The following is a 122,210-nucleotide window of genomic DNA, read 5'->3' as shown; positions in this document are numbered from 1 at the left end:
TGAGCATTCCCCTCATAGGCTTCTCCCTTCTCACAGAACTACAAGTTCTAAGTTTGGAGTGCTGTACACACAGCAGGGGTTCTCAAACTTTTTAGCACCTGGACCCACTTTTTGGAATGACAGTGTGTCAGGACCCACAGGAAGTGATGTCATTAACCCGAAAGTGATGTCATTGCTGGAAGTGACATCATCAAGCAGGAAAATTTTTAGCACCCCCCCATACCACAAAATTAAGTAGATTAAAAGTTTACAATAGGGAAATTTTTAACAACCCCATACAACAACATCAAATTAAGTAAATTAGTTTGCAAAATTAAGTATATTAAAAGTTTACAATACATGTAAGTTTAACCCTCCCAAGCAGGGGCTCATCCCAAACATCTCAAAGGCTGCAGTCCTACTCACACTTACCCAGGAGTAAGTCCTATTGACTATCCTTGTTGAAAATATATACACAGTAGCCTGTTAAAAGTACAGATCTGTGACATTTCCCCAAATGCAGTCACATACCATGGGAATATCAAGTCTGATATATTAAAAATAATATACACATTGAAATGGATGGGGACCCACCTGAAATTGGCTCTCAAACCACTTAGGGGGTCCCAACCCACAGTTTGAGAAACACTGAATAGAGAATTGCTGCTCTAAGGATGTGTGCATTGTGTCTATGGAGGCCTGGAGCCTTGTGGCAACAGTGCAATGTCTTTACCTCAAGAACTACCATATGTACTGTAGTACAGTACTTTTTTTCCAAATGAATGAATGAATGAGGGCCCAATCCTATCTAATTTTCCGGTGCTGGTACAGTTGTGCCAGTGGGGTGTGCGCTGCATCCTATGGTGGAGGGGCAGTCACTGGGGCCTTCTCAAGGTATGGGAACATGTGTTCCCTTACCATCGGCTTGCATTGTGCCTACACCAGAGCCGGAAAGTTGGATAGGATTGGGCTCTGAATCATTTATGAATATGCAAGAAAATAAAAGGGTAAGCTTGCTGACACCATCAAGATGGGGAACATAAGAACAGCCATGCTGGATCAGGCCATAGGCCCATCTAGTCCAGCTTCCTGTATCTCACAGCGGCCCACCAAATGCCCCTGGGAGCACACCAGATAACAGGAGACCTGCATCCTGGTGCCCTCCTTTGCATCTGACATAGATAAGAATGTCTATGTGAGGGAGTGAGGAGTGAGGAGACTGGGAGTGAGGACCCAATCCTATACAGTTTTCCAGTGCGGGTGCAACTGTACCAATGGGGCATGCACTGCATCCTGTTGGGGGGGGTGCAGTTAGAGGCATCCTTAAGGTATGGGAACATTTGTACCCTTACCTTGGGGCTGCATTGCAGCTACACCAGTGCTTGAAAATTGGATAGGATTGGACCCTCAATTTGCCTTGTTGTGGCCCTAGTTTTATGCAGTGAACAAATCTAGCTTTTCTTCAGTACACTTGCTGGTTTCAGGTTCTGTCCCCTGTGGTATATTCAGAGTCACTGTAAGGCAAGGCCAAAGGGAAAAGCCAAACTTATGCTTAACAGGCCAGAAGGAAATACAGTAAAATGTCATGATGTTTTGTTCAAATGTATGTATGAACCAAATGTTATGTTATGTTATGTTATGTTAGAGGGGAAATATGTATGTTAGCATGTTCACAAGCACAGTTGCCAAGAAGAGTTTGAATCCATTTTACCCAGAAGCCTTAGGGGGAAATGCAAAGGGTAAATAAGTTTGGAAATCCGGTTCGGGACTCCTCATCCCTATGGGATGAGGATGGGGAGGTTAGAGAACAACAAGACAAAGGCAGAGTAGGAGAAGAAATTGGGAAAGGTAGCGTGATGGGATGTGATAGACGGTTTGGCACAATGAGAGGATGCGGGGACAAAGGAGCGAATAAGCAGCGCATCCTGGGGCATTCCGTGTACAAATGCTTTTATGCGAATGCCCGAAGTCTACGAGCAAAGGTGGGAGAACTGGAATGTCTGGTGACAAGGGAAAATATTGACATAGTGGGCATAACGGAAACCTGGTGGAATGCAGAGAATCAGTGGGATACCGCAATCCCGGGCTATAAACTCTACAGGAGGGACAGGCAGGGGCGTGTTGGAGGTGGGGTGGCCGTTTATGTTAAGGAAGGGATAGAATCCAGCAAAGCAGAGATTGAATGTGGGTCCGACTCCACCGTAGAATCTCTGTGGGTTAAATTACCAGGCTTGTGCAGCGATGTAATACTGGGGGTATGCTATCGTCCTCCAGACCAGAAATCGGATGGGGACCTTGAAATGAGGAAACAGATCAGGGAGGTGACAAGGAGGGACAGGGTTGTAATCATGGGGGACTTCAATTATCCTCATATTGACTGGGTCAATTTGTGTTCTGGTCACAATAAGGAAACCGGATTTCTTGACGTGCTAAATGACTGTGGCTTAGATCAGCTAGTCACGGAGCCCACCAGAGGACAGGTGACTCTGGATTTAATATTGTGCGGTACGCAGGACCTGGTTAGAGATGTAAACGTTACTGAGCCATTGGGGAACAGTGATCATGCTGCGATCCGTTTTGACGTGCACGTTGGGGGAAGAATACCAGGCAAATCTCTAACAAAAACCCTTGACTTCCGACGGGCGGACTTCCCTCAAATGAGGAGGCTGGTTAGAAGGAGGTTGAAAGGGAGGGTAAAAAGAGTCCAATCTCTCCAGAGTGCATGGAGGCTGCTTAAAACAACAGTAATAGAGGCCCAGCAGAGGTGTATACCGCAAAGAAAGAAGGATTCCACTAAATCCAGGAGGGTGCCCGCATGGCTAACCAGCCAAGTTAGAGAGGCTGTGAAGGGCAAGGAAGCTTCCTTCCGTAAATGGAAGTCTTGCCCTAATAAAAAGGAACATAAACTGTGGCAAAAGAAATGTAAGAAGGTGATACTGGAGGTCAAGCGAGACTATGAGGAATGCATGGCCAGCAACATTAAGGGGAATAATAAAAGCTTCTTCAAATATGTTAGAAGCAGGAAACCCGCCAGAGAAGCGGTTGGCCCTCTGGATGGTGAGAGAGGGAAAGGGGAGATAAAAGGAGACTTCGAGATGGCAGAGAAATTAAATGAGTTCTTTGCATCTGTCTTCACGGCAGAAAACCTCGGGCAGATACCGCTGCCCGAACGGCCCCTCCTGACCGAGGAGTTAAGTCAGATAGAGGTTAAAAGAGAAGATGTTTCAGACCTCATTGATAAATTAAAGATCAATAAGTCACCGGGCCCTGATGGCATCCACCCAAGAGTTATTAAGGAATTGAAGAATGAAGTTGCAGACCTCTTGACTAAGGTATGCAACTTGTCCCTCAAAACGGCCATGGTGCCAGAAGATTGGAGGATAGCAAATGTCACGCCTATTTTTAAAAAGGGAAAGAGGCGGGACCCGGGAAACTATAGGCCGGTCAGCCTAACATCCATACCGGGTAAGATGGTGGAATGCCTCATCAAAGATAGGATCTCAAAACACATAGACGAACAGGCCTTGCTGAGGGAGAGTCAGCATGGCTTCTGTAAGGGTAAGTCTTGCCTCATGAACCTTATAGAATTCTTTGAAAAGGTCAACAGGCATGTGGATGCGGGAGAACCCGTGTACATTATATATCTGGACTTTCAGAAGGCGTTTGACACGGTCCCTCACCAAAGGCTACTGAAAAAACTCCACAGTCAGGGAATTAGAGGACAGGTCCTCTCCTGGATTGAGAACTGGTTGGAGGCCAGGAAGCAGAGAGTGGGTGTCAATGGGCAATTTTCAGAATGGAGAGAGGTGAAAAGCGGTGTGCCCCAAGGATCTGTCTTGGGACCGGTGCTTTTCAACCTCTTCATAAATGACCTGGAGACAGGGTTGAGCAGTGAAGTGGCTAAGTTTGCAGACAACACCAAACTTTTCCGAGTGGTGAAGACCAGAAGTGATTGTGAGGAGCTCCAGAAGGATCTCTCTAGACTGGCAGAATGGGCAGCAAAATGGCAGATGCGCTTCAATGTCAGTAAGTGTAAAGTCATGCACATTGGGGCAAAAAATCAAAACTTTAGATATAGGCTGATGGGTTCTGAGCTGCCTGTGACAGATCAGGAGAGAGATCTTGGGGTGGTGGTGGACAGGTCGATGAAAGTGTCGACTCAATGTGCGGCGGCAGTGAAGAAGGCCAATTCTATGCTTGGGATCATTAGGAAGGGTATTGAGAACAAAACGGCTAGTATTATAATGCCGTTGTACAAATCGATGGTAAGGCCACACCTGGAGTATTGTGTCCAGTTCTGGTCGCCACATCTCAAAAAAGACATAGTGGAAATGGAAAAGGTGCAAAAGAGAGCGACTAAGATGATTACTGGGCTGGGGCACCTTCCTTATGAGGAAAGGCTACAGCGTTTGGGCCTCTTCAGCCTAGAAAAGAGACGCCTGAGGAGGGACATGATTGAGACATACAAAATTATGCAGGGGATGGACAGAGTGGATAGGGAGATGCTCTTTACACTCTCACATAATACCAGAACTAGGGGACATCCACTAAAATTGAGTGTTGGGCGGGTTAGGACAGACAAAAGAAAATATTTCTTTACTCAGCGTGTGTTTGGTCTGTGGAACTCCTTGCCACAGGATGTGGTGATGGCGTCTAGCCTGGACGCCTTTAAAAGGGGATTGGACAAGTTTCTGGAGGAAAAATCCATTATGGGGTACAAGCCATGATGTGTATGCGCAACCTCCTGTTTTTAGAAATGGGTTATGTCAGAATGCCAGATGCAAGGGAGGGCACCAGGATGAGGTCTCTTGTTATCTGGTGTGCTCCCTGGGGCATTTGGTGGGCCGCTGTGAGATACAGGAAGCTGGACTAGATGGGCCTATGGCCTGATCCAGTGGGGCTGTTCTTATGTTCTTATGTTCTTATGAAATAGAGAATACAGGAAAATCAGAATGAACTGTAATTGAACTTTCTAAAAGTACAAGGAATAGAGAAAAAACCTTCCTAATTAAGAGAATCGTAAAATTCAGTGCCTAAGCTGTTATCAGACAAACTATTATGATGATATTCTAAGCAAGGGACTCTGCAATTAGCAGGCTAACTGTCAAATTGAAGATATATAGGGCTCTGCCTGACTTCAAAGAGTGGAATGTAAAACACCCCCCCCCCCAAACCTATGGGCTGCCTTTAAAAAGAGGAAAAGCAGTTTCAAAGCTGCTTTCAGAACAAAGGGGAAAATAAGATTTTAGAAGAATTTTAAGGGAAGTTTAATGTGAGAATTAGATATTAATGAGAGATTAACAAATATGTGGATTTAAAGAGAGGCTTAGCAGTGCTTAAACAGGCTATAGACTCTGAGGCAAGTAGCAAAAGTAGCTAGACCGTCAATTACAGATTCTGCTACTGAACCAATAAAACTTAATGCCTCAGGTCATAAAGTCATTATCTGGGAGCTGACAGCCCTCACAGGCAAGAGAGAAGCAATTTGGATTTCCAAATTGTATTCATTCAGGGCTTCTTTACTAAGAATAAAATAAAGTTTCTTTTAACCAAACAACACAGAAGCTGCACAGCTTCAGGAATTGAAGAGCAAAACTTCTAAACCATAGGAATGCCCATGTTCCCTAATGTCTTAGTTTAACAAAAGCCAGCAGCTCTGTAACTTCATTTAACAGATCTAGATATTTCAATTAGAACTTCTAATTGAGAAATAAGAATAGCACCAAAAGCACAATGCAATATGTTTGCATGCATTCTTAATCAATAATAAGAAAAGACTTGGGTCTGCCTTAAAGTGAAGCTTGAAAAATAAAGGCAACACAGCTAATTTGGAATATAGAAAGCAGACACAAGCTTGCTCCCTGCCAGCTTGAAAACTTGTCAAAATTTATTGCATCTCACAGATAAGAATTAAAAGTCAGCATGTATGATAGAATTCTTCACTGCCTAATAATTAAAGAATACTAGTAACAAATATAAAGGTATTTAGAATTGATTTTATTTTAGCTTTTAGAATTGTTAAAATTAAAACATAGAATGAGCTAGAAAGCTAAATGAGAAAATAGCTAAAATTCAGATATGCTTTAAATCACAAGCCAGCCTGGAGTTAATTAAGAGTTTGACAGGAGACTCCAGAAAAGTTAATAAGTTTACAGATAAGACACAAGACAGATAGAAAGCTAAGGAGGAGACCAGACAGAGAATAACTTTCCTAGGCGCCAGAATAGATAGTGAAGTTAAGAATAATAAGAACAGTTAATCTTAGTAAGACACAGACTCATTAGCAGAAAGCCTGTCCAATATCAAAGTTGGCAGAATCCGATAAGGAAGATGCCTCAGGAATGTGGGAGAGAGGCCTCCAGCTAGAGATTTCTCTTGAAAATGCAGCTTATATCAGAGCAGAACTGAGATTTTATAGAAATCAGAAATCACTTTATAACTTTTTGTAGAAAATAGATACAAAATATTTGAAATTAGATTGGAAACGAGGCTAAAATATGCAATAAAATGAGTATAAACACTGATTAAATAAACGCATAATTACAAGATTAGTGTAATTAGGAAAATTAGGATAGAGGCACACTGCCCCCTGGTGAGTCCTGTGAACAGTGCATTCTGGAAATATGATAGCACTAGGAGGGAGGAGTTCTCTAGATATGGCATGCTCCATATATGGCAATAGCCAATGAAAAATCCCCATTTCTGACATCATAGGCTCTAACGAATAGGATTGGGATTTTCTCAAGACAAAGGACTCTAAAGGTATATAAGGTAACACCCAGCAGGAAAAGATGCTTTTTTCTCTGGAACACTGAGAGACCACAGCTCTCTGTGTTTCCCATTTTGAACCACTGAGAGAAGCCCATTGCTGGCAATGAATAAATGCTTGGAAATCACCACAACTTCAGTCTGCTGAGTTTGTTCTTGAACTCTGAAGACACCGTGCAACAACTGAGCATCTGAGCCTACTCCTAAAACTGCATGGCGTGTCCTGAATTTTGTTTTTCGGTCATGCTGGCTTGTGTCAAAGAGATAGAACCTAAAAATGGCCTTTCTATGAATGGTAATAGCCCTGTGCAGATGTTCCAGAGTGGGGGGAATGTTCCACCCCAGCCACACATAATTCTATCCACACAACTGCAGTGTGCCTACACATGTGTGTGTTAAGTGTTCTCAGTGTGAAAAAGCATACACATGTAGTGCACTACAGATATGCAGATGGATGTTTATGCTTTTTCACACTGAGCTCTCATACACAGCTGATGTGTTGCCCCACTCAACACATGCATGTTCATTAAATGTCTGAAATCCCCCACACACACACGCACCTGAAAGGGGTAATGATAGTTGTGCCTTATTCATTATCTTCCACACAGTCAGGAGGGTTATTTTCCCCATGTTGCTTATTTTTAATTTGGCATTTTGTTTCAATATACTTTTTTGGGAGGGGGGAAGGGAGAAAAGTCAGGACCACCTCATCTGCTTCCATTTTAAATTACTGAGGGCCCAACCGTATCCAATTTTCCAGTGCTGGTGCAGTTGTGCCAGTGGGATGGGTGCTACATTCTGTGGTGGTCAATCACTGGGGCCTTCACAAGGTATGGGAACATGTGTTCCCTTACCATGGGGCTGCATTGTGGCTATGCTGGAGCTGGAAAGTTGAATAGGATTGGGCTGTGAGTCTGCAATCCTATCCACACATACCTGGGAGTAAGTCCCACTGACTATGATGGGACTCACTTCTGAGTAGATATGCATAGAATTGGGCTCTGAAAAGATGTATGCTGTTGTATTTAGGGGCATGACTGGTTCTGATATAGTCTTTCAGTGTAAAATCAGAAGTGGGAGATGTACTGAGAGAGAGAGAGAGAGAGAGAGAGAGAGAGAGAGAGAGCGCCATGCTAACCTACCTAGTCTGCTTTAGAGCATCCCATGAGCTAATTGTTGACTGTACCAAGGTGCCATTGTCTTCAGTTCCCCAAAAATTGTATGGACATGTCTTTACATTTCTCACACTTTTGTCTCATATTCTTAGAGGCTTAAATTCATTTGTTTAATAACAGTCAAGGTTGTCATGCGTAAGATCTACCAGCTTGAGGCCCAATCCTAGTCAACTTTCCAGCACTGATGCAGACACAGTGCAGCCCTGGGTTAAGGGAACATTTGTGGAAAGGGAACATTTGTGGAAAGAACAGTGCTGGAAAGTAACATTTGTTCCCTTACCTTGAGAAGGCCTCTGTGACTATCCTCTCACTGCAGGATACAGCACGTGACACGTTGGTATGGCTACATCAGCACTGAAAAGTTGGATAGGATTGGGCCCTTAGTATATAAAGTGTCTCAGAGAAAATTCTCACAGCTCAAGTTTCAGAGGACTATATGGGCTCATATTAGTCTCTTCATATCCAGGCCCTTCCAGATGGAGAAGAATAAAAACACAGCAATGTCTAAAAACTACTAAGGCAGTACTAGCAAGGCATTCCATGCCAAACCAACAAATAAAAGGTTGCATCATAGGAATGGATTTTGCTGACAGTTGCCATGTCTTTCAATATGTTGAAATGTTTCTTTTAATCTGTCACTGAGGGAAGTGCTACACAGTGACATTTCACATAAAATGTCTGCTCATTCTTGTTGCCAAAGAAGATGTTCTCTACTTACAGTAGTAATTAAGGATTGCAATTCTGTGCAACCTGTCCTGGAAGTAAATTCCATTAAACATAGGACTGAGGCTCAATCCTAACTCCTTATGTCAGTGCTTTCCAGCAGTGACATAAGGGCAATGCAGCTCTGAGGTAAGGGGACAAACATTCCCTTACTTTGAGGAGGCCTCAGTGAGTGACACCCAACTGCAGGATGCAGCACATGTCCCATTGGCACTGCTATGCCAGTGCTGGAAAGCACTGACATAAGGGGTTAGGATTGTGCCCTAATTTCTGAGTAATCATGTAGAGCAGAGGTAGGGCAAACATTTTGTCAGGATGGCCACATCATCTATCTGACACTGTGTCGGGGACTGGGAAAAAAATAATTTACATTTCAATTTTGAATACATTTACATGCATTTACATAAATGAATATATTAGATAGGGAACTTATATGAATGAATTTTACTGAACTTATTTATAATATACATGAGAACTATAATACAGGCTTTTAGAACCACATGAGAACTATGAACTGTTCGCCACACACCTCTTGCACAGTGAAAACATACAGACCAAGCCAGAAACACATGGAGCAATAAGTTGTTCAGAGGAAATGGGAGAGGAGGGTTAAAATAATGCTCAGGGAAAAGCAGAAAACACACGGAGACTATAAAAGGCCTTGCTCTAACTCAGCCCACAGCTTGCGTCTGGCGGTTGTGGCCAGAAGCTCACTAGAGACTGGAAGCTCCCTGCAGGCCAGATTGGGGGACCCAAAGGGCTGCAAATGCCCCCCCAGGCCAGGGTTTACCCACCCCTGATGTAAAGGATTGGGCTGTAAGGTTCCTTTTAGGATATCATTCAAACATATAGAGTGTGCCAAAATTAGCAGAAATATACCACATGATTAATTGAAATTTAACTATGAATTTTTGAAATATTCAGGAATTTCCACACTTGTTATCTTTCCCATAGAAAGCAAATAATGGCCTTATTTGATTCACCTACTAGCTATCAGTTTGGTCAGCACATTTCATTACAATATTCTCATGCATATGTAATGTTTAGTGCAGCTGAATTTCAGAAAAATGCCAAAAAAAAAAAAATCCCCTCCTTGGTACTGTAATGTTCACAATGCAGTTGTTTGCTATTTCAGGATGACTTTAGCAACTCCCAAAAAACACAATTGTTGGTGATGTAATGTCAGGTCAACAGGGGAGGATAGCCCTTGCTTTCCCAATAGCAGAGTGGCACGGGAGCATAGGGAGATAGCAAAAGAAGCAGGCAATCCCAAACAGAGCCAAAGAAGCAGACACAGGCTTGTTTGTTGCAGAAGCATGTATTGGTAAAAGGAGCATGCAGTAGTCAGTCATATGGTCCAGAAGTCAGGGATACAGCAAGTCATAGTCAAGAGAAGGCAGTCCAAATCAGTACACAAACCAACAGCACACAGAAATTCCACCACAACAACCCACACCTAGAATCTGTGCTTGCTCCCATATATACCGGGGCCAGCCAATCAGAGTAGGGTGAACTCATAGTCACAAGACAGTCTTGTGACCCACTCTGATTGGCTCTCCAGTGGTGCATTGCACCACTCCACCATAGCCTACGTGACTCTGCACACATCTCCCCAGGTCACGTGACTCCCATCTGTAACAGGTGCAGCTGTTTTCATCAGCAGTGCTGCTTTGCTGATTGCTTCACACCAGGCCCAGATATCAGGGCCTCCTGCTACATCCTGGCTAATAACAATCTCTAGCCTGGGACACCAAAACCGGACATGTAATTTACCTAACACAGGCTTTATTATACAGTATTTGGTGGCTCTGTTCAAAAATAGTGACACTGAAAAAGAGTTTATATTGCTCAGAGCTGATTTTAGATTATGAAGTTTTTATGACCCCCCCCCCCCCAATTTTTCTAATGAATTGTTTAGATAGATATGTAAAATCTATGCACCATAGAGCTGGTGTAGCATATGGATGACCAGCACAAAGCCTATCCATGTCTATTCAGAAGTAAGTCCCAAAATGGCAACTGCTGCATTCTGTGGTGAAAGCGGGCAGTTGTGGACATCTCCTCTGGATAAAGGAACTATCATTGCCATACCAGGGGGTAAGCCTCCATAGCACCAGGAAGGGGTCTTCTTGGACCTGAACTAGCTAAATAGCTGGCTCAGGTCTGTGTGGACCTGCACTGCAGGATTGGGACAAGGAAGGGGCACACCCCTCCCATCACCCTCCTTAGGCCAGATCCACATCTCCTTGCTCCTCTCATTTTGCACAGAGGGTCAGAGCCAGTGCCAGCAGTCCCGCACATATTGTGCTAGCACAGCCAGCTCATGAGCCAGTGCAAACATACCTTATAGCACATTTGCAACACTCCTGGGCAGGCGCGGGGCCCTGTGCCAGCACAGCATGCCCTTTGGATTGGGCTTTTAACTACAGTTAACATTCATATCATACAAAAGTGGTGTTTGGTTGAACAATCTGCTTTAAAATACTGGCTTGCTAAATCTTGGAAAGTTGTAGGCATGGAAAAATTAACTGATATATTGGTTTGAAGCAGAGAAAACAAAACAATTGCTTTTCATTTGGAATGGGGTCCTTTTATCATCTTTATTGATACAATTTGGAGTTTGGTTTGTATGTGTTGCAAACTTAGGGGGTTTGGGGTGCTCCAAGTTCTTGGTAATTGAACCCAAAAGCCCTCAAGGCCCCTCTGCTCAGTAGTACTGCCACCACCCTGTATGTGCCAGTGCCTCAGTCCAGGGACACTGAGATCCTCTAGGCCAGGGGTGCTCACACTTTTTTTGGCTCGAGAGCTACTTTGAAACCCAGCAAGGCCTGGAGATCTACCAGAGTTTTTTTACAATGTTCGCACCATCATAACATATAACATTTATGTGTACAATGTATGTTGGTGAACCTTGCATAACCGCATGAGCCAATATTGCACAACACAACATAATTAACTATAAACATTTTTTGTAATTACTTGAGTTTACTTTGATGACTTGCACTGAAGTGAATCAGCCAAGGATGCATAGCCCGGACAGTAGCTGCTGACAGCCAGCTTCAAGCACACTTCCAAATGTTCATCAGTCATGGTGGAACAGTACTTGGACTTAATGATCTTCATGTAGGAAAAGGCTGACTCACATAAATAAGTGGAGCCCTTCCTGCCTCAGGTGCTCTTATATCCCTGAGGGCCCTATTGCCTTCAAGTGGCTGCAGCTGTGCAGCACACTCTGCTGGATGCCCAGGCCTTACCCTTAAAGGGGCCACTGCTGACACCACATCTGCCTCCTCACCAGATCTTCCTCGATTCCAATACAAGTGGGGGGGGGGGAGCAGATCTCTATACAGACCAGTGCAAAAACAAGGGAAAGGTGTGGGGGAGGGAATATCTCTAAATAGACATCACAGCAAGACCAGTGCAAAACCCCTTGCACACAGAACCAACAGATGGAAGTTGGGGGGGGGGGCAGATCTCCATACATACCAGTGCAAAAGCAGGGGAAAGGTGTGGGGAGGGAAGATCTCTGTATAGACATCACAGCAAGACCAGTGCAAAACCCCTTGCACACATAACCAACAGATGGAAGTGGGGGGGGGGGCAGATCTCCATACATACCAGTGCAAAAGCAGGGGAAAGGTGTGGGGGAGGGAAGATCTCTGTATAGACATCACAGCAAGACCAGTGCAAAACCCCTTGCACACAGAACCAACAGATGGAAGTTGGGGGGGGCAGATCTCCATACATACCAGTGCAAAAACAGGGGAAAGGTAAGTCATCCCCAGGAGAGTCAACGGGGCTCACTCCCAGGGATGCGTGGACAGAAGAGAAGCTTACCAGCAGCTCCTCTCCAGGTCTACTCACAAGTCACCCCAGTAGAGTCAACGGGGCTCACTCCCAGGGATGCGTGGACAGGAGCTCACTCCCAGGGATGCTTCACTCCCAGGGCGGGGCTCACTCCCAGGAATGCGTGGACAGGAGAGAAGCCTGGAGATCGACTCATTTTGCCTGGAGATCGACTGGTAGCTCGCGATTGACTTATTGAGCACCCCTGCTCAATTTCTTCAATTAAAGCTTCAGTTCTCAGGTTACTAGACCTCAATGAGTACTTGGTAGCTTGCTGAACGGCTAGGCAGGATTCTGAACCTTTGTCCCCAACAGACAATGAAACAACTTAGTAAAAGATATTTTAGTTTATTAAGTACATAAGGTTACACACTCTACAATAAGGCAGCAAATGCTAGAGGCGTAAACATCTAGAAAACATCTCAGCAATAAAATAAGAAAGCTAGCTGGCTATCTCTATTAATACCTATCTCTCACCTGGGTCAGTTACCCTTGTAGATCTTTTAGCTCCAGGGCTACCTATGAGGCAAGGTGCCCATGGTGGACAATGGAGCTCACACGCGCGCAGGATGTTGCATCCAAAAATCTCTGTCCAAGAAGGAACCTACCCACATCGCCCTGGGCACTCATTATTATACTTCTTATGCTAATAGTACTGGGGTGACTTCATACTATTTAGACTGTCCAATCAGAACCTTTAAAGAACAGAACCTTCTCGAAGTTGGCCTGGTTGCTAACCCCTCCTAGTTCTTACCCCTCCCAACTGGAGATCCATAGCTGCACTCCATCATGCTTGATCAGGCGCCTCTCTGTCTTCTAAGGTGCTAAACATTCCAACGGGTTATAATTCTTGTTATCTGTCCTTTCTGGTTAGCAAAGGAGAGACAACAATCCTTTTGTTTATTTACTCACATTCTTGTAGCTAGGAACTGCTAGCAACTTCTCAGTTACACTGTCTTAGTGTGGTTCAGGCTTCTACTTCCAACCTAGGCCTAACATGTACATATTCATGACAGTATGGTATCTTGATTTATTAAGATTAATTTTGGTGCAATATTTATAGTTGAATGACTTGTTGATTCTATTATTGGTCTGTCTCTTAAGAGTTATTTGTATGAGATTTTTTGTAACATTTTAAACATAAGAACAGCCCCACTGGATCAGGCCATAGGGCCATCTAGTCCAGCTTCCTATATCACACAGCAACCCACCAAATGCCCCAGGGAGCACACCAGATAACAAGAGACCTCATCCTGGTGCCCTCCCTTGCCTCTGGCATTCTGACATAGCCCATTTCTAAAGTCAGGAGGTTGCACATACACATCATGGCTTGTAACCCGTAATGGATTTTTCCTTCAGAAACTTGTCCAATCCCCTTTTAAAGGCATCCAGGCCAGATGCCATCACCACATCCTGTGGCAAGGAGTTCCACAGACCGACCACACGCTGAGTAAAGAAATATTTTCTTTTGTCTGTCCTAACCCTCCCAACACTCAATGTTAGTGGATGTCCCCTGGTTCTGGTGTTATGTGAGATTGTAAAGAGCATCTCTCTATCCACTTTAACCTTCCCATGCATAATATTTATGTCTCAATCAATGTCCCCACTCAGGCGTCTCTTTTCTAGGCTGAAGAGGCCCAAACGCCGTAGCCTTTCCTCATAAGGAAGGTGCCCCATCCCAGTAATCATCTTAGTTGCTCTCTTTTGCACCTTTTCCATTTCCACTATGTCCTTTTTGAGATTGTTTGTATTTGAATTGTTATAGTCTGTGTGTGTGTGGGGGGGGGGGGCTAAAAAAAGCTACATAGTTTTTGTTCTGGCAAGTGCTTAACCTGCATACAGGCTTATTCCTGTTGTTTTAAGGGTGTTTTCATAGACTGTTAATTTCTTTTTTCTTGATGTTATGGTTTCAGATATTTTGTTAGCCATCTTGGGCATTATAGGGGAATGGCGGTATATACATTGTAACCTTTATCATCATAAGCACTATGGTATCAGTAACCCTTTCTATGCACTAAGACTGGGTTACAAATGCTGTATATTAAACATTTGGAAGAATGCATTGGTTTCAAATGAAGAGATTGCATTATTCCACTAGATGGCATCTACTGCCTTCATCTTGGTTGCTACAAAGTAGTACTGTACTGAGAAACTATCCTATTATACAAAAGAAGTGCAATGTGACTTCAAGATGTAAATAATCCCAGTTCAGGGCCCTCTTAGCTACTTTGATCACATCATGTAGGGTGGAGAAAGCAAGTTTTTCCCAGCATCATCTTTCAGGCAGCACTTCTAGTGGTTACAGCATGGAGCAACATAGCAGCATAGAGCTGAGTCAGAAAGATCCAACCAGTTTTCAGCAAATTTATTGCAATTTTTATTGTTGTTCTGATGCTCGTCTGAGAAAGAAAGTCAGAGCACGCACTGAAATAAAGTCTCATTCTTTATGATTAGAAACAGAAAGTCATTTTTCTGACCACACACCAAGTCAAAAGACATCCAGTTCAAAATATTAACCTCTTTGGTAAAGCATCTCCTATCCTTCCATTAACCACTGAAATAATTATTGACATAGTTCTACGCTTTACAAACAAATGAGAATTCTATTTCTAGAATAATAAAATTTCAGTTGCTCAAATTAACTTTTTCGGAGGGACACAAAGAGATACAAAATTGATGTTTTTTCATTTATTTCACTACATGACACATTTGTTGCTTTCGAAATAGAGTATGAGCCTGTTCATTGTTATAAGACAAATGAGGCAAAGCATTTGTAGAGTCAGTTAGTGAAACGGAAATTGGTGAAACATGACAATGCAGTCGGTCACCAAGGTGAGGAGTTTGGGAATCCCAGTACTAGATGATTCCATTGTCAGACTCTCCTATGATTAAGAAAGAAGTTTCTGTTCCTGTAATGTAAATCCATTAGATCAAGTCCAGTCCGTTGGAATACCAGAAAAGCCTTTGGCCTGTATGACAGTCCTTCAGGTGTTTTGATGACCTCTCTCCCCCCCCCCCCACTTATAGTTCTCTGTTCTCCTGGTCAAACACAGCCAATTCTGCTACTCTCACATCACAGGACTTGTTTTCCAGACCACGGACCACTTTTGTTATCCTCTAAACCAGTTCCAAGTTGTCTACATTCTTCTTAAACTGCAGCACCAAGAACACCAGATACAACACCAGATCACAGCCCATCTTAGAACTGGGGGGTTTATTATTTGTTTGTATCATAGTACAAGGTCACATGCTTCCTGGGAACTTTTACATGCTGTGGAGAGTGGCAGTAAAGGATTCTTGTATTCTTATGCAGAGAATCATGTTCCCTGTAGAACCCCGAGAAACTCCAATTTGAGCAAAATCATGCACACTCATAATTTTTCCTGTTACATATATCTGGAGTGTTCTGTATTGATTAATGTCAATTTTTAATAACATAATTTTACATTGCCTGTGGCTAGAATACAGATCTAGATTTTATTATTATTAATAATAAAATCTAGATCTGTATTCCAGTCACGTTTATTACCTCACTATCCTTGATTCCTAAACCTAACTAAAACGTAATAATCTAGAGAGGTTAAGTCACTTTGGGTGCAATCCTAACCCCTTATGTCAGTGCAAAGAAGAGGCAATCTATCTCCAATAGCCTCTGCAGCAGACTAGTGCCTGGCAGGGAGTGTTTGTTTACACAACAAAGGCACATTGATTGGGCTGAATGTTCACTTAACAACCTAATTACATAACAGAGATGGGAGAATGTATCCCCATTAAGTGGTGCACACCTGTACTAGCTATATTTCAATTAGTGGTGTTTTTTTTAAATTGGGAAATACAAGCTGTCTTAAACGTCTTACACAAAACCAAAATCTTTATTAGTGCTAAATTTTTATTATATTATACAATCTTACTGTTGCGCAAAGGATATGCATATAAATGAACTGAATTTTTGGTAAAAAAAATGTTAACCTCAGACATTGTATTTCAGCATTTCAATAATTCTGGTATGGAACACAGCAAATATCTGTCTGTTTTTGCACTTCATTACTTCTGTTCAAAATTTTGCATGTATTCAGATATTAAGGGGAATAAAATACAGCTATATAATATATAAGTCCATTTATTATGAAATTATCCTGTAGAACAAAACTGGGATGCCCCTTTTTCAAAGTTCTACATGCCGAGTTCCAAATCTTCCAACTCCTTTAGAAGGGCAGCCTCTTTCTGAATCTTCTCCAGCTGGAACAGACACACATACACAAGGAACCATCAGTTTTTTCAGGAAGTATATAATGAAGAATCAAAGGAGTACATAGTGCAGTATACGTACTCCTCCTGTGAGGAAAAGGAGAACCAGCAAGCGAACCATAACCACAGCTGTTGCATCTTTTAAAAAGCTCACACTGTGCCCCTACCCCCCATAGTGGCCATGGGACAGCAACCGCCTATAAGGAGGAAAAGGAGGAAAAAACAGTTTATGATTTTTTCCCCTGTCCCCCACCACGGAACACCTCCCCACCACCACCAAAAGCCTGCACTGCCCCCCCCAGAACTCTTACCTTCCTCTGGGCATTGTCTTTCTAATGCTGAGCCCAGCGCCAGCTGGTGCTGGCCTGGCACTGCTATTCCTTCCTCCAAGAGTGCCATAAACATGCTTTACAGCACATTTACAACACCCAGCACTGGAGCTCAGCACCAGGGCTCAGATACAATAGGATTGGACCCTTAGTTTTCAGAACAAATTAGATGCACACTGAATTACAATTTCTATTACATAAATGAAAGATAAATCATGACTAATAATGAATGCTCAGCATACCTGGTTTTTCTCTAGCTGTTTGCCTGTAGCTGCCTGATCTTTCAGCTGTTCAATTGCTTTTAATTTCTGTAGCAAAAAACAAGCCAACATATTTAACACAAAGAAGGAACAACTGATTTTAAAAACCTTCCCTTAAAAAAAAATAGAACAAATGTAGTTTTCTGAGTCTCTCAAGGCTAGTGATGCTTCCACAATTGCACTATCCTTCATTAGATCAGGGTAATGGCCCCTTTAGTGCCCCAGTATCAAAAGGAAAGTAGCAAAAATGGCATTTTCCTTGCACAAGTGGCAGCAGCAATACATAAAGTACCTTTGGCCTACAAACCTAGAAGCAAACTGAGAATGGGAAGAAGGTATGGAGGAAAGAGGCAGAGCTGAATACTTTTTTGGAAGGCTTTCAGAATATTGCATAATTCCCCAAGAAAACCGGAAGCAGCTTTACCACGGAGATAAGGGCTTTGTAAACAAGCTGTGGAGATCAGAGGGTGCTGCGAGCCTCCAGGACCTTGCAGGAGACCAGCATTGCCCACCCCCCCGTAAGTAAAGAAGCTCCTTGGTGGCGGCAGCACTGCGATCTCTGCAGCACTGTCGCTGCCACTGGAGTAGGGCCACCCTCCTTAAGGGGGAATGCCCCAATTCCAGTTCCTCTGGTGGGTCATGAGCCATCAGTTTGGGAACCACTGAGATAGAGGCATTTCAGTTGTTATTTAAATCATGCGATCATTCCTATATCTTGTCTAGTTTGGTTTTCTGGCTTAACCTCACGAGGCCTGCAGTCGTAGCAAACACACACACACAAACAAACCTTTTGTAGGTCTTCTCTTCTCCTAGTCCATTTTGCCAGTACTACTCTATTGAATTGTGGGGAGGAACAGCTAGGAAGCTGTCAAAACCTTTTGGAGCAATACTGACCAGTATACTGATCTAGTGGTTTTTAACACTATAAGGGAAGAAGCTGGAGAACCTTAACAGACATGGGAAATACTGGATCCAGACCCTTGCAGAGAATAGATACTAGTCTATGAAAAAACACTTCCTTATCACGCCCTGTGCTATTATAGTTGTAATAGAACATTTAAAAATCAGTGATGAAACATTATATGGCTAGTCAACAAAATGACAGAAGGGAGCAAATTATGTAGTGGAAACAGAACCTTCTTCTAGAATATGCAAGTTTCTTCATTAGAGAAACTCCCCACCTTTTTTAGATTCTTTATCTTCTTGTCTACTTCAGGATCTCCCGACGTGACCAAGGGTACTGCATTGTGCAAAACGTTTTGTTCTTGTAGGGTAGGAGCAGTTTCCTGACTCCCTTCAGCTCTGGCTTCCTTTATATTAAAAAAAAAAGTCATAAATGGTGGTTTTGGGTACAACCATCCTGAGGCACATTTTTGTTAGTGACCCAGACATTTAAAGCACTTCAGAACCTTTAATTCAGCACAAGTGGATACTTTCAGCTCAGAATAAGGGTAAATAAAGTTTACAAAGTACAACATTATCCCCAAGAGGATTAAACACTAGCTGTACCTGTTTAGCAACTTTCTTGGCTTCGTGCTTCCTTTGATTTTTTAGTGCCGTCTTAGATGCAGGCTTATTGCTATTTTTTGACTGTGGTCTCATGTTCTGTGGTGGCTCGTCCTCATGCTAAGAAGCAACAAAATTGGAGGAGGGGGGAGAAAAGCAAAGAGAGAGAAAAGCATTACTGTACTGAAAAATACAATTACATATTTTGAGATTGAACATCTGGGGAGGAAGAAAGCAGCCCAGAACATTTTACTAGTGTTGCTTGCCGACACCAGATAAGAGAAGCCTGTGCCATTTTTCTTTTTTCTACTTAGGCCCATGGCACACATCACACAATTTCTACAAAGCAGAAGACCCATCTTCACACTAAGAAATGGTGCAAAACCTATGCAGATTATCCCCCAAGTCAACATACAAGCATGTACATTCATCACATATGATGATCTAGGCCAGCATGGTCCCACAAAGCCCTTTTTGTCAGCCCCTGAAAGCCCCGCCAGAGTCCCTGCCACCTCCTCCTCCCACTTCAGCAGCTTTTCTGTCTCCATGTCTCCCTTTGGAGAAGGAAAAGCCAGAACAGCATGACTTGGAGATAGAAAAGCCCCACTGCATCTACCGCCACCTCTGCCTCCTCCTGATTGAGCTTGCTGAGTGACTTCAATGGCTCAGAAACAGGACGTAATTGGCACCGACATCATAAAGTCAGTGCCAATTACTTCCATGCCTGTGCAGTCAGGGGAGGGGGTCACACTACGGTTGTGTGGTTCCCCCGGCTGCCAGAAGTTGTATCGCCCTGATCCAGGTCAAGGGTAGCCAACATTTGTATTTCTGACGACAACTCTGTTCTACAGTGGTCCAATGTAGTGGTCCAGTGGCAGTGTGCTTTGCTCCACAAAAGAATTCCAGGTAGAAGGCTTATAATGAAATCAGCGCTACCTAGGGCTTCACACTTGGACTCAGGTATACTTGGGGCATCACATTTGAAACCTACATTAGACACACCACTTCTGAAAACAATGGCTTATTCTTACATGGGAAACTTTTTTACCAACGTTTGATTACAATGTGGTTGTTGTCAGGGAGGTAGATGAAATTGCTTTGGAAGCCAGATCCAGCTTACGTGATGTGTGATCTGCATCATAAGAAAAACCCTGTTGGATCTAGCCCACCATCTTGTTTCCAGAGTGATCAGTAAGATGCACCTGGGAGCCCAGCAGCAGGAAATGGCAACAGTCCTCTCCTGCTGTTGTTTTTCAGTAACTGGTATACAGAAGCATGTTGCCTCTGAATCTGGAGATGGTGTTTAGCCATCATATGAATAATAATAATAATAATAATAACTTTATTTTTACCCCGCCTTTCTCTCCGAAGGGACTCAAGGCGGCTTACAACATATTAAAAACATAATTTAAAAACAAATAAAAACATATTAACACATCATAAAAAACAGCAGTCAGAGTAAAAAATAGGTAAAAAGAGCATAGAGCAGCAGCAAGTCATAAAAGAATCAGGCCTGTAAAAAATATTAAAAGATGTTAAAAAGATCTTAAAAGGCCAAGAACTCAGAATGCTTGTTTAAACAGAAGGGTCTTCAGGCCTCGCCGAAAGGTCTCAAGAGAGGGAGCCATTCTTAAGTCAAGGGGAAGGGAGTTCCATAGCATTGGTGCCACTACTGAGAAGGCCCTATTTCTTGCAGCCGCCCCACGTACCTCCCTAGGCGGCGGCACTTGTAAAAAGGCCTTCTCTGATGACCTAAGAGGACGAGCCGGATTGTACGGGAGTAGGCGATCTCTAAGATACCCTGGTCCAGAGCAGTATAGGGCTTTAAAGGTCAATACCAGCACCTTGAATTGGGCCCGGAAACGAATGGGCAGCCAATGCAGCCGCTGGAGAAGTGGACTGACAGAGTCAAACTGCCTACCTCCAGTAACCACACGGGCCGCCGCATTCTGCACTAGTTGCAGTTTCCGAACCTTCTTCAAGGGCAGCCCTACATAGAGCGCGTTACAGTAATCTAATCTCGATGTCACCGAAGCATGGATCACCGTGGCCAGGTCAGCACGATCCAAGTACGGCCGCAGCTGGCACACCAGCCAAAGCTGAGCGAAGGCCCCCCTAGCCACAGCCGCCACCTGGGAATCCAGGAGCAGCTGCGAGTCCAGATGGACCCCCAAGCTGCGGACCTGCTCCTTCAGAGGGAGTGCAACCCCATTCAGCGCAAGCCGATAGTCCAGCACCTGCATTGAGGATTTCCGAACCAGGAGAGCCTCTGTCTTATCCGGATTTAATTTCAGCTTGTTAGCCCCCATCCAGATCCTCACTGCCTCCAGACAGCGCTCCAGGCCCTCAACCGCCACCCTGGAGTCTGGAAGAAAGGAGAGATAGAGCTGGGTGTCATCAGCATATTGATGGCACCCCACTCCAAAGCCCCAGATGACCTCTCCCAGCGGTTTCATGTAGATGTTAAATAGCATGGGGGACAGAATTGAGCCCTGTGGCACCCCGCATCTCAAGGGCCAGGGTGTCAAACAGGCATCCCCCATCACCACCATCTGGGACCGACCCTCCAAGTAGGAGCGGAACCACCACAAAACAGTGCCTCCAGCTCCCAACTCGGCCAATCGGCCCAGAAGGATACCATGGTTGATGGTATCGAAAGCCGCTGAGAGGTCCAGCAGGACCAACAGGGACGCACTCCCCCTGTCCAGTCCCCGGCGTAGGTCATCCACCAAGGCGACCAAGGCAGTTTCTGTCCCAAAGCCCGGCCTGAAGCCAGATTGAAAAGGATCCAGATAATCCGCTTCATCCAAGACCCTCTGGAGTTGGGACACCACCACTCGCTCAATTACCTTGCCCAGAAACGGGATGTTGGAGACTGGCCGGTAGTTATCCAACACAGTGGAATCCAGGGAGGGTTTCTTCAGGAGGGGGTGAACCACTGCCCGTTTCAAAGCGAGTGGTAACGTCCCCTCCATCAAGGAAGAGTTGACCACCCTCCCTGTCCACTCAGCCAGCCCACCCCGGGCAGCTCTTATCAACCAAGCTGGGCAAGGGTCGAGCAGGCAGGCAGATGGCCTCACACTCCAAAGGAGTCTGTCCACATCCTCAGGCTGTACAAGCTGAAAAGAATCCCACAACACAGGACAAGCAGTTGCCAAGGGGACATCGTCAGACACTGTCAATGTGGCAGTGCAGGCAATATGCAGGCTTCCTAGTACAATTAAGAATGTACAAGTCATTCTGAGTAAGAAATACAGAAATATTAGGTAAAGGGGCGGGGTGGGCGGCCATCTGCCCAACCTCTCCATTAGTGATGGATGGTGGGGACAATCTTTGGCAGTGGCACCAGCTACTTTCCCTCCCACCTTTCGAGAGGAGAAACATAAAGAGCTGCTGCAGCAGCCCACCTCCATTTACCAATGGAAACAGAGGTCAGAAAAAAAGAGAAGCTGCTACCACTGCTATCTCTCACAAGCAGCAGCTCCTCCTTTTTCCACACTGGCTTGTAGGCTTTCTCCCCTCAGCTCCAGCCAAGAGAATCACGCAGAAGCTTTTCTTTCTTTTGCTCTCCCCACTGGCCAATGAAAACATTCTGCACAGGCCCTGCAGTCAACACATGCCACTGGGCGGCCTCTTAAATGTCACAGCATCAGGAAGCAGGATCACACTATATATTACAATACAAAGCTGAATGCATCGTAATGTTCAGCTGATTATTTCTTTGTATCAAAAATAAAAGGGAGGAAAAAAAATTTCTAGTGCACAGTCTGCAAAAGTCAGTCAATATAAAAATATTTACTTGAAAATATTGAAGATGATGTGAGATTCATTGGTTTATGACTTCATTCACTCCTCCTTTCTAGGCTTATTTACACCTACATGCTGATCTAACATGTGCAAACTGCTAATGTGCATGCATTTCTCAAGACTGGAAAAGCCCAAACCAGGAGCTGGTGGCGATCCTGCAAAGTCCCAAACAAACTGTCTTCCAATAGGTGGAGGGAAAAGATCCTAACTCAGAGGCACAGCACATGCTTTCATTTGGAAGGTCCCAGATTCAGTCTTTGGCATCACCAGGTAGGGTTGGGAGAGACTCCTGCCTGAAACCCTGGGGAGCTACTGCCAGTCAGGGTAGACAGTGCTGGGAAAAAAAAAATGGACCAAGGATTGGACTCAGTAAAAGGCAGTCTTGCTTGCATGCAACCTCTTGTGTAGATATACAAGAGGAAATGGGGGGCCTAGATTTAGTGCCCCCCCCCCACACACACACAAAAGAGAAATTTTGCAACAAGATATTATACAACAGAGATGTCTGTTACTTACAAGCTTCAAACTAGTTGCAGGTTTGTTTCTCAGAGCTGGGGGTCTATATGCTTGAGCAGTCTTTGGCTCATCATTGGGTACTTTGCTCGGAACAGCACTGTACCGTACGGTCTTGGCTGGAAATACACCTTCCAAAAAAGGTTGCCAGGCAACTTGCCAGAGTTCTGCGTTTTGTGGGACTTCATATTTGTAGAGCACAGAGCCAGTATAGTGCCAGATCTTGTAACCGTTCCCCACTCTCAGCCTTGGAGAACACGTGGCAGTTACAATATGCTCCCCATCAGGGCACCACGCAAAATATGTAGCATCAGAGGCCTGCGGTTTGGAAACGAGTTTGTAGTTTTCAACGTCCCAAACATCTAGTTGTCCACTGAGATTCCCAAACCCAGCCAATACTAAGATGTGTCCCTGAGGGCTGTAAAAGGCAGCATTGTGAGGGCCAGTCCCAAAGTCAAACACAGGATCACACTTGAGATTGAAGATAGTAGCTTTGGCAGGCATAAAACCATAAACAACACAAAACTCTGTGGAATTAGGACTCCATGTTGCATCATAAATAGGACCATTTTTCGCTAAAAGGAAAAAAAAAATCAAGGTTATCAAACCATATCAACATTTGCCTGAGAAAACATAGGTTTTTGCAGAGCAATCACAAGTAAATTATGAATAACAAATGAGGGGAAAGTTTGATGCTTTAAGACTGCAAGAAACTAGACCAGGCCATCACAGTGTGTGACCTTGCAGGCTGAAAGTAGTTCTTTAGCAATGGATGGTCACTCAGCACAGACTGAAAAATTTCCTGCTTTTGCTGCCTTCCTTGGACAGCACACTCCAGTTAGCACTTGTGCAAACTAGATAAGACTGTCAAGCTGCTACAGCAGTGTTCTTCAACCTGTGGGTCATGACCCCAATGGGGTTGTAAAGTCTCATTTGGGAGCTCATGGCAACCTTTCAAAGCCTGTGCAAGAGAGGGCTTGGATCCAATTCAATAAAGGTACTGCTTTATCAAAACTGAGTTCTTGATATAATCCTGCACAGCCTCTTCTCGCTGTCTTGTCCTGCCGCTTCTAAGGCCAACCCTGCTCTGGCTGCTACTTCATAGGGTTGTTGTAAAGACACAAGAAGTAGGAGGAAATGAGGCAGGCAGGGGGTAGGCTGATCAGATCACAGGAGGGGGAGGGATCAGAGGTGAGTCCTCATACTTTATTTGTGGGGTTTGAGGCATCAAAAAGGTTGACTGAGATGGAGGATACAGTATATGGTGGGTGGACTGCATTAAGCTTGGCTGGGCACAAGTTGTGCAGGACCACATTAGACCATTGGTTGGCCACATCTCTCTGGTCTCTGATAAGGAACCACAAAAAGCAATCAGATCAGTCAGTGAGGGGAGCAGCATCAGCTTATTCAGTAGCAGGAACACTGCCTAAGCTGCTTTCAAAACCATCAGTCATGAAAGGTTACTTAACAAGGACTGCCACCTTCAATTAATTGATTCAACGCACAACAATAAAGTGTAATTACAGATTAAAAGGTGCCCCAGCAGGACTGACAACAAGCAAATACTTTGTGGCTCAGGACACTTAAAGGCTTACAATCTGCTCAGACGGAGCTTTTCTTTCCTACAGTGTACCTTTTCCTCATTAAACCAGGTTATATTCAAAATAAGAAGTTCTTTGAAAGTTCTCCATCTCTTCTCTCAATAAGACCCATTTTCACCTTAACTCATACATATTTCACTTCACAGAACAAACTTCAGGCAGCAATGGACATATCTTTAAGTCTCCACAGAAATTTAACTAATAGAAGTTGGTCATTAGAATGAACATAACCGAGAAAAGTTTGTTTTCGTAGAAATCACAAGCATACATTAACATAGAATTTCCAGTTCAAAAAGTCAGTCAGCAGGGAAGTCACTTACGTAGTTGTACAACAGCACTCTCCCCATTTGTTGCCATGTAATGAAGGGTTTGTTCTCCATAATAGGATGCTCCTGTTTTATCAACCTCCGTACTAGCTATTACCAGCACAGCAGTGGCTATTCAGATATAAAATAGAATCAGATTTTTTTTTTAAGTCACCAGTTGCACTCTCTAGTTTACATCTCTGTTAAACAAAACACAACATGTACCTGGACCTCTCTTCTTCCCAGTGAGCAATGTTTGCAACTGTTTTAACTACTGCAACCCAAGTGCTAAAGCAGCATCATTTAGTAAGGCATTTAGACAGAATCAGAGTCTATCTGACCTTCTTTTAAACTGACTCAAGCAATCCTGTGACACCAATTTGCTAGTTCAGAATTGCACCATCAACACAGATTTGTAAACATGCCAAAGCTTAAGAGGCTGTGGACACTGTTTGCTATATGACCTCCTCTACCCCACACGCTTGCTTCATGACATGTATACCAATACCAAACTCAACCTCTGGCAGCCCTAATAGAAGGGTTGGGGCTACTTTGCAGTAGCAAAGTAAGGGAGCAAGAGGCACAGATACTGGGAGCTTAGCACTCTATTTCTATGTTCTGCATCATATTATATGGTATGGTTGGCTAACTAGAAAACACAGCAATCAAGGTGAAGCATCTTGATAAAGAACTTCAGGAATGTTACAGCAATAGTCAAGTTATTACTTCTACAGTTAAAATTTATTTATACAGCATGCTTTGTTGTTATAATTTGGAGTGCAATACAAACCTTCAATACATATAAGAAAGTCAACAACAGAAACCATAATGCTCCAAGAATCTCTCTTGCACAAGCTCCACTATGCACAGAACACTATCCATGCTTCCTCAAAAGCAAGTCAAATTGTGTTCAGTGGGAAATACTTCCAAACCAAACAAATGATTGCAACCTTAATATAAGCAAAGAATGGGATTGCGAGAAGCAGAATGTTAAAGTCATAATATTACTGTACCCTTTAGTAACAAACACACTCAAAATCATGTACTCAGATAACGTAGAGAACCAAAACACTCACACATTGACAGAGAGAAAAAATGTCATGGGTTATACCTTTACTATTCCACAGCAACACCACCTTATCAGCTTTAAAAAAACTCTTGTTGGCCAGTGCGGATTGTGGGCCTCCGAAGTTAGGATACTGATAGAGCCTTACAAAAGATGGAGCACCTTTGCTTCCCGGAACATAGACAGCTACCTGTATCAATAACATTTCATTAATTTGATAACAACAATAACATTTCATTAATTTGATGACAATTCTCAAAAACAGAACAAAGACAGAAACAGATTTCTAAAACTTCCAGCAAATCAAAATTGTAAATAAAAAAATCAAAGGCACCTTGGTAGGCTGATCTCCCGGTGATAACACAAAGTCACTAACTTTCTGCAAATGCAATTTATTTGCAATTGTACCTGCAAAATCATAATCAAAAAGGTTAGAAAGTGTTAACAGCATTGTGCACTGTTAGAGTATGCTGCATATGGGCCAATGGCAGTTTATATATGTTTTTACTTATAACTGGCATTGGCCCATATGCCAGCTAACTTGGCAGAATAAACACTTAGAACAGATTTCCATTAGGATAATGGGCAGGACACAAACAAACAATAAATAACACATTTATAATATTAATTAGATTAATATAGAACACTTTATACAAATCTTAAAGTTTCAGCCAAATCAGCTAAATTTTAGAGAGCATTTTCATAAATTTACATGCACAAAAATTCAGCCATAGTTCATTGCAACTTTCCAGCTTAACCCATTTCTGCTTGACCCACAGATGTACACATTTGGTCCCTGTTGCGTATATGCAATGTTGAGTAGAAATGGCTTAAGCCAAGATCTGTGCTCTATATCTTAGCTATGTTCTTAAGGAAACCAGTGACTTCTTCTCAAATTAGCTTTACTCTCTTCCAGTTCAAGAATACCAGCCTCTGACAATAGCTTATTTTATACATCAGTAGTGTAAGATGATCTTGCTTCTAATAGTCCTTATATTTCTCAAAGTGCAAACAGCTTTCTTCCTTGACTCTCAAACTACACTGTAAACTAGAAGACACACTCTCTCTTTCTGTCATGCAGAACCATGACTTAATCCTAGTTCCACACAATGTTCTCAAGTTGCAGGATCATATATATGAGGGGGAAAAGGTTCCTACTTCCTATTAGGTTTAAAGAAAGCTGGAATTCAATGTGATATCTGGAGCTGATCCCCATTTCATAACCTAGCTTTTTTCTAAGCTATGGTTAGAACAAGCTACGATTTTCCAGATTCATCATGGTGAATCATGACTTGTCCTGAACCATAATTAGACAAATTCCTCTTTTTGTTTGCAATGAGAAAACAGGAGCATGCAAGTCTGAGACTTGGGAACGTCATGCAGAACCAGGATTAAACCATGGTTCTGCATTACTTCTGAACAGAGCTATGGTTTGTTACTGGTTAGATCTTTTGCAACAGCACCAGTAGTCTCAACAGGTGGGTAGGTACACAGTGGCTTGGGTCATTTTGGAACCCTTGGGGTCCAGATTTGGAAGAGTCTTGCAAGGAATCAGCAAACAGAGCAGTTAAAGGAGTGTATATATTTATATATCACATCATTATCCTCCAAATATCCATTCTAATGGTTCGGTCACAAGCAATTCCCCATTTCTAAAAACTTTTCAGAACCATTTCCAATTTAATCTGTGCTTCCAAAGTATGTACTACCTATTGGCCAATGTGAATTTCATATTACTGAAAATACTCCACAATTGATAAATATATTAAGAAATCCTGAACAAATGCTATGATTCCTTAAAACCCTCAAAGCAAAGAAGTGCAAGAAACACTCTGGCACATAAAACACAAGAAATGTTGAAAACAAAAAGACCAAAGGGAATGCTTATCTCAAGAACAAGGAATGGTTGACATACTGAAGTTGTTGTTTTCAAAGAAATGCAGTTCATTGTTAACACTTCTGGCACATATGCTTTCATCATCTGACCAGCAAGGACACCTAATGATTAGAGAGAGGAAAAAACTGACAATGTAAAACCCTGAGAAAAGCAACATTTGCTAGCTAGGCCTTAAGAAAGTTGGCTTTCGTAAGCTTTTAGTTAAGTACATGGCTTGAAAATATTCAAGAATTATTTTTTAAACTATTTTAAAAATCACATATGAACAAATAAAAACCCAGAAATAGTGACTGGTGGTATCATTCATCTATTCTATCCCAAGTACCTTTCATTCTAGTCTAATAACACATTGCCCAACCATGTAAAACAAAAATGAGTGTTGCATGTTACAAACTGTGTATCTAAATCAGAAACGTCAATGCAGTACAAAACATGTTCATTTTAAATAGTATTTTACATATAATAAATTCACTGAAGCTCTCCTTACCAGTTCTGCATCTTTTTCTGGATGAATGACTTTAAACACTTGCCAGTTTTCACATCAAAAACTTGCAGATTGGGTACCCCTGCTGCGCCATCTTTTGCAGCTGCAATAAAAAGACATATACTGCAGTGGAGGCCTCTATAATCGCCTCTAGATTTGCTCCCTACTCTATGCTCTCCTGCCTGTGGACACTGCTGACACATACATACTGCTAAAACACTCAAAGGGGTTAACAAAAAGGAGCCAGAACAGAATAGCTGATACTAGTTCAGGTAACATCAATTTTCTCTTATCTATTACTTAAGTTATGAACATTTTTCTTCTTAAGAAAAACCCCTTAGATATTAAATTCTCAGCCTTCCTCTGTCATTCTTTAGAGATACAATACGTAATTAACTATCAGATAAGTTTGCTTTCCAAGTCACAGCCTATACCCCACGCAGATCACTCCATTGTTTGGCAACTTTGCCTAGGACTATTTGTACTGCAAGTACCAAAAGCGATGCACTTCCTCTCCACTTCTGGTGGTACAAGGAGGGCCAAACTAGACACAAAATGGAAGATCTGTAATTTGATCTCCTACAATCAATTGCTTTTCCTAAACGTAATCAGGATGGACTGGACTGGGGCCATGGAGCAGGAAAAGGCTTTTTAAAACCCTGTTCCTGTGCAATTTGTCCAACCCATACACTGCTACTAGCTGCAGGAAGGGAGAAAAACAGGTATGATAAAAGTTTCTGTCTGCTATTAGTTGTAGGGAAGAAAGGAAACAGATACTTGTACTGTGCCATCCTTTTACCCTTATGTAGCCAACAGCAGCTTCAGGAGAACGCTTTAAGCTGGGGTAAACAATGAGGGAAAGGGTTAACCTATGTCACAGTACCAATCTGAACTGATCCTTCCCCTGAGGTTCTTTTTAGGGGAAGAAAACAAGTCACAGCTAGCTTGGTTCTGAAGGTTCATATTGGTCCAGTTTTATATATGGATGGGCCTGAAGTATGTGGGAATTGGACATTATGGCTTTTTGGTCTTTCCAACTGCATGGTTTTCTGCTCATTCCATTAGTTTCCTTAGGCAGTACTATTAGCACACATAGTACTTCACAAAGTTTATACACACTCTCTCTCTCTCTCTCTCTCTCTCTCTCTCTCCCCATAAATGCCAGGTCCCTGCCTTCAAAAGTTTACAATCTGAATGTTGACATTGAGAGAAACAGCAAGGAGAGAGGAAAGGAGGGAAAAACAAGGGTAATGCACACAGATTACTAGATGCTTCAGAAGGGGGCCCTCAACCTTTTTTCCTCCAAATTCTCAACACATTCATCGAGCATCTGTCTCGATGGGACAGATGCTGCGATCCAGACTTGTGCAAGTAGAACAACATTCATATAAAACCATTAGTTGCTGTTCCACACCCTTCTCCAGTGCAGTCTCCAATGTCTCTCAAAGCTTCACTCATGCTAGGTGCAATTTTTGCTATTTCCTCCTCTCATTACAGCCCACTGTGCCACATCCCACAACATTTTGAAGGGTCCCTCTCCAATCCTCAGAGGTGGTTTGTGGGGGGCAAGGAGGAGTGCAGTGGTGAGGAGGGAGTCATGGGAGCCTTCTCTCATGAGCATTACTCTGCTCATGCAAGTCTGGATGCAAGCCAGAATCTTCATGGGCATTCTATTGCTTAAAAAACAAGTACAGGAATTAACAGTCAGGGGAACTGAAGCAGATGTCTGAAGTACTCACTTGTGTAAGGTTGCCATGTTGCCAGGACATTGTTCTTTGGCGAGAATTCAAGGAAAACTGTCTTTGGCAGATCAAAAGAGCGCACTAAGTCACCGCTGGTGACATTCACAATGTTGACTCTGGAACCAAAAGAGCTCACTTCAACAAAGCTTGATTAGACTTGTTAATTAATAGCCAGTTTCAGTGTTCTAAAGCTGCCATGTTTGTAGCTGTTCAGGTCTAAATTTTCTTAATCTTGAACACTGCAACAGAAAACAAAACTATTTTTTGTTTACTGTATGGCTCAGTATATACCACTAATACAATATCAATACATTAATACAATATTAAATTAATTGCAGTATACCACTGAGCTCTAAGATTTCACACACTTGCGTGTACTCATTTTTACGATCATGTCCTTGAGACACAAAACAAGCAATAGCCACATTTCAACTGACACTATCACAAAATATTCCATTAAGGTCCTATTCATATGCTTCTCTTCATTCCCCCCTTCAAACCTCTGCACATAGTGAAATCAGAAGTTTGTCTCAGGCTCATACAGTATTAGCCCTATATCCTGCATCATAACTGACATTAAAGGAGAAGGATAATGTAACTTCTCAAGATGAAATGACATCGCTGTCAATCTACTCTTATAACTAAGTAATCAAGGAAAAATACACTGTAACTCACTCCTTCAGTCTGAAAAGCTACAATTCAGCATATGCTTAGGTTCCATTTATTTCAATATGACAAAGCCTTACATATGCTGATTTTGTGGCCTAAAAATCTAATAACATTGTCTGGCAAGGAATGTGTATGGTCAGAAACACATAGAAATGACACTGTACTGGTACTAGCTGGTGAAGCAATAATCTTAATTCTGCCTACCTGGAAACAATTTCCACTGGAAAATGACTGAACATACTTAACTGCAGTGCCAGTGAGATGCCTATTTCAGTATGGAATTCTATGTACACCTACAGAAGCAAGTTCATTGATTTCAGCAATGCTTACTTCTGATTAAACATTAACAGGATCAGGTTACATGCAACATAAAGAGAGCCTGCTACTGACCAAAGTAAAATCTGAAGGAATGCAGCAAGTTTAGACCTAAGATTCAGGCAAAATTTGAAAATACAAAAGGTTGTACAGAAATCTTTAAAATATAAATAAATAAAATGTCTTTCTCTGTAATTGATGTTTTCACTATCTTAACTAGCTAAATATGTTTTCAAACATTCCAAGAACTTGATTTATGGACCTTTATATCTATCCTTTTCCTAAAAGTTTAGCAAAAAAAATACAGGTGAGTATTATGCCTTTGCAGGACACAGGATTCGAATGCAAGGCTTAGGCTAAAAATGTAACAAGGACAAACCCACTGCAAATCTAGATAATGTTTTATTACCCTGCATTCAGATTTCACATTAACTGACTTTAGAGAGATGTAGTGTATGATATATTTCTTCCAGCAGCAAATTAACTTCTTTTAAATCTGGAATATTTATTAAAACAAATCCATGGAAAAGCTTTACATGTGATTGAATCTATGCCACAAATATCTTAATAAATGCAAAAAAGAAGAAGAAAGAAGTGACAGTTGTACTGACTGTTCTCCATTGCACCAAGCAAAGAGGGACCCATTTTTGCTGAAAGCAAAAACTTTGCTGCTTTTCCCAGAATCCCTGAGAAGAAGAAAAAACAACAATTACCATTCAAATACTATGTTACCCAAAGTTTAAAAAAAAATGGTTTTTATTTACGCACACTAGAAAATATCTGCGGCGTAATCAAATAAAACTTTTGCTATAACAATGTTAAATGCTGTTTTTAAAAATGTAGTCATAAACACCATGGTTTGCCAAACTAATCAAGAGGCCTTAATCCAGGGGTTCCCAAACAGTGTGTCATGAAGTTCTGCGACGTCTTGAGGCACTCCACAGAGCATTTGGGTCACTGGCCAGCTGGCTACAAAACCACAATATGAGGCTGTAAGAGACTCGGCTCGACTGGCTGAGCTCCTGCACATAGTTTTCACGCACTGGGATAGGCCTTTCTACCCACCTTGAGCTTCTTACCATCGTTTGAAGCCTTGTGTCACAGTCTCCAATCTCAGAAGTAACTGGTGATGACATAATTGCCAGTCACTTCTGGAAGTCGCATGGTGTATTTGCAGCACTGGTAAGAGGTTGGCATAATGGGAAGAGCTGCATAATTCCACCATTTTTATAAATCATTTACCTATATAAGCCACAAGTTTCTACTGCTGGCTGCAAATTTTTAACAGCTCTTCCAGACATTTTTAGTAATTACTATGTCTTGGGTTACTGGTCTACCTAACTTGGACAATCTAGGTCAGAGGTGTCAAATATAAGGCCCATGAGCCATATGCGGTCCACAGAAGCTCTTTATTCAGCCTATGAGATAATTAGGCTCTCCCAGTGCCGCCCGCTTCCACCAAGATGCTAGGAGGAAAGGTGGAAGGAGGTCTAAGAAGGTAAGGAACATTATGGGAGAAGGGACAGATCACGAATGATGAGAGAGGGAGATGCTGCTGAAGTGCTAAGAGAGTGCAATTATCACATGGGCTGAACTTTCAGCACTACCGCTTCTCCCAAGGCAACACTTCGCAAAGCAACTCTCATCCAAAGAGAGTGCTATCACCTTGAAATGCATTTTGAATGGAATACATACTTGACCTTTTCAAGGGGTGTGTGTGTGAGAGAGAGAGAGACGCTTAGGTCTCACTGACTCATTCAATAAAGTTTCAAAATTGTTGGGGTATTTCCCAATGAGTTAGAAATTTAAATTTGGCAGTTATTAAGAAAATAAAATGGATACTTTCCCTTCTAGCAGTAAAAACTTGGGACATCAAATTTATCTCATAACAGAATCCAATTTTCCAGTGCCAAGCAAGTCAAGCTACATGTGGAACAGAACGTATTGCAAAAAGTTTGCACATGAAGAGCGGCAAGTCATGAGCACGATGGGGGAGGGGATTTGAGAACCGTTCTATTTAGTACTGTACAGGCGTCCTCCCATGTCCATGGGGGATACGTTCCCCACACCCCCAGTGGATAAAGAAACTGTGGATAAAAGGCAACCTATTAAAAAGCAGTTCAAAAATTCTCCATCAACCAAATGACTTTTCTGCTTTTGATTCCAGCATTCTTGCTGTTCTTCCTGAGCTTGCTGGCTCTTTGCTGACTCCAAAATGGAAGCAGAAAGCACTTAGCATTCACAGGAAGCAAAGCAGAGGGCTGAAAAGAATGCAACACTTATTATAGAGTTCAAAGAGCTTAGCATCATGATCTTTTCAGACCTCTTCCTCAATTTCTGTGAGTGTTTTCTGCTTTTGGAGTTAGTAAAGAGCCACTGAGCCCAGGAACAGTGACAGGAAAGCTGGAATCAAAAACAGGTAAGTCATTTGCGCAATGGGAGAGGATTTCGGAACAGTGGATAACAGAAATTGTGGATGCTGCATCTGCAGATATGAGGCCCAGTACAAATAAATGTGCTACATTTTTGTTGTTATCCTTCGAGTTTAAGTTATATTTGTATAAACTGTAAAGTTTTAACATTTAAATGAAGTTGAAAAGTGAAATACCTTTGAAATGCTGTGTTCTCAGTGAAATGAGGAGGCCCATTCACCATATATAGTCCTTCAGATCCTCGAACTAGCAAAACAAAGGACAAAAACAAGAACACAAACCGTTTATTCTTTTCAGCTTGGATGGAATTAATTTCTCTTTCCATGTCATTGATAAACTTTGAGACTTGTATAACTTTGGAAAGGAATGGCCATGCTTACAGTGGAAGTTCTATCATTCCAACTTTTACATTGCCTCTGCTGTTCTAATACAATACAATACACACACAATATAAACTTGCGACAATCAAATAATAAAATATCACAGAACAACTGGAAACTGAACACAGAATAAAAGCAAAGACAAAAGCAGCAAAGAATAAAGAGGCATAGTAGCAGGCTGAACTCCCAAAAACCCAATACTAAAGGAAAATCTTAACCTACTTTTGAGTGGATGACAGAGAAGGAGCCACAAAGGCCTTCTGCAGTTCAGAGACTACAACAGAAAACAACTTGTGTATGCTGAAGGGAATCCTGGATTCTACATCAACTAATAATTTCAGCAAGTCTTTATTAGTAGATCTTAGATACTGGGAGGGAGGACTGCATCTGTCGCTGCACTGGAACCCTGTGAGTGGATGGGAAGTAGGACAATGCCTACATGATAACTGAAACCATCTGCAGGGCAAGAGTCAGCACTGGTAGACTTACTTTGCAGAGTAATGTTCCTCCAGGCTCTCATACTGGACTGAGTTGACAGCTGTATGGCCTTAGACTATTCTTATTTATTAAGAAATTTAAAACCTGCCTTTCCCATGCCGAAGCCAATGCCCAAGGTGGCTTACAGCACTTTATAATCAAGTACAAAATATCACAACAAGTAAAAAAAAAAAATCAAATAAGGCATTAAAACACTAATTTTAATATTGTATGGCAAAAAACAATATCAAAACAGAGCAAAAAATAAACTTAAGGGAAAAGAGAAAAGAACACAATGAGCCAATGGGGAGCCAATGAGTGCAGGGAGGCAGTCAAGCCACCAAAGTATATCAGAGACATAGAGGGCAAAAATTAACTCAGCAGCTAAATGCCTGACAAAACAGGAACGTTTTGAGGCTTTGCCAAAAAGTCATGAGAGAGGAAGTTGTTCTCAGTTCCTCTGGGAGGGCATTCCACAGTTGTGGTGCCACCACAGAGAGGGCCTGCCCTTGAGCTGCCACCGCTCTCACTTGGGACAAAGGTGACACTTGCAGGAAAGTCCCTTCAGCTGACCTAAGAGGGCTGGAACGTATGGAAGGAGGCGGTCTTTCAATTAGCCTGGACCAGGTCATGGAGGGCCTTAAAGGTTAGAAATACCACCTTGAATTGGGACTGGAAGAATACGGTCAGCCAGTGTAGCAGTGGTCCAAGTGAGTCAGAACGTCTGGCCCCCACATTCTGTACTAATTGTAGTTTCCAAATTGTTTTAGCAGGTTAGTCTCACATACAGCACACTGCACTAGACCAGCTTGAAATTACTAAAGCAGGGGTCAACACAGCCAGGTCTGAATGGCTCAAGTATGGTTTCAGTTGGATGGGATGGGGAAACATGGTCAAACTGAACAACACAGAATATACTAGCAAGAGACCTGCAAAAAACACAGCAGTGTTTTTTGTCTACTCATCTCCCTTTGCCAAGTCACCAGAGGTAGGAGATAGAATGTTCATAATACAGTATACTGCAGTGTTTCTCAAACTGTGGGTTGGGACCCACTAGGTGGTCGTGAGGCAATTTTAGGTCGGCTCCCAATCATTTCAATATTTTATTTTTATTAGACTTGATGCTACCATGGTATGTGATTGCGTTTGAGGAAATGTTACAGATCTGTACTTTTAACAAGTTACTATGTATATGCTTTTAACAATGATAGTAAATGGGACTTTCTCCTGGGTAAGTGTGGGTAGGATAGCAGCCTAGGATTGTCACAAAATTTCCTGCTCGATGATGTCACTTCCAATCATGACATCACTCCCAGTGGGTCCTGACAGAGTCTCATTCTAAAAAGTGTGTCCCGGTGCTAACAGTTTGAGAACCACTGGAATGACTCATTTCATTTAATAATTGTATCAGAAAGAGCAGTGACATCACCCTGGGAATTTCCTTCCTAGGCAGAACATTTCTGCTAGTTTGGGAACTTTTATTTCTCAACATTTGTCCTCCATTGTACCACTTCACATGGTCCACCTATTCAACCAGAAGAAACTGGTGATGACATCATCACCAGTTACTGCTGGGTTGGGAGGCCAGATGTCACATGACAAACGCCACTAAGAGGCTCAGGGTGGACGGAAGCGCCTTTTTTTAAATGCAGAAAACCATGTTTTGGAGCCTCCTACCGCTTTGTTGTGTCACATTTCTGGTCTCACTGCTGGGGGGCAGGTATCCAGGGGTCTGGTGAGTACCACCAGACACTACTTTGAGTACCCCTGGTGGTACCCATACCACTGGTTGAAAAACACTGTACTAGGACTTTTCTTATATTGTAGTTCTGGTGTTGAACTTAGACCTGGATGATCCAAGTTCAAATCCCCACCCAGCCATGAAGTTTCTTGGGAGACTTTAGGCCAGTCACTGTGTCTCAGGCTGGCCTACCTCACATGGTTGTTGTGAGGACAAAAAGGAGGGGAGGAACCATGGACACTACCCTGAGTGTCTTGGAGGAAGGACGGGGTGTGTGTGTGAGTGAGAAAGATAACCCTGCTCAGCCAGGAAGCTTCCTGAGTAAATTTGGACCAGTTATGTCTCTGAACCTGACCTACCTCACAGGATTGTTGTGAGGACAAAAGGAGGAGAGGAACCACATCACCACCCTGAGTGTCTTGGAGGAAGGACGGTGTGTGTGTGTACTATCCATGCTCAGCCTTGAAGCTTCCTGGGTGCCCCTGGGCCAGTCACTCTTTCAGCCTGGTCTACCACACAGGGTTGTTGTGAGGACAAAAGAAGGGAGAACCATGAACACCACTCTGAATGCCTTGGAGGGAGGGAGTCCCTGCTCAGCCAGGAAGCTCCCTGGGTGCCCTTGGGCCAGTGACTCTCTCTCAGCCTGGCCTAACTCACAGGGCTGCTGTGAAGACAAAAGGAGGGGAGGAACCACGTAGACCACCCTAAGTGTCTTGGAGAAGGACTGTGTGTGTGTGTGGGAGGGAGGGGCCTGTCCCTGCTCAGCCCTGAAGCTGCCTGGGTGACCTTGGGCAGTCTCTGTCAGCCTGGCCCACCTCACAGGGTTGTTGTGAAGACAAGGAGGGGAGTAAGGACGGTGTCTCAGGAGGGTCTTCCTGCCCCCGCCCCCAGGCCAGCGCCCTATCGGGGGGGAACGCCGCGCACTGCCTCGCGCCGGACCCACCTGCCAGGAGAGGCGTGGGAGGCGCCATCTTGCCGCCGAGCCTTCTCCTTCCGGGTCGCGGACAGAACTGTCCACGTCTCCCTCCGCCCGCGGCTCGAGCGGCAGAAGCCTCTTTCCGGGTGACGTGTAGCAACCTGGCGTGAAGGGGGCGGGGCTCCGCGTCACGTGACGCGGCACGCTCGCGTGTGGCGCGTGTCCCGAGCGCCCATTGGTCCGCGGGGAGGGGATCGACGGCCGTTAGTGGAGCGAACCGCGCTTCCGGCCGCGGCCCCGCCCGCGGGTGACGCGCGTCCGGAGGGCGGAGCCTGCCTTGGGGGCAGTTGCTGCTTACGCGGCGCTTGGCCAGAGGGAGCCGCAGAGGCGAGCAGGCGGCGGCGCCCCCCAGCCCGAGGAGAGCCGAGTGGCGGCGGGAGGAGCGACTGACAGCTCGCCAAGATGGTGGCCAAGCAGCGCATCCGGATGGCCAACGAGAAGCACAGCAAGAACATCACGCAGCGCGGGAACGTGGCCAAGACCTCGGTGAGCGTCGCCCCCGGGGCCTCCCCCGGAGCCGGGCCCCCGTGGAGCTCCCCGGCAGGACGGAAGGAGGCCCCAGAGTCCATGGGGCTCCCTCCCAGGAGATCGCTGCCTCCGGCCCCTCCCGGGCCCCCCATGCAGCCCCCTCCCTGGCCAGCCTGCGCAGGGCCGTCTCCTGGCAGCCCAGCCCCAGCTGTGCCTACTCGGAAGTAAGCCCCGTTGCAGTCAGTGGGCTTCCTCCCAGGAAAAGGTGCCTCAGGCTGGGCCCTTCTTGGGTCCCGTCATGGCGCCCCCTCCCCAGCCAGCGTGCACAGGGCACTCTCTGGACTGCCCAGTCCCAGCCCTGCCTACTGGGAAGCGAGTCCCACTACAGCCAGTAGGGCTGCAGGTAGGATGGTAGCCAACAGTTGGAGACTCGGTTGAGCCCTGGGGTGGCGGGTGCAGATTGGGGGTTCGAGGGGGGAGCCCCGCACCAGCCCAAATGCCAGTGTCTGCGGCACCCACTTCTCCTGCAGCTCCCCCTGCTACCTTCTCTTCTCCCCCAATGTTGACAGCAGTTCTCCCCCCCCCCCCACAGAGGAACGCCCCTGAGGAGAAGGCATCGGTGGGGCCCTGGCTGCTGGCGCTGTTCATCTTCGTGGTGTGTGGATCGGGTAAGTGTCGGTAGGCTGTCACTTGGAGCAGCAACCCTGGCGTGGTTTCTGCTGCTGTGGGTGCCGGATGGTGAATCTCTCGCTCTGGAACGTCATTCGGTTACAGGAAGTTCCAGCTTGACAAGTGTGAGTTTTTAGCAGCTGTCCTTTCTTCCGTGTTCTTGTCGTGGGTCTTTATTACCTTTATGAGGTATCTACAATTATTAGAAAACGCAGGATAACTTTGGGGGGGAGTGCAGATTATTCCCCCCTCCACATACACACTGTTGCTAGTTTACACTCTTCTTTGTCAGTGGGTCTTTTATTTTCCCTGAACAATCCTACACCCACACTGCCATTGACACAATTTTGTGGCCGTAAGCGTTTCCATAAAAGAGACTTACTTGTAAGTATGCCTAGAGTTTCAGTTTCTCAGCACTTTCCTGGACTTGTTTACATGGAAGCAGGGCCCACTGGATTGAGTGGGATTTGCTTCTTAAGAAGTGTGTTTTGGGTTTGCAGCCTTTTGTTGTGAGTAGCCAAAATAGAGTAGTTTTTGCTTATGCACCAGATAGCTTAGAATAAAGCCATACAGAAAGGAAGAAAGATTATACCAAGCAAGCTACTTGAATGATGTCATTAAGAGTATCATGTGATAGTTAACCTCTTTTCTAAGCTTATCAGCCTTGACTCTGTATACATCTATGGGAATTAGGCTGACTGTTGAACATATTGGAGGACTGTACTGGCTTCTGAGTTTACTTGTGTTATTTTCTACCTGACAAAACTAGATAAAGAAGGGGTCTGATACTATGGGTTCATAATTGACTTTGACAGGCTTATCACATCTCATTATGGGTAGATTACTGCTTTTAGCTGCATTAGGTAATTAAATGTAATATTGCTCTTTACAGTTTACTGTGGATATTAGAAGAATAATGTATTTATCTTGATAATCTTTTCTTGCTTTTTAAGGCTGAAATCCTATGCACATTTACCAAGGAGTGTGCCTCATTGAACGTAGTGAGACTTACTGCTTAGTAAACAAGTATAGGGTTGACTATACTGTCATGGCTAAAATCCAGACCACTAGTTCAAATGGGTTGTTTATAGACAAAGAACTGGAAGCATTTTTCTGTAATATGATACTGTTTGAAGTGGTATTCATCTTTTCATAAGCAAGATCCACATTTATTCTGCAACCACTGCAACATGGTACCGACTTTTAATTTCCTGGTTTCCCCTCCCTTTCTGTTGCACACATTTTCACTTTTCCTTATCTTAAATTTTTCAAAATCCTCTCCCAGTTGTTGATGTTGTTGCTATTATGACCTTGTTTTGATCAGGGTACATCCAACCAGGTAAAGACCAGTGGCTGAAAGTTGGTTTTCATCTAAGTTTGAGGAGAATGACGCAATCTGGGAGTGTTTGGTGTAGTACCTCAAGCACTTTTCATGCATCAACTTTAAAAGAGTTTGGTTGAAACTCAGAATTGGTAACACTTAACTCCGCCATAAATTAATGTTATGCTGCTTCAGTTATTGAAGTAGCATTCGGAAGGTGAAAATAGGATCACATCTTGTCACTTGTGGGTTGCAAAATAAAAATAATGTAGCCTTCAACAGTGCATCTAATGCTTCATTTCATCTTCATGTTTTTTGTCACTTCCAGGTATGAAACAAAGAATAGTAAAATGTTTGCCTTATGCAGCTGCTTAGAATCAAATTACAGTTGTTTTTGAGTTGTGAAGGGTTTTCTGAAATCTGTTGAATCAGTAATGTCTATGGATAGCTCTCTAGTGGCCTCTGACAGCTTCTAACATGACCTGTTTAGTCAGCAATATCTTAATTTTATTTCCTTTTGCAGCTATCTTCCAGATTATTCAGAGTATCAGGATGGGCATGTGAAAGAGCTGATCTTTAAACAAGATGGTTACATTTCTCCTGTGAACTATGAACTCTCGTTCCTGATGTTTGATAACTTGGAATTTAAATTCGTTGTCTTGCTTCTGAAGAACTTTCCATGTTGACCATATGTCATTCCAGGTTCCTTCACAAGTCATTCCAGGTTTTCTAGTCCATGCCACAGTGCCTTTAAAAAGCACCACATGTATAAAGCAATAAAGAGTTATTGTTAACTTACAATCGTGGACCTACTTATTCTGTGAATCAAACTCATGCTTTATGTTGATATATTAAAGTGTAAGCCATGTAGATACTTAGTGACTGCATCATATGTAAACATTGATCTTTGTTAATCTACTGTATAAATGGAAGTGGTTTTATTTAAAATTGAGGTTAAGCTTATCAAATAGTGATTGTATGACTAGTTGAAAGCACAGTCATGCAACAGTTAAAGGATGCGGACTGTGCATATTGTTTATCTGAAAAGAACATCTTATGTATGTATAGCTTAGTTTTATTGTAGCATGTGGCAATTGAATAACTTTCAAATTATTACTGGTGGAAGACCTTGTCCCATGCTTCTTGGGAGACTGTTGAATAAAACAATTTAGTGTAAAACCAGTGGCTCTTAATTGGCCATAGATTACATTAAAAGACAACCTCTTCAGTTTCAAAATGCATCAGAACTGTCACAAAATGCTTAGCTGTTGTTGTATGTTGTATTGGAATGTCAATGTTTTCTTATGCCATTATTTCTTCATTGGGGTGGTTAATACCCTTGAGAACAACTCAAAGTAAAGATGGGGGTATGAGTGCAAAGTAGCACTGGTGACTTGTGCCATAATTCTAAATTCTTCATTGTAACTCATCTGAAGGACACTAACAAGCATGCAGCCTGAAGACTACTCCAGTTAAAACAAGTTAGCAGGTTAAAAACATGCCGCTGAATCCAAATTTTTATATTGCTGTTGTTGAAGCTTTTTTTTCCTTTAAATTCTACAGCATGTAAACTTAGTAGAAGTCAGCAGAATGATGTAAGAGTGAGTTAATTATCACAGGGTAGTAGACATAAAACTGAATTGTCCTTGCCATTACAAACATCTTGTTGCAGAACATAACAGGAAAAAGACGAAGCTGGATATTCTTTCTTGGAAACTTTTTTTTTTGGAGCAGGTAACTGAACCACAGAGAAATACAATTTAAAGGGCTGTGTGAGTGAAAAGTTAACTAGGCAAATAATCCTGCAGGGTTGTGGTGTTGATAGGCAGGTGATTGGAAGGCTATATTTCTTATCCTTAGTTGTCAGCACGCTCTGTAAATGGAAAACACTTGTTATCCAAGAATTATTTCCAATAAATTACTTTAAAATCTGAAAGTTTTTTCAGAAGTCCTTATTTTGGCTCAAGTCATTCTTCAGGTAAGATTAAAAATTTGGTCATTAACTCCTTTTTATTAGGAGTCTCAGGGTCATCTTGGTTAAAGATTACAATCTTATTTATGCTAATTCAGCAGTCAATTTCAATGAACACAATTGATTAAAGGACAAATCTGTTCTCTGTTAATTTGATTTTACAACTGGGCACCCATCCACTCTTTGATGTGCCAGTAACTCAAAGCAAAGTACTCATATGTCATAAGGTATACAGTGTGGTGGTGTTTTAGGCAAGCTGCTTATGATTTGCTCTTGGCTTGAACACAATTGCTTGACTGATCTATTTTGACTCTGCTAGGTCTGTAAAATTTGTGAAATCTTTTCAGAATAAGTGTCAGTCCTGAACAGACAGATCAGTCACCGTTGTTGCTGTTACGTTGTGCCTTTGGACTGTTTTGCTTGCTTAAGTCACCATTCACTTGTTGATAGATGGCAATAGTGTAACTTCACTGACGTCAAGAGTCCTGAGCTAACAACTTTGGTTTTTTGCCACTTACTATTGAATGACATGGAGCATTTGTCTTGAGGGAATCTACTGGTAGAGAATAGTTGAAACAAATGTAGGAACTGATGCTGAAAATTGCCTAGATGAGAAACTATCTGGACCACCAATTGAAGCTTCTTTTGAGTTCTTTGAAGGATGCAAATGTACTAATTTGTATTGGGGTCTCCCTTCTACAACCGAGGTCCTATATGTTTCCTCAGACTCCATAGTTTGTACTCTGATGAACAGATTCTTCAAGTCAAAGTGTGCACGAGAAAACAAGAGCCCTGCTAGATTAGGCCAAAGGCTCATCTAGTCCAACTTCCTGTATCTCACAGTGGCTCACCAGATGCCTCAGGGAGCACAAGAGACCTGCATCCTGTTGCCACTCCCTTGCACTTGACATTCTGAGGTAGCCTACTTCTAAAACCAGGAGGTTGCACATGCTAATCACGGCTTGTAACTTGTGATAGACTTTTCTTCTATAAATTTGTTCAATCCCTTTTTAAAGGCATCTAGGCCAGGTGCCATTACCACAACCTGTGGCAAGGAGTTGGCACAGATTAATTACATGCTAGGTGAAAAATTATTTTGTTTGCCCTAACTCTCCTGCCACTTAATTTTAGGGGATGTCCCCTGGTTCTGGTGTTGTATGAGAGGGGAAAGAACATCCTTCTATCCTTCCCCTGCATAATTTTGTATGTCTCAATCATGTCCCCCCTCAGGGTGCCTTTTATCTAGACTGAAGAGCCCCAAACACTAGCCTTCCCTTGTAAGGGAGATGCCCCAGCCCTGTAATAATTTTGGTCATTCTCTTCTATACCTTCTCCAGTTCCATTAAATCCTCTTTGCGATGTAGCGGCTAGAACTATAAGCAATACTCCAGGTACAGCATTGATTTGTACAACGGCATTGTACATTGTATAATATTGGCTGTTTTACTCTAGGTTGCTTTTTAATTATCCCATTGGCATCAACACCAGCCAACAGTGCTTACAACCTGATAAGCAAACCAGTTAAGCTAGAATATTTATTTTGCTTGGCTAGTAGTGTTGATGTGTAAAATATCTGCTTTAAAAGTTCAAATGGGGTGAAATGTCTAAACAGGCAACATCTTTTCCTACCAGAGGTGTCATTATGTTCTGGTCAGGGTCAGACCTGCTGTCTGCATCAAACACACAGTAAGAAGGCGATAGGTTTGCTTCCAACAGGGACAACATAAACATGTGCCTTGACTGTGAATAAACCCAAACTACTTGTGCTTTGAGCAAATTAACTAAAAATAGCTGTTAAGTACACTGGCTACAAATATGATTTCACCTACTTTGTTTCTCACAAAGATCTAGATCATTGTTAATAACTATTCTAATTATTGATAATTACAATATACCTTCTCTGTGTTGTCTTTCTAAACGTAGCTGGATGTGCTTAGATAGTTTGATATGATGCAGAAAAATGTACAGTAAAAGACATTGGGTTGCATTCTAAGATTAGTTAACCCATTTTTGCCCAGCCCACAGGTGTACACATTTGGTTCCTGTTTCATATACGCAATGTTGGGCAGAAATGGCTTAATCATGACTACGTTCCATCGAAATCAATGGAACGTAGTCATGACTGACTAATCTTAGGTACAAGCCGCTGAGTCAATATAAACCAAACATACTGAAAAAGCCCTTTTGACTTGTTTGAGGACAAGATGGAACACAATGATTTCTTGAATGTGCCTTCTGGGCTGTTAAGCCTCCTGATAAAACTTGCTGCCTGTTTGTTTATTTAAAGTATTTCTGCCCCTCTCTTCAGCTGACAAGGCTGCATAAAATCAAACAATGGGAAATTGTTACAACAGAGAAAGCAGGGGGAGGGGATAGGCTGACTGCTTCTCATGGTAGGGCAGTTGATGGTTCTTTGGCCTCGTGAAATGCAGATGGGCACAGTCATAACCATTCATGCAGCGGACTATGTTTCAGTCCTGCTGCGAAGCGATGATATCTTTTGGTGCTGGAAAAAGGCATGCATCAGTTGACTAGCATGTCTTCCAAGAAGAGATGGATAGCAACTACAGAGCATGGGTGAGATTACATGAACAGGCTTGACCTTTTCCTTACCAAGAAAATGAAGCAATTCTCTAGTGGTTTTGTTTCAACCACAGGTTTTGCAGTATGGCCTTAACATCTACTTGTTAATCAGTGTGCTGTGCCCACCGAGACAAAAACACAACAATTCTGATCTTCTGTTAGTTTACAGTAGTCTGGTAATATAAAATGTGAGTAATACTAATAGTACTTTGGGCTGCATTTTAAGGTCATCTGTGAGGAGAAAAAATCCTGTTTGCCTGAGTAGGAGGCTTGATTATCTTCCTTTTCTTCTGGCCTTCCCACCCCAAATCTGCTCTTGAGAGTACAGCAAACCTCAAGAACACATTTTCATAGGGCTGCAGATAGAAGAGAAAATAGGCCAAAATTGCCCCTCTCTATACAGTGTATACACCAATGTAACTTCTTCCCATCACATATGATCTTAGTGTTCTATAACGCTTTAAATCAGTGTTCCTCAATCTGTGGGTTGGGACCCACTAGGTGGGTCGTGAGCCAGTTTCAGGTAGGTCCCCATTCATTTCAATGTGTATTTTATTTTAAATGGATTAGACTTGATGCTACTGTGGTGTGACTGCGTTTGGGGAAATGTTACAGATCTGTACTTCTTACAGGTTACTCTGCATGTGCTTTAAACAATGCTAGTCAATGGGGCTTACTTCTGGGTAAGCGTGGATAGGATTGCAGTCTTTGGGGTGTTTGGGGCATTTTTTTTAAAACAGATCAGCAACTGCTTGGGAGGGTTAGAAGGGTTATTCTTTATTTAAAAGTAAAATTTTAATTTACTGTAAATTTTTAATTTACTTAATTGATTTGATTTGGTTGTATGGGAGGGTGTTAAAAATTTTCTTGTTTGATGTCACTTGCAGCCATTAAATCACTTCCAGGTTAATGATATCATAGCCAGTGGGTCCCAACAGATTGTCATTCTAAAATGTGTGTTCTGGTGCTAAAATGTTTTGAGGACCACTACTTTTAAGTATTCTGAGCACTGCATATTACCTTGTAATTCTTCTACCCCGTGGATCAGTGAGTGTTGTTAGCCCATATTACAACTGGGAGAACTGAGGCTGAGAAAGCACAGTACCTTTCCTGAGGCCATCTGTGGAGTTCATAACAGAGGTGAAATTCCTGACTTTTAGCTCACCTTCTTCTATGCTGCTAAAATGTAATTGTTATGTAGTATGGTAATATGTAATTAATAAATAGGAATTTATGAAAAGAAACTCGTACCCAAGACATCAGCTGTTGATGTGTCAAATATTTTTGCTGTTTTATTTATTTATATTTTTACAGTGGTAAGAGATAATTTAATGACTAATGACATATTTTGTTGTCCCCTGTCCCATCTCAAGTTCTTGGCTCCTTCCAAAAAGCCAGGCTGACAGTTTCAGAGTACTTCTCAACCCAGTTCTGTATCTGGATGTCCAGGTGATGACACTATTGAGAGGTGCATTTGCCCAGCTTGGGTTGGTGCACCAACTACACTCATTTCTTGAGGCAGTTGACCATGGTGACATATGTTCTAGTCACTTCAAGATCTGTAGCATGTTTTATGCAGGGCTGCCTCTGAACAGTAATAATAATAATAATAATAATAAATAACCAGAAACTACAGCTAGTGCAGGATGCAGTGTCTCACCTGCTGAGTGGAGCAGGTCTTTTGGACTATGTAATACCAAAAATGCTCCAACAGCACTGGCTACCAATACAACAATTACCTTTAAGGCCCTAAATAATTTGGGCCCAAGGGACAATCTGTCCATTTCTGATGTTGTCAGGAGAGGTCTTTTTATGGGTCCCACTGTCTTTGGCAATGTGGTGAATGTGCACACATGAAAGGGTCTATTTAGTGCCAGCACATATATTATGGGGCTCTCTGTCACTGGAGGTTCACCTAGCTGTGTTGATTTTCAAAGGGGTTATATCTTTTGTTTTCTATATTTGCATTTTTCAGTAGTGTGATCTTATGATTAGTATACCATCTTACCCTTCCTGCCTGTTTCTGCTTATTTCTACATATATTACGACTATTGTGGATTGTTTTTCATATTTTTGTTGTTTAGGTGGGTTTTTAACTGACTTGTGAGCCATCCTGATGAGAAAAAATGGGATAGAAATATTTTAAATTGGCAAATAGTAAACCAAATCTCTCATTTGAAAGATCCTTTTCAAGCTCTCCATTGTTTAGAATTTACCATCTGGAATACTTGGACAACAGCTGCACACTTGTCTTCTGCACTATTCATATTTACCCATGAAATCATTTATGATCTGAACAAAACGCTTCCAGATTAATTTATTATCGTGAATACACTGACTTCAGATAATTCATAATCCCTTGTGAGCCTGAATAGGCAGACTGAAGATCACTAACACTCATTCAAGCTAATTAATCATTCTAAATGCTCTGATGTAGAACAGTATTCAGACTCTGATGCACTAGCCAGAACAGCTCCATGCAAAAGCTTTGCGGTTCACTTGAGTGGACAGATCAATTGTTTGCAAAATGTGGCGTTTTTTCTCCTGATGAAACCAAGACTTATTTTTTTGAAGAGAGTTTCTGAACACAGTGGGTTTCCTCAACCAACAAATATTGAAGGGGGATATTAAGACTGGTTTATTTCAGTGGAGCTGGCTTCTAAGAAGGTGATTAGGGTTGGGATTCGGGTTATTGCCACCTTTACCAACTACTATTTATTTTGTAACAAATAGTTTTTGTAGTTTTGTACAAAACTATTTGTAACTAAACCCCCCCCCCCAAAAAAAAATTGGCTATTGCATTGTAAATAGAAAGTACAGACATACATAAATACTGTTCAAAGTGTCACCATCCTAAACAGCACATATCAGAAAACATTTTGCAGATTTTCCTCTATCAACCATTTTTCCCTTCACTTGTAGCAGATATTTTGCTAGATTGCTATTTTTTCTAAAGTGGTTTTATTTCTGAGCTACTTCAATATTTAGTTTACTTCTTGATAAACAGTAAGTGTGCATTGTATTTACTACTAACACATGAAAGTCACAAGAAGACTTAACTCCAAGTAAGTCAGCGGAGTGAGTGACCACAATGGCCTTGACTCAGTGTAAAGATATTTTTAAAAGAAACAGGTTTTGCTAATTGGATGCAGTAGTCTAGCAACATGTATTGCCATGTGACTTATTGCTTTTTAGTGTGCTTGTGTTACTGAAATTACACTAATCTCTAGAAAGATTGTTTGGAACATGGCTGGAACAACTTTCCCCCTCTCTGTTAGGTAAATCAAGGCACCTTTTTTTTTTTTTTTTTACATAAAACTCCCCTGAACTACCCATTTTAGATGCACCTTCAACTTCTGTTGGTCTTTCTTGGTCTGACTCTGCAGTGTAGATATGGCCAGAGGTTCTGTGTCTAACAGCTGTGTCAAGGAAAGAAATCAATAAGTGCAAGCTTTTCCTGGCACAGGCAATACCCAAGAGGGACAGTGTTCTTTGTTTGTACAGTTGTGTTAAAGGCACAGAGCTTCTGTTTGTAAAAAGGTAGCAACCATCCTACTTCTCTTACCTAAACAGCCCTAATCTGTCCCTGTATTTCTTTAACTCCTCATTCAGACATTAGCTTACTTGTTCCTTTCTTCTCAACCATCCTTGCTGGTTTGCTAGATCAACTGTTGCATTCTCCTCACACCAATCTCCCTTTATGTTGCTGAATGTTGAGATCATTATTATTAACATTATTAACAGTATTTATATACTGCTTTTCAACTAAAAGTTCACAAAGCGGTATACAGAGAAAAATCAAATAACTAATGGCTCTCTGTCCCAAAAGGGCTCACAATCTAAAAATCATTATCATATACGTGGAAATTATGTGAATTTAAATCTACAGTATTTTAATTCATTTTCTAGAACTGTCCAGAACTGTGTCTGAGCAGTAAAGATGCAAAATGTGGTTTGCAAATCATTCTAGCTAGCCTAGCCTTGAAAGAAAACTAGAAAGGCAGAAATTGTGGAGATAATCTTTGTGAAATGGGTTTGCGTGGAAGAGAAGTCACTATATGGTAAGTCATCAAGTTATGTCCTGGTCCCGCTCTAGAGGTTTGTCCAGAATGGACATAAGTCAGAACAGCTTGCTCTTGCCAGCGTAGCGCACCTGGGCAAAATCTCAAGAACAGATGGACTGCCCTCTGCACAAAAGTGCCAACATGGCCATCCATAAGTTGAATCTCCATAAGTTAGACTCAGTGTACACGGTAGTTTTTAATTAGGAATATTGTGCAGTTACAGGGAACCTATCGCTCATATCTAACTTATGGTACTTTGGAGGGTGGCAAAAGTCTTGTTACTGCATTGTCTTGGGCAAGTGTGACCTACAGCCCTGAACATAGAGTGATCTATTTTTTCTTCAAACACACCAACGTACTGGGTCCTAAAATAAGAAAAACTCATTGATAGCACAAACATTACAGCTGAAGTTCTGCTGACACTTTACCTTACTATTCACTGAAACATTTTATTACAGCTGTATGAAACTCCTCAATCATAATCTCAAAACATCCATCATAGGTAGAGGTGGGTGAAAAGAGTGATGGTGAAATAAAAAAGTCTGCAAATAGAACCCATTTTCATTATTTTTTATTTATTACTTCATATATTTTGTTTCCCATAAGACTGAGAATTCCAACTTCCAATGATCACTTTCCTCTAAGGCTCCTATACTTTGACCTTATCAACCAATTTCTCCTTATTGGTTAAGATCAGGTTGAGGATGGCCTCTCCCCTCATTCCTTCCTCCACTTTCTGGAAGATGAAGTTATCCTCCAGGCACAACAGGACTTTATTAGAGCTCCCATCCTTGGCCAAGTTAAGGTGCAATCCTAGCCAGCTTTCCAGCAGCGAGGTAAGAGCAATGCAACTCTGAGGTAAGGGAACAAACATTCCCTTACCTTGAAGAGATCTCTGTGACTGCCACTCAACAGCAGGATGTAGCACATGTCCCATTGGCACAGCTATGTCAGTGCTGGAATGGTTGGCAACCTTCAGTGCTGGAAAGTTGGTTAGGATTTGGGCCTCAGTCCCCCAAATCTCTGTCTGGTTCTGCCAGCTGTTGGTGTCTGCAAGGGGGGGGGGTCTTCAGAAGTGCTAGCATCTGAGAGATACTGGAATAGGCTGTTTAGGTCCAGTGGTTCAGCATGCCTTCTGACTTTCCTTCTCCTGACTGTCACTCACTTCAATGCAGTCTTCCCCTGTGGAGGTCTCATTGTTCATAGCTGTATGTACATAGGTTGTTCATAGGTTGTTGCCTTCAAAGAAGTTCTGTGTGTGTTGTGTCCAGGACCTCTTAACATAAGAAGAGCCCCGCTGTCAAAGACCCATCTAGTCCTGCTTCCTGTATCTCACAGTGGCCCACCAAATGCTTCATGGAGCAACCAAGAGAGCAAGACAACCTGCCTCCTGGTGTCCTCCCCTGTCAGATGCCTTGATTTGGCAAAGGATGGTAGTTCTTCCTCTAGTCCAGGGGTCTCCAAACCCCAGCCCAGGGGCCAGATGCCACCTGCAGCAACTTAAATTTTATATTTATGTTTTTTTCCAGCCCTCAGCACAGTGCTGGATATTTCATGCAGCACTCTTGCCAAAAAGTTTGGGGACCCCTACTCTAGTTCTCTGACCTTTCCTTCCAACAGCGCAACCAGTTTACACTTGCTGGATGCAAACTTCACAGTGTGCAGCATAAAGACCAACACATGTTACACATCACCACTATTATAGTTACGCCTTCTATTTTCCTGGACCTCTTCATCTGAGGAAGAGCTGAAGGCTTGTTTGCTGCTGGGGTCCTTGCAGCTCACAGTGAATGCCTCACTCAGTCATCCCCTTCTGCTGCAAAGTATGCTGGGAGGTCTATGCAGATGAGTCCCTCTGCCGCCAGGTGCTCTGCCCTCATTTAAGGGGGGGGGGTACATTGGTAATGACTGTAGCTGTATCTGCTGACACTATATTGCCTATACCACCAATCTAGTGTACTTTTAAAGTGGTTATAATTTATACTTATGTAAATTTTGAATAAAAACTCACAACACTGCTTTCTGTACTTCTAGCCTTGGAAAACACTGAAATTCATGTAAAATTAAAACCGTTTTCACCCACCTCTAGTCATAGGGTACATGCCAAGGGTCAAACTATGTTGTGCCACCCTAATATTTACGTCTTATTTTATACAATGGCAATTACAGGGTGGAGGGGGGGAATTCAGACTAGGGCCAAACTGGAGTTTTCAGACTAGGATCACAGCATGGGGGACTAGAGGCTTTAACCTTTGCCTTGCCACAGTCCTGATCCGAACCAGGCTCCCTGCAGCTGCTATTTACCCCAAGTGGGAAGTTTACATTGGCACTAATGGGAGCTTACCTCCCAAGTCAAATAGCAATTGGATGGGAAGGGCAATCCGACTGGGATTGTGAGGGTCAGCGGGTTACAGCCCCCCTCCTTCAGTCTCCGTCAGATCCTTAACACTACTAAATAAAAACTAAACCTGTCATGTTATTAACACGATGCGCAGTTTGGTCTTTTCAGTATAGTAACAAGGATAATCATTGCAAGCCAGTCAGAAGGCTTCAGTTCTCGTTGTCAACCAAAAGGGTAAGTTCTAACATATTTTCCTCAAAGCAATAAAGAAATAATAACATACATCTGTTCAAACTCCTATAATCTAGGCTTGCAAGTAGGTACAAGATCTTTCCCAGTGGACCCACACTTGGGTGTCACAGAGCAGCTGGAGTGGGAGTTGAGCTTTGTCAGAATCATTACTTGCTTTTGTTGACTTGAAAACGGTCGGGGGTTGCAGTCTACTATAGCGTCCAACTGCAGAGGAGGGTTCACAAACTACGGTGCGTCTGCTGCAACTTCTTTATGGGCTCACATGGAGCACTTCTCTTATCCTAGCCTGGGTCTAAAGTTTCCTTGACACTCTTATTAGGAGTCATTGCCGTACAGCCTCTGAACAAAATGTACATTGACCAACAGCGCCACCTACTGGTTAGTTCAGTCACAGGCTTCAACATGTTGTGCTTTTGTTTTTATTTATTTTTTCCAATAAGCTGAGCAGGGCAGACTTCATCCAATAGCACTTAATTCCTGTGCTAAGTTTCATTTCACTTCCAGTTGCTTTTTAGACAGCAGCTTTTAGACAGTTGTTTTTTAGACAGTTGCTTTTAGACCTTTTAGACAGTAGGCACTGATTTTACTGCAATGTCCCTATTAGAAATGAGTTGATTAAAGTGCAATCGTAACTGTGCTGTCCACCGGCACTGGCTGCTGTTCACATTCATGCCATAAAGCATATTTGCAACTACTATGGTATTTCTATGTACTAGTGCTATGGTACTATGGCTAGTATTTCTCAAGTTCTGTCCTCTGCTGTACCACTTCACAAGGTCCATCTATTTGAAGTACCACAGGAAGTAACTGACAACATTACTTCTGGATTGGGAGGCCAGATGCAATGCGACCAACGCCACTAAGAGGCTCAGGGTGGACAAGAGAGCTTTTTCAAGCACAGAGAAGCATGCTTTGTAGTTCTGCCCACCGAGCCGAGCCTCCTACAACTGTTTTTGCATCACATTCCAGGTCTCAGTGCTGGCTGGCAGGTGTCGAAGGGTCCTGCAAGTACCATCAGATAACCCCTTACCACTGGTGGTACCTGTACCACTGGTTGAGAAACACTGGTCTAGGCAGCACGGGGGGGGGGGGCCCAGGACTTAAGCTGGCCCTCCAGCATTGAATCCAAGCCCCTGGATGCTGCTAGAGGTAGGTAAAGCTCTCAGTGGTGCAGGGGTAGGGTGATGGGACGATGTCCTGGAGGAGGGGAAGGGGTGTAATGAGGCAGAATGGGGTGGATCAGCCTTACACAGGGCTGCTTGGATTTGAGCCAGCTAAGTAGCCTCATTGGGCAGGCTGAGGCATTACTTGGGGTAAGGGGAAATATATCCCCCTACCCTGTGGAGGCCTCCAGCCTGTTCCTAAGCTGTGTTGGATACAGTGGAGGCTGTGGCTAACTGTGTCGGAGCAGCATAAGTGGATCAGACTTTTGGATCAGCTTAAAAGTGAACTCAATAAAGATGCATATTTTTTTAAGAAATAGAGATTTTCAATGGAAGTGTGTACCCTCCCCACACAAAAGTGTAGGCAGATGCTTAGAAAACGCACTCCAGTTTCTCTCTCCTATACATTGGGAGTGCCTCTTCTACATCCCTACCATGACAAAAGCCTAACCATTGTCTAAGAACAAATAATAGTTTTCTTTGGAAGTATTATTTTAAATCATATGCACTTTTTGCCAACTTAGGGCCCAGTCCTATCCAACTTTTCAGCACCTGTGCAGCTGCAACGCAGCCCTAAGGTAAGGGAACAAATGTTCCTATACCTTCAGGAGGCCTCTGTGACTGCCTCCCCACCACTGGATGCAGTGAACACCCCATTGGCACAGCTGCACTGGCACTGGAAAATTGGATAGGATTGGCCCTTAGTCAGTTATTATTTCTTTAATCAGGTGACAGGTTTCCTTCATTGGGTATCACAGCCCCTTTTATATACTGACCATTGTCATCCCTGTTCATGTTTTCTAATGCTTTTCTTTTTTCACAAATTATTAATCTGATTTTTGCACATGTATATTCATTGATCTTCATAGTACAGATATCCAGGGCCTCTGAGAGGAATTTTATTAGGGAGTACAAAGTTTCTTTTGGGCCCCTTTGCAAAGGAGGGAGTGAAACAGAGCAGGGGAGGGTGGTGATGGGTGAGCAGAATAGGGGCAGGGAGGGGTGAAGAAGGGTGAGGGGAAAGTAGAGACAGCTGGAAAAGCCTTTGGAGCCCAGGTCTACTTACCCATATGGCATCAGTAGTGTCCTCAGCATCCCGTATGGGCAACAAGTCTGAGTAGATAGGAAAATGTCAGATCCCAGGAAATTTCTGGGCTCCCTCCTTGAGCTCCTGGGCCCCCCTTTTTACCCTGGGCCTGGGTACAAATTACCCCCTTTACCCCCCTCTCCTATGCTCTTCGGATATCACTGCATACACAGACAAATTTTGCTTTTCCTTATATGGATATCTTTCGAAGATTGTCTCCCCTGCCTTTTTTTTTTTTAAGGCTTTGTAGAGGTTAGCAAGTTCCGAAAGGAGCAAACATTGGACCAAGCATGGCCCTAAAAACTGCAAGCATGGCCCTAAAAACTGCCCCCAAAATGCACAGTAAGGATAAATAATTAGAAAAAGAGGAAGAGCTGGTGTACTCTCGAGTGTAAAACGAACAGCGATGAGGAAGTCTGCTGCATAGTGACAAGGAAAGAAACAGAAAAAGCATATTAAGCATTCTTACAAAAGTACATTAATGATGGAAATTGGTTGAAAAACTGTATATAAATATTCTTAACAATAAGACATTGACTGTGACTTGCAATGGGAATCTGGAATTTACACTACAAGAAAATCTTCAGACATACACTCAACAGGCATAGCACATGCTGGTATGGGTTGGCGCCACATACACATTTCTCCAAAGGTTCTCTCAGACGCATGGCTCTAACAGGAACTGAAGATCCTGGCAGGTAATACTAAAGAAGAATGAAGGCTGCTTATGCAACAGAGCACGTCCAAGGAACACCAGCATTGCTTTCGCTTGTTGCAGTCTTTCAGCTAAACTTAAACCAGAGTGTGGAGAAGTACAGAGGAAGTGTAAACACCGTTTCTCAGAAAAGAGATGCAAAACCAGAGGAGAGTGAAAGGCTGCATTCGCATTGCCACAGACAAATGACCGCAGCAGAAGTGGTCATTGGAAATGGGGAGACTGCACCTTCTTTCCAGCAATGTCCCTAACTTTTTCCCATTCAGTGAAATCATTTTGCTGAGTTTTCCACTTTTAAAGAGTTCTCTGGATTTTAAAGCCCTCTCTAGGGCAGACAGAGGAATCATGGGAAGGAATGGAACAAGCCTTTCTCAAAACATTCACATCCACACATTAAAATGTTGATATAGTGAGGTACAGGAAAACATTTCGTAGGAGTCAGGTTGAGCAGCTGGCCCCTGGTCACTCAGGCCGCAATCCTATTCACACTTTTCTGAGAGCAAGCCCCTTGGTACACAATGGGACTTACTTCTAAGTAGACATGCACAGGATTGTGCACTCCGTGAGCTTCCTGCCTGTGTGGGGAATTCAGCTCAAGTCTCCTGTGGTCTTAGTCTGACACACTTGCCACAACACCACACTGGCTGTCATGTTTTATCCTCACAACTGCTGAGCGACTGTGAATTTCCCAAGGCTTCCTAGTACCTGTCATAGCCACCTGGGGATGTGAACCTACATCTTCCTGGTCTGGGTCCAACATACTTATTCAGTATACTCTTCCTCCTCACAATAAAAAAAAAATAGTATCAAGAGAAAGGCAGCTAGTGAGAGATGAGAGCTTATGCACTGCAGCAGCTAAGGGATGGGCAGCCCAAAACTGTTCAGTGCTGGTGCAGTGGGATGGGCCCAGTGCTGGGTAGGAGCAGGCCAGAGGTCTCCTTGGGGTAAGGGAACATTTGTTTCCTTAGCCCATGTTGAGCTCCAGCCTGCCCAGTGGGGCTACTTGGATCTGTGCCAGCAAAATATCTAGCACAAGTCCAAATAGCCTTGTGGGGCTTTCAGGCCTAGAATGTGGGTTTAGGATATGGTGGAGAATTAATCCACATTCCCCTCCACCCAAAAAAATTCTCCCTCCTCACCTCCATTCTGCCTTTCCTCCACTCCTGCACTGCACTTACCAGTGGCCGTGGGTTGAGAGTTAGCGCCAGCGGGAGAGTGCAGCCGTCCCGCCAGCACTACTTACTCATAAGTTGTTGTAAACGTTCTTTACAACATGTTTGCGATGGCTAACGGCAGCACAGCAGCTGCTGTGCTGGTGCTAGCAAAGGTAAGGATTGGGCTGTAACAGAAATCATGAAGTTCTTGATTTAACAAACCTACCAGCTGACCTCATTTTCTCTCACCTTCTCCCCCACCTGCAACATGAATCTGGTAAGAACATAAGAACAGCCCCACTGGATCAGGCCATAGGCCCATCTAGTCCAGCTTCCTGTATCTCACAGCAGCCCACCTAATGCCCCAGGGAGACACCAGATAACAAGAGACCTGCATCCTGGTGCCCTCCCTTGCATCTGGCATTCTGACACAGCCCATTTCTAAAATCAGGAGGTTGCACATACACATCATGGCTTGTAACCCATAATGGATTTTTCCTCCAGTAATTGGTCCAATCCCCTTTTAAAGGCATCTGAGCCAGATGCCATCACCACATCCTGTGGCATGGAGTTCCACAGACCAACCACATGCTGAGTAAAGAAATAAAAGTTGAGAACTGCCTTACAGGTAAGGTAAGCACTGCAACAAGGTCATACATGTGAAGCACTTTGAACCCTCAAAAGCACTGTACAAATGCTAAGTACTAAACATGGTAAATCCACCCAGACTTGTAAAGCAACTTTTAAACCTTCCTGCCAGTAGGTGGAGATAAAGTACAAGACAGAATGCCTGGATACCAACTGCTGGGAGCCACAGCACCACATGGTTTTGGCCTTCATGCCTTGCTTGTAGGCTTCCTGGAGCCTTCTTTTGGGTCACTGTGGGAAGCAGAATGCTGGATGCATGAGCCTGTAAGTTGGATCTAGCAGGGCTCTTCTTCTTAGCTTCCTTTTCCAGACCAGTAGATCGAAGATAATCCTAATTACCATTTTAACAGTGTTATTCTGTGATTCATCAGGTCGTGTTGGTGAAATTGTCATTTCCTTGCTGACAATTCCAAACAATGATTCTTATATTAAATAAGTGAACAATTACTGTATTCTGTGTTCATATTTCATTGCTAAAAAGCAACTGAGCTTTCCAGTGATTTGGTGGACTGGACAGCATGGAATAGAGAGGCACAGGAGATGGCTACAAAGACACTCAAGTTCAAATGCTTGATCAGCAGTGAGGGTCACCTAGAAAGTTGCCCCTGGCCTAGCCGCAGAGGGCTACTGCAAGGCTACATCTGCCCTCTGAGTACCTTAACTAAAGAATTGGATATAAAAGTGAAATATGATCCAGGAAATGAAATTAAACTGGTTCTAATTCTAATGTTGAAGGCCCTTTTTAAGGTGGACAGTGGGACCCCCCCTTTATTAGCATTGCTAGGAAGAAGTGTTTATTGGCTCCCCCCACAACTCTCTCTACTCACCTGGCTATATCTGAAGGAGTCGTCATCTTCTCATATTAGCTTCCAAAGACAAAACAGGGGAGCAGGACTGCCTTCTGGCCCAACCTCTAGACACCGAAATGCCCAGTGATTGTGCCCCCCTCCATTGCCAAATGTTTGGCTTTTATGACAAAGGGACCCTGGCTCATTTTCAGCACAATCCTATGCATGCCTCCTCAGAAGTCCCCTTGTGTTCAAGGAAAGTGTGCTTAAGATTGCAGCCTTTGTCATTTCTAAGTCGGGAATCCTGGACATTTAGGGTACACAGCTAAGACCCCTTTCTCACAAAAACTGAATGTAAGAGTATCAAGGATGTGGCCAGGGGGCATTTGATGCTGGGGGTGGGCCAAGAAGCAACAATCCCATTCCCCAAGTCGGGAATTATGTGATAAGAAGCCTAGTGAGGACTCTTCCATTTGGCCCCTCCATTACCAGGAGCCATTCCACCCTGATGCATCAGAGAGATGAGGTTCCTTCCAGTGGCCTGGCTAGGACCAACTGCTAGGACCAACTCCTCCCAAGACTGCTTTATGCAATGACTATGGTATCTGAACGTACTTATTCTCCTCTTTGCATTCTGTTATTTTAAACTCTGAACCACCTCGAACGCATATGGCAAAAAAGCAGCATATGATGTAAATACATATAGTGATGAAATTAAACTGAGACGAGACTTCAGGATTTTCACTTTGTCCTTCATTCATTTCTAGAGTTAGCGCACTGAAGAGAAGTACCTTCACATGTGCAGTTAAGAGATTCTCATTTCTGTTGCAAAGGAGAACCAATTCTTGTTCCCCTTTCAAGGAAGAATTGGGATTTTAAATCAAACAAAAATCCATTTCCAGTTTAAAGAATTGAGAAGGGCACAGAGTCTTCTGAGTGTATTCATGTATTTTCCTGGGACAGAGATTTCAGGCTAATCCTACTGCTCTGCCTTTTGGTTTGTTTTGGTTCTTTTCTTGCATGCCCAGTCACCTATATAATATGGTAGTGGTGAGCTATGCTAAAAAAAGCTTCCAACTGGCAGGCAGACCCTGTAGCAGGGAACAGCTGGCATGATCCATTCATCTCAACTCTCTCCCCCCCACCCCGTGTTTAAAAGGTTTTGTTTTCTTTGTTAGCCGCTATCATGTGATGCAAACACTGACTGCAGCAGTTGATTGACTAAGCTGGTGCTGTCACACAGAAAACAAAGAGGAGGCTTTGGGAGCTGGTTGATATAGTACACGAAGACTAGCAACACCACGTATAAACAAACGACATTCTCCCAAATACCCTTAACCCTACTCGCACTAACAGACACTGAAAAAAGGATTTCTGTGTTGAGATGTCACTTGTAGGCGCTAATTTGGGTTATTTTCCCCTTCCCTCCAGGACCTCTGCGAGGAATTTTATCAGGGGGTACAAAGTTTCTTTTGAGCCCCTTCCCTTCTCCATTGGATCATACTTTTTACGAATCATGATACAGTACATAGAACTATGTAGGCTTACACAAAATGCAGTGGCGGACTTACCCAGCCCCGCACCCAGGGCAAAGGTTCAGGATACCCACCCCCCACAGCACAATAGAGCCCCACGCGACTCCAGAAATGACTGGGGAAGTGTTCTGAGGCTTCCCTGAGGTCATAAACTGTGCTTCTGGAAACCCGGAAATGCAGTTTCCAACTGGGTGGGAAGCCTCAGTGAGGCATTTTGTCCACTGCTGACAAAATGTGCATGCTAGTCTTCACACAATATATGCAAACATTTTCAGAGATCCCAGGACATTTGCAGCTCCGCTCCTTCAGCACCTAGACCTCCTTTTGGACCCCTGGGCCAGGTACAATGTACCCCCTGCACCCACCCCTCACTGGCTCCCCTCCCTCACTTTTATTGGATGAAGAGCAGTAGCTCAGAAACTCTACTGGGTCTTGAGAACTTACCATAATGCAGTGTTTGTGCTAGGAAGAAGCCCTCAGGAGAAAAACTGGGAGCGGAAAAGGAGCAATGGAGTCAGGGACGACTGCTAAAGTCTATGCAACAGAGCTGAAACATCACTATTTTTAATCTGGAGGCAAACTGGACTCCCATTGGCATTTTACAAGAGTTTAAAAGAGTCAAATAATAAGTCTAACTAGAATCAAGCAAGATTAAATGAATCTGAATCCTGTGCAGATACAACTTTGATGTTTTTTATCTGATCTTAGACATGGGGGCTCCCCCCCTTCCCTCTCATCCATGAATTTCCCCTACAGTGGGACTTACTTCTGAGCAGACATGCCTAGGATTGGGCTCTAAGAGTTCTAGTATGAGTTCTGATACAAGGAAATGAGAGCTGGCTCATAGTAACACACCTTATTGGTACCCTGCTGTATCATAACACCACCTCTTTGGCTCTCAGAACAGTATCATTGGTCAGTTTTGAGTTAAAGAAATCCAATTCTTTTTTTTTTTAATTTTACAGAAGATAGCTGTGTTTTCCTTTTTTGGTTATTTGGTATACTTCTTGAAAGAATACAGATACTTCAATGTGGTTTGTTCCATGGCATTTTGCATTAAATTACCCATCAAATGATATACGATAAAAATATACAATACCATAACATGATGGTGTTTTTCGAAAAAAACCCAAGATTTTAACAATTTTGGCCATTTGGGGTCATTTCATGTCAAATCATCACACTGTTTCCAATTGACCTTAGATTTTTATGAAATTTAGTGCATCTGCTGACACTATACCACCTATATCACTTACCTAGTACACTATTAAAGCAATTATAATTTATAAAAATGTATGCTTGGAATAAAACACTACCACTTTCTGCACTTCTAACTTTGGAAAACACCAAAATTTGCAAAAAAAATAGAACCGTTTTCACCCACCTTTACTCATGAAATAATACTTTTACAAATCACATTGAAAAATGGATTTACACTCAGCTCGCCTCTGTAAACCATCTCAAAGGCGGCATATAAATATCATAATAAATAAATCTTCCCTAGGACGTGTTCTGCCATGATGGATCAATGGTGTCTGCCCCGTTGAAGAACCTGCTTGCCTCCTTGTGAAGGGACAGCGACCTGGTCCCTCCCTGTCTATTCACATAGGCTTCGTCCAAGGTGTTTGTATACCCCAGGACATCCTGCTATTTGATCTGAGTCTAGAAGGATGTGAGCACTAGGAATATGGCCTGGAGTTCAAGTAAGTCAATACTCTTCAATGTCTTGGAGACCAACCAGAGGCTTTGAATTACAGAATTCTGGATGTGCCCCCCCCCCCCATCTCTAAAGTCTGGCAACTGAGAAAATCAGATTTTTTTCAGGGGGGGCTTGGATGCCAGATCCCAAGTTCAGTTGCTGGTACACCACCATAATAAGTCATGATGCACTGACTGGGAGAGCAGTGTCAAGCGGCAGGTTATGCTGGCATGGACATTCTGATATACCATCCTGGCATGATATCAGCATTCCCAGGAGTTGTACTAGGACTAGGAGATCCAGTCGGGGGTACCTTCAGAACTGATGAGATGAGAGCAGTGCCCTTGGTGTGCCCTACCATGGAAAAAACCAGAAAGTCCTTGTGTCTGTGATGATGCAAAGGAGCTTTATTCGCTGGCTGGACATTAGTGCTTTTACCAATGTTGACCACAGATCTGTGTTAGCGGAGGCACTCTAGTGTGCTCTGGGCATCCTAGATCCCCTCTGATGACTATGAGAGCAAATCAGGATACCATCTTGGTATGGGTAAATGATACTTGCTGTAGAGAAAGGTGGGCTATTAGCATCATAAGAATCTTGAAGAAGACCCTAAGGATTGATGTTGGACTGAACAGCAGGGCTGATACTAGAAGTGGCTTCCTGTATAGATGAGGTGAAAGAACCTCCTATGAGATGGCCTGATGGGAACATGGAGATAGGCTTCTGCTAGCTTTACTGAGGAAGGAAATCATTTCAACTGTGCTGCCAGGATTAATAATAAAAATAACTAACTAGGTATTTAGATACAGCCTTTCTGGTCATCAGATTACTCCTCTGAATTTATTCAAGGTGGTTTAAATAGGCAGGCATTTCTAAATCCCTCAAGGGGATTTTTACAATCATAAATGTTCTCTCTTTCAAGAACCAACAACATTTCAGAATGGATCTTCCTGGTTTGGTCTCACTTCTGGCCTCCAGTTCTCCCACGCAGGCTGACAAGCAGCTCCATCTCTCACATGGGGGGCCGCCAAGACGCTTCTTGCTCACACCAAGAGCAGGTGGAATCACTCAGCTTGGCTTTGTCAGCTGCTTCAAGGTCTCACCATTCTCAGCCGTTCAGGGAGCTGCCGGTGTCCTCGAACTGGCAACCTTCTGATGTTATCTAACAGAGGCTCTACCCTCTAGACCAGACCTCCTGCCCAGGATTGATCAGAGGACCTATCTTGAAACGTTTCTTCATCATACAATTGAATCGCTTCAGGTTCAGTTATCACCCTGACATCCCTGTTCTTTTAGGAAGTGATGAAGAAATAAACAATCTGACCTTGAGGAACAGGCTGGATGGATTGTCGTACCTCACCCTGTAAGAGTCCACAAACCCGTTCTTGTGTTTGTCTGAAGCTCCAAAGCAAACCTCTCTCTCATAACATTAAGTCTAGTATCAGTCCAACATTGATGTTTTCCACATGTCAGTGAAGAGTTGGTGAAGAATTGCAAGTGACCCGCGAACAGAGGGCTTTTAGCGTCATGCTGTTGATATTTGGATATCCCTCCAGAACTGGAAAAGGAGGGATGCTGGGTTTGGGCCTTGTAGGAAGACTTGCTAGGCTATCATTTAGGCTTGAATCCTCTTTGTTCCTGTATTTGTCCACCTTTTCAATTCCAAAAGGAATTCTGATTGAGAGTCAATTCTCACATAGGGAGTGCCTTTTTCTTCTCTGGTTTCCACTGGGATAGGTTCAGAAGGTTATCTATACTATTTTTCTCCCAAGAAGGGAACACTCAGACTCACTTGTCCCAGTCATGTAATGTGACATGATTCCACTTTTGATACCAGTCCTGGCTGAAAACTAGACTGCATCAATCCTTCCAGGAAGGGAGCTGACAACAGTGGAGCCCATCCTTGATCACTTTAGGAACACCTAACTTTGCCAAGGCTATATATAGATTCTGGGACCACAGGAAGACAACCATAAAAAGTTTGCCATAGAAGCTCATAGGGCAGTTGAGGCAGCCTTGAAACCCCTATACAAGGCCACTTCGATGCATCCCAATGGTATAAGCATCCCATGGAAGTCTCTCACTGTCAGTTGAAAGGACTAAGAGCCCAGGCTGCACTGGAGCATCCAGTGGACATAACAGGGGAGCATTTAATGTGGATATAACCTCAGGTGAAAGCACAAAATTGGAAGCTGGCCTGTGGATTGTTTTCCCCCAGCAGAAGCCCGCTCCCCATCTACAAGCTTCTGAAAAAAGTCAGGGAAGAGGGATCACTGTGGGTGATCCACTATCTTGGAGCCCTTAGATCTTGAGCCAACTCCACCCTCCTCAATAACTTTATTTCATGAAAATGTTTGGAGGGAAATAGGTAGATGCCCATTTAGCCTTCTTTCTGATCCTTCTCATATAGCTCACCCTCTTCCAGGGAAGATGTCTCAGATTATGCAGACTCAAAGCTGGCTATTCAAAAGGGGGAATGATACTGTTGGGTCTCCAGAAATCCAGTGGAGGACCTGGGAGGAACAGAGAACCTACCGGGGGGGGGGGGTCAAGTGGCAATGGGGCTATAGATGAGTCACTGGGGAAGCTCCTATCTCTAGCCTGAGCCTCTTTGTCTGGCTCAAGAGCAGGAACTAGTGCTGCTCCTGCATTTGCCATGAGTATCTTGAACCAGGTCAGGTGTGCAGGTGGAGTACAGGGGGCCTAGGCACACCTGTTAAAGAACTCTGAATCTCTTTAGTAACTTGGCTGTTTGACCCAGGCCATTAAAAAAATCCATGTTAGCTTTGCTGTGAAAGCCTGGAGCCCTGGCTGTACCTCTGAACAAAGGACCAAGCTGTGCTTGAGGAAGTGACAGAGCTGGGGTGTCTGCAAACTCCTGCAGGACAGGTAGACAGGCTGTACTCTGCTCTTTCTGAGGCAACTGCACATGATGCCATGGCTTTTACTCCCTCTCCCTTCTTTGGCTCTCTAAATGTAAACAGAAACATTATTTGTTATTATTTGGGGGTACTCACCATCTCAGTGTCTCAGGAAGGTTTGACCACTCTAGCCGTGGAACTGGAGGGGCAGAGCTAGTTGAGTTGGAGCTGTGTTTCACAGGCACTCTTTCCAGGTGCTGGGCTGCTCCTGCAACATATTGGCTGTTTCCCACCACAGTGTGGAGAGGATACAAGTTAACATAAGGCTGAGAGCCTCATTCACTCCAGGCACACCAATGGCTTTCCCCACCGTGACAGTGAAATGGCCAAACCTAAGGGCCTTAGCCTGGTACACCCTCTTCATCCCTCCCCAGGGGCTTCCCTGGGAAAGCTGCAGCCACTTCAGAGAAAAACCCCTGAACCAAGTCTAAGGGGCCTCTTCCCATGACCCTATCTAAAATGGGAAAGGGAGTTGACACTTAATGAGATCATTTGCAGTGGCATGATGATGTAAAATACAGAACGTAAAGCATTTTATAATCAGGCAGTTTACTTCGTAGCAGGAATGTTTGATCAGGCATAGACCATTTCTAGACTACTTCAAAGAATTAAAACTCGTTTGTTCTTGCATGTAATTAGAGAGAATATGCATGATGTGAACTATAAGATATTATTTACTCATTCCCTAAAAAATCCTTCTCCAGCCTACATGTACATCTAGAATACTTAGAATGTGAACTTCTATATGCTGAGTTTTCACACCTAACAAGACTTAGGGATTGCGAGAAAGCTGTATTCCCATATCCTGCTGAACCAAGTCTCAATATTTTGGGAGTATTACCTACTTGATCAAAATGAACACGGGTGTGTTCAACTCACTGAGAACCTTATTCATTCAAGGAGTAATTTAGAAGCATACTAAGGAGTGGGGAAAGATCTTCACCCAGGGCACACCATCCCTAAATTAAGGTCCCAACGTTAAGTGTGAACCAGGCCTACAATTATAAAATTAGGGATGATTAATGTTGCAATTACACAAGTGCTCCTTCAACTAAGACAATTTAATAAAAACCTAAGTAAATTTCACCCATTTTCAAGCTGAAAATTGACCTAAGCACTCTTCCCATTCTGAAGACATGTAGAGCCAAATCTTTCAAGAAAACTGTTTTAATTTCAGAAAGTGTTAAAATATATTGTACATCAACTTCTGACATACTACGTTAGTATACACAAATGATGGTCTCTTGAAACTGTATTTATGAAATGTACATTTTAATTTAAATACTCAGTATACACTGCACTTAATCTGCATGTTGCATTTATTAAATACATTAAAATCTGCAATTTAACAAAACATTTTCTGCATACGAAATTCAAAACACCATTTTAAATGAACAAAAGATGGCTCACTTCATTTTTTTTAAACTAGTGCATAACACACCAGCTCAGCTCCACCAACACTAGCTGTTCTTTCTTTTTATTTGACATTGTTCACAGACTATTACATATCACAATAAGAGTGCTGGATAAAACATGAGGTACGAAAGTGGTTCAGAGATTATAGGTCATGCAGATCATGCTAGACAGCAAAGAAAAATGTGAATGAGAACACTAAATAAAAATACATAAAGAATGTGCATTATAAAATAAAAACTCAATTACACAGCTTTTCTTCTTTGGTTACAAAGTAGGTTGAACAATTTCACAGCTTTTTATTCCCACCCAAAAAAAGTCATACGAAATGTCAAAAAGCAGAGGAATCATGGCAATTTCTCTATTAGAAAGTAGAAACAGAAATGAGCAAAGTTTTCTTCATCAAAATAGCCCATCAATTATTATATCACAATGACTGGCGACTACCTGTACAGATGCACTATGGTCTTCATACTTACACTATACAAAAATTTACATTCAAGCTGGGTCTTAACTACTGAAAATAAATACCAAAAGGTAAATTGCCATTAGTGTTAGAAATATGCCAGGATTCTTTTGTTCAATTATTGCCTAAACATTTTATCTATTCAACTCAATCCTATCAATTTTTACTGATACTTACATTTATTTAAAAAAATTAAAAGTTCTGTGACGTTGTTCATGTACATTATGAGTAGCAGCCCTGTAATAAATAAAAACACAAATAAAATGAAACTAATGTAGGCAAATGTTATTTGTAATTGAAAGAACAGTGGCTCTAAAGATGAATTGTTACTATGTGAAAAAAGCAAGGCTCAAAGTAATCCATGAGTAATGGAAACCTTGAAGAGCCTCACCAAAGCTCTTGAAGACCCGACTCATACGCACCAATAAATGCAGACTTTTGCATTATAACTCCTTCTACCATTTCCCTTCTGCACTGATGGCATAACTGGACACCAACTGTGCTGTATGACATCTCAGTGAGGGAAAGCTCTTGTAGAATGATTGTCTAATACTGAAAAGGCCCAAACACACAACTGAAGCATGGCTACTCGCTTTCATATAAAGTGGAAAGAACACCAGTGGCACACAAGGACAGATTGCTTTCAGTTTCTTAATGAGGCAAGAAAGCTTTACGCTGAGGAGACATTCGGCTGCTGCGGAGGTTGCGTTGGCTGCGGAGGCTGTGCTATCACTGTCTGCTGTTGAGAAGTGCTACTAGGGTTGGCCTGTTGGGTTGAGAGCTGGGATAACTGATCATTGTTTGAGAGAGATTTCAACAGTGCATTTTCTCGTTCAAGTAAAGAGTTTCTTTCAACTAATTCTTTTATTTGTTCCTTCAGTACTTCCACTTCTTCTCTGACTGCATACATCAAATGGCTTTTCACCAGATCCTGTAAATAGCAAACCATTTGTTAGTTCTCAATGCCAAAATCTCACCATGCCAAATTCCTAGGCATAACTTCATTGGCAGTTAATTAAATTAATCCTAGCAACACAAGTAACACAGAAATATCTAAAAATAAAAACATTCACTACACACACACTTTAGACTGAGATAGAGTTACTATTAGACAGAAACAGGAAACTGCCTTGTATAAAGCCAGACTATTAGTCCACCTAACTCACCATTATACACTGATCAGCAGTGACTCTCCAGGTTTTCAGACTGGAATTTTTGGGTCACATATGGAGATGCCAGGGATTGAACCCAGGACTAATAAACATATCAGTTTATACACACATGCTTTTCAATGTTGAAAGTTATGAAAGTACAGGGGACTGGCTATACATCAGCTCCCAAATGACTTTCAAACTGTTAACTTCCATTCAAATAATTCAATTATCAGCACAGCACTGCACAAAGACAAAGTAATGAAAAGCAGCAGGCTGTTCACCATGTTATTCTTGGGTAAAACATAAGCTGGTTGCTACTCTACACCTATACAGAGTCCTAAACTGAACAAAAACTGCTTTACCTTTTATCTTAAATTCTCCTACTACTATACCTACTTGAAACTTGAATGTGCCTTGTGCAAAAATGAATATATCAGGTCACATAATTAGAATTGTAAGGATCAACCATTTAGTTCTCTACTTACCATTGCCTGTTCTATTTTGTTGTCAATGGCTACAACACTCGCACCAGATGCACTGTTAAAAAAAGAACATGTATACAAACACCATCATTAGAATGAACACGACTGATTCAAAGCCATTCTTTGTACATTTTGTTACATCTTCCATCAAGACTAATAAAATGTATTTATGATACTTTTGAGTGTTTTCAAAGTGCTTTTCATATATCTTAGCAAGTATTACAACAAACCTCTTATCCCAATATATGCAGGAACAGAGAATTATATCCTCAAATAAGGATTACAATCCACAGAATGTTAGACATGCTTAAATCATAACAAGACCAATGGAAATTAAGCACTTAATTATTCAATGGGACTTAGCCATGTCTAGTTCTTGCCAGACCCAGCCCCAGATATACAGTCTATGGCCCCTGTTAAAGCAGGTTACAGATCTCTTAAAACAGAGTAAAAGAGAGAAGTCACAACACTATTCAAATAGTTGTCATGGTTTGTACCATTATGTGCAACTGAAATAATTCACAATTATAACCAAGCCAACCATGCCATCATAACCAAGTCATCCCTTGCTTCACTGGGTCAGGAGGCACTTTAAGGAGAGGTTCTCTTATATTTAGTAAGGGAGAAAATTTGTCCCTGATCATTCCAGCATAGCATATTTTCTGTAGCTGTTCACTTGTGTTCTCTTCAAAATCTCCACCTTCCCAATCCACTTATGAGCCACTTTGGAATAGGGAACAATCCCCCCCCCATTTCCTTCACTATGCAAAGGACTATGTGGACACTTGCTCATATCAACATCTTTGTTCTTCTCAAGGATCACCCTGGGGGAGGTACTGAATGCGGAATGGGTGAGAGGGTATCTGAAACAAAAGAATAAGTTGTGGCCTACTGCGGGAAGATTCTGACACTTGGCAGAGCCGAGCAAAACCTTGCTGCACTACCTCCTATTCTCATACAGCCAATGCCCTCTGCCTGCTCTAATCTTTGCTTCCCTTTTATGGAATTAGAGGAATAATTCTTTTCCCTGAGTACAGTATTTGTCAATCCACAGTTGGTTGAATTCATGGGTACTGGACCCACAGATACAAGTCAGTAACTAATATATAAACAAACCAATCTCTTAGGTTAGTGGTTCCCAAATTCTCAGAGAAAGTTTCACATGCTGTAAGTAAGCATGGAGGAGGAGCGATGGTAGCAACACAATTGCACTAGGGACGAAGGTTTTTTAGAAAACTTATCTCTGGCAGCGCCAGTCCTCTGGAGGGGTTCCCATGCCTTCGAACAGCTAAGAAGTGTGATAGCAACCCACTTCTGGTTTGTGACTGTGAAATTGGAAGTGGGTAACTATCACATCTTTAGCTGCTCTGAAGCACAAAGAGCCCTGCACTGGCTCCCGGCTGGCGCTGCCACGGATACATTTTTTTAAAAAAACCCTTTTGTCCCTGTCAGCGATGCAATTGTAGCAATCGCATCGCTTCACCCCTTAAGGGGGCAGAGACTGAGTTTCTAAGGCTGGGGCATCACGATGCCCCAGTTTGGGAACCTCTGTCATAGGTCCTTGTAGGCATTTGGTCTATTATGACAAACAGTATACAGGCATGTGCCACTTAATCATTCACTTAACAACTGTTCACTTAACAAACTGCATGTACTACGGTGGTCAAAGCACAATAAAGATGCTCTTAATGAAGCAATCGCATCTCCCATAGCCTGCAGCAGAGTGTCTGTTTACACAACAGAGAGGCTCTTAATGCAAAGAAGAGGTAATCTCCAGCAATCTGTGCAGCCAGCTAGTGTCTGGTAGGGAGTGTCTGTTTACACAACAAAGGCAACAGATTGGACTGAATGTTCACTTAATGACCTAATCGCATAACAGGGATTGGAGAACATGTCCCCATTGTTAAGTAGTGCACACCTGTATATAGTCAATGTAGCTGCCATCCAAGATGACCATAGGTAGAGGGTGGGTTTTTTGTTACTGAAAACACACAAAAACCACATTTTGGTGTTTAAGGTATTTTCCAGAAATTAAAAGAGATTACTGTTAGAACTACTGTGGCTGCATCTACCACAGTACATTTTTAAAGTGTTTAAAAAAAATGAGAACTTGGAATAAAAACACATAACACCACTTTCTGCCTTTCAAATTACAAAATCTAAGAAAAAATAAAGCTTTCAAACACCACTAGCCATAAGTAAATCAAGCACAGCAGTTGATTCTACACAGTAAAAAAATTAAAGCAGAACATACTGAACAGCTTTTTAAAAACAACCAATCAACTTGAGAAGAGTATTTAGGACTAGTTTTGCAGGATATCACTAAGGCAGCCATTTTCAACCTTTTCCAGCTCAAGGCACACTGTCAAGGCACTAAAACTGTCAAGGCACACTCCCAGTTTTTTACTTACATTAAATTACTACATTAAAATTAATTTTTAATTAATATAATTAATACAATTAAATCATTACATGACAAAGGGCACAATCCTAACCAGGTCTACTCAGACGTAAGTCCTATTTCGTTCAATGGGGCTTACTCTCAGGAAAGTGTGGTTAGGATTGCAGCCAAAGACTAGGAGGGAATATGCCTGTGGACTTACTTCTGAGTAGACATGCCTAGGATTGGGCTTTTGATCGCACTCTTTTCTCAAATACAGGAGCAGGCAATTGGCACTTCTCTCTCCTCCTCTCCCCCACCCCACCCCACCGCCACATTCCAATTTTTTTATTTTTATTTATTGATGTATATTAACGTATACATTCCACTTAAATTTACATAATTATACATCAACAATCTTTTTTTTTCTTTTCCCCCCCTCCCCCTTGAACAGCGACCATTAACATTAAGTATTTATATCTGCAGCCATAAGCACACCTTTGGATTTTATCCATTATAACAGTACTGGGCCCCCCTTCCCTTACCCATCTTATATATCTCAACCATTTCTTTTTTATCTCGGTTTTCTTATCTTCCCATGTCTTATCCTGTTTCAGTATTGATACTATGTCTGATTGTATCTATTCATATAGATACCAATTTCATTTTTCCACAGTTCATTTTGATGCATCTTTCCACCCATATGCTATAACTGCATGGATAGCTAGAATCATAGCTTTGAATAAATCCTGATTATGTTTTTTTTTCTTTATTATTATTATTTCCCAAAACTCCCATAAATGTTAAAGCCACATTCCCTCCATCTCATAATTTCGGTTAGCACCTCCCCTACTGTCCCTACCTTCACTCATCTACACCTTCCAAAGATCCAGAATCACTTGCCTCACATTCTTACCCCCCCCAATTGCCTGCTCCTGTATTTCAGAAAAAAAAGTGTGACCAAAAGTCCAATCCTAGGCATGTCTACTCAGAAGTCCCATTATAGTCAATGGGGCTTACTCCCAGGAAAGTGGGGCTAGAAGAGGAGCCTGAGAGCCCGGCCCAGCCCAGGCATGTCTACTCAGAAGTAAGTCCCATTATAGTCAATTGGGCTTACCCCTAGGTAAGTGTGGATAGGATTGTGGCCCAGCGCCCTTACTGTCAAAGCTTTGCCAGTGGAGGCAATGCAGGGAGGGTCACTTAGGGGCATTGCAGGCAAGGAAAAGGGTCTCTCAAGGATCCTTTTCCAGCCAGCTGCTTCTGGCACCGTAACTCTTCTGGCTTCCTCTCACTCCCTCCTCACTCTGGCTGCTTGCCCCCACTCACTCCACGCTCCCGCCACCAGGAGCTCTTCCAGGCTTCTCTGGCTGCCCAATCAGCACGCACAGCAGGAGCTTCAAAGTCCCTTGGGGGCTGCCCCTTTTTCTCCTGCTGCAAATGAGGCTCCAAGCGGCGGCTTCTCCCAGCAGCAGCTTACTGACTCCTTAGTCCTGTGGTATTAAGGCACAATCCTAGCTAGGTCTACTCAGAAGTAAGTTCTATTGTGTTCAATGGGACTTACTCCCAGGAAAGTGAGGTTAGGATTGCAGCCAAACAGTCTCTGGGTCTCAGTTTGCATCCATTTGCAATTAGCAGATAAACACAAAACAAAGTCCCCTCCCCCAGCAAATACATCATTTCTTCCCCCCTCCCTTTCAAAACCCCTCCAGGTGTGCTGCTAACAAACTCAGGGCACAATCCTAACCAGGTCTACTCAGAAGTAAGTCCTATTTTGTTCACTGGGGCTTACTCTCAGGTAAGTGTGGTTAGGATTGCATACTCGGAGTGCTGGCAGCTGTTTTTTTGTTTCTAGCGTATAATTATAACACCTTCATCCACATTTTGGGGGTAACTGGGGTAAGGTGTTGTAATGGGGAGCCATGGCCAATGGCCACAAGGATCAGGGGAGCCTCAGGCTGAAAAAGTTCAAGAACCACTGCCTTAGCCCCATTGCACACACCACTGTCTTATTCTAATAACAAAACAAATCGAATGCGTCTTGCAACTTGAATAGGATCAGCTATTATCAGAGGTGAGTCTATGGCTGCCAAGGAGGACATGAAATGCTGAGTTGCACCACACAGAGAGGCCTTAGCATGAATGCTGTAATCCTCCAAAACAATCTGGGGAAGATCAACACTACCTATGAGATCACCCTTACCAGCTCAGGGAGACCACTGAATAGTAGGGTGGGCAGTATGTAAGCAGAAACCCAATCCTGCCTCAAGTCATTCACAATCAGTCACATTTGAAATTAGGTGACAGATAGGCACCTAGTTAAGGAAATTGATTCATTACAGATTATCGCTCCTCCGGGGCACTCCAGACTCTGGAAACCTGGTGGACAAAGCAAGGAGAGGTTAACCTGATCCTCCTCACCCAATTAGGTCAGCTTATCATGACAGGTCAGCTTGATTATCCAGTATTAAATTCTGGATGGCACAGGTTGTATTGTTCAACAACCTAGCACTGAACAGCAGCATTTTATGGCCTAGGGAGCTATCACCCAGGATAATGCAGGTTAAGAGCGGAGCTGGAGAAAGATGTAGACCTCAAATAACTTGTCTCTTCCCTGTAAGGGCAGATCTGCCATTGATGCCATACTTCACACTGCCCACCGCAAGTTACTGAAGCACCCAATTCAAATCTGTATTCTGCTCTTGACATTCAAGTCAAACAAGTTGCACCTACTCCTTTCTGAAATCCTAGAAATCCACCATACTGTTCCCAGACACAAAAATCATGGAGCCAGATGGGTTTCTGTTCATAAGTTTCATATTGCTAGACTACCATAAACTATGTTCATGAGGCATGACTGAAAAAGGATGATAGATTATGTGCTTAAATTTCTTTGGTAAATTAAGATCTTGGGGCTAAATCTGTCTCACTCACTCAGTTTGTTTTCAAGACAAAGTGCTTTTTTTTTCTTTCAAAACTGGCCTCCCTGGGGAGTGGGGAGGAAGAAAAATCCTAGTAGGAACTAGGGTACACAGTCTTTCTCTTCATGCCTTCTTCAGAAAAATCACCTCCTGAAGCTAGAACTTGGGCGTACAGGAAAAGAATGACTTTGCCCTTCCCTGCACACTCTGGTTCCAACCTGGATTCCTTTCCAGCTGGATTCCCGGAAAGAATCTGGAGGCAATCTTTGTTTTAAACTAGACATGCACACAAATTCAAGGGGTGTTTTTCCAACAAATACCCAAAAGTTGAAATGCCCTTCTTCTAGGAGCAGATCTCACAGAGACTGATTTTTTTTACATCCCGTTCCCAAACCATGCACCCACCTACCCAAAGTAATATCAAAAGCTGTTCTGAACATTCCCCCTTTTTAAAAAGCAGTTTAGTTTCAGCATAAAGTTGGGGGTGGATAGATGGGGAGGAACAAAATACAGTCTGAAGCACACAGAATTAGTTGCATGGTTCTTTGGATTTTGGCCAATATTTCTAGGCAAAACACAATTGTCTCTTTAGAAATCTAGCTTAGGCTTGTTTAACCACTTGTCTGGTTGCCACCAGCAACCTTGAATTATGGATGGCCGAATGGATGATGGGCAACTTTTAAAGTCCATTTTAAATTTTTCACATCTCTGCAGACTGCAGCAGCTTTACTGCAGTGACTGGTTGCTGTTGTCACCATTCACTTTTTTCTTTAGAAATGCCCAGGAAAGGGAGGCTAAAGGAGGCAGCAGCCAACCACTGGGAATGCTAGCAGTATTTCAAATACTGTACTGTTGAAGCTGACATGCCCTGCAAATGCATGGGGGGAAAAATTACTAAAGGAAAAACAACACCTGTCTGGAATACTATCTGCATTTGAAGTACTGATGGAATTGCCACTGTCTAAAGAGGCATGATAAAAAGAATTTTTCTTTGCAGGTTACTTTAGTTAGTAGCCTTCCCCCCATACAGGCTACTACGTGTGGAGGCCTCCTTTACCTGTCTCAGGATTGATTCTGAGAAAGGCTGGTGTGGTTTGAGCTTTGTATTGGGCCACAGGCTCCTTGATTCAGCCCGCCCATCTTTGACAGCAAGTTAGGCTTCATCACTATAAGAAGCGACATAAGAAGATACCATTCAGTTCTCTACTCAGGTGACAGTATCTGAAGTAGAGGAAAAGAACAATACATAGCTCATGTCAACCATGGTTCCCAGATCCATATTACAGACCCATGCCCTTTTCCAGAGGCAAGCTGTCCCATCCTGGAGAAGATAAAAGAGAAGGCTCTCTCATCAGAAAATATACACCTTTAAAGTCCAGAATTCCTTTTGGACCATCAAAGGAGGATTAAAGCACAAATAGCAACAAGGCAGACCTGCCTTTAAAGGTCTCCATTCATCCTCATTCCCCAGCTATGAAGATTCCAGACACCAGCTGTCAGGGTGATGCCACAGCCTTTGCATAAGGGGGCATTTTCAGCTGTTTGTTCACTTCTTTGGAAAATCAGCTTCCAATTTGTTGGGTCATCAAGACAATGAAGAGCAGGTATGCACTGTAATTATGAGAGTTTTTGGGGACAGGTTCATGGACTCCCACAGAGTAAAATATGATGCCTAATATCACCTTTTTCATCATGCCCAAGAATGGGGACACTATGCCAATTCTTGATCTGAAGAGGCTAAACCACGTCCTGAAGAGAAGTTCAAGAAAAGTTCAAGATGGAGGTGCTATGCTCAATTCTACTAGCAAGAATGACTTTCTCGGATTGACAGACCTAGCAGAAATTTATCTCCACGTACCCATTAGACCTTCTCATAGGCAGTTTCTTCACTTCATTATGCAAAGTCACTTTCAGCAGCTCTCATGCGACCCCCATTCAGTTCAGAGAGATGACGCTCGGGGTGCTTGCTTAAAACAAATATTTCACACGGCAAAATGCTTACATCAAAAACATTTTAAAACATTTTAAAATGTTGAACTTCCTCAACATTTTAATTCCATACACCTTAGGCAACAAGGGAGCATTCCCCGGATGTTCTAGGGCCCTTATGTTCTTATTACTAAAAGCAATACTAGTTGGCACAACTAATCATTTTACTAATGTTTTATGTATTGCAAAAAAATGAGAATGAGGCTGCACTGAAAGTTTGTATGCTTTCAGTTTACTTCAAAACAAATGGAGAAATGTAGTTTTAAGCACACATTATCAGATGACAAGAATGGGGAACCCATTCTTATTAGTATATGTTAATCTTCCTAAATCCCTTTTTCAGTAAGTCCATAGAAATCACCAATACAATGTGACAGGATTCTAGAATAAGTGAATGCTCAATTAAGCAAACTTGAACTATACAGTAATACTTCCCTTAATGCTGCTTTATTACAGCTCTCTCCTTATGTGACTGATAGTTACTGTAACCAACATAATCAGTGTGCTCTGGGAATCATGGGATCAATCAGTGACGGTTTCCTGCCTCACCTTTAACAGCTTCTCCTATGGTGTTGTTTCACATAGCACTCAACTTTCTAGTAGTGTATTCCTCATGTTATGGCAGATGCTGTCGCAGTCATGCTATGTACAATGTATTTTAAATAAAGAAGATTCTTACACCAAGCAGCATTCCTTCTAAACTGCACAACAGCACAGCTCTAATGAAAGCATTGTACAGCTTCCCTTTTGTATTCCAGAGCTTGAAGATGATGATGTCATTGCAGAGAACTCCAGAGCTGCCCCAAAGCAGACAAGGTAGGCTTCATGGGAGCAAAGATGAGAGGGAATACTGACACCAATAATTCTATCCTAGCTCAAACGCTTGAAATAAGTTTTCATGGCAGTCGTTCGTGCTTTCTCCTGCAGAAGGTATTTTAAATGTGAATATCATACCCACTTAATAGTTCTTCTAAACTGAATTGCCAAGGGAATATATACCACAATATTGGGGCCCAATACTGAGAGCCATTTAGGCACAGACCAATGTTTGCACACATGGTTGGGGAGTTCCAGGCCCAGGCACACACAGAGCTCATCATGAAGCAAATGGATCAGATCTGAACCTTGCTCTGCATATGAGGCCAGGATCCAAACAAAGGAATTAATGACCAAGGGTACTTTTGACTTGCACTTCCGGAATAGCACTTCCCCATGAAACATGGCAATCTTCTACTGGAACTAAAGGAATTTTCAAATAAGCAGTTTTACAACAGCAGGTTGCTATGCTGTATCAAAATAAAAGATCCTACTAGACACGCCCACATTTTACACATGCTTAAAGTTGCTCTTAAGGTCTAAGCCAGCAGTTCTCAAACTCTCCAGGAGTTTGAAAACAACTCCAAGTTTTGCAGGGGTGGGGGAATAGTGAGGACATAATCACCCACAATTGAGCAGCTGCAGGGAACAGAAGGGGTTTTTTGGCACTTATCTCTGCCGCACAATCCGGCTTGTCCTCTTAGGTCATCAGAGAAGGCCTTTTTGCAAGTGCCGCCACCTAAGGAGGTACATGGGGCGTTGGCAACAAATAGGGCCTTCTCAGTAGTGGCACCAATGTTATGGAACTCCCTTCCCCTTGACTTGAGAATGGCTCCCTCTCTTGAAACTTTTCGGCGAGGCCTGAAGACTCTTCTGTTTAAACAAGCCTTCTGAGTTCATGGCCTTTTTAACATCTTTTTGTATTTTTTACAGGCCTGATTCCTCTATGATCTGCTGCTTTATGCTCTTTTTATCTGACTACTGTTTTTAATGGCATCTGTTAATGTGTTTTTTAATATGTTTTTAATCTGTTAAATTATGTTTTAATCTGTTTTTAATATGTTGTAAGCCGCCCTGGGTCCCGTTAGGGAGAAGGGTGGGGTATAAATAAAGTTTATCATTATTATTCTGCCAGCACCAGCCTCCAAGGGGGGTACAGGGAACCCCGTGGATCCCTTTGCAGGACCCTCCACACCTCAGAAAAGTTAAATAGCTATTGTGGCCCACTTCCAGTTCTGTGACTGCAACCCGGAAGTGGGTTGTGATAGCTATCCCCATCCAACCCCTTAAGGGAGCATAGATGGCTTCCCTGGTTGTTGGATCGTAACCCAACAGTTTGTGAACCTCAGGTCTAAACCATAGAAAACACCAGTTGAGAAATGGCTCAGTACTTTAACATGCATTTAAGGTGGTTTCTTACAACCTTGAACTGGAGAGGTCTATAATGTTAGGGACTGTTTTTTTATACTACTTAATACTATACATATCTTAAATGTGTTTTTTGCATTTGTTTCAAATTTGGCTAGAATGGAATACGACATCTTTAAGTAAGAAGTGCACTTGCTCATTTAAAGAGTTTTCTACATGTTTATCCAGAAGTACCCTCCGGTGGACAAACTGTTACTACACATACCAGAACTATTCAAATACTTAGAATAGGGAAGCGCAGTAGAGCAAGTAAAATTAAACAAAAATCATGAATCAAAAGGGAAGGAATTCTGAAGAATTAGGGAAAAACATATCAATCAATAGTGGAAGTCTGAATCAAAGGGCCTGTAACCTGGCAACCAGTTAAGGGCCAAATCCTATCCACCTTTCCTGCACTAGTGTAGCCGTGCCAATGGGGTTTGCGCAGCATCCTGTGGTGGGAGGAATTATGGAGGCCTCCACAAGGTAAGGGAGCATTTGTTCCCTCTCCTAGGGGTGGCACTGCAGCTGCACCTGGGCTGGAAAGTTGGATAGGACTGGGCCCTAAGACATCAAGTTCTGCTATAGGTAATAGGACATCTGTAAACCTTTGCTTCATTCCAAAAGACCAAAAGTTTCCTCTACTGTAATTGGTATGGCAAGGCAGCACTGTTGAAGCTGCAACTGAATTCACTATACAACAGTACATAATAGGATCAGACAGAAAAATCTTAAAGATCATGGACAGAGCTTGATCAGGGAAACTTCACAGCACCAAGACATGCAGTTTTTCCAAAGGAGTATCATAATTTTAATAGCTGTATCCTGCTGTCCTCCCTTTTTATTTGTTTTGCTTTTTTTAAAAAAGGAAAGCCAGATGAGGAGTTCTTGAAGATGTGTGAGTTATTGTAGCTGGGGTGGAGGCTGTCTATGCCATGATACAACATTTGGATAGAAAGAGGATAAAATTCAGCTTTCCATGTTAAAGGTCAGGTATACAGTCCTTATGGAACAAAGAATTTCTTCAGAAGTAATGCAATGCTCACTGAAACTTCAGAAGTTACAATAGTTGTGGCATAAGATTATCTGTGGCTGGGGGAAATAGGGCTTCAGTCTGTCCTTTGCATGGCTAGCAAAACCAGATTATGTCAGAGAAAAAGCAAAATTATACAAAGAGGAATTGTGCTTCTCGCAACACAAGAATTGCATGGGCATGTGTAGATTAGAGTGTACAACACTGGTTCTCAAACACATGCAGAATTTCAGCCTGAAGGTAAGTCTTTGCGGGGACAGGGAGAACAGCAGCAAAATGATCCTCAGGATTTCACCACTACAAGGGAAGAGGGAGCTTTTCCCAAACATAAAAAGCTGCTGAGGTCCAGTGAGCCCCACAGAGCCCTCTGCAAGGCTCCCCACAGCTTGTAGGAAGTAAAAAGGCCATCACGACCCACTTCCGGTTTCACGAACACAACCCAGAAGTGGGTCACAATAGCTTTTTTTACTTTCTACTAGCTGTGGGGAGCCCTGCAGAGGGTTCTGCTCAGCTCCCCAAACAACCCTGGACCCCAGCAGCACGTAAGTTATGTTTTTAAAAAGCCCCCTCTTCCCCCATAGCAGCATGATCATGAGAATCATATCACTTCCTTTCTCCTGCTCTTTAAAGGGAAAGGGGCAGTGGTTCTCTAGCTGGTGGGTCAGCTACTGGTGGGTCTAGCTGGTGGTTTGAGAACTACTAGTGTAGAATATATGGTGGGGGGGAGGAAAGTACCATCTGCTACCCACCACTTTCCTTCTGCAACACACAGAGTTATGAGCCAGGTGTTCCTTTGAGAAGAAAATGAGGACAAACATGAAAAGGGGAGGTGAATTCTTTTTCTCTTCATCTTTCAGCCATACCCTGGAGAAAGTGTTAGTGCCAAGCAGATGCTATCTTCCTCCAATGCACTACAGTTGTTGAAATAAACTCATACCTACCAATGCACAGAATCACAAGCAAAAATCAAACAGAACACGCCTTCAAGGAATGTTAACTCAGATGTAGAGTGCTTAAGAGTAGTCTTCCCTTGTATGTGGCAGGAATGGCTTGCCACCATTTTGATTCTTGCATGGAGTATCTCATACAGGACAGACCGGAACTCACAACAAAAGATCATAAAAACAGTAGCATTTCTTCTCCACATTGCTATCCTAGAGTTTCATTTGCTTTCCCCAGTTGCATTTAACACTGTGAAAACAGGAGGGAGCTAATCATAATACTGCCACACAGTAAGCATATCACTCCTGCAGTTATGAGAACTAGTATAGCAGAAGGTAATCAAACTTCGTTTTATGTCAGCCTTGCAATAATTGCCCACCCTGCAATTTGGTAACCCACCTCTATGAATTCCTTTGGATTCAACAGCCCAGAAGTTATTGAAATCCCTTATGCTTCAATGAGCATTACATACTATTTCAGATGAAAAATGTTTTGAACACTCATGTGATATGACTCATCATTCAAGGTTTTATGTAATTTCAGGCCCTCTGATATGCAAGTTCCTATGAGTTATTTTGAAAAATCTTTGACATCACAGAGCTTGACTATACTGCTACAATCAAACATTCCTTGAAACTGGTATTATGTCTGCAACCTCCAGAGTCCACAGAAATAACAGAAAATCTTTTGAAGTATGGATAGATTACATCCTCATCCAGCATTTCAGGATTGTCCAGCCATCACTGTAAAGGTAAGTTGGTAATTTTTTGAAGTTACAGATGGGGTCTCTGTATCTGCGGATCTGGTTCAACACAGATCCCCCAGACTTGCGTTGAACTAGACTTGAGCCAACCTGACCCAACCTGGGGTGGTGGTGGACAGGTCGATGAAAGTGTCGACCCAATGTGCGGCGGCAGTGAAGAAGGCCAATTCTATGCTTGGGATCATTAGGAAGGGTATTGAGAACAAAATGGCTAGTATTATAATGCCGTTGTACAAATCTATGGTAAGGCCACACCTGGAGTATTGTGTCCAGTTCTGGTCGCCGCATCTCAAAAAAGACATAGTGGAAATGGAAAAGGTGCAAGAGAGCGACTAAGATGATTACGGGGCTGGGGCATCTTCCTTATGAGGAAAGGCTACGGCGTTTGGGCCTCTTCAGCCTAGAAAAGAGACGCTTGAGGGGGGACATGATTGAGACATACAAAATTATGCAGGGGATGGATAAAGTGGATAGGGAGATGCTCTTTACACTCTCACATAATACCAGAACCAGGGGACATCCACTAAAATTGAGTGTTGGGCGGGTTAGGACAGACAAAAGAAAATATTTCTTTACTCAGCGTGTGGTCGGTCTGTGGAACTCCTTGCCACAGGATATGGTGCTGGCATCTAGCCTAGACACCTTTAAAAGGGGATTGGACAAGTTTCTGGAGAAAAATCCATTATGGGGTACAAGCCATGATGTGTATGCGCAACCTCCTGATTTTAGAAATGGGCTATGTCAGAATGCCAGATGCAAGGGAGGGCACCAGGATGAGGTCTCTTGTTATCTGGTGTGCTCCCTGGGGCATTTGGTGGGCCGCTGTGAGATACAGGAAGTTGGACTAGATGGGCCTATGGCCTGATCCAGTGGGGCTGTTCTTATGTTCTTATGAGCCCTCTGGAAGTGACTGCAGCTGTGTTCTGGTCGCCTCTGAAGGGTTTCAGAATGGCTGTTTTTGCCCCCAAAATGCAGCTTCCTGTTTCCAAATGACATTTTTACCCATATATGGCATTCTGACTCCCAGGGAAGCCGCTGGAGAGCTTCCTTGGGCCTCAGAATGCCTTATAGCTGCAAAAAAGTCACTTCCAGTTTCACTCTGGAAACCAAAAGTTGCAGTTTTTTTGGCCGAAATGGCCATTCTGAAGCCCACAAAGGCTGCAGGTGGATGCAAGTGGCTTCTGCAGGTTCATAAAACCCTCCAGTCATTGTTGGGGAGGGGGGGTTTTAAAGGGACCAAAACAGCAGATTATCTGCAATTTTCAGTATCTGTGGGGGTCTGAGAACAAATTTCCCACAGAGGCCTCACCTGTACTTCCAATTTCCTCCAAAATCAGTGCCAAACTGCAGTTTAAGTATGTTTGAATGTTTCCATGCATGATCCATGGTAGAGCACAAGTCAGCATCTTATAAAAAGTAAAGTCATATTTTCAAGGTACTGTCAAATCAAAACATAAATTTTTGCCAAGTAATCAAGCTCAAATTATCACTTCCCGGGTCAATCAGAGGGCACAGTCTTTCAACTCTGAAAAGTTTTATTTCTCAAGCTGCAGACAAACAGGCACCAAGTTTCTCAAGCAGCAGGCAGGCACAACTCCTTAGAAGCAATTTGTTTCTACAGCAACGGTCCAGCCAAAGTTAACCTTTTATTCTCCTTTCTTCTGCTGCAGCCTGGTTCTGCTTTGCAAATGCTTGCAAAGCAGGTCTGTTTTTTGAAACATCAGGATGGGAATCCTTTCCATTTGAAGCAGGCTACAATTCAATGCACCATTACTTAAGAACACCACCCATGGAAAGCAGTAGGTCTACTTCTGAGTAAAAAGGGTTGCAAATATATGCAGCTGCATCTCTCTGCTGTGAACTGAATTGCACACTCCCAGTTATGTGTTATGGGTTGTATGTTGTACGTAGAGCTTCTGGCTTAACAAACCAGATACCTTAAAGGTGGATTTGATTCATGGTTCTCCTGTAGTGGTTCCCAACCTTTTTCACTGGCATATCTCTTGGCAGCCCATTTCCATAAATTGTACCTTTCATATTAGCAAAACGTTTGTAATTAATAATACAAGCCCTCATCTCCTCCATATGAAAGCCCAGACTTCATGTATTTATCACAGTGTTTTTATCTGTATGAAGAACAGAAGACTCTGCCTATGCACTGTTTTGCACCAGAAGTGTGCTGAGAAATTCTGGGTGATTGATAACTTCCATATTATGTTTCAGCTTTTTTACTGTGCTAGTTTTCAATCACTGATTCATACATGAATTGATGACCAAAAACTAGCTATTGGTGGGGCTTTCACAGCAAACTAGTTACCTCCCTTCCTGCCTTGCTGGTCCTTGCAAGGCATTCTGGAGCATGACCTGCCTTTTTCTACCATTATTCCATTCTTCTTCAAGTACCCCTAAAGGTCCTGTTGAGTGTCCCTGGGAGTACATGAATACCAGGTTGGGAACCACTGTTTTACTGGTATGTAGTTTACAGTGCACTTACTCTGATAGTGCTTACAAAAAGGTGATGAAAACCAGAATTTAAAAAGAATAAAAATATATCTTATGATCTTTTACTATGTTTTTAATAAATTAGAGACTACAGTTCTTAGGTAACAATTAGTGGTGGGTTATTTTGCAGGATCTGGCCTTGAGTAAAATCAGACAAAACTTTAGTCAGACACCCCCCTAAGTTTAACCCCCAACTTATCCGAGGGTCATAGAAAATTCCATGATTGTTGGCTCAAAACCTGCCCTCGACTTATCTGTGGGATTGATTTATAGACGGGTGTGTGCGGTAATTCTGCATTACTTAAACCAGCCATTTGGGGCACAACTGGAGATGTTTTACTATTGCATTGCTATTGTTTTGTAAATTATAGACAATTATTTAAAGAACTTCCTGTACATAACTGCTTTGGGAGTACTTGTGTTTAATGCATTTCTATATTTCCTTTTAACAAAAAGCAATCACCTATTTGGTTTGAAAAGTTACAGATTCTCAAGTACTATGTTCCACACTGACTATTAAATATTAAAAATTCCATGTTCAACGGAATAAAAAGTTATTTTAAATTACTGGATAGTGTAGAAGAGAGATATTAAGTAAGCCACAAAACAGTTTTCAGAAGTACTATATGCATGTAACATTGTAACTAGTCATTAAATCAACTTGTTATCTAGGTGACAGTCAGGTATGATTAAGGACAAGAGAGTTACACTCAAACAACATGAATGAAAAATAGGCAATAACTGAATGTTAAACAAGTTGTAGAATGCAACATGAAGACGACCGATGCACTTCAGGCTACATCTAGTTCTTCAGCAGAAAAGGGAGTTGAATTCCCAGAACAAGTCTGTGAAGTGTTTAATTACATGTAGGCACCTCTGAAGTACATGCAAGGCTTGCAATTAACAGAAATTTCCTGCATGAAGAGTTATTTTCAATTACCAATACTAGAGACATAAATCCATGGCTGTTTCTTCCCACTTCTAATGGCTCATTCACAAAAAAGGTATTATAAATGCTTATTATACGGATGTCACAATTGCCACCAACTAGGCTGCAGCTCAACCAAAGATCACTCAGAGTACCTGTTCAATTCTATGCATATCTACACAAAGCTCTATTGTGTTCAAAGAGGCTTACTCCCAGAAAACTGTGTACAGGATTGCAGACTAATACTTTCATTGGTACAGAGACATTTTATGTCAGATGGCTCTAGAGAGTTCAGTAGCACAGTTTGCTGCATACTCACATTGTTAAGTTACTGTAAGATCAAGGAAAGCTTTTAAATGACATACAGCCCAATTCTATGCATGTCTACTCAGAAGTAAGTCCCATTAGAGTCAATGAGGCTTACTCCCAGGAAAGAGTACACAGGGTTGGGTTGTTAGGCCACAATCCTAAACACACTCACCTGTGCTCCATTAAACAGTGGGGTTACTTCTGTGTAGACATACACAGGATTGCACTGTTAAGAGATCCTTAACATTGCACTGTTACAAACTGAAATCAGAAAACAGACTCTTCTTAGAGTTGCCTTAAATGGCAAGAAACTGGATTAGTCCTCAGAATTGAAGTTTAACACTACTACACTAGCTTATAACACACACTGATGAAGATTTGATCAATCACTGAGACAAGGAATCTCAGCACACTGATTAGCAGCAAGTGTATTGCTGTTGGTATGCAAGTGAAAGTTTAATGTTTTAATATGACTTTTAAAAAACATTTTAGAAGTTAAATTTCGAATTACCTACTTACATTCCTCCCTCATCTCCTATTTTGAGTAATTTAAGATGAGAAAGTCTCCCGAGATGAATGCACCTAGCAACGGATGTTCGAGCAGGGAGAACCATGCAGCTTCCCGGAGGAAGATACAGCAATGAGAATCTTTTAATAAAATTTTTGAAAAAGGCTTTAAATAGTTGCAGCTATAAGTGGCATCCTCACAAAATATTAATGAATGAAAGTGCAGGTTTCTTCAAATACTAGATTTATCCCTCTTCTGGCTGTGCTACACAAACAATATTCAGCTCTTGCAACTGCTTATTGCATAGTTCTGTTGGCTTCAAAATACTCTCAAGACAATTGTAAAGTCACAGGAGCACACCAGCCACTGAGAAGTGTAGTAATGAGGCTACTTAATGCTCAGTGGTTCAACCTTCACTAATAATGTTTAACACTAAACTCATACAGAAGTGTTCCAATTTGAGGCAAAAAGGTATCCTTTCCCCCCGTTTCACAACAGGCTCAAGCAAAGCTCCTGATCTACATTGACTGGAGCCCTCAAACGGAACGCTCTTCTTAAGGGCTGGAGGTTACCTACAAATGTTGCAGGTCTGATTCACTACCATTTGGTTTTCTACTCCTTCTTCCTTAACAACCTGTACATACCCAATGTTTCCCCTTTGTCTTCCATGAAACATCCTCATGCTGGCTTGAAATCAGTTATAACGTAACAGGCTGGGAATCTAAATTAGAAGTCGCAATGCTCAACTATAAGATATGGCAGAGACAAGATATGCAAAATAAATGTGTACTGAAGGGGTTATGTTAGAACACCCCTCTTTCAACAGTTGTGCGTTTAAATATAGCATGTAACTTTAAAGTTAAGAGCTTTTCTGTATTTAAATTTTAGATGTAGGTTCAGATCACTAAAGTCATTTTAAATGCAAGAGAATTAGGATGCATCACTTCTGAAGTCAACAAGCAGGTAAGTTATAGGAAACCATTAAATTTTGTTCACGTTTGCCATACTGAACCAAAGAAATGATGGTTCATAAAGTTCAACAAAAAAGTCTGAACACACTGTACAGAGCATAGCACAAACCATAAAAGAAAAAAGCCACCAAAATTTCAATCTGGAATATTAATATTGTGAAAAAGCCAAACTGCAGCTGCTGAATTAGTAATACAATTTTCACAAGTGGCACCCTTGAAGTTGGCAAGACAGCAACAAACCCAAAAGCATGACTGTGCCTGAATCCACTTTAAACACATTCCTATTCCAAATTTCAGCAACACTACACTACCTGTACCAATTTTGCTCAGATTTTCTAGCAGGGCTGACACCCACACATTCTCTATTTTAATTCTGCAATAATTTAGTGTCATTGTTGCTTTGAAAATATTTTAATGCCATCATTGCTGGTCTTCAAAAAGTTAGGTTGGTGATATAGTTCGCTTCTATCGTACCCATCTACACAGATTTCTTGCTCAGATGAGCATCTAAGAATTTATAACTATTACAGTGCTCTCAATATCTACACAAGGAAGTGATATTCCATGAGATGCAAAGAGCATAGCTATTTGATTTTTTAAATCCTGTGACTGCTCTAGTTTAAGTAGGAAAGCTGAGGATGCAAGCAGATGTTGAAATGAACATACTAACTACGAGAAATCTGCGCAGTGCAAAGCTGTTCATGCATACTTCAGCATGTATGCATTCCATACTTCAGTATTCATACCTATCCCAGAGGTTCTTTGATCCTCGTAACTTGTGAGAATGGAACACTTGGTAGAAAGTAGTTGAAGGATTCCTATGAGAGCCAGGAAATGAAACAAGATTGAGAATGAATAATGATTTGTTCAGAGGAAAATGTTGCTTTTTCAGATTTACTGAGGGAGGTCCAAGTTCAAAGCTTACAACTTGTAATATATGGAAAGGTACAAAATACAGTAGATTGAAGCATTTAATTTTTGTGTGTAAGAGAATGACTTCCATGAAGACAGGAAAAATCAGATGTAAGAATTGGCATACCACATTAGACTAAAATCAATCTAATTCAGCATTCCATTTCAAGCAACAACCAGCTAATACACAAGCAACCAAAAGCAGTATACAATGATACTCTTTCCCTATGTGTCCACTATACTAATGCAAAGCATTGCTGTACAATGTCCGGTTAATACAAAGAATCCACACATGTTCAAGACCCTCATTCCAATTCTATAAAATATTTCCAAATGTGGCTAATTTGCTCTCTATTCAAATATGCTCTCTATTCAACAGTTGGCATCAGCACTGAGTTTAACATCCAAATTTCACAATACAGAACACATCTACAGAATAGACGCATCCTGACTTTTTTCCATGAGCAGTTCATATTTATAAGTTTGCTAGTTGCTATTCATACAGATACAGTATTACAAAGTTCTTGTAAATGACTGAACATGAACCTTGTTTTCCATCAACCACAGCTGCCAATTTTTCCACCTATAGATGTATAGGTTTTTAAATGTATGGATGGTAATAGTTGTTGCCTACCCAGAGCACAAAATATTAGCCAGAAAAATTAAAGCAAGACTGCTTTTAGAAGTCATTACAGAATGGCTAAGATCCAGCAAACCATATAACTCAGTGTTCCTGAAGGTTTGTCCTCTGCTGTACCACTTCACATGGTTCATCAATTCGAAGTACCATCCAAAGTAACTGGCAACGACTTCATCCCCAATTACTTCTTTTTGATAAATTAAAGATCAATAAGTCACCGGGCCCTGATGGCATCCACCCAAGGGTTATTAAGGAATTGAAGAATGAAGTTGCAGATCTCTTGACTAAGGTATGCAACTTGTCCCTCAAAACGGCCACGGTACCAGAAGATTGGAGGATAGCAAATGTCACGCCTATTTTTAAAAAGGGAAAGAGGGGGGACCCGGGAAACTATAGGCCGGTCAGCCTAACATCCATACCGGGTAAGATGGTGGAATGCCTCATCAAAGATAGGATCTCAAAATACATAGACGAACAGGCCTTGCTGAGGGAGAGTCAGCATGGCTTCTGTAAGGGTAAGTCTTGCCTCACAAATCTTATAGAATTCTTTGAAAAGGTCAACAGGCATGTGGATACGGGAGAACCCGTGGACATTATATATCTGGACTTTCAGAAGGCGTTTGACACGGTCCCTCACCAAAGGCTACTGAAAAAACTCCACAGTCAGGGAATTAGAGGACAGGTCCTCTCGTGGATTGAGAACTGGTTGGAGGCCAGGAAGCAGAGAGTGGGTGTCAATGGGCAATTTTCACAATGGAGAGAGGTGAAAAGCGGTGTGCCCCAAGGATCTGTCCTGGGACCGGTGCTTTTCAACCTCTTCATAAATGACCTGGAGACAGGGTTGAGCAGTGAAGTGGCTAAGTTTGCAGACGACACCAAACTTTTCCGAGTGGTAAAGACCAGAAGTGATTGTGAGGAACTCCAGAAGGATCTCTCCAGACTGGCAGAATGGGCAGCAAAATGGCAGATGCGCTTCAATGTCAGTAAGTGTAAAGTCATGCACATTGGGGCAAAAAATCAAAACTTTAGATATAGGCTGATGGGTTCTGAGCTGTCTGTGACAGATCAGGAGAAAGATCTTGGGGTGGTGGTGGACAGGTCGATGAAAGTGTCGACCCAATGTGCGGCGGCAGTGAAGAAGGCCAATTCTATGCTTGGGATCATTAGGAAGGGTATTGAGAACAAAACAGTTAGTATTATAATGCCGTTGTACAAATCAATGGTAAGGCCACACCTGGAGTATTGTGTCCAGTTCTGGTCTCCGCATCTCAAAAAAGACATAGTGGAAATGGAAAAGGTGCAAAAGAGAGTGACTAAGATGATTACGGGGCTGGGGCACCTTCCTTATGAGGAAAGGCTACGGCGCTTGGGCCTCTTCAGCCTAGAAAAGAGATGCTTGAGGGGGGACATGATTGAGACATACAAAATTATGCAGGGGATGGACAGAGTGGATAGAGAGATGCTCTTTACACTCTCACATAATACCAGAACCAGGGGACATCCACTAAAATTGAGTGTTGGGCGGGTTAGGACAGACAAAAGAAAATATTTCTTTACTCAGCGTGTGGTCGGTCTGTGGAACTCCTTGCCACAGGATGTGGTGCTGGCGTCTAGCCTAGACGCCTTTAAAAGGGGATTGGACAAGTTTCTGGAGGAAAAATCCATTATGGGGTACAAGCCATGATGTGTATGCGCAACCTCCTGATTTTAGGAATGGGTTAAGTCAGAATGCCAGATGTAGGGGAGAGCACCAGGATGAGGTCTCTTGTTATCTGGTGTGCTCCCTGGGGCATTTGGTGGGCCGCTGTGAGATACAGGAAGCTGGACTAGATCCAGTGGGGCTGTTCTTATGTTCTAAGTTGGGAGACCAGATGTGTCGCAACAAACACCAGTAAGAGGCTCAGGATGGATGGGAGGGCTTTTTCAAGTATGAAAAGTATGTTTTGGAGCTCCGCCCATTGAGATGAGCCTCGCACATCTGTTTGTTGTGTTGCATTCCTGGTCTCGCTGCCAGGCAACAGATGTCCAGGGGTCCTGTGAGTACTATCAGACATCACCTCACATGCTACAGGTGATACCTGTACCACTGGTTGAGAAATACTGGTATAAACTCGTTGCACAAACCAAATGTTTTCCAGGACATGAGGTTTTAAAATAGAACCTGACCATGCCACATGCACAGGAAGCATGGGGAAAATAAAGAATGAAAACATTAAGACTCAAGGAAGTCCAAAGTTCTGCTGCTTAAAGTAAAAAACTCCACTGAACATACCTGAAATAGCACTTTGAGTCAAAATCTTCATTCTGAATATTAGGTCTTATTCCTGACATTAAAAATATATAAACTTCTAGTAAGGAAGTAGCGTGCTATTAACAAAAGTAGATTTCAGTAGGTGATAAATGCTTTGAGTATTTTTCTATCAGTTGTAAAATTTATTAGAAACCTTAAAAGCAGCTAAGGCGTCTTTGTTCATGTCTATCAAATGTTCCAGGGAAACTGGTCGACCTGTTTACTTTTAAAAGAGACCCCATTCCAACTTTTAAAAGTGGTTAACTATTTTCAAGAAATGTTTTCACACAGAATAAGAGCATAAATGCAGTTTATATAGCATTTTGCTTCTAAGAAGTAGTCAGAAATTCCATGTAATGTACAAGATGCTGTCAGATAAAATTTGATTAAAAACCAAAATTCACATTTCAGTAGCAAAGCAACAATATGTTGCCCCTGAGGTATAGCTGCAATCCGGTACTTGAAAAGACAAGGCAATAATTATTTGGCATATTCTGCTCCATCAGCTTATGGCACATTTGGTGGGCCTGCCTTTCTACAAAGTATTTTTTGTAGCTACATACAGTACTTAGCATTTTAAGAATGACAGCCTGGGGGAAATACAAAAGCTAACTGAATATCAAATGTTTCATTAATATTCAGCCAAGGATAGAAAGATTGCCTGGCATATTTGCTTTTGTAATTATTCCAGAAAAAAGCTAATAACCATGTTTTTATTAAAGGTACATTGACTATTCCCTAAAAGGGGATTAAAAAACTCATTTGAAGCTCATGTCAGCAGACATGAAGAGTATGCTACTGCCTATTGATATAAAGGCTGTCAGGTAACAAGGCTATCTCAGTGCTCGACTAGAGGTGACCCTAGCCAATTGTGCTTTACATTACTTTCTGATTTCCTTCTCTTGACCACTGTGATTTTTCTCCTACCCCTTGCCAGAACAAACTTGCTTCAGTTTTTATCTTTTTATTCTGTATTTCCTCTATTCTCTATGCATGTCTCTCCCCAATTTTCTCCTTTGTGTTCATTTCTTTAACCAGTCTTCATCTTCAGAATACCCTTCGCCCCAAACCGTCTGTTACTTTCACTTTCTAGTCATCTCTAAGGAAAAAAAATTAACCCCTCCATAACCTTCCTCTACCAACTTGCCTTTCGTTTATCTGCTTCCATGCTTTTATATGACGCATTCATTACTGCACGAAGTGTCTTACAAGCTTTGTAGAAAATATTTTCTACAATCTCAAAGTCAAAGTACCAATCAGCAAAGCAATTAATGTAATTATTAGTGGATGGGGTGAGCAAACCAATGTGAATAAGGTTGGTGGGGGAAAGCAATGTTTTCCTTTAAGTTGCCTACACCTTATTTGGGAGAAGTACCTGAAAATTTGAGAACTCAAAAGCAAGTCTATCTGATGATGTTTCTACTGCATCTTTTAGATTGTGAGCCCTTTAGTTATTTGATTTTCTCTGTAAACTGCTTTGTGAACTTTTTTGCTGAAAAGATATACGTTCTTACTAATACTGATGCTAGATTTCATTATTTTTCTATTATCTGCTAAGAATCAAGCAACTGGGAGGGAAGGGGGATGAAGATTAGAAACAGTATCAAATAGTTTTAAATAGTTTTTATTTTTCTAAAAAACTCTAGTAATTCCAAATACTGTTGAAAGTATCATCTTTGTCTACTTCCATAGATTTTATTTTAAATTTTAGTCTACCATCTCAGGGAGCCATGGATATAGAGAGAGGCTTGGCAGCCAGGGTGGTGTAGTGGTTTGGGAGGTGGACTTAGACCTGGAAGATCCAGGTTCAAATCCCCCCTTAGCCACAAAGCTTCCTGGGTGACCTTAGGCCAGTCACTTTCTCTCAGCCTCACCTACCTCACAGGGCTGTTGTGAGGACAAAAGAAGGGGAGCAGCTGTGTATACCACCCTGAGCACTTTGGAGAAAGGGCGGTATAAAAATGTGAAAAATAAATAAAATATACAGGTTGTGCCTCGTTATCCACTGGGGTTCTGCTGCAGAACCTTCAGTGGAATAAAAAACCAGTGGATACCAAATCAGTGGAAAAATAGCTTTAAAGACTCACTTCCACATTTCTTAAGTGTCACTCCAGAATGCACTGGTATAGACATTATACCATATTCACTCCATTCACACTTATTCAGAGCATATTCAGACACACATTCAGAGCATGGGTGAATAATAGAATGAAGTTACAAGTGTGAGTCACTTAACAGGGATCAGAGAACACATTCCCATCATTATACAATTAGGTCATTAAGCAAACATTCAGCCCAATCTAGCATCTTTGTTGTGTAAACAGACAATCCCTTTCACAGATACTCTGATGTGCAGGTTGATAGCCTATTGTGCAGGTTGATTTGATTGATTGGTTGATTTGATTGATTGATAACCTGATGTGCAGGTTGATAGCCAGACTGATAGCCTCTTCTTCCCATTAAGAGCCCCTTTGTTGTGTAAAGACACTCTCTACTGCAGACTATGGAAGATCTGACTGCCTCATTAAGAGCCTCTTTGTTGTGCTTTGAGCACAGCTGTATATGTGGTCAGCCATTAAGCACCACACACTTGTATGATCTATTCTGATGCATTCTGGGATAACAATGAAGGAGTAAGAAACATGAAGTGGGTCTTTAAAGATATCTTTAACCTTGAGAAGCTTGCAACCAGTGTGTTTCAACTGCACAAATGTATGAAATTGGATTTGTGATTTTTTTCCCTTATTACAAGGCATTTAAAGGTGGACTCCAGTATCAGTGGCAAGTCAAATCAGCAGATACTGAGGTTCCACCTGTACTTAAAAGTGGGGAAGCATAGAGAGCTTGCACTCTCCTTTGGCACTCTCAACACCAGGGCAAATTGCAGCCTGGTTAGAGCATACATATTTTGACTTTTGACAAATCATTCAATACAAGATTCCAGAATTAAAAGTGCATTCAGTATCAAACCAACAACATACCAGAAAGAAACTATGCTTTTGCAATGCTAAATATACATATTCACAAATCTTAGGGTACCTAGCTTCTTATATTCAAATTCTTGCCAATTATTTTCATAACCATCTCAAGTTACAGGAATTAGTCAACTTTTTTTTGGAGCAAACATTATTTTTAAGAAATTTTACAACTGAAAATGCTTTGTGTGATTTGGAGGACTACATTTATTGGAGAATTAAAGTATATGGACTCAATACGAGGGTAGATCTTTCCCTATTCTACTTTGCTCCTTTCACTCAACTGAAACATTAGGGTCCTTTGTCTCTTATCAATATTTCTAAGAGGAGTGGCAAATCTGCTTCTCATAAATTCCACCTACTTAACACAGCAATTCATTCAATACTACTGTAAGGAATCAGTATACCAACTACATTAACTTACAGATCTAAGATTTACTTACTAGCTGAAAATGTTCTCTTGATCAAGAGAACTTCACAAGCACAGTTTTTCTCTTATGTATCTAGATGTTGAACATCTTTCAATACTAGAGTAAATTTTAACATTTTCTTCAACATTACATATTTGTATGTCAAATCATCTCATTGTTCACCACATAACAGATGGATTTTCAAATATATGAAATCCGAGTTGTGCAAAAATGACAATGTTACACTATATAACAAATGCTAGATGCTTTCCATTTTGAACCTGCAGGCCAAAAGTAAACTCAAATCAAAAACTTGCAGCAAATCAAAGTCGTACAACACCCACATAAAGTTTACTGTAAGGTAACATAAGCTACAGAGCAAATTTTTCTATTATGTATCTTCAACAGTTTTCCCAACTAGCTGACTATTTCACATTCACTAGCTGACATTTTACATTTCACATTTCACTATTTCACATTCTTGGGTACCAACATGAACTTTCTAGCTCTGATACTGTACCTTTTATTTGTCAAGCTCTGTCTAAAGCATTAATTAAATAAATATTTGGGCAAAGATTTTATTTATTCATTCATTCACACTATATTTTTCTCAGTGACAATTCTGAGCTATGTCAACTAACATTAGTTCCCTTTAGATGCAGCTTGTACAGTTTAGTCCTTATATATAGTAGTTACTGATAAGCAAATCTTTAAAAGCAACCTGAGTTGGGCTTTACAGAAATCCAAAAGAATTTATGTTCAAAGAAATGGAAGGACTTGAAAGAAACATACTGGGTCACATCCGATTATCAGTCTTTTCTGTTGGCATCTGGTAAACGCAGACAGCTTACTCCCACTGCCCAAGGTCTCACAGCTTGGCACAGTTCCCAGGGAGTGTGTGCAGCAGCCGTGCTGAAAAGTTTGCTTCGAGGACAGAAACACAGCACAGACAGCAGGGTCCTTCAACCAAACATGTATTTACATCAGATACAGTGCAATTCAGTACAGGCATTCAGCGTTGGTCCCACACAGGCAACCAGAGCTATTCACTGTCACAATATTTACAGCACAGCAACAAAGTGCTCCGCAGCCATCCATCCAACAACCCCCCCCCCCCCCCCACAACGTCCAGCAGTGGCTGCTTTGGCTTTATACAAAAGCTGGCCAATGGGTGCCTGTTTCAGGGCAGGCTTGGGCTAATCAGCCCCACCCATTTCCACCTGTGCCTGTAGTCACTCAGCAGGCAATTGACTAGCACCTGCTGAGTGACTCAGCACTTCTTGCCTGTAGCAGGCTTTTGCTGCCTCTGCAAAAGGCCAAACTTTACACAGGCCTCCTGTGTCAACCCAGGGGCATCCTCCAGCAACTCCCAGCCAAGGGATTGGGCACAAACCTTGACATTAATTAATTAATCTTTTTTTCCCCCTGGAGAATGATCTATGAATTCTAGGTATAACATTTCTAAAATGCTCACTGCAACCTATAGTCTAATAATTATGGGTGGATAGTGAATATTCTATCCATGTCTCATTTCCTGCAACCCTAGGGTCTGTAATCAGGAAAAGCATGGCCTTTCCAGCTGGCTGAACATTCTATTCTTTTTGTGGAAGCAGAACTCAGGAAACCAGATGTTCATAGCAAACATCTCTCAGTTTAAGGACCCCCCCCCCAATAATTATATTAACAGTAATTACAGAAAATGTAAAAACATTGATCAAGAATGCCAGACACTATTTATGTTTCTAGCTGAAAAGAAGGGATTCATGGGAAATGTGTAAAACCCATGCAGAATACAGCTACAGACTAAGTTTAGCTTCTATCCAAATGACCTGCCCTTCACTCCCTTTTTATAGAATGCTACAATGTTGTTTCAGTATACTCTTTCTCCAGGCAAAATGCACATTGCTGAGTTTGTATTCCAACTGGATTCCATCTGTGCTTTTATTCTATTCCTGATGTTTTCACAGTATGAAAACCTAAGTGTCTTCCTCCTAGTGGCATGTACATAAATCAGCAGAAGTATAATGGATGTTACATTTCTTAATTGCTTGTTCTATTACACTATTTTGTTCCAGCTGCATTAGTTACAAATTTCTTTCAAGGCTCAAAGTTATTACTTGAATTAATCTTTAAACTCCAAGATGACTTGGGACCAGCTTATCTCAAAGACAGTTCCATACAGACCTCCATAAACCTCAAGATCAGCTACAGAGGTTCTACTTTTAATGCATATTATTACAGAAATTTGAGTGGCAGATACCAAACTGAGTCTTCTGGGGAACAGCACTGCAATTATGGAGTTCCCTCTCTAAGGAGTTTAGATTGGCTCCATTTTTTAGATGCTGGGTGAAGTTTTTTGTTCCTTTAAGTCTTAGTTCTTCAGCAAATGATGTCTGCAGTGCTTAAACTGCTGCCTTTTTATTGCCATTAAAAGCACATAAAAATGGACATAATACCCATCATGGGCCCTGAGAACAGATCAATGAACAATGTTTAATGAACAGAAATAGCATAATTTTTCTACATTTCTTCAACAGCTATCATTAGTTTAATGAAAAGTTTTGAGTGAGAACTGTTTCTTCATGGGAAAAAAATTCCATAGGTTTAGAACTGGGATATCAAGATTCCATATGGTAAGCCATAGAGTGTTCATGGTGTCTGCTGAAAGCTGGAAATGACATGATTAAGCACAAAGCAATATCATTAAACTGATGATGGCCAGAAATAAGCACTTTGTTATGTAGAAACTCATTAACTCAAATGACAGAAGAGAAAATTTGCTTATCTTGATCATATTTTCAAGATATGAAAGAGCCCTATTACCACACAGACCTCTCTTAAGCAGTGCTACCTCAGTGAAGGCTTCACTTTGCAATTCAGCAACTGAGAGGTGGTCTGCAAAGCTGACACCCTGGCAAAAGCAGCACTGCTAAAATGGTAGCCCATGTGGTAACTGGGCTTTTATAGTGCCTTGGCAGCATCTCCCTCTCTTGCTCCTCTTTGTCTGCCCTTTCCTCTGTAGCATTCCTTGATTTTTTTAGACCTCCTCTCCCTCCCAGAGCCAAGACAGCAGCAGCACAGCTGAAAGGACAGCCCTGGGAGAGCCCAATTATCACAGGGGCTGGATGAAAAGTTGCTAGTGAAGCTCTTTTTGATACAGACTAAGACACCATAAGAACTATAAACAAATATTTGAAATTTTTCATTTAAGGGCTAAACACCTCAGCGATCCTGATCCTGTTTTTATTATCTGGTAGTTCACTGCCAGAGTGACAAGCACATAAATTATTCAAACTGCTCACTTCTCAAATCACAGATGCTCAATGCCCCTTGTAGAACTTTCCTGCAGCAAACCCTGGGCTTCCTAGGGATTTTCCCTGCTAATCAGCCACACAGAACAAGATCTGAAAGCAAATCAAAAGCATTTTTGTGCTGCTGTCACTGTTTCATTTCCTCCATGTGTTCCTCTGGCTCTAAATTTTCTGCATATAGTGTAGTTTGCTTATGCCCCACACATTACTGCTCATGAGACTTCAGTTCTTCCAACCTGCAAAGCACATGAAGTATTCCAATGTGTTCATTATCACTTCTATTCACAAGCATGGTTACTTTTACAGTGCACTGATGAGTCAGTGTTCAGATCAGGGCATCCCATTTCATGGAGTCCATACCAAAGACCAGGGGTGCCCAAACCCTGGCCCTGGGGCCACTTGCGGACCTTGAAGACTCCCAATCTGGCCCTCAGGGAGCCTCCGGTCTCCAATGAGCCTCTGGCCCTCCAGAGACTTGTTGGAGCCCATACTGGTCTGATGCAACTGCTCTCAGGGTGACTTCTCTGATCTCATTCAGCCACTTGTGTGAGTTGTAGGGCAAGGGCTCCCTCCATTATTTGCTGTTTCACATCTGTGATGCAGTAGCAGCAGCAGCAGCAAAGAAAAGGCTGCCTTGCTTTGTGCAAGGCCTTTTATAGGCTTTGAGCTATTGCAAGACCTTCATTCATTCATATAAGTTCCATCTCTAATATATTCATTTATGTAAATTTATTTAAATTTGAAATGTAAATTAATTCTTTTTTTTTCCTGGCCCCCACACAGTGTCAGAGATGATGTGGCCCTCCTGCCAAAAAGTTTGGATACCCCTGCCAAAGACTAAAGGATGGTGAGCATAGACCCATGAGCAGCTGGGCAAAGAGTGACCCCTATGAACTACCACTGCAAGGTAGGCTCATTTCAGATGAGCTCTTAATGTTATTCCTTCAGTAGGTCAAGCCCTCATAACATGTTCCCCATCCATCACAAATCCATTTGAAAAAATTTACTATGTCAACATGCTCATGTAGCTGGCAAGGACATCCTGTTTTCTACAAGGGGAAGAAAGCTTCATGTTTAGCTAATGGCAGTGAAGCTCTTTTGACATTAAAGATGCAGAAACAAATACGTGCAAATATTTTTTTAAAAGGTTTTCAGAAAAAGATAAACACTCAAGTCAGTAGAATTCAAGCCAGAAGCCATTGAAAGATACTTCAAGAAGACTAGTGATGATAGATCAGTTTCCCTGAAAGACAGCTTGTTCACCACTACAAATCTTCACATACAATATGCAGCTATGAAAGAGAGTGTTGAGTGGGGCACCAGCAAATTGTAACAAACCTCACCTACACTCCAGGTGCACCAGTTATGTGTCTTATAGCAATGTTCTTCAATCTTGGGGCTGGAACCCCAAAGGGGTCATAAAGCCTCAGTTGTGGGGTTGTGGCAATTTAAGGGAATGAAAAAGGTTAAAACCACTGGACTAGAACACCACCAGGTAAAGAGGGAGGTATCTGGTGTACCCCTTTAGGTACCAGAAGAACCTGCACAGGTTCTTAGCAATTGTGCTAAAATAGCTTTCATTAGTATTTGGCTACAGTGACCAGTGTTGGGAAGGCAGGATGGGGTTGGGGACTAGGCAGTGATGGGACAGGGCTGAGCAAATAGGGTCTTGGGAAGGGGGTGGGATCAACAGTGGATCATTAGTCTCATACTTTATTTACATATTGGGGTTGTAGCACGCAAAAAGTTGAAGACCACTGTCTTACAACATTCCCAGTCTTTCTTTCATAGTGTACTGAACTCAATGGCAGGCATTCAGGAGTTCTTCTGCAGTCACCATGAAAAGGACTAACCCATGCTCTTACTTAAAACTTGCATTTTTGCAGCCTAGGTTTATTTTGCCATAAAGACAGCTAGCAAAACAAATCTACCAAACAAAATATACTATTAGGAATATTCAGCAGAATGTAGATGGCTGGAAGAGAATAGCAACAAACTTGTGCTGCTGTTACTAAATATTACTACATGTTCCTAAAATAAAAAGCTCAGTGCATGCATTTAAAGCTGCAGGTGATATTATTCTAATAAATTAAAGATAACACTTTTTCCTGCCAAAAGGAAATCTGCCAAGGCTTTAGCAATGGAACCATAAAATTAAGATGTCTTTGTGATGCTTCTTGAATATTTCCACGCAAAATTAGAGCACTAAACTATCTGAAAATTAGAAAATGCTGTAGTAAAGGTTGACTTACTACATATTCAAATATGTTTTCTCCATATTACTTTTAGAAACATTCAAAACCTTATAGAAATTATGGGAGAAGCACTTTCATGAATTGTATGAAGATGAAGGTGAGGCTAATAGTAATATTAGAATAGAAATAGGAGACACTCTGCCTTGGCCACCAGTGTCTGTCTCAGAAGTTCACATGCTTGTGGCTCAGTTGAAGCTGGGCAAGACCCCAGGAAAAGATCTGATTTCATTAGAGGTGATCAAGAATAATTTATAGTGGTGGGCCCCAATCTTGGCATCGTTGTTCTTCTATATCAGAGGTGTCCAAAGTTTTTGGCAGGAGGGCCAAATCATCTCTCTGACACTGTGTTGGGGGCCGAGGAAAAAAGAATTAATTTAAATTTAAAATTTGAATTAATTTACATAAATGAATATATTAAAGATGAACTTATATGAATGAATGAAGGTCTTGAAATAGCTCAAGGCCTATAAAGGCCTTGCACAACGCAAGGCTGGCCTTTCCTTTGCTGCCGCTACTGCATCACAGACCTGAAACAGCAAACAGTGGACGAAGTCCTCATCCCACAGCTCACACGAGAGGTCAAACAGTCGCCCTCATGCTGAGAGCAGTTGCATCGGGCCAGTGTGGGTTCCAACAAATCTCCGGAGGGCCAGAAGCTCATTGGAGACTAGGGGCTCCCTGAGGGCTGCATTGAGAGCCCTCGAGGTCCGCATGTGTCCCCAGAGCCGGGGTTTGGACATCCCTGTTCTATATTGACAGAACCGGTCATATTCCTGCTGATTGGGGTTCTGCAATAGTTATCCCTATTTTCAAAAAAAGGTGAGAGAGATGACCCCTTTACTTACAGGCCTATCAGCCTACTTAATATCATCAGCAAGCTGTACACAAGACATCTCTATGAAAAACTTAAAGACTGGCTTGTGGAAGAAAATGTATTAGCTGTAGAACCAGTTGGTTTTAGGCAAGGAAAGTCTATTGACCAATGTCCAATTCTTCAACATCTCATTGAGAAATATATCACACATAAGACAACTTTACTCTATGCTGCCTTTATAGACCTCAAAACTGCATTTGATTCCATCTTGCGCAAGAAATTATGGGAGAAGCTCGGGAATTCCAACACAGATCAGCACCTGCTGCTTCTTATCCAGGCTCTTTACAGAGGCACCTCTCTTCAGGTCAGGTGCAGTTTACAGGGCCACCTTATGAATATACCTATTCAGAAGGGAGTTAAACAGGGGTGCATTCTGGTTCCACTGTTATTCAACTTCTAAATCAATTCTATGGTGAGCTATTTAAACAACAGTGATTGCCATCCTCCCAAAATTGCAGGGAGACACAGTCACTTTGCTATATGCCAATGATGCTGCACTACTATCCAGAACCCCATTTGGCTTTAAACGAGCTCTGAGGACCTTGGCCTTATATTGTAAAGAGAATTGCCTGATAATTTTCATAAAACCAAAATAATGGTCTTCTCTAAGAGACCAAAGATCTACTCTTGGTGGATCGATAAACATAAAATTGAGCAAGCATCCCACTTTAAATACTTGGGTGTAATATTCCAGTCGAACAGCTTGAGGAAAGCTCATGGAGAACAGGTAGCTTCAAGTGCACAGAGAAGTTCCTCTGCAATTTTACAATTTATGTATACTAAGGGAGGACAATATTTTCCAGCAGCCCTCAAGCTTTTCCAAGCTAAAGTTCTGTCCCAGTTACTATAGGGTGCGCAACTGGGGCCCGTTTCTAATATTAGAATCTTAGAAAGTGTGCAATCAAAGGTCCTTCAGGTTGCATTAGGAACACCTAGGAGTATTCTTAACTCCATTCTATGGCTTGAGGCAGGGCAAATTAAGATAGAGGTCAGAGTATGGATAACAACTTTTTCATACTGGTTAAGGTTTCACTCAGCTTCTTCTGGTCTTGCTCAATTAATTTTCCAAGAGTTTTCAATCTAGGTGGTCGCAGTTTGAGTCAAAATTGACTTCTTTAGGACTCTCCCAGTTGTCCTTACTCAGTGTAGGCACAGATCAAGCAAAAAGAACTAGTAGTCAGTGTGTCATAGATATTGACCGCCAAAATGACCTGAGTAGGGTCAACAAGATTCTATATCACTGAGAAGCTGAGGTATTTGGCCACTCTGGTATCCTATCTTATACAACTGGAAATACCAAAATACAGACAAGCCTTCACATTAGCTCACTGCTGGGGGCTACCCTCAGCGATATTAGAGGGATGCTATAAGAAAATACCACACCTTGAGCGCCTATGCCCCTGTGCTGAGCAAATAGAAACAATTGAACACGTTTTATTGAACTGAGCTTTTTATAAAGACATCTGCACTGAGCTTATCTCCCCTTTATTGAACAGAATACCGGGTTGCATGATGCATTATTATACCTCTCTACTCCTTTCGGATGCCAATCCTACCATCACATATGTAAATTTTTCACAGCTGCAATAAATATCCCTAAAAGGATGATATCTCCCTTATCTAACCTGAGTTTTTGATGCGAGTGGCTCCTTTTATTATCCAGATGACTTAACAAATTGGACAAATGTTTTTATTATGATTATAGATTAAAGCTTATTTTAGTAATTAAACCAGCATAACAGGTAACTATGGTTTTTTGAATAATTTAATAGCAATTTTTAGTTTAATACTAATTCTTAGTTTAGTTTTAAAGCTTTTTTTCCTGAAATATATAGCTAATTTTTTATTTAAAGTGACCTCTGAGGTCAGTCATGCTATATTTGTAAGCCTGTATTGCTATGTTATGCTGTTTGTAAACCTGTATCGTTACTTTTATGCAGGTCTGAGACTTTTATTTAAATAAAATACTACTACTAATAGAAATTATTGGCTTGTCTCAAAATATACTTTTGAAAAAAGAAAAATGTATTCCCTCCCCATAGTCCTTCCTTCAATATAAGACAATGGAGCAGGACCACAGAGCTTCAAACACTCAATTCCAAAGTGTATAAAGTGCATACACTTTAGTATAAAGTGCTTTCAAAACATTGCAGTGGCCATAGTATGCCTTCTTGATGATGTAACTGATATTTTTCGTGATTCTGAAGAAGATTTTAATGAACACAGTTCACTGCCATTATGGCTATATTTAGATTAACACAGCATTAGGGAAATCATTGCAGTTTTCACGCACTGAATTAATTTGAAGGCTTCTATTCCTTTATTACAGACTTCATCGCTGTGTTTACAGTTAAAGTGACTATTTTTTAAGAAAGTGAATTGTTTTAGCTGTGGAAAGAACAAACAATTCTAGCTTGCATTTGTTTCTGGCCTGTATCTACAAATTTCTTCAGCATGGCACAACTCTGTTTCAGATGCTGAAAACATGAGAACTATAGCTGTTGTGAGCATGCTCAAAAACAACTCAATTCTGCATCTTTATAACAGAATCTGAGCAGTGCCTACAGCTTTCAATTTGCATAACCCTTTAATTTTTCTTCTTCAAGTAGAGCACATAGCACATATATTGTGCAACACATAAAGAAACTTTTTACCAATGCTAATGTCTGGTTTTGTTTCAAGAGCTTGGTTTTGCCATTTATAATACTTTATCAGCAACAATTAGCACACTATACAAATACCCTTTATAACTGAACTGAGAAAGATACTCAATGAAGAGAGCCTTACAATCAGGTTTTCAACAATCAAGCGGCTGCCATTGACAGCCCACAATTGCAGCTATTCATTAGAGTTCCTGGACTACAGCCTGCACAGTTCATATTGGTCAGCTATCTCTGTACTCTATGCCTTTTCTAACCAGCCTGGTAATATTTGCCCCATGTATCTGCCAAACATGTAGGAGGTTTAAACAAGCTTTTCCAGTGATTTATTCTTTCATGAGTGGCAACATATTTCTCAAGAGCCAAAGTATAATAATTAGCTAAATAGGTTTTCAGAAGCCTGATGGATGTTTGGATTTAACAGGATTAAGACAAGTCTGCAATTTCATTTTTAGCAGTTTAAGTTATGCATATTCTGTCATCTGAAGCTTATCTATTTACTAAATAAAATAAAAAACTGAATACAAGTTGGCTACATATTCTGTATTAATATTAATCATTATTCAGTAGGTCATATTTTTTGTAGAATACTTAATTTCCAAAGGCAATGTAACTAGATGATAGCTATGTAATGTTGGACAAATGAGAAGATGGCACTTTACTATTGTTTCCTAAATTCTTAGTCTCAGCCCGATTGCCTGAATCTCAAAAATCTAGCATCCTTATGTCCTATGCTATACAGGTACTAATTAACTAACTGCCTCTTGACTCAGCAAAAGAATTAGCTATACAAAATTCTGGAAGTAGTCTAGAACAAAATCAACAGGGCTGGAGATGAATAATGTGCAAAAAGTAAGCATCACTTATAGCCACAAATTTAAAATATATATATACACATTATGTTCTCAGAGGAACAATATTCATCCCTGAGACATAGATCACATTTTGAAGGAGTGATCCTACATACTAAGCTATACCACATTCCTGACTCCTCCCCCTTAAACTGGGGGAGGGGGGAATAGCAATTCTACTTAGGGAATGATTTGCAAATTATATTGGGAGAAAAGAACCAAGACTTATTTCTTAAACATTAAGGCAGTGGTATTCAAACTGGGGCATTGCAACACCCTAGCCTGAGGGTCCTGGTCCCTTTCCCCTTAAGGGGCGGGGGCAGCCAGGAGGCAGGGGGGAGGCAGAGGGGCTACAGGGGCTTGGTGCACTTGCCCAAGCCCCCCGCAGCCCCCCACAGGTGCGGGGAGCCCTGCGCAACCTTTGGCAGGGCTCCCCGGGTCAGGGAAGGTGACAGCTGAGCGATTGCGCCCTGCTCCGCTAAACCGGAAGCGGTGCGCTATCTCCCCACTTCCCCTTTTGACTGGGCTGCAGGGACTGGGGTGCACCCTCCAGTCCCTGCAGCAGCCATCCCTGGCTGCGGGGAGCCGGGTGCGAGCACCTGCAGGGCTCCTCGGGTCAGGGAAAGAGAGTGGGGCAATCGTGCTCCGCCTCCGCAAAAGTTTGAACTTCCTGAGTTTTGAGCCAAATGGCTTAAAGGAAACAATGAACCAGAGTAGCACACTCCAGAGAAAAGGTAATTCTGGAAACTACCATTTTATATTTAATACTTCCAACAGGGTGGATGTGTAGTAGTATCTTCTCAATAGCTGCTCCATCAGTTCTTGCCTACATAGAGCAAAGAGGATTTTACTTTTGTTCATAGCAGGTGGGAAGAAGGATGAGCAAAGGGACCTGTAGAGAACAGGGACATGATTTCAGGATTAACCAAGTCAGGGTAGGTGGAGTCTAGCAAAAGCTATAGCTAAAGATATACTATGGCAGTTTAACTATAGCTCTGCCTGCACTGCAACTTGACAATAAAATCCTACTACCCTAAAGCATAAAACGAACCCATCTGCATTTCTTACCACAGATGCACCATACAATATTGTATACAATATTGTAAGTAAAACTACAATCAGACCACAAGTTTTGCTGCAATATTTACAGTTCCTTCCCTATCCTCTTCTGTAGTCCTTACACGCATCCAAGGAATTTATGCTTGGAGGAAGAGTTGTAGGTAAATTTTGAAGCAATTAAACATTGCCTTATGTTAGCTCCATTGAGGAATTAGAATGATAGAACAAGTCACTATGCAAAGCACATTTCTGAGCATATACACAACAGGTAAAAGAAACCATCTTTTTATTCCTCATACTACAGTATCTGGCTCTAAGACACATTGCAAGTACTGAACAATCTGAAGTATCTCATGTATTTGAGCCACTGACTATAGCTGCCTGTTTTATGCATCAGATGCCAAAGCACAAACCCAAGCAATATCTGTTTAGTTCAAAGGAATTCGATGTTACTACAGCGTACCTGTAAAAATACACCAACTGGTATGAAAACAGCAGCATATGCTCAAAAGGAGTACTGCAGCTGATTTTAAAATATCTGATTTTGCTTAAAGTTGCATTAAACAGATATGGATCTTCTATCCAACTTTAGCTTCCAGAATAGTCTTTGAACAACTTCAGAACTTACAGCAACAATTTACCATCAATGCCACAGATTCTAAGAACTCTCAGGATTACTTTTGCCACCTCCTATGTCTCAAAGATTACATGACATGATAGTTAAGTAATTTAATCCAAGTATAACAAGATCAATAAGATAGACCAACACAGCTACCCTCTGGAAAAATCCATGAAAGTGGCTCTCACATTGAGATAATGGATTTCTCCTGCACAGCATATGCTTGGAAAATCCTCATGGAAACAAATCCAAAATTGTTTGACTTGGGACAGAATTAAGCTGTCCTGAACAGTATAAAAAATAACTTTAGTTCTGACCACAATCCCTCTCTTCATTTCCCATGGAGAACTGTTTAGCCCCAACACTTTATCTGCACTTTCATCTCACTTTTCAGCACAAAAGAAACCTGAGGTTCCTATGAAAGTCAATTTTCTAGTGAGGTGGAAGAGACCTCTTATCATAGAAAGATATGGGAGGCAGAAGAAAGAAAAAGTAGCATCAGAACACATGTGTGAACACATGTAGGCTGTTGTGTTCATTGTAGTACAAGACCTATAGTAGAACAGCTTTCCATACATGCTGTTTCCTGAAGTATACAACTTAAAATTCACTTGTATGCCATAATACAATATACCAAAATACACAGGACTACAGAAATATTTTTAAACTTCACTGCAGCCCAGAGAAATCACATCCTATGCCTGCTATTCACAAAAAATCTGGAGCAAGAAGAAATATGTAGATTCGAAGAAGAGACTTGTTTCAAGCAATATGGCAGAAGTAGACTATTCCAGGATATACTGTAACAAGAGATATCTTACAGGCTACCTTTAAGAAGCAGCACAGCTGGAAAGCTAAAGCAGCAATTCTAAACACACTTAACTTGGAAGACTAACTTGCTGAACTTAGTAGAACTTGCTTCCAAGTAAACAGGCTTAGGATTGACTTGTACAAAATACCCAATATCCTGAAAATTACAAAGTTCCTGTACTTTTAGCACACCTACTTGTTTTCAAAAATGTTTTTAGTATTAGTATAGAATTTAACACTATGGCTTTCTATTTTTATTTTACTTCTAGTCCAAACTCTATATGTGGAAGTTGGGCAAAGGAACCCTCTCCCCAAAAAAGACAGAGCCACCAACAGAAGAATGTAATTTCAGTAGAGCATAGCAACACTGAGTTACACAGACATAATAACCAATTGCTAATGCTATGCTATCAGTTGCTGCAAAGTCACAAAAGCCTATTCTCATTTTTTTTAAGTTAATCACAAGTAGATTTGTTGACAATTGCATCTCATTCCTATATTAGATTACAATTTCCTCAAATGAATAATCCTATTCAATACTTACAATTCAACAGCAACAGAATACACCCTGATACACACAGAAATTTTTCTACACTATCTGAATGATGGTTAGGAAAGCAAGGACTGTATGCCTTAGGGCAAGTAATTCATATATACAGTGCCATTTAGATAGCAAAAGCTATTTCCCTTCTCATACAGCAAGGAACTCTAGCATACCTAAACCAGAAGGTCTTAGCAAGGCAGCTCTCTCATCTCTGCCTGGGAAATTCAATCATTTAGCAGCAAGATGCCAGTTTTCTCTGCCCATCCCATCCTTCTCTTTTCCTGACCATCCTGCTAACCTTCCCCTCACTATGAACCCGTAACATTTTCTCATAGGACAGAATTCTTAATGGACTGACTTTGACTAAATATGCAATTATTTTGTTAAAAGAGTTTTAATACTGTACAGAATGTCTTCAAGACATATTTCCAGATTTGGTACTTTCACCAGTGAAGCATGTTTGAGACTATATATTTTATCCTCAATTTTTTTAAATAAAAAAGCATTATGTTGTTTTTCTTGAAAATCCATGGTCCTTTAATGTTAGAAATACACACACACACACACACACACACACACACACACAACTCACTTGATGCTTACTTCTAAGTAAGCAACTTGATTCAGGCTCTCTTTATAACCCATTTACTTTATATTTAAGAAAGATTAATCACCAGGTTCACCAACTTATTTTCCACTGCTAAAGCAATGGTTGAATTTATAAGCAACTAGAAGTCAAGTTTACCCAAACTGCTTTCTTTGCAGCTGTTATTCTGAAGCTGCTAGAGAAAACATTTTGCAGCTCAGCTCATGATTACAAGCATTTCCTCCAGCAGCATCTTAATCTATGTTCATTTTCATCACTGTAGATTTAGTAGTTAAAGGAGTAGGTTTGACATTATTTAGTTTGTAGGATCAAATAACTTTCCACACACACATTTCCAACATATGCTTTAAATAATTGAAAAATGTAATCCTGGACTCTCCAAGTTACCAAATGTGCTTAAAGGACTTGAGAATCACTGTAACTTTAAGTCTACAGAAAATGTGACTTTTCTTCTCAAGGAAAGATATCATTCATAAGTCTTTTCCCCAAGTTCTATCTTTTACAGCTTTGTTCACATTTTTGCTGCAAGTGCAATTTAGTGGCTAACAAGGTCACTCATTTGTTCCCTTTGTCACAGCTTTTAAAACTTCACCAACTTGATAAATAAATGCTAAATGAATACTATACATCAACAATATGCATTTGTAGCTAAATACCAGCTAAAAAAAACAATTAAATACCTGTCTTCATCACCATCAACAGGGATAGAAATGCCAAAGACTGAGCTGGCAAGACTGTTCATGGGAGTAGTTGCAGGTAAGTTAAGAGGATTTGTTAAGGTGTCCGGAATAGGCGGTTTCACAAGAAGTTTATTTTCAGCAACAAGAGAAAGTGGTGGTTGAGGTAGGGGTTCAGATTTTCTTCTGGTATCATCAATCTGGCCTAAAGGTTGAGACTGAAATTGTCCAATGTTAGATTGTGGCAGATTTGCAAGTACACTGGTTGCGCCTTGCATTAGTGGAAGGCCAATGTGCTGCTGGACAACACTGGAACTCCTACTAACAGATGTATGGCTGGTCAGCTGAGACTGGACTAAAGTAGCAGGGGCATTTGGCATAGTAACAGAAGTTGTAGACACACTAGGCACACTAGTACCGGGCACAGCTGCAGGCACATTCTGAACTCCAGTGACCATGCTGTGAGGAGCAGCAGACACTTGATTGCTTCCACCCATTTGCTGCTGAGTCATGGATTTATGTTGCACAACACCTGTATGTCCAATGCCTTGCTGTACCACACCTCCTGGCTGTGAAATGACAGTCGGAATTGGAGTAGTCAGGCCGCTCTGCACTGGCCCAGATCCCTGTCCTACTGTTTCACCAGTTTGTGAAGAAACGCCCATCACTGGTGCCCCCATAGGCAAAGGATTCTGACCAGCTACATGTGTTGCTGGAAGACTGGATGCTCCAGTGCTTGGAACAGAGACTGAAGCTGCCTGTTGAGCAGTTCCTTGAGACTGCATTACTGTCATATGTTGAATGTATTCTGGCTGGCCAGGAGTCTGAGCTGGCACCAGATGCACTGGTGGAATCTGTGACTGAGGATACGCAAACGACTGGTTCTGAGCCACTGGCACATTTGCTTGCTGTACCTGCTGCTGCTGAGACATGGGCAAACTTGCCTGGGCTACTGCTACATTCGAAGGTGGTATGCCTTTCCCATTGGGTCCAGCCTGCCCCACGACTTGTGCATTTACCTGCGGCTGAGTCTGCAGTGGAGGTCCCATCATTTGCTGGCCTGCTGCCGTAGCCCCTGAGTAGATTGGCTGAGCACTACTGTGAGGCACAGCCCCGCCTATAGGCTGCTGCCCAATGACAAAATTAGGTTGCTGCGGAGAGGGCTGGTTCATTTTCTCTGGCTGGAGTAGCTGTGACACGGCAGCCAGAGAGCTGTCAGCCAGGGAGTCGGGGCCACGTGCTGAGACTATCAAGGAGCCGCCGGTGGTGCCCAGGCCACTGTCCCTCTCCTGAACGGCCTGCTCAAAAGTACTGTTATGTCTGATGCAGTCCCCAGTCCTGGCCAGAACCGCCCCACCGTCCGAGTCCCGATCATAGTACTCCATGCACGTCCATCGGCCCCGCCTGTAGGGCTCTCCAGTACCGTGGTCCAGCTTGATCACCCTGAAGCGGGAGCTGCACGCGGAGGCAGCCGTCAGGGGTACGGCTTGCGCGCTGCTGCCTCCTGCCGCCGCGGAAGAGGCTTGGCCGGCGGCCACGGCGGCGCTCCTGGGAACAGCTCCTCCGTTCGCGGCGGGCACGGCAGAAGGGGGCGGCGGCGCAGCCACCACGGAGGAGGCTGCGGCGGCTGCGGCGGCGACCTGCCCGTCCAGGAGCAGGTTGGGGGAGACGGTGCCCGGGGTCTCGGCGTCGCCCACGTTGTTGAGCGTCTCCTCGGAGGAGCTGCGCTCGCAGCAGGCGTCCTCGGGGCCGTAGTCGGTGGCGCGGGACACGTCGAAGATCTCCGAGGAGACGTCCTCGGTGCGCGACTCGTCCGGATCGTCCAGGCTCTCGGTGTCCTCCGTGATGCTGCTCGCCACCTGGGCCGTCGTCACGCTCGTGATCTGGAAGCAGCTCTTCTTCTTGGCCGGCATCTTGGACATGGTGGTGCTCCTCCGGGCGGGGAGGGCGGCGGGGGGAAGAAGAAGAGCAGTCCGCGGCCCGCCCACCTGCCCTCGCGGGACCCGGCGAGGGAGCAGCCCGCGCGGAGAAGCCGCAGCCGGTCACAGGAGCCGGGCCTGGCGCGGGGGGCGGAGGAGGCGCAGGAGCGGCTCACGTTCTCCCGCCCGTAGCGCAAACGCCGCCGCCGGCCTCGCACATTCCTCCGGTTCCGGGCTCACGACGTCGTCCCGCTCGGCAGGCCTGGGGCTGGCGGTGGGTGGCGGCGAAAAGAGGAGGGGGCGGCGGCGGCTCCTCCTCTTCCTCCCCTCGGCACGGCTCCCTGGCGGGCGGACAGCGCCGCCGCTCTGCCTTCTCCTCAGCGCAGCTCCGTCCCCGGCGTCCGGCGGTGAGGCTTCCGGAGAGCGCCTGAGGCGGGCCGAGGCCGCTCGCTGGCTCCTCAGACAGGCCTCGGAGGGGCGGCGGCGGCTGAGGCGCAGGCTGCCCGGCCTCCGACGCCTACCCGGAGACCAGCACGCGACGCATCATGCTGGGGGCAAGGAGAAGGGGGCGAGGCCCTTCAGGCGGGCTCGGCTCCCCTGCCGCCCGCGAGCGGGCCGGGCCCCTCTGCGACTCCGCGCTCCCCTCACACCAGCGCCGCCGAAGGAGCTCAAATTCAAACTGCTCACTCCCCTCGCTCAAGATGGGGCTCAAATGGGGCCGCGGGGCACCCTGGGAAGGGAAAGCTCCGCTCTGAGCTGCTGCAGCTTCTGGTGCTACTGCTGCAGCGACGGAGAGACCGCCCCGCCCCCGACGTGGCGGCGGGGTGACGTCGGCGGCACAGCCCCGCCTCATCGCTCCAGCTCCAATGGAGAGAGTCTACGCTCCCGGGTGGGCGGGGCGGGGCTCCGTCGAGGGAAGGCCTCGCCCCCTCGTCGTCACTGTAACCGTTTGGAATGTTCCATTCGCCCCGCCTGCCCCTCCTCTTCCCTTCACGGCTCGTTTGGTATCTCCCTGCGCGGGGAGGGGGGATGATGTCACATGGTCTCTGTCTAGCCGTCGGGTCGTCGTCTGAGGGCTCTTGGAAGGGAGAGCCGTTCGAGGCCAGGCAGGGGGGGACCAGCCCCACGCGCGTCCCAGGGGATGGCTTAGGCTGCCCTCCTGTCAGGGACTTGCGGTGGGTGGGGAGGCAGGGGAGGCAGTGCCTCCCCACGAGTCCTTCAGAAAGCGCCGACCCTGTGTGAGGCACCCACAACACGCGTGGGTGGTGAGTGCTTGGGCACCTTGCAGTGGCAACCCACAATGCACTCACAACCCATAACGTTCGTGGGTTGCGGGTGCTTTGGCGCTTTACAGGGCAGCGACCCACAACATACAACGTGCATGGGTTGTGGGTGCTTGGGCACCTCGCACAGCAGCAACCCACAATGCACATGGGTTGTGGGTGCTTGGGCGCTTCACAAGGCAGCGACCCACAACACACCCACAACACTCAACGCAAATGAGTTGTGGGTGCTTGGACAGCGGCAACCCACAATAAGCCCACAACGCATGTGGGTTGTGGGTGCTTGGGTGCCTCACACGGCAGCAATCCACAACACACCTGCAACACACATGGACTGTGGGGGTAGTTGGGCACCTCATACAGCTGAAACCCACAACGCACCCACAACTCACAACACACATGGGTTGTGGGTGCTTGGGTGCCTCACTCAGCAGCAACCCACAACATTTGTGGGTTGTGGATGCCTGGGCACCTCACATGGCTAAAAATTTTGGGACTAAAAGTTTTGGGAAGCACTGGTATAGTTTATTTTAAACCAGTTGAAGAAAAGTATTTTAAAATGACACTCACCTCTAAGCATCCATTGAAAGGGTGGGAATGTGCATTTTCAGCACATGAATGTTCCAGATTACTACAGAGGACAAATTAAAGTGTTGTAATGGGTAACTATTCTTCACAAATAGATATGACTGGTGGAACAAATACCTCACCATCATGGGCCCTAGTGCAACCAAGATAGTCTGCTTTCTTAACAGTAAGCCTGGATCTGCAATAGATCCCAGTAACTTGGACTGTGCAGGGAACGTCAAAAGTTTATGTCTGTTTCTTGGCAATATAGGTACAAGATTAAAGGCACAATACTATCTTGCGTTGAAACAGGCAAGTCAAGAGGCTTGCGCTGTATCCAGTGCAGGATAGGTACCCAAAGTGGCTCCAGAGCAGCTTGAAGCTGGTCCGCACTCCTTGGGAACGGGGGTTGGGATCTGGCATAACTGCCCCGCCTACCCACCTGTCCTGATGACACCTACTATGTCAGTGCTGGAAAGTTGGTTAGGATTGTGCCCTTAATCTGTGACATTTATTCTGCAGCTATCATTTCCAACATGGCAGATAAATGAATGTATACCTGATAAACTCACGAACAAGTGCATGCAGGAAGATGGGGAGAAGATGTACTGTACTGTATATCAGTACAATGTAGTGGATAGAATGCCAGAGTAGGAGCAGGAAGGTGTAGGTTCAAATTCCCATGGTCATGAAGCCCACTGGATAGCCTTGTACAAGTCATAACCTAATTCGAATAAGGTGGTTTGAAGAATAAAACGAATGAGAGACAGCAAGACCATTCTGAGAATGATTTGAGGCAACCCAGAGCTTACTTTGGAGTGATGATGGTAGAGTGTCTTGTTTGGGTCCATCTCCTTGTGATATAGGGTTGTTATCTGTGATAACTCTAAGCTTCCTTTAGTGTGCATCAGAGGCGTAGCTAGATCATTTGACATCCGGGGCTCATAAATTTTTGTCACCCCATATGACTTATTAATCATTAATTATATTGTTTAATTAATTAATTCACTTTTTATACCACCCTTCCTCTAAGCAGCTCAGGGTGGTGTACATGGTTCCCCCCTTATTTTGTCCTCACAACAACCCTGTGAGGTAGGTGAGACAGAGATAGTAATAGTCATGACAAGGAATGAATAATAATAATGGCCAGAAAAATAAATGCAGTGAATATTTCCCCACTAGCAATGGATGAAATTCTGCATCAAATGGTATATAACATGATGGTATTATTCCAAAAAGCCACGATTTCCAGAATTTTGGTCACTAGGGTGTCACCACCACCCCCCAATGTCTCATTGGCCTGTTAAGGCAATGGTTCTCAAACTTTTAACACTGGGACCCACTTTTTAGAATGACAGTCTGTCCAGGAACCACCAGAAGTGATGTCATGATTGGAAGTGACATCATCAAGCAAAATAAAATAATTATAAATAATTAAATTAAAGAAAAACAGATAAATAAGGGGAAGCCAGCCCTGTTTCACCAAGTGAGATATTCAGCCCTCCCCAGTGCCCACCTTACCAGCTCAAGCCTCTGTTTTATTCTTTTGGTGGTGGTTGCTGTCTGCAATAACACTCCCCCCCCCAACAAATAAAGCAGTGAGATTTTCAGCTTGCCCCAGTGCCCACCTTAAAAGCTCAAGCCTCTGTTTTATTCTTTCGGGGGGAGGGGAGTTGCTGCCTGCAAAAACACCCCCCACACACACACACACAAATAAAGCACTGAGATTTTCAGCCCTCGCCAGTGCCCACCTTACCAGCTCAAGCCTCTGTTTTATTCTTTTGGGGGGGTTGCTGTCTGCAATAAGACCCCCCCACAAATAAAGCAGTGAGATTTTCAGGCCCCCCCCCGTGCCCACCTTACCAGAGCAAGCCTCTGTTTTATTCTATGGGGGGGGGAGGGCTGCCTTCTGGAGCATTTGTTGAGCACCACTTTCATTAGATGGGGACCATGCAGCTAGCCTTGCATTCCTCTTAGCCTGACTTGACCAGGAGCCAAGGCACATTTGCTTACTCATGAGTAAACGCAACCATGTGGCTTGCTTTCCCTTTCTATAGGGCTCAATAGACTCGTCTGCTTGGAGGGAGGGACTTCCTTCTTGGGTGTTTTTTGGAGGCTGCTTTCACTGGATAGGAACCATTCCGGTATCATTGGATTCCTCTCAGCCTGCCATTTGAACTATGGGAAGTTCACCTGCTCGCAAGTGAACATGCGATATGGCTCAGTTTCATTTTCCATAGGGTTCAATGCATTTTTTGTTTCCGGGTTTTTGGCTATAACTTTAGATGGAATTTCAATCAGGTTTTTTGCATTGCATTCTGCTGGAAATTCTGCATCCAACGGTATATGACATGATGGGGTTACTCCTAACTGTCACGATGTTGGGGCATTTGTGGTGTTACACCCCCCAAGGGTGGTAGCCGAGGTGGACCGCCCTCCGCCCCCTGCTAGCTACACCACTGGAGTGCATACTGTATATCCTATTTATTGTTCATTTATGTTTGCTGGATATGACACTTGACTATGTCCTGTAGAAAAACAAAGTATTGGACTAGATACAATGATAGGACATCATGTGGGAGCGGTGTATCCATTATATGGTATGCTCCAGGGGCCCCAGGCTTATTTGGGGCCCTGGTTTTTGTTTATATACATATTGACAATTGTTATAGAGACAAAATGCTTGAGAGTTACTTCAAGATTCTCTATACGTACATACATACATACATACATACATACATACATACATACATACATACATACATACATACATACATACATTTTGTAGGGGAATGGCATGGGAAGGTGGGATGGCAGGAGGCAGATTGGGGAGAGGCGGTGGATCCCAGTGGCAGCGACTTAAGCCATAATCCTATCTCCATCCTTCCCTCTCCCTTACTCTCCTTGGACTTAATGCTAGCAAAACAGCTGGTGTAGATTCAAGGGGACCCAGAGGGAAAGCAGGGGCTTGCCCGAAGGTATGTGAACAAAGGTTTCCTGACTTTGAAGAGGACTGTGTGACTCCCCCGCCCCGCAGGATGCAGCACATGCTCTATTGCTGGGACTGCATTGGCACTGGAGGGATTAGTTAGGCTTGGGCTCTTATATACTACATCTAGCTGCTTCTAGAAGGACAGTGTTGTAAAATAAATGTATATCCAAACTATTCCTTTTAGATAAGTGGTTGTGTTATTCTGTACAGGTAAAAACAACAAAGACTATCAAGACTCTTTACAGCAGCAGTTCTCAAAGCGTGGGTCACTAGCAGCTTAGGAGAGAGTCACAAATCTTAGAAAGAAGTAGAAATCTGCAGGTAGGGCTGAGGAAGATCCCCATCTGAAACCTCAGAAAGCCACTTTCAGTAAGTATAGGCAATACTGAGCTAGATGGTTAAACTGTCTTACTCCCAGGGTTTCCAAAGTATGGGTCATGACTAGCTGTAACATGGGGGGGGGGGTGTCAAGTAAATTTATATATTATTGAGGGGGTAACAGTAAGATAAAGTTTGAAAACTCCTGTGTAAAAGTATCCCTGTCTTTTTTTTCTTCAGCTTAGTGATCCACATGAGAAAGCACCTAACACACTGCAGCTGGCCTTTGGCAAAATACCTTGGTGTTTGGTACCGAATATTAGAAAATTCTAAATCCTGGCTTGAAAGAGTTAATTACTAAATGCTCCATTCAAAAGTATTGTTTGCACAAGGATTTTGGTGTAATTTGAAACAGCCCTGTAATGAGATCTTTTCAAGCAGGCTATAGTTAATGAGTGTTCATCAGGATGGATTATTTGGCTGCAATCTGGCATAGTCCAAGGAAAGAGGAGTGGACCCCTACACAAGGGATGGAAAAGAGAGAAGGGGAGAGCGAGGAGAGGAAGGAAGGGTGGGTGATGTTGAGGAACCAGAATAAACAAGATGCAGTGATTCAAAAGAGACAAAAGAGAAAACTTTATGAAAAAGTCAGATATCAATGCAGTTTTGGCCCCTGGATGAGTTGCTTGAAAGGCTCACAAAAAACCCATACAATGGCCTTAGCAACATGACGGGGACAATATCTCTGAAAGGCTGAACAATGTTCTGGTATGATGGGGTCAAGCATGCCAGTAATTGCTATTCAACACCAATCAAGCACGCATTTCTTTTTGCTCAAATTGAACATCTACTCTCATGTAATGAGCAGAAAATTTCAGGTAAGGAGTTGAATTTCACTATGTACGCTTTCCTTCTTTCACATTCCTTCTCCTTTGGATCCCTCTGCTTAAGCTGCACACAAACATACGAGTTCTGAGAAATCCCACAACCCAGTTCCAATCCAATATGATGACTTTCTATACCAATTGTTGTGTCTTTTGGGAAAAAACACTCATTAGTCAAATGAATGAATGAGGCACCCCTTCCTCTATCAGGTCTGCTGCTGTTCCCAAATAGGTTTACCACCTTTATTCTAGCTGGGTTTTTGTACTGTATTGGGTTTTTCACAGGGAGCACCCTATGTAACTAAGCTTAAGCTTGTAACAAACATACTTCCACCACCCTTTTTACCGCCTGCTTTCTTGTCTTCCTTGTGTCATATCGGAGATTGTGAGCCCTTCTGGGCAGGGACCTGTCCTGTCACCCTACATAAAGTATCATGTAGACCAGGGGTGCCCAAACCCCGGCACTGGGGCCACTTGCAGCCCTCGAGGACTCCCAATGTGGCCCTCAGGGAGTCCCCAGTCTCCAATGAGCCTCTGGCCCTCCAGAGCCTTGCTGGAGCCCGTGCTGGCCCGACGCAACTGCTCTCAGTGTGAGAGCGACTGTTTGACCTCTCACGTGAGCTGTGGGATGAGCTCACCCTCTACTGCTTGCTGTTTCACGTCTGTGATGCAGTAGCAGTGGCAAAGGAAAGCCAGCCTTGCTTTGTGCAAGGCCTTTTATAGGCCTTGAGCTACTGCAAGACCTTCATTCATTCGTATAAGTTCATCTTTAATATATTCATTTAAGTAAACTTATGTAAATTTATTCTAATTTTAAATGTAAATTAATTCTTCCCCCCCCCCCTGGCCCCTGACAAAGTGTCAGAGAGATGATGTGGCCCTCCTGCCAAAATCTTTGGATACCCCTGATGTAGACTGATGACAATCAATCAATCAATCAATCAATCAATCAATCAATCAGTCAGTCAGTCAGTCAGTCAGCAAATAAAAACATTTTCAGCTCTGAAGCCCTGACTATGGCAGTTCACATGTTATGAAATCAAGTCTTCTAGTGAACAGCTGTTGCTGTTCCATTCAATTACAACAAGAGTATTGAGCCAGGGGTGTTTTGAGCTGCCCTTGTGTACCGCAAACCACAAGAAATGGATTACCTATTCACACCATTCTGGTTGACTGAGTGAACTTGTGTTGTCCTAGACCTGAATATAATTCATAAGTATTATGTTTGTCTATTATCACAATAATAAGTATGATCACAAAATTGGAATTCCAATTTTCCATTTTTAGAATGAAATTATATGCCTTTGCAATGCCTATTTTTAAGCCTTTAAATTGGAATACTTACCAGAACGTAGTAATTTTCAAGATGCTTATTCAGGGTAACTGGCCCACCCAATTTCTCTCTTCATTCATTCCCAACCAAATCTGAAAACCAATATATCAGCTTAACTAGAAAAGTGAAAGTAAAATGACCAGGGGATTGGAGCATCTTCCTTATGAGGAAAGGCTACAGTATTTGAGGCTTTTTTTGTTGATGGAGAAGGAACATGATAGAATGTATAAAGTTATGCATGATGTGAAATAAGTGAATAGAAATAAATTTTCCTTTCTCTTTTATAGTATCAGAAATCAGTCTCATCCAACAAGAGGAAAGAAAGTATTTCTTCACAGAACACTTTACTGATGTGTGGAATTCACTACCAGAAAATATGCAATAGCCAGTAACTTACATTAGTTAGCCTTTAAGAAGGAATTAGATGAATTAATAGAGTATAAGCCTATCAATGAATATTAGCCATGATAATTAGGTTTAGCTCCAGGTTTAGAAGCAGAATGTCACTGAATACCATTTTGCGAGAAGCAACAGTAGAGAATGTTGCTTTCATTCCTTGCTTGTGGGCCAGTGGTTTAGCAAGTGGTGGGCAGGTGACAGGTGGTCTGTCCCGGGTACCGGGCCAAAAGGAGATGCTACGTGAAGCCCAACCAAGATGGTGGCACTGGGAAAAGCAGCACCAGCACCAGAATCAGCTGTGGTGGTGGGTCTGTTGAGACTGCCACTGCCACCACCTCTTGTTTCAGCAACTTGGCGATCTGGCTGCCACCTCCATTCCTTCTCCTTTGGAGGCTCTTGTTGAGATCACCAAGCCACCATGATTTACCTCCTCCAGGAGAACCCAGAAGTGACATCATGGCATCATACTACATTACAATGGCATCACCCTGGGCACCACTGCTTCTAGCAACTCTTCTATTATTGGCTCCTCATTTTCAATTCAGTATGAAATATGGGTATAATAATATTTATTGAGCTGCTATAAGGATTATTGGGAAAATTCATGTGAATTTGAAATCAGTTTAATAAAGACTAGGTATTGTTAAGACTGCTGGCTCCTTGTTTTATGATCCTTCTGTTGCTTCATAAGGCTGCCAGCTTGACAACAGGCCTCTATAGTTGTGCTTTTAACAGTAGCTTGCACTACGGTAACAGATGATAATTTTTATCTCTATGCTGTAAAACGTTTCACCTGCTGAGTCCAATTGATAAGAATACAATTAAAGATGGAGGTGCTTAGGCCAGTTCAGAACCTGACAACTTTAACTGTGTGTGTATCCTGAAATAGTACCATTGAAATGCAAAGTTTACTACAAAAACGTAATAACTACGGGGGTGGTGGTGGTATTAAAATGAATTGATGATGTAGGAATGTCCTTGTGCACAGATTACTTAGAAGATAAATCAAACCATTACAAGCAAACTCATCTTACCTCTAGAAGGAAAAGTAGCGCACGTGCATGACTGAAAAGCTTGGCAGCACTTTGAACTTCTAGAATCCTGCTTGTTAGAGCCCATAAAAGGGAAGGGAAGCTTCACAAAAGCTTAGGTGAGGCTGATTACCACAGTGTTCTGCATATTACATGGACCATGGCTTCTCAGTCTGAATTTTAAACACAAAAACAATAGATTTGGAAGGGTGACTACTAGCCTAGATGCAGCGAAAGTAAGCAAAAGTCACAACCTTTTAGTCTCCATCTTCCAAAAAATAACAAAACTCAAAAGCACTGGACTGAATAAATGCATACCCTTCTTCTCCCATTTACATTCTCCTTCATTTCTCTCCTCTTCCCCTGTGAATATTAGATTGTATTCTTTGCGCAAGGAGTTGTTTTCTCATACGTTGTACAGAGAGCAACTGTATTAACATATACAGCACATTGATGGTGCTGAATACATTAATAGAGCATTTCCCAAATTCTGAGTTGTGACCAGATACAGTGGCCAATATCCACAGAGTGCCAATATCTTTAACTATTGTATGGAAGGGAATTTTGACAGGTTCAGCATTTTAAACCCTTCCATGCTAAGCTGAACTTGCCAAAGTTCCCTCTTCTATACAATGGTTAAAGGTATAGGCACTCTGCCCTCCATTGTATCTGGTCACCTTGTTAGTGACCCCACTGATGGGTCACAACCCGATGTGCAGTGGGTTGTGACCTGATGCTCGCTATTGCACCATAAAGCACTACTGGGAGCCACTGGAGGCCACTTCCAGGTTACACAGGGCCTGTGACCCATTCCATTGGCCTCTGTGGGCCCCAGAATGCCTTGTGGAAGCAACCGGAAGTGTCTTCTGGTTTGCTTCCACACTCCATTCTGGGGCCCACAGAGGCCAATGGAGTGGGTCACAGGCCCTGTGTAACCTGGAAGTGGCCTCCAGTGGCTCCCAGTAGTGCTTTATGGTGCAACAGTGAGTATCGGGTCACGACCCAGTGTGGAAGATAAGGTGGGTTGTGCTGGCACAAAATTTAGGAACCGCTGCACTAATACATATAGTATACATGTAAGACATAATAATATGTATAATTTTTACATTTATTACTATTATGATAATGATTACAAACAGTTGAAGCTTTGCCTCTAAACAGTCTGTTCATGGCTTGCCCTTAGGTGTTAACCAAGGCACAAGAGCTTTGAGAGTCAGGAGGAGCTTTTTAATTTTACTTTGGCGAAAACAAATAAAGGTGGGCAACAAAAATCAAGTAGAACAAGTGGCAAAAGACAAATGGGGCCAGTTATTTTTTAATTATTTCCATATTGTCTGAGCTCCTAGCTTGGATTTTAACCAACTTGCATGGTCTCTTGAATTAAAGAGTAAATTCCAAGGTCTACTACATGTTCCACAAGAATTATGAAGGGATAAGCATTCTGTCACATGTTACAAACCATCCAATTCACCTTATGCAAGTGTTTGGAACTTCACTGGCAAGAGGGACTTTCAAATTATTGACACAGACAAGAAACAGACAATTGGAACAGTTGGTTTAGATTTGTGTGCTGTGGACATGTAGATTTGCAGTTGGAGAGCAATTTTGAAGGGAAGTTCCACAACCACCTGTAGGATATGCACTCTGAGCCGGGAGCTCTGCCTTCTAATCCCAATGCATATGGATCCATTCTTGGTTTGTCAGATTTATTTCTCGCCATGTCATGGCAGACAGAAATGTGTCAGGCAAAGCTTTCTCCAGCTTGGCAATGCAATGGTGGGGAAAGCTCCGCCTACTGATTGTCTTGTGTTTAATAAGGTTGTCTTAGAGCCCAATCCCAACCTTCCCGAAAAGGTGTGTGCTGTATTTGCAGGGGGAGATGGATTGGGAGGCTTCAGCAGGGAAAGGGGAATTATTTCCCCTTACCCCTCCTTAAGCCTTTTGCTCACCACTGGGTCTCCCTAGACCTGCACCAGCTCTTTAGCTGCACTCCTCTTTCTCTGAGGAGAAACATCTGAGGAGAGGTTTTAAAAAGTGGGGATAGAATCCAGCACACACCACTGCTGCTGGATCCAGCCCTCCCACTGCATCCCTGCCCCTGTTCCTCCTCTCTCCCCACCCCCACTGCTGTTTTACCTGGTCCAGTAGCCTCAGCAGGAACAGGTGGCAGCATTGTAGCTTTGCTGCATTGCAGTAGCTTGCACAAAATGGCCATCAATGTGTATGCTTTCGACAACTATTGAACAACACACTCCACAATGCACTCTGCGCTCTATCTGGCAGCCCAGTCCTCCATCATATTGGGCTGTTAGTGAAAGATTTTGCAAACCATATCAAACTTGGCTGAGAACAATAGATATACTGAAGTTGCAAAATACATAAGATAGTACAAGTGCTATACTATAATACTGGATCCAGGAGGAAATTATGAAAATTAGACAACATTACAAGAGAGTCAGAAAGAAATAAAAGAACACAAAACCTGCAATTTCCCTCTCTGTGGTTTGCACTAATGTAATGCACTGTGTATAAACAATACAAAAATTCCCATACATTTCTGGCATAGAGTCATTTTTATCATTGCCATCTGCATATGAAAAAGGCACTCAGTTAATTTCTCTTAATATCCTATGTATGTCTACCCGAAAGTAAGTCCAATTGAATTAAAGTGAACTTACTCCCAGGTAAGGGAGTAATCCTGTATATAGGATTGCAATCTAACAGCCTGATCCTGTACTGCCTTACTGCTGGCAGTTGGTGTTGCAAACATGCAGCATGGGGGGTTTGGGGAGGGTGGAGGGAGGGCATAGGGGAGGTGTTCTGGGGCAGAGGGCAGAAAGAGGGCAGAGCATGGGGAGGGATGGCCTGGGAGGGGGTGGATCCAGTGAAGGCTTCCTCCACCTATTTCTATACCCCCTCTTGGGCTTGGAAGCCCAACATAGAGCTTGTCAAGTCTGTGCCTGGTAAACAGCAGACACAGACCCGAGAAGCCCCATTGAGCAGGCTGGGGATTTACTTGGGATAAGGGGACAAATGTCCCCTTCCCTCAAGGAGACCTTCAGCCTGTTTGTATCCCACACAGGATGCAGTGTTGGGCATTTAGGACCTGCTGCTCCTGTGCAGATAGGATTGGGCTACTGTGGGATCCTGAGTGCACCAGGCAGCCACCGGTGGCTCCTTGGGGGAAGGGAAGTAGCCCCATAATGGGGCTATTTGATTCTGTGGCAGCTCTTTAGCCACTGCAGAATCACGGAGTGCCATGTCAGGCCACATAGCTGGATATGAGGCTCCAGATCCAGCAAAGTTCAGTTCCACCCCTTCTTACCCTGCTCCCTCCTTCTGCCACACATTCCTCTGCTCTCTGCCAACCCTAGAAGCCTCCTTCCCCACCTCCCTCCTGCCCCGTCTTAACTCTCCACCACCTGGCACTTTGCATGGAGCACCAGGCAATGGACATTGGGCCCACTGGGCTCACGCTGGGCTAGCTCCAGTTCTGGGCACACGGTAAGGCTCACAAACTTGCCATACGGCGCATTTGCAAAAGTGTGTGCCAGCGGTGAGCCAGCACACTGAGTTCAGGATCGGGCCCTTAGTCTTCTAACTTTTTGAGTTTGTTTAGAAAATTTATTTGTAATGGAAAAATCAACACCTAAAGGTACAAGAACCCTACCACAAAAAGGTGGCAACCCTAGGTGAAGGATAGGCTTTGCACATAGAGACAAACCCATCTTTCTTATTTAATATATTCTAGACTAGCTTTCTGAAGATGTAAAACTTGTTGTTGATCTGGTTTTTGGCAGATAGTTAAGTTGCTGCAGGCAGCAGAGCATCTTTGGGGGCGGGTAAGGGTATCCCATGTGCTAAGTAATGCCCTCCAACATTTCACAGATGAAGTTAACATCTACATGCCAACAACCCTATTTTTATGCCCAGCAGCAGAGTCATGCCACCAGTTGAAGATCCATGCCTGTAGGCAGGCTCACTCAGGTAGGCTGATCCGCAGTATAGGTGAGTTGCCACAGAATCCCTCATTCACCTGTGGAGAGGGTGCAAGGAGCCACTGCTGGGCAGCCCAATCCTGAGCTGTCTGGTGCACGGGCTTGAAGTGGTGCCGCAAATGGCTGCTGCTGCATCTTAGACACCCCAGGCAGCCACAGCTGCCTCTTCTCCCCTGGGTAAGGTGAGTAGCCCCACAATGGGGCTACTCATTTCTATGGCAACCCAAGGGTCACTGTAGAGATTAGAGCCTCCATGTCAGGCAGGTGATCTGACACCTGACACAGAGGCTCAGGATCTGGTGGAGTACTCCTACCTACCTCCCACCCCGCTCCCTCCCCTGGCACGCCTCCTCCCTGCCCTCTTCCTGCCCTGACCCCACCCTCTACCTCCCCCACCCTGGAACGCCTCCTCCCTGCCTCCCCCCACACCCCCACCTACCTCTCTGCTGCCCCGCGGTCTGCATGACCACTGAGCTCTGGTGCTCCACTGGCTCTAGCCCAGTGCCAGTCAGTGCTGGGCTAGCACCAGTGCTCCACTGGCTGTGATCTGGCATGCACTGATTGGAACCTAAACACCTAAACACATACATCCTACTATACATTATCAAAGGCTCAGCTCAATTACCTAGATGCCGGACGCATGTAGCCTGTCCATTAGCCTATCCTGCACTGTTTTAAAAGCCCAGCTGTCTTGGTTAGGACGAGACAGAAGGTCCAAGGTTTAATCCCTGGCCCTTTGAGGCAGGGCTGGGAAAGTCCTCTCTGAAACCCTGGAAATCCTCTGCTAGTCAGTGGACAAAACTGACCTAGAGAAACCAATAGTCTGACTCATTATAGAGTAGTTTTGTTTATTTTACATGCATGTGCAACACAGACTGAATGCATCTGCTAACATGATCTCCAGGCAGAAACCCGAGTCCTGAAGAATGACAGTTCTGGCAACTCTTAACAAAAATAAATAAATCCAAAAACAGGGATAGTGATTTGGCAGAGACTAGAAAATAGGGGTTGACCCTGGTAAATAGGAACAGTGAAGTGTATGTAAGGTAGGAAAGTGCTTGTCAGCCTTTCAACTTTTCCTAGCTGTTGAATGGAGAGCTGTCAAGAAGTAGTTGCTGTCCCCAAAGCCCTTTCATTGCTCAGATGTTATTCACTCCACCTGTCAGCAAAAATTCATTTGGGCTTTGCCTGTAGGGTACTGGCAAGGAGGGATGTGCCAAAGCCACCTCCATGTCCCTAGTCAAGAGTTTCCACAATGCCCCCTTGACCACAAGTCATAACACAACTGTTGTGACTTGTCCAGAACCATTTTTCAAGTCATTTTGACTCAAGTTCCAGTCTTTTTGAGAAACAAATCAAGCCTGGGGCCAAAAAAAAAAAAAAAAAAAAAAAAGGCAAGCAAGCATGCACACAAAACAGAGTCACAAGTACACACAAAAGCAAGGCTTGAGTCTATTTGAGTCTTTTCATTTTTAGGGTAAAACTGAGCATTGAGTCCCGAGCTTTTGATGCACATGACTTGAGTTCGTACGAGTTGCAAAAAAATGCATGTTTTCACGTCTCGAGTCAGAGTCATCCAAGCTGCAGCCCATCCCTGCTGGCAAGCATGGAGGAGTATGGAGTATGGGCAAATCCCCCCCCCCCCCGGTTTTTGGCATGCATCATAAAATGGACTAGTGAACCCTAGAAACAGAATCCTGTTTCTGTGGAGTCCCTTAACTTGAGCACACAACCCACTTTTAAAATCAGCTTTCCAAAGTAGGCAGGAGAAGAAAGGACACAACTGCTAAAGCAGCATGGATTTTTCCTTTCCCAATGAGATTCATACCTACTTTTATTGAAAGTGATTGCAGCATTCCAGACTTCTGATCAAATAGAATCTCTGATCAAATTTAATTTAATCCAAGTTAAAAGAACAATAGGAATATTTTTAGATATCTTGGACACAAACCAGCAGCAAATTCATATCCTGTAACTATTTTGGTTTTTGCAAGAGCTGAGAAAATCCAATTATTTCTGGTGGACTACAGATCTGGTTCCATAGCAAAAATAGCTTCCTATGCAGGTTTTCCCCGATTCACTATATAGGATTTTTCAAACCAATGTTTCTCAGGGAAGGAAAATTTTGTTTTCAGTCATTCCCTCTGTAAATACTAAATTTGCTCTTCCCCTTCCACTGTTAATTTTTTCATAGATTAATCTGATATTTGTGGGATGTTTTGACCCTGCAACATAAAATGAGAATACCTGTACAGCTAATTAAACTAGGACATGTATTTGGCACTGACTCAAATCATATTCTTCAATGTCCAATGCAATACAAAATGAATGAAAAAAACACCCCTGTCAAGGTTTCTTTTAAGTCAGTATGATTTTGCTAAAACTCAAGGTT

At 42.8% G+C, this 122,210-nt stretch overlaps 3 protein-coding genes across 5 annotated transcripts; 1 reads left to right on the top strand and 2 right to left on the bottom strand.

The window, feature by feature from the left end:
- Positions 1 to 14,844: 14,844 nt before the first annotated feature.
- On the bottom strand, positions 14,845 to 37,319 carry EIF2A (eukaryotic translation initiation factor 2A). 2 transcript variants are annotated; one of them, XM_066622061.1, is made up of 14 exons: positions 37,207 to 37,319; positions 33,842 to 33,911; positions 31,845 to 31,919; positions 30,247 to 30,365; positions 28,511 to 28,610; positions 28,042 to 28,124; positions 26,461 to 26,534; positions 26,172 to 26,316; positions 25,076 to 25,192; positions 23,158 to 23,729; positions 18,838 to 18,954; positions 18,510 to 18,638; positions 17,311 to 17,376; positions 14,845 to 16,730 (listed from the first exon to the last, which is right to left on the bottom strand). In XM_066622061.1, exons 1-14 carry the CDS (start codon positions 37,232 to 37,234, stop codon positions 16,665 to 16,667), a joined length of 1,761 nt encoding a protein of 586 aa, XP_066478158.1. In that variant the 5' UTR covers positions 37,235 to 37,319; the 3' UTR covers positions 14,845 to 16,664. The 2 variants fall into 2 exon arrangements, with proteins under 2 accessions (XP_066478158.1, XP_066478159.1); XM_066622062.1 differs by lacking the exon at positions 37,207 to 37,319 and adding an exon at positions 37,079 to 37,169.
- Positions 37,320 to 37,450: 131 nt separating this feature from the next.
- SERP1 (stress associated endoplasmic reticulum protein 1) lies at positions 37,451 to 41,633 on the top strand. Its single transcript, XM_066621217.1, has 3 exons — positions 37,451 to 37,725; positions 38,300 to 38,375; positions 40,221 to 41,633. The coding sequence occupies exons 1-3, from the start codon at positions 37,642 to 37,644 to the stop codon at positions 40,259 to 40,261; spliced, it is 201 nt and encodes a 66-aa protein (XP_066477314.1). The 5' UTR covers positions 37,451 to 37,641; the 3' UTR covers positions 40,262 to 41,633.
- A 22,219-nt stretch (positions 41,634 to 63,852) lies between these two features.
- On the bottom strand, positions 63,853 to 107,787 carry TSC22D2 (TSC22 domain family member 2). 2 transcript variants are annotated; one of them, XM_066619994.1, is made up of 4 exons: positions 105,098 to 107,787; positions 84,347 to 84,418; positions 66,138 to 66,189; positions 63,853 to 65,429 (listed from the first exon to the last, which is right to left on the bottom strand). In XM_066619994.1, the coding sequence occupies exons 1-4, from the start codon at positions 107,014 to 107,016 to the stop codon at positions 65,169 to 65,171; spliced, it is 2,304 nt and encodes a 767-aa protein (XP_066476091.1). In that variant the 5' UTR covers positions 107,017 to 107,787; the 3' UTR covers positions 63,853 to 65,168. The 2 variants fall into 2 exon arrangements, with proteins under 2 accessions (XP_066476091.1, XP_066476092.1); XM_066619995.1 differs by lacking the exon at positions 84,347 to 84,418.
- Positions 107,788 to 122,210: the final 14,423 nt, after the last annotated feature.

The sequence above is a fragment of the Tiliqua scincoides genome, chromosome 3 (genome assembly GCF_035046505.1).
Source record: "Tiliqua scincoides isolate rTilSci1 chromosome 3, rTilSci1.hap2, whole genome shotgun sequence".
NCBI classification, from domain to species: Eukaryota; Metazoa; Chordata; class Lepidosauria; order Squamata; family Scincidae; genus Tiliqua; species Tiliqua scincoides.
The sequence above is the reverse complement of the archived record's forward strand: the minus strand, read 5'-3'. Positions and strand labels throughout refer to the sequence as shown.

Bases quoted from the DNA above. Each gene is read 5' to 3' on its own strand.
- EIF2A (XM_066622061.1), bottom strand. From the start codon at position 37,234: ATGGCGCCTCCCACGCCTCTCCTGGCAG. The intron at 23,730-25,075 runs GTAAGTGACTTC...TTTTCCTTTTAG, and splicing joins GAGTGCTGTTGTACAACTAC to CGAAAAATGGTCCTATTTAT. The intron at 18,955-23,157 runs GTAAGTAACAGA...GTTGCTTCTTAG, and splicing joins CTGCAACTAGTTTGAAGCTT to CATGAGGACGAGCCACCACA.
- SERP1 (XM_066621217.1), top strand. From the start codon at position 37,642: ATGGTGGCCAAGCAGCGCATCCGGATGGCCAACGAGAAGCACAGCAAG. The intron at 37,726-38,299 runs GTGAGCGTCGCC...CCCCCCCCACAG, and splicing joins GGAACGTGGCCAAGACCTCG to AGGAACGCCCCTGAGGAGAA. The intron at 38,376-40,220 runs GTAAGTGTCGGT...TTCCTTTTGCAG, and splicing joins CTTCGTGGTGTGTGGATCGG to CTATCTTCCAGATTATTCAG.
- TSC22D2 (XM_066619994.1), bottom strand. From the start codon at position 107,016: ATGTCCAAGATGCCGGCCAAGAAGAAGAGCTGCTTCCAGATCACGAGC. The intron at 84,419-105,097 runs GTATTTAATTGT...TGGCTCTCATAG, and splicing joins GTTGATGGTGATGAAGACAG to GAATCCTTCAACTACTTTCT. The intron at 66,190-84,346 runs GTATGAATACTG...TTTTTTTAACAG, and splicing joins TCAAAGAACCTCTGGGATAG to TGCATCTGGTGCGAGTGTTG.